The 144,179-nt window shown below is 46.5% G+C and overlaps 1 long non-coding RNA gene across 1 annotated transcript; it reads right to left on the reverse strand.

Moving 5' to 3' along the window:
- Positions 1 to 13,954: 13,954 nt before the first annotated feature.
- LOC147724673 (uncharacterized) lies at positions 13,955 to 118,014 on the reverse strand. Its single transcript, XR_015309928.1, has 2 exons — positions 117,458 to 118,014; positions 13,955 to 15,395 (listed from the first exon to the last, which is right to left on the reverse strand). It is a non-coding gene; the product is annotated as an uncharacterized LOC147724673 (long non-coding RNA).
- Positions 118,015 to 144,179: the final 26,165 nt, after the last annotated feature.

The following is a 144,179-nucleotide window of genomic DNA, read 5'->3' on the forward strand; positions in this document are numbered from 1 at the left end:
GCCTAGGAAGGACTCTGGCATAGGAGATTTAGAAACAACAAACTTTGATTTCAACCCATCATCAACTCCACTTGGCCCAAGAAAATGTTTAAACGTAGCCACTTGAAACATTGCAGGGGCTCGCAGCAAGTTGGATAATTCAGATTGGTTAAACTTCATGTCTTCATTTGTCCTCCTCTATCCTGCTATCGTTCCAAATCCAAATAACTGCCTAACCTATCCACCACTTAAAATGTACTTGCATATTTCACTATACTAATTCAACACTAATCCTTTATGGGTCCCGGAGTAGCGTGCTACCCACCGAAAAAACGCTTTGATGCCTCGTCAGGGGTAGTAAACGCTATATAAATGTAATTACAATACAACAAGAAAATCTTCAAAACCCGAGCATACAAGGTAATAGAGGACCTTGAAGCATTTTTTGACTGTTTACTTATGAGCGTAAATAGGAAAATATTCGTGCTCTGGGTGAGGGATTTCAATCTGTCACTTTGTACCCGGGGTGATCTGAAACTATGCAGCTTTCCATGAGAAGATGAGGTATTGGATAGGGCCCACTTCAAACACAACACACTGTGCGACATGTTAAACTCCCTAATTTTTAAGCTAGACCTATAAGTTCTCTTAGAACTCCAGGCAGACGCCATTGAAAATATCTCTAAGTTCACTGGGGGCACCCAGGGGAGCACAATAAACTTTATAATTATCTCAGCTAAGGCCATCCCCTTGGTTATAGATCACAAAACTTGCCCAAATGTTCTAAGTGTTCACATTACCCTTGACCAAAATACAAAGAAGAAACCCACTGGAAAAGTGCAAAAACAGGGGTTTTGAAATAAACAGGGGATTGAGGCAGAAATGGGAACATATAGACCTGTTAAACTTTACACACAAAATATTCAATGACATTGAGTGCATAAACGTATGTTGGACAGAGGAGCCCTCGCACCAGGCGATACTAGAGGGTTTTAATACCCTATGCACAGCAATTAACTAGGGTTTGACAGCCAGGAAACAACCAAAGCATGCTACCCTCCATCAATGGTTCAATAATGCATGCTCCGCGTCCCACGAACGCCTAAAAGATACACTAAATAGTGTCCCCAGGTGCCCTTTGGAGGTGAGAAACGCCTGCCTCCAATATAAGGAAACACTAGGTGAAAGGAAAAGGGAGTCAAGGTCAAAAACTTGGGAGGATCTGTCTGCAGCTGCCACCTTTAAGAACAGCACAAGATTTGATGAAATAATAAACCACCCTTTCCTTTCCGACCACAGTACCCCCAAAGTGGAAGCACTGATCCCGAAGCCAATTGGATTACTCATTTTACAGGAATCTTCCAGTATCATCACGGGTTCTCTAGGTCATCAACTATCAAATCCAAATAACCCTTCATTATGGACTTAAATCCTGTATCGCTATCCAACTCCATAACGTTAAATGAGGTAATAAGAGCCCTAAAGATATCAGGTTCAGGGAAAGGCCCGGCACGGAGAGTGTTACAGTAGATTTATCTAAACCAGACATCCACCTGTATGACCCAATCCTAAAAAAAATTCTGAGAAGCGCTGTGGATGGTGATATCCCTGAATCATGGAGACGGGTAATTTTGGCCCCCAGCTTTAAAAAAAAAAAAAAAATGGGGGCCAGAACATCCCCTACCTGTTACAGGCCAATCTCCTGAATAGATGCTACTGCTAAAACTTTGGGGCGGGTAAGCCTGGCTCACTTAGAATCATGAGCAAATGAGAATGAGATCTTAACTCCTGTTCAATATGGGTTCCGGCCCGGTTTCCACAGAACCGGATGCCTCGCTGGCACCTTAATGGAGCAATTGTGCTTAAAATAACCTAAACACTACATCCTTTTTCACAAATTATAAAATAAAGAGTATGAAGGGCGACAACTTGCATATTGAGCCCTGAAGAAGTCCCAGGTAGACGGAATGTGTTGGCTACTACTCATATGCTGTGATTTTAAGAAAAAGATGATGAATAAAGGTTTTTGGGAAGAAGAAGCGACTTTCACATTTGCTTATTGAGATAACCATGATTTATCATCCTGAATTGTGTATTATGGACTGGAAACTTGTAATGTTCATATATTTGACCTTGAAGTTGAGTGCTGAACCTCTTTCGTTGAGGAAAAAAACTATGGGTATTAATGCAGAAAATGGGTTTTGAATCAGAGCTCAACGCCCTGATAAAACATTTATATTTGGATTTAGAAATTGCAGTTCGCTTTTGCCCCCAAGATGAACTAGCCCAACTAATTAAATCCCATGGAGAGGAAAGACAATGCTGCATTTTAGCCCCGTTCTTAATCTTGATTTTCATAAATGGTATAACAGCACATTTATTAAAAGATGGGGTGGATGTACCAAGGATAGGTGGCCTTTTATTACTCATACTCCTATGGCAGAAAATGTGGTTCTGCTTGCCCGCACACCCATTAGCCTTCAGAAACTGCTTGGCCACTTCACTGAGTTTATGGAGGGACAAGGGGCCATATGTATCAAGCCTTTTGTGAATCGCAAAGGCCGAAATTCGCCGAATTTCGGCCTTTGCGAATCGCAAAAGGCTATTTTGCATGATTTGATATGTATGAAACAATTGCATCTTAAGGAATCGCAAATACTTGCCATTTTCCCTAATTTGACATAGCATTTAAGGAATCGCAATTTTGCGATTCCTTAAATGCTATGTATGAAGCTTTTAAGAATTGTGATTTCAGGTTTAGAAATTGCAAATTACCACCAACTTGTAGTTGGTGGTAATTTGCGATTTCTTGTAAATATGCACAATTGTGCATTTGTGAGGGTGGCATATGACGCATATACATGCCCATTGTGCATGTATGTGTGCCATATGCACACACATGTAATTTACAGGGGTGCAGCAGGGTGTCCTTGAGACACCCCTGCACCCTTGTAATAATTCTCAAATTGCGATTAGCAAATTGCGAATTCGCAATTTGAGAATTATTTGGAAATCATTCCTATGGGCCTCCTGGCCCATAGGAATGCATTGGAATTATTCCTTAGTTGCGAATTTGCAAAATGCGAATTCGCAATTAAGGAAGCTTAAGGAATTGCTAAAAAAAGCGATTTTCTTCATGCATACCATTTTGCGATTCCTAAATAGCGATTCCTTAAAAATCGCTATTTAGGAATCGCAAAACGGAACTATGATACATATGGCCCAGGATCTTACAATAAACCAGTCTAAAATCTTTTACAATGACAGGTGGACCCTTAAACATGGAATCCAGGCATTTTAACATGGGGGAACCATGCTTAGGAAGGCTAACGTTTTTAATTATCTGGGGATTACTTTAATGTAAATGTATTTGAGCTTATATAGCGCACAGCTACCCGCAGTGGGTTTCCTGGCACTTGCTTAGGGAACCCGTCCTGGTATTCCCCTGTGAGATAGCCCCGGCAGGGTATCCACAAGGTGAAAGCCAGGCATCCCGCCGCGAGGGGCCGTTGTGGAGATTAAGCAAGCTATTGCCCAGAGTCACAGAGTGTGAACCCAGGAGTCGAGAAGGCACCGGAGCGAGAATTATCGAGTCCGTGGAATTTTTAGCCCAAGAACCGCCGAGACGGGGAATTGAACCCTGGTCCAGGGCCGATCTCAGCTTCCAGGTCTGCCGCCTCTAACCTCTGAGCCACACTTCTCCACTTCTCCACTTCTCCACTTTAAAATCTACATTTTTCAAGGATACTGAACGAAAAACCATTGCCAGAGATGATCACTTTTTTTATAGGGAATTGCATTTCAGATTTTATTTCTGGGGCAGAGAAATGGGGGTATTATACCTCAGACACTCTCCAGTATATCGAAAATGGCTTTGTACACAGGTGGCTGGCTGCCCCCAAAGCAATGTCGCGTTTGTCAAGAAGAAATGTGCCTTTCATTTTTAGAGGGTCAAATAAAATGTTGGCCACTTTTGATCTGGCTGAAATGTTGGCTAAATCCTGTTGCAGGTTTGACAAGCAGTGTATAACTGACTGTCTCTCCAAAACGTGTTTAAAATACCATGGCTGGCTTATGTAAAAACATGCTTTTACAAATTAGGCCTCCAGGAAATGTTTACTGAGCCATCTTCGATTAACAGCCATGCAAAAGACACTAAGGTCAGGCTTCCAGGAATTTTGTGTCAACGAAAGCTTATGTAAAATGTTGAAATTAAAGACTGTGGAAGCTTAATTTTCCATTATCACTGTTAAATGCCTTTTGTTGATTTGAAAACACTTTTAATCATTTGCTCTTCACCCTTTTTAGGTCTCGCCTAAGCTAATGTGTTAGCAATGCTCTGGCGAGATATTAAGTAAGGGGCTTCTGAAAGTGCTCCCAAGGGCTGTAGGTGGATCGGGTACAGTGCATGTGCGCCGGGCGCGTGCACCATTTGTCAGCCTGCAGCCTTTTGGAGCACTTTCGCGGCCGCTTTGATGTTCTCATTGAGCCGCACTGCCACTGAGAAGAGCAAAGCGGACACAAAAGTGATCACAAACAAAGTGTATCACACACTGCCTTTACTTAGACAGTGTTTTTTAAATATCCACTCTAATCGGACTTTGTTTTACCACGCCGTGCTCAGTTAATTGTTTTTTATTATCATAGACAGAAAATGTAAATCTTGCATTTGATCAACTTGTACATGTGGATGCTGTTTAAACAAGTTTCATATGGAGATAAGAATGATGTACAAAGTTTTCATTCCGTTTGCGCTGTAAAACGCAGCAGCCACAGGTACAAATAAAAGCAGGGCGGACTCTGACTTTTATACTTTCCATTGTTAAACAAACAGACTCACATGAACTTCCATGACGACACTGCACAATGTCAGTAGCTGTGTCGCTGACTGTTAATCATGCATGATAGTCACTCAATAGCTATGATGTGCGCGCACCACTAGTTATGTGTATGCATATTGCTTTGGCTCTGAAGTTGTATGCCACAGCACAGTTAAAAATAGAAAGTTTCACTGACAAAATTGTCGCAGTCACTGCATATAAAGACCTGTATTTTTAATCTGTATCGTTTTGAGATTTTATGTGTAAGCATGTACGTTACATTTCTATGTACGGGGAGATACACGGGCACATGATGTAAAACAGGAAAATAAGCCTTTGTGCGCATTGTATGCCTTTGTCCCCTGCTCTTAGAAGCTCGCCGGCAGTTATTGCGTACGTGTTATTTAACTACCTGAAGGTGCAGACGTGAACCCGGCACATACAGTCTTGAACATTAGACTGGTGAAATTTACCGCCGTATTTCAGGGAAAATTTCGCATTCTACACAGTTAAAAAACAAACTGCACAGCATGCATGCACTGTATGCCCTATGGACAGGCTCATAGTACATACGCACCTTATGGCACTTTTCCCATGGACATTTTTGATAACATTTGGTAGCATCAAACACCACCGAGTAAGACCTCGCTGGTATTTTATGCACTGAGAAAGATTTTTTTATTTGAATGACCTTTAGTGACTGTGGTAGTTCTGCTTGTGTCCTTCTAGTTGCTACAGAATGTATTTTAACCATGAATTTTATAATGGTCTATTTTTGGTAATGGATTTTAGGGAGCGTTTTGCAAAGGTTTGTATTAACCATGCCATGAACTTGATAAAATATACATGCATTCTAAACGTACCGACCCTGCAAATACAAAAGTGCACGGTTGCTCATTGAAATTCATAGTCGCACATACATATGATATGCCTGGTAGTTCCTGAAAGGTTCGGGCATGCAGGTGTGTAACCGCTTCTATGTTTGAGTGCGCAGTACTTTTTAGTGCACCAGAAGGCCCGAAGGTGTAGCAGCTGTTGCCCTTTGCATGCTAATGGTACTTTAAAACGCTTTTGTTTTGTGGTTCCTTCTCCAGGCAATTCTATCAATCCTTTGGCAGCAAGTAGAAGGCTGTCAATCAAGGTGCTAAAAAAAAGGTAAATGCTGTAATGTATTTGGAGTCAAATTGTGTGATGCTACTTCTGCTACCTTGGGTATTGGAACACAAACAAACACCCCCACCCCTCCTTCGATGAAAATACACATGCCCACCCCCTTGCTGTTTGCTATCACTACCCCCTCCTTTCTCCCCCTTGTTGCCAAGAACTGTGATTTAAAGAAGAAAAATTGCTTTTGTTACTAAAGACTTATTGCTAAGAAGAAACTACACTTGAACTATTATTTTTCCTTCCAAGAGTATTTATTAAGATTGTGGTATATTTTTGTCGTTATTTGGTCTTGTACTAAGCCTTATATAAACATCCTTATTTTTATAATACTACTGTGTTGTGTCCATTTGTAGTGTATTAACTTTATTACTATATGTGGTCATAAATGCTTAACGCACTGCCTCTGAGATAAGCCTGTCTGCTTTGCCAAGCTACCAAGGGAGTGAGCAGGGGTTATCTGAGGATGTGATCCCCTTGCCCTGACTAGAGGAGGTGGGTCCCTATTTGTCAGAAGTATTTACCTCTGCCAACTAGAGACCAGCCGATTCTAACATCAACCACAACCACACATGAACCACACACACAACCACACCGTCAGTGCACACTTTCACTAGACACAGGCACCATCAGTCATCACTGCGTGCTTTCACCGGGCACAAACACCACCAGCCATCGGTGCACGCTTTCACCAGGCAAAAACACCACCAAACATCAGTGCATGCTTCCACCAGGCGCACACCACCAGACGTCAGTGCATGCTTTCACCAGGCACACTCACACCACCAGCCGTCAGTGCATGCTTTCACCAGGTACACACTACCAGCCGTCATAGCACGCTTTTACCAGGCAGACACCACCAGCCATCAGTGCATGCCTTCACCAGACACTCACACCACCAGTTGTCAGTGCACGCTTCCACCAGGCACACACACCACCAGCCATCAGTGCACAATTTCTACAGGCACACACACCACCAGCCATCAGTGCGCAGATCAATTGTTAACGCATCCACAATTAACTATTGTAGCAATCGTAGTATGGCGCACTTTACTTTTAAACATATTCATCTAAAGCGCAGCATGCCATCATTGCTACAATTTATAGACTTTTGTTGCAATTGGTGTTGCAATATTTAGTAATGCCAATAGCTGAAACTTAATAAATGCGAGACCTATTGCTTTGTAAATGCTTGTTAGATTTAATCTTATACATTTTAAAGTGGCTTTCTCTATTCAATGTACTTGGAAACATCATAAACCACCATGGCATTGTAATCCTGTATTAAAACAATGCACATTTCACTTTATTCTGTTTTGGCCCTGTACGCTAGCCCCGTACTCACTTTCCAAAAGCCTTTACTGCGGCAAGCAGGTTGTAAAAAAGATATGACCGCTATGGAGTTTTTACAAATGCTCCCCTCTTTCGAAATATGCACTGAAATATTGCGTTTTATAAAGGGCTCTCTTAAAATATGAGCAGCTAAACTCCTAACATCTATTTTAGCTCCAAGCACCGGATTTTTATCACTCTGCTTTTAAGATTTTAATGCAATCTAGTTTTAAATTGTTTTAACATTTTATTGGATATGTTTTGTCTATGTATATATTGTATCAATGCATACTTTATGGCATTTTAAGTGCAAAATAAAGATAATTTGATGATGATGACTGTGTTTTGTTTATTACACTGGATGGATTTAATGCTATAATGCTGTCTTTCTATGCAATGTTACATTAAACACACACCAACTGGCTTTAACAACGCTTCCTTTATTTTGAAGTCAAATTATGGTTAAAAACGGCTAGCTGGAAAAATATGGTAAGGAAAAAAGTAATCCGTTTAATGTTATGTCAAAAATGTTATCTACAGAAAAAGTAGAATGAAAAAAAGTTGTGGGCACAAAAAAAATTGAAAAACACCATAGAAGGATAAGGCAAAGTGGCCATTCTCTTGCTAAAGTATGTAGGAGCATTTGTAGTGAGGTCCTCAAGTGGGCAGGGGAATAGTAAAGGTTGTTTTTGTATTAAGAAAACAATAGTGTCAAGGCCTAGAAAGGAGTTGGTAAGGTAGAGCGACTGCTAGTGTTAAGGGGTCGATAGGGAGTTTCAGTTTACAGGGAAGGGTAGTGTTAATGATGGTACTAATATGTAAAAGATAAGTCACTGGCCAAGGTTTTGCTGAGAAGGTTGTGGCCCGCTCTATCGAAGGTCTGCTGAATCCTAAGACTGTGTCAATGTAAGACAACATTACTGCTTAACCTGTCTACTTTGATACAAGAAATTAATTCAACAGAGTCACTGACCCAAATGATGATGTAGTTATTGTACTGTTTATATGATGGATTTTGACAGGAATAAGAAGTGCGATCTGGATGCTGTTATATAAAATTACAAAATAGTGATGTGAAATGTGTTTATAAATTTTGAAATGTATGTATTGGAAAGAAATTAGTGAACAGTGTCATAGTTTTAAATAAAATTACAAAAAAGTGAGTACAATATGTATATACAAATATGAACTGCCTGTACTTGAAAGAAATCAGTAACAAAGTAATATATTTTTTTAAGAGATTTTTTGGTTAAGTAACTGCTGGATTCATTTCGATTTCAAAGTAGGTGGGTTGAGTGGGAATGGTGTCTTATGTTGATGTTTTGTTTCCACCTATTCCCAAACCTAAAATATCGTTTTAGGGGTGCCCTCTGTGTAGAGGGTACCAAGGCTGTGTAGTCTTGATTCCTCCTCATGCCTCTTTTATCCATCACAAAAAACTCCCTGCCCCTTTTTCTCACCATTTCAGGTTCTTTTATCCCTGCTTTATTTACCCTTTTCCCTGTCTTTCTCCTGTTCTTTCTTCCCCCTTTTATGTTCTTCTCTCTCTTGCTCTGCGTCAAAGTCTGATGAGGAAAGTAAGTACTAGTCCCGACAAATAAGCCCCACCTGCAACCACAGGCTCGAAATTAGCACTAGTTTAGAGGTAGTAAGGGGTTGGTAGGTGTAGGAAGGTAGGACCCTTCTGCATGGTTACCCCCACTTTCTGCCTGGTGCTAAGCTGTATTTTGACTAGTTTGACTGGGATCATGCTAATTAGGCCCCCAGCATATCTGCGCTCTCCCTAAACTGTTGTCTGTGTTCAGTACTTAGCTACATCCCAGATTGGATACTGAGGTAGCCTTATACGTGCCTAGTAAAAGGTACTAAGGTACCAATGGCATAGGTACCCCAGAGGTCCCACAGTGCATCATTCAGGAACCTTCCAAGGCCTGTGAAACATGAAGAAATCTCCCTTGGAGTGAAGGAGTCACTCCCCTTCAGTTGCAGGCACCGCTATTAAGTCAACCAGTCTTCAGATCCTGAACTCCTCTGGACTCCTTGGGCTCTGCAACACAGGTGGTGGTTTTCCACAGCTCCCAAGGCCTGCCCTACCTTCTCACCAAGTTTGAGGCCAGTATCCCTTGTGGGGGTTGCAATAACCGAACCCCTGTGAACCACATCCAACTTGCAGTTGTAAAGGCTTATTGGCTTCTTTCCAAGCAAATCTTCGGGCTCCAAGTAGCGCCAACCTCGAGCACCTCTAGTGGCCAAAATCTTCTGCTTCTCCACATCGTGTTCATCATGGCCTGCATCTTTTGGTGAGCTGCCTGAGGTCCTCTCGCAACTCCATTCCTTCTGGCCTGTGGGTCCACTTGAGGATCCCTGTTGTTTCTTTTGTGCTCCCCTGATTACTTTCAGGCCTGCCCCGACTCCCCTGCTTTTGGTGACTCCCTTGGACCTTGCTGGTCCCGACGTGACTCCTTCTTTGACTCCTGCATGGTTTGCCTTTGCCAAGGCTTGTTTGTGCTTCGCTGGACACCGACCACTCAGCACTCGACATCCTTCATGAGACAGCTTGTGCATGGCTCCTGGTCTTCCTCAGCATCACCTGGCCCTCACAGCAGCAGAGTCAAGGTCCTCGTCATCCATCCTGCAACGCCCAACATCGAAAGGGAATTCGTCTTCCAGGTCTCCTAGACACCCCTGAGTGACATAGACTCTGTCCCCTCAGCTTGCAGGTGCCAGTCATCAAGAACCCAGCCGTGAATTTCATTGGACATTTCTTCCTTCCTCCGCAGTGACACTTTTCTGAAGTCCTCCATTAGGTTCGACAGCTATTTCCGACACAACTTCACATGTATGCACCCTGCTTCCCTGGTGTAGGTAACGTGGGCACTAGGGTATCCAAACTGCACACGCTCTCCGTGGGGTACCAATCTACTCACCTTGGGTGGTTCCTTGGGGTCCCAGCACTTCTACGTCCTCTAGACCCTGTCTTGATCGAGTCATGGTTCTTATACCACTTTCTTAGTATATGGTTTGGTACCCCTCCCCCCGGGGTTCACTGTGCATTTAGTGCTATTTACTGTGTTTCTTTGTTGAAGTATTGTGTGCATTGTGTTTATCTTCATGTTGGAGATTTTGGAAAGTACTAGAGAGTATTATATAATAAATACATATCTGTATAAATACTTGGTGCGGTTATCTTTCGTTTATTCTATACTATAAGATTGCATTCTGGTAAAACAAGCTGTGTTACACTCCTTCAAGACTAAGCCTGAAGGCTGCTCTCTGCAGCAACCACTGAGAGAGCTTTCTAAGGTTGTCAAAGACCTCTTAAATCACTATAAGGTGCTCACTTAAATTAGTGGACATCATATACCAGGCCAGCTTCTCACAGTAGGTTTCAGGTATTGGTAGTGTTAACACCTTGGCTGCAAGGCGTTTCCCCCCTCCTGTGCTGGGAAATCCCTAGTGCCATTTGTTCATGACGAGCTCAGCTCGTCATCAGCACACGACACCCGTGGGTGATGACGAGCTGAGCTCGTCATCAGCATCGAAAGGGTTAAGGAGTATTTAGGGGCTGTTACGGTTCAGGAGATGGGAAACATTATGGGGTGGGTCCTAGATTTTAGGTTAAAGGGATGTGTTGCGAATAAGGGTAGTAAGAGGATTGCAGGGTTTAAGGAAGGGAATTGTTAAGGGCTAGTAAGAGGGTAGCAATAAGGAGAAGTAAGGGGTTCTAGATGCAGGTCTGGGAAGTATAAAAAGGTAGTAATGCTTATTTAAGGGCCAGAAAGGGAGAATGTTAAGAAGTAGTGAGGTTTTTTTAGGGTACCGGGAAGGGTAATGTTAAGAGGTAGTGCAGGTTTTTTAGGGTTCAGGAAAGGGTATCAATAAGAGGAAGAAATGCATTTGTATGTTCAGGGAAAGCTAGCAGTAAGCTAGAGAAAAGGGATTTTCTGTTAAAGAAGAGTACTCTTAAAGGATAGTTAGGGGGGTTTAGGTTTCAGGGAAGGATAGGTCTAAGGGGTCATAAGTGTTTTTTAAGGTTCAGGGAAATGAAACATTAAGGGTACTTCAGAGGCTTAAGGGTTCATGGTTTCTGAATAAGGAAGGACTCAACATTATTACCCGGAAATCTTCAGCTTGACCTTAAAGTAGTCTATATTTTAAAAATAGACTTTATTAGATACACCTGAAAAAAGCTGCCAGAGAACTCGCAGAGGACCCCCGAACAGCTTTGAGATTTTCATAGACTCAAGATGATCCACATTTAATTTCTCTCACAAGATCCGAGAGTTTCAGAGCTCTGATCTAAAACTTATAAATCGATACATAAAATCATAAATACCTGCTTCATAGCATTTTGTCCATTTCTCAACCATTGCAAACTTTCTGGTCGCCTTTAGACCCTTCCGTATTTACTCTCCTGATCAAGGAGGTCTTTTGCATTGCTTGAACAAACCATCTAGAAAAGCAGGTATTTCCAGCTGAAGATTTACTTGAATCGGTAAAAATTGCTCACCATAAAAGAGTACATTTTACACATTAAAATACATTTCCTCCGCTAAAACAATGATAAAATATAACAATATAATTAATATGGACCTTAGCCAAGACATCCTCAACAGTTCAATATGTTATAATAGGAGAACCAACAATTACATCCAGTCTAATCGATTGGTAGCCTAGAATGCAGCTTCAGTAACTTTGAGCGCGTCAGCCATGCACTGCTCAAATATTTTGCCACCCTGCATATCATGGCAGTGGATGTTGAGTCCATAGAGAGTACACGTAAGGCCAGTCTGTGACACCTCAGCCCCAACTCCCTACATACAGGTTTCAGCCAGATCTTCCGTGCCACCTTGTAAGCGGGGCAGGCAAAAAGTAAATGGGCCACAGACTCCTTAGGTGCCGCACAACCAGGGCACGATCGCGAAGGGCCACCAGAGTTAGACCATCTCGCGGTGAATTCATGCACCGGGAGGGTCCCATACCTTAGTTTTAAATATAGTGCTCTATCTGGTGGCTTGGTTATAAAATCAAAAAGGGGTTCCAACTTTCTAACCCATTTGAACTCTAAGAACCGTTCAGTGAGTGAATCCCCCAGCCCCGCCTCGTGTTGCCTCGCCCTGCACCCAATCCCAATATAACTTCTTAATCGCTTGTTTGGGCGGCGGCATTTGGGTCTCCCACACATCTCTCAATCCCAATTGGAGAACCAGGTGTCTCACATTATTCAGCCATCCAATCTTGTTGCCAGTATCAAGCAGTATTAAGTCATCCAACCCTTCAGCATATTTGGCAAGCTCCTTGGTCCTTCTTAGACGGACCCAAAAGAGCAATGGTCGCAGCCTCACTAGATCTTTTAGGGCTCGTCTGCCCAGATCTAGCCGGAGGGGGATCAACGGGGTAGAGGCGGGGAGAGCCACCACCTCCCTCAGAAACTTATTTTCCGCTGAGGATAGCTCCGAAACGTTTTCAAACCCTCAGAGCTCAGAGCCATATAATGCAGCCGGAAGTATCTGGCCCTCATAAATGGCCATGACCGGTGACACAGGTTTACTTGTAGACTCTCGATACTCCCTCAAGGTCACACCGGTTACTCTTTTGTGACCAAGTAACATTTTAGCCAAATGGTCCTTCCAATTCATTCGACTATTTATCCGCACCCCTAAATAGTCGAATGAATCGACCATCTCCAGAGGTGCCCCATTGAGCGAGAAATTATTTTTAAATCTTTTAGAGGGTGAGAAAACCATCAGCTTAGTTTTTGAGGTGTTGATGGTTAGACCTCTATCTATGCAAAAGGAGCTAAATCGATTCAGAAGATTCCTACTGGGGATTTAGAGATCAGTATAGTGTCATCAGCGAAGAGCAGAGTGGGGATTCTTTCCCCCGCCAGGGATGGAGCATCCGACTCTTCCCCTCTCAGATGATCCACCACTCCATTCACAAACAAGGAGAAAGGAGTCGGAGCCATGACACATCCCTGGCGTACTCCGTTCCTCAGGGGACCCTGTCAGTCAACTGTCCCTGGGTACCCCATCTGATCCTCGCATAGTTCCCCTCGTGGAGCCTTACAATTAAACTCAAGAGTGCAGCGGGGAAGCCCAAACTTCCTAGAATCTCCCACAATTTAACCCGAGGGACCAGGTCAAACGCTGTTTTGAGATCTATGAAGGCCATATAAAGACTGCCCTTTTTGATGGTAACTGTCTTCCAATAGATAATAAAAAAGCGAAAGACCTGGTCCATCGTACCCACCTTCCGGCGGAATCCAGCTTGGAGGTGGGAGAGGATGCTTGCCTCCTCCATCCAGTCACCAACCCTTGAGATAATGACCCTGCCAACCACTTTCTGGATTACATCTATCAAACTGATAGGTCTGTAATTGGCAGGGTCGTCTCTTGCCCCTTTCTTATGCACAGTAACCACCTCAGCCCCCTTCCAGGAATCTGGCACAGGAAGGCCCCTTACAATCAGATTCATTATAATGGCAATTAAGTTGGCCCAAGCCATAGGTTCCGCAATCAAGAGGTCCCCTGGGATCCCATCCGGACCAGCCGCCTTCTTTGGGGTCAAGTGTCTAGTGGCTGAAGATTTACTTATTTGCATGCACTAAATGTGCCCAATATGCCATGAAGGTGGGCTGAAATAACAGGACGTGATAGTTTTGCTATTGTTTCTATTTAATGAAGGAATAAGATTTGAGATACACATTGTTATTTTGTATTTCATCAGGTGCACATCTATAGTTTTCCTCTTTCTATAATTGTGGCGATGGTCGATGTGTTCTTAATTGTGTTCATAAGAAAACATATTTAGCCAAAGCACAGGTATGACTTCTGTCGACCATATGTCATTGAAACGGGGCGATCTAGAAGGAAAACTCTTCGTTGTTGTGACTGTAGTTGTTTTGGGAATCGTGTTGTTGAATCCAAAGGCCAGCTCCAGTGTTGCCTCCATTGAAATAAAGCCCCGCCTCTGTTGGTCACTGAAAATCACAACTATTGAACCAGATGAGTTATCTGTAAACATGTTAATAGTACAATCCTTTACAACAGCTGTAGACACGTTTCATTCACAGACGCTTTTGCAAAATCTAATGCATATTTTCAAATTTTGAAATTGGCATATTTACAGAGTGTAGACTTAATCATATGGGAACTGAACGGATTTGTGAAAAATATGTTTGAAACATGTTTATTTGTGGTCCAACCTAGCTCGGAGAGGGCATAATCCATTCCAGATTTTCATTTTAGCCACATAACATAATGAAATAGCATAATTTGCTTCTCTTACGTTTTACATACTGAACGTAAAATCTCTTGAAAATCATTTACTCAAAGACATTATCAATTACCAATTACATTTTGGTATTTCTACAAGTGGAAAAACAAGATATTGCAAACCCTGAAATAATCCAAATTTCGACCTTGCACCTTGAGGGGTCCACAGAAAATCCTTCAAGTCTAAGGCCTAGATTTAAAAACTCTTTGCATCGGGTATGCGTTCCTTTTCTAACGCAAATGTGATGTAAAGGTGTGATTTATTATCCAACACAATGTGTGATTTGCGTTGAATAGTAATCCAAAGTAACACAAAGTTGTTCAACATGCTACCTAGAGTTCCTTTGCATCAAAGGTCCATTCCAAGGGTGCTGCATGGAGGTTCCCGTTTTCCCACTCTGCACATGTACTTAGACGTGCAGCACACATACAAAGTTAAGAAAGCCTTAAAGCATAGGTTTTGTATATGCACAGAGATGTGGAGCTAATAACAGTAAAGTTACTATTCAGGACTACATTTTGCACTTGCTATTGTGGTAGAATACAGAAAGTAGCAGTGGAGGAAAGCTGGCTCAAATAGGTGGAAGTAAAAAAGGAGGTCTCCAGCACGATGGCTTCTCTTTCTTCATTGCGGGTGTCTTCAGCCGATGATATTTGGGGCACTAGTAGAGCTCACATAAAGGCGAGACATTTGCACACAGTAGTAAATAAGGTAAGAGTAGGCGGCCAGCCCACAAAGCAGGCAAATGATATTCACTATTCTTGCCACTTGAGAGGCACTCTTGGCTCCCTCGAAGTCTCTTTTGGCCAAACGTTCCTCCACCTGTAGGGAGAGAGGATCAGACAAGGTTACACCGCTTGTAACGCTTTGCATTTCCAGGCATGTAAGGAATCTTTTACCATATGAGATAGTGCTCAGAATTTAAAAAAGGTATTTCTGGCATAGCACATTCTTTCTGGGGTGAATCCTACACTAATAGTTATTCGGGTAATCCGGACTGAACCCACCCTATTTTTTTTGTAACATATTTTTATTACCATTTTATCATATGCAAGTAAAGTATCCTCCACAATAATGTAGTTTCCACAACGTTTGACTATATAGGGATCATACAACAATATATACCCAAGACCATCACATTTGTTATCCTTCGATCTCTACATGATACAGTGACAATAGAGGCCCCATACAGGCCCAACGTATCAGCTGATTAAGTGAGTTCTGTATCACAGAGAGGTTTGTCCTCAACAATAAAGGATGTCTGAAGGGTAGCCTATAATCTACATTTAAACAATATAAAATTACGAAAACAAATGCAGGGAGCCCAGTGTGTTACTCTAAGAAAAGTGTGTGGTGGGGCCAGTCTGGAGGTAGGGCAAAGGCCCCCAACGTCACGTCTACTACAATAGTACCCCAAGTTCCATCCGGGCATTGCTGGTGGGGCACGCAAGGTTCAAAGGGGGGGTCTCTTCAACAGCCCTCCACATAGCCCCTACTCTGACACTACTCTCACTGGGGGCCCTTCTTCAACTGGGAGACCCGTCGAGAGCCATCTGTCTCCTGGTATATTTTCAGGTGCTTGCATCCTGATCCCTTCCTCGCCCTCTAGGCTCCTGCCCAGCTCTCTATCATGGTGTTCCCAAACATCAAGAATCTCCTTCCATAAGTCCGCAATTGGGCGTCTTCTCAGTCCCCAGGACATCTCTTGAAGCAGCGCAATCCCTTCTGCTCCATCCTAATGAGTCACCTCCCTCACACAGGACCAGATCAAGGGTCTGGTATGGGATTTTTAAATTCTTGCTATCTGTCGTTTGCTATGGTCAGGGCGGGACAAATATAAGGATTGATTTCCAACTTTACAGAGCCCCAACAGGCATACCTCAACCATCGAGTCAAAGGTGTGTCCCAGTGCTCTCCCCAGGTTGGTCATGACCCTATTCCGGAATGATCTAAGCACTGCGCGTTGCCATGTCATATGTCTAAAATCTGTGTCTGGGTGATTACATCTAGGACAGCCACGTGTGATTCCGCCAGATGCCACGTGTAATCTATGGGGTGTCATGTGTAAATAGTTGAATTGTATGTATTTCATGCTCGTATTTTTCTCGAGCCTCTTGAGGGTATGGCAGGATTTTATTCCAATCGGAGTCTGAAATATCTCTGCCCAAGACTCCACCACCCCCATTTCTGGCGGTTTCTAAGTCATCTCCAGTAGTGGTCCATAGAAACCAGTTCACCATGTCTTTTGCTCTGCTCAGGGTGAGAAACATGCTCAATACTGTATGTGGTGTGGGATCGACTCGGCTGTCCCCCCCAAAGACCTTGAAATGTCTGGGTCAAGGCCTTGGATGTAAGGAATTGGCCCGTTGAGACTGGTGTCAGACACCAGGTCCTCAAAGGTAACCTGGGCATGTTGTTCGTACCAGTTCCTGACAGTTACTACTCCGACTTCTGTCTAAGCCATCAGCTGCTCAGCCACAAATATCGTAAGGGGGTCCCAGTGTGGGAGTCTCTCCAGTGGCAGTTTTGGGGTCAACAAGGTGGCACCACCGTTTTGGCCAAGCAACATTTCCATCAGTATAACGCCGTCTTCAGCAGTAATGTCAGGTGCGAAATCTCCACCGCCGGGTTAAGTTGTCTAACTAGTAGCCTCCACACAAATACAGACAAGCTCACTGGGCCTGGCTCCTCCTGCGACAACCCATCCATCAACTGTGTAACCCACTGTAGCTGAGAGGCCAGGAAATACAGCAAGAAGTTTGAGACTAGACGAAGACAACCAACACACTGAACCCTCAACAACCACCCTGACACCCTGAAGCCGCCAGCGATCGACAACTGGACAGCCCTCACCACCAAAGACACACTGAAGACGATGAAGTCAATTGACTCCGGGGCCCCCACAGACCCCTGCCCCCACCACATTTTCAACAGAGGTGCCAACACCATCGCACCCATGCTCTGCCACACCATCAACCGCTCCCTGGTAACCGCCATGTTCTTCGACGACTGGAAACACGGCGAGGTCAACCCTCTCATGAAGAAACCCTCGGCAGACCCCACCGACCTCAAAAAGTACAGACCCATCTCCCTGCACCCGTTCCCAGCGAAAGTCATCCAGAAAGCCATCAACAGCCAATTCGCCACTTTCATCGAAGAGCATAACATCCTCGACTCCTCCCAATCTGGCTTCAGAAAAAAACACAGTACGGAAACCGCCCACCTAGCTGCAACAGATGACATCTGCACCCTACTGGACGAAGGGGAAACAGCAACCCTTATCCTCCTCGACCTCTCAGCGGTGTTCGACACAGTCTCTCACCGCACCCTAATAGGCAGACTCCATGACGCAGGGATCCAAGACAAGGCCCTCAACTGGATCCTCTCCTTTCTCTCCGGCAGAACGCAGCGGATCAGACTCCCCCCTTTCCTCTCGGAATCCTGTCGAGTACCCCAGGGGTCCTTCCTCAGCCCTCCAGTCTTCAACGTCTACATGGCTCTGCTCACCCCCATCGTCAGAACCTACGGACTCAACATTGTGTCATAAGCAGACAGCACCCAACTCATCCTCTCCCTATCCAACAAACCCAATACCGCCAGACACAATTTTCGAGAAGGCATGGAAGCCGTCGTCAAATGGATAAAAACAGCTGCCTACATACTAAACACCAATAAAACAGAAGTACTCACCATGGGCCCAAACCCCAACGTCTGGAAAGACACCTGGTGGCCCTCCGCCCTCGGAAGCCAGGCCACCCCCACGGACCAAGCACGCAACCTGGGAATCATCCTGGACAAAGTAGACCGCCAGATCAACTCCGTCTCTTCCTCCTGCTTCCACACCCTCCGCCTCCTACGTAACACCTTCAAATGGATGCCCCCTCGAACACAGAAAGACCATCACTCACACCCTTGTCACCAGCAGACTTCACTACGGCAACGCACTCTACGCCGGAATAAACAAAAACCTCACCGCAAGTTACAGCACATCCAGAATGCCGCCGCAAGACTAGTCCTCGACCTGCCATGACACTGCTACATCTCCTAACACCTGCGCACACTCCACTGGTTCCCTATCAAAGCTAGAGTCACCTTCAAGATGCTCACCAACGCCCACAAGGCCCTCCACGACACCGGACCAGCATACCTGAACAGCCAACTTAAATTCCAAGCACCCCAGAGGACCCTACGATCAGCCCAGCTCTCCTACGGCATGGTTCAACACACCAGAAAGACCAGATCGGGAAGCCGCTCCTTCTACTTCCTCGTGGCCCGAGCCTGGAACGCTCTTCCGCTCCACCTCAGACAGACAACATTGCTCCCCATCTCCACAAGAAACCTCAAAACCTGGCTCATCGACAGACCCCCCCCCTTGATGGACAGGAGCTGCTTACCCCTCCCAACCTTTGCCCCGTACCTTGAGACCCTTACGGGTGAGTAGTCGTGCTTAACAAATGCCTGATTGATTGATTGAGACAAGATGGCGGCGCCCCGCATGTGGTGAGGGAACCAGGAAAAGCATCAGCCCTCTTCTGGACATTTACGACATAGGAGGAGGCCTGGTGTACCCCTCCCCTCACCTCCAGCGCCAAGCTGAGTGATCAGCCGGGAGACCCCCTCGGGCCAAGAGCGAAGGAGTCGGATGCGACGAGTGAGGCTGGGAGCAGCGATAAAAATGGCAGCCCCCATGGAATGCAGCCAACACTAGAACAGAGTCCGGACTGTAGGCGCAGCCCTGCTCGGAGGCTGATGTGCCTCCCCCTGGCCCCCTGTGCAGGACTGAGTGCCGGACCCAGAGGCCCCTCAATGTAAGCCTGGTGAGGAAGGGGGGTCGAGGGAGTCAGGGGCCTCATGTGGCAGACCCGGAGGATGCCATGGTCAGATCCCGGAGCTGTGGAGATCCCTGAATGCCCCCTTGGGGGGATCAACGGCACAAATACAGCAGAGCAAGCGGTAACGATGCAGTGGTGCACACTAGGCACTGGGGGAGCTGGAGCAAATGCTGGATTGTCTGCGCGCGCCTGCTGGAGGCGTAAAGAGGCCTGGAGAACCGCCCCGTCGCTCCCCTGCATGAGCTCTGAGTGCAGGGCTCAGAGGCCCCTTGCAGTACTTTCGGAGGACACTCTGACACTACGGAGAGGGATGTCGACCGCAGAGACTGGGAGAGCACTCCCGAGTGGCCTCCCCCTGGGACTGACTGATCGAACTGTAAGCAGTCACTTGTAGACATTTGAAACTAGTTTGGATGAGGGGGGTGTTCCTGCTTGTCCTGGGGATGGGGAGTTAGGGGAAATGTTTAATGTTGAACTGGGGGGACACCTTGAGTTGCAGAGTACAATGTACCACACAGGTTCGAGGGGGGAGGGGCGGGCAAGCGGCAACACACTGCCTGCGAGGCAAACAGGACACAGTAATACCCGATAATGGCGGACAAACAGCAACACAAGTGTATGACCCGGAATATTAGGGGCATGCATACAATGCCAAAACGTCACAAGGTCCTCTCATTCGTTAGGAAACAGGGAGCCCAGATAGCCCAGATAGCTCTTCTGTAGGAAACACACCTAACACAGAAGGAAGGACAGGCACTGCAAAGACGGTGGAGGGGGCAGCTCTTTTACACCACTTACTCCGCCTATGCATGGGGACACCAATATGGGTTCAGGTGGGAGTCCCATTCCAACTGCTGAACTCCGTGGTAGATCTGGAGGGTCGATATGCAGCCATAAAGGGGGGACTAGAGGGTCGAGAGATTAGTATAATCTGTGTGTATGCCGCTAACGCATAGCAACCGGGCTTTTTCACGATGTTGATTCACAGACTAGCACAATATTTTGCAGGTACTGTTATAGTGGGAGGTGACTTTAATAGTGTAGATGACACACTTATGGACAGATCCCACCCCCATTGCAAAACTCTCAAGCGGCGCGCACCACTCATGCATTCACTATATTACAGAGCTGGGGCCTGATGGATGCGTGGAGAACCCTATACCCACAGGGAAGGGACTATTCCTACTTCTCAGTGGTCCATGAGGTGCATCCATGACTAGATGCCTTCTTATGATCAGTATATGCTCAGCGTCTTGTCACTGCTGCAGAATACCTTGCACGACGGATCTCAGATCATAATCCGCTAGTTCTGTCCCTGAAGTGGGCACACCCAGCCACGGCGATTCCTACGTGGAGACTTCGCCCGGACAACCTGGAAGACCAGGTCTTCCGGGAAGAGTTTAGGGGCAAAATAGTGCACTATTTCGAAACTAAGGCGGGAACGACCGCATCGCTGAACGTAGAGTGGGACGCTTTCAAAGTGGGCCTGAGGGGCCAATGTATTACAAGTGCCCCGGATGTCAGATGTGTCATCATGAGAGAAATAGAGGAGGCATAGACAGCTCTCAGAGAGGTAGGATGCAGAAGGCCAGGAAACCCGGAGATTTCATGGCGAAGCAGACAGAGAGGCTTAGAAGCTTCGATTACAAGAAATACTTGGAGCGTATGCATGCTGAGAGGGACAAGTCAGTATCGCTTCTGGCATGGTTGACGAACCCGGTGAATAGGAGATGAGTGGGGGGTTAGACATTTCACACAAGAAAATATCAATGAGGTCTTTGCCTGCTACTATTCCAAACCCTACAAGAAGACGCGTGAAGACGAGCCTATGGACATAAGGGAATACCTGGCCGACTTACAGCTGCTGCGCCTGAGCCTGGAAGTGGCGAAGACCTGAGATCAGCCATCACACAGTACGGGTTGCCATTAAGGGCATGATGCCAAACAAGAGCCCGGGCACAGACGGCCTACTGGCCGAATTCTGCACAACATACGCGGAGAAGCTGGCCCCCGCCTGGTTACGATGTACCAAGAGGCCCGAGAACGCGGAGAGTTGCCTGAAAGTGCCAGAGAGGCCCTCATTGTCCCAATACCCAAGCCAGAGAAGGAACAACACAACTACACGGCTCACAGGCCACTATCCATGCTGAATATGGATTATAAAATCCTGAGTAAAATTCTTGCAACACACTTACTTCCTCACATGTCTCACCTGGTCCACGCGGATCAGGCGAGGTTTATCCCGGGGCGGAATATGGACATAAATATCAGAGGACTCCTGGCTGTGATGGATTCCGAGGGGTTCGTCAAGCGAGGGGCTGCAGTGTTCGCAGTGGACATAGAGAAGGAGTTTGACAGCCTGGAGTGGACGTACCTATATGAAGTCCTGGACAAGATTGGACTGGGTGAGGGATTTCTGACATGGGTGCAGCTGCTGTACGAATCCCCTATGGCCCGAGTGCGCACTAGGAGGACCTTCTCGCCTAGATAGAGGGTGGAGAGAGGTACGAGGCAAAGATGTCCCCTCTCCCCTGCTCCTGTTTACACTGGTTATGGAACCCCTGGCGATTAGAGCCAGGAGAGTCCAGGACTAGGAGGGCCTGCAGACGGGAGGGGGGCACAACTTCATAGCATTGTATTCTGACGACCTCTTGCTATTCTTACACAACACAGCAGAGGAACTGCGCGGGGCGCATGACATGCTGGCCCGATTTGGCACCATATCAGGCCTTAAAATCAATTGGCAAAAATCCAGCTTATACCCAATGGCGCCGGATACTCCCACGCCGCTCGCTCTAGAACACTTGAGGTGGGAGCCTAGCTGCCTACAGTACCTTGGAGTTAAAATATATCATAGAGCGACAGACTTACTGGAAGGCAATGTGGGTAAGGTGATAAGGTCAGGGAAAATAGCGAAGGATTTTTGGGGAACTCTGCCGCTGTCAGTAGCTGGGAGGGTGGCAGTCCTGAAAATGGTAATGTTGCTGCACCTACTATACTACTTTGGGCCTCTCCCGTGTGGATTTCGCGAGCAATGTTCAAAGAACTTGACTCAATGATCACGTCATTCATTTGGGGTGCAGGAAGAAGGAGGGTGGCGTCGGCCTCACTGCGATGCCCCACAGTGGAGTGTGGGCTAGCGGTGTCTGATTTCGAGAGTTATTACTTAGCTGCACAATTATACTGGTTGTTACAATGGATGGCAGCAGATCGTAACTCGGAAAGGGAACAATGCCCAGCTGTGACAGACACTGTGACTCTGGCAAAAATTCTGCGGCGAAAATTGTGCTGCAAGTGCGTCGGAAGGAACACGCCCGAAGACACAACCAAAACTGGGGTGGTGGTGTGCTGTTGGACTAGATATTTGAGAAAAGTGGGCTGTAGGACTGGGTTGAGGCAGGACTAAGAGGGATGGGGGACCTGTACCAAGATTCCACGCTACTTACATTTGAAGACTTACAAACTGTGTAAGATTCACTTCCTGAAGCATCGGGCCCTCACATGAAGGATTAGGAGACACTGGAAAGGCAGGGGTGCAGTACCGCGAGCATTCGTGGGATGCAGGTATGTTGTGCTGTTAGCAGGAAGAATTAAGACAATGTCCTGCCACTATAAGGCAATTTGGGGAGATATGCAAAAGCTGTTGCAGCGCTTGCGATTACAGTGGGTAGAAAACTTGGGTAAAAAGATACCAGAGGGAGAGTGGGATAAAATCCTAGAATGCACCCCGAAAGCGTCTAGAAATGGGCGATTCAAATTAATTAACTATTATGTACTACATAGAGCGTATCTAACGCCAAGGCCGGCATTAGGAGCGGAAATAGCGGTTTGCACGAGATGCGGGGAGAGAAGGGCGCACATCCTCCATAAGTTTTGGAACTGCCGCCTATAGCAAGCCTTTTTGGGGAGGTACGGAAGGTGGTAGGCAACCTTACTGACAAAGAGCTCCCTCAGACCCCAGAGCACGTTCTCTTAGGGTGATTTCCCCACACAGCCAAAAATAAAGTGACAGGAAAGTTCCATGGCCTTGCCTATGTCTTCAAATAGGATAGCCCAGCACACTTTGTACACACAATATAGCAATTTCAATATTCAGAAAATGCAGAATTATTTCACAGACGAGTTAAGGTTATGTTCCAGTTCATCCTTATTTTTCATCATAAAAACTTTTGAAACCGCCAACGCGTTTCGTCCGATCCAGGGACTTCTTCAGGGCTTGTAGTAAATATAGACATAAGTCTGGTATGACAGTTCCTTCATGTATTAGAAATTGTTAATTTCCATTTGAGTCAGTTTGCACGCTTCCCCATAGTTTAACATTCCAAATAGTTTTCAATAAATATCTTTTTTTCTGTTTTCCTCTCTTTGTTTTTTAGTGGATACAATGTCCCGAATAGTAGAATTCAAGTAGTAACGGTCCTTGTCAAAGTCAGGTAGCGTGCTTATGTCTTGACCAAGAGGCAGATAGCCAGGAATTGGAAAGCGCCGGTAAGGCAGCGGATTACCACATGAAATAAAGAACTTGAGAAGTGTGCAGGGGCGGAAGGCAGAATGCTACACAGAGGCCAGCCGGGAAATAGGCACAATGGAGAGGGTTTGAGCCTGGGAAAGCTTGGTGTGTGCATTTGTGATTAATGCGCAGGACAACAATAGTGGGGCGAGTACTCCAAGGGTGGCAGAGCCAGAACCAGAGGATAGACAGGAGGGGCATTCAACCTAACGGCATCAGAAGGTATAGCACTGTAACGCACGGAATCTGGGAGACTGAAGCACAAGAACCCAGTAGCAAGTAGACACACTCACCTGTTTACCTCACCACAACTCAAGGGGGGGGGATTGTTTTGTTTCCAAGGAAATGTTGAAGAAAATGCACCAGAGAATGTAAATGGCATGGTATGTACCCTGGGTGCCTGGTCCGGGCCTCCGAATGAGCATGTATGTTGCTATTGCTTAAAGCTAATAAAATATTGTTTAAAAAAAGAGGAAGAAAATTAGCTTTAAAATGAAAAAGATTGATACAGAAAAGAACATGATTATAGTCAAAAATGATTCTGAAACAGAATTGGTTTTGACAGAGTTTGTGAATGTTTCTTCATCCAGGCGTGATCTCTATGTTTTTATGACAAGTTTTCCAAAACTGAGAGAGGACCTGGACAAGTGGTATACAGAGGTAACCAGACTAGTGACTATTTCAAAGTGCTATGAGCTGTTATGAATACACTGTTTGAGATTGTTTTCCTAAGGATTTGTGGACAGAATGCAAAAGTGACTATGCCTCGAAAATGCAGGAGCAGAAAAGAGTTCAGTTAATTTTGTGGAAAATATCAGATGATAAATTGTGTGTTGGACTTTGCACCATCTGGAGGATCTGATGTGAGTGTGAATTTGAATATTGGGATGTATGGAATGCAAGAGTTGGAATGAGGAGTGAGAAGAGGCCAGTACAAGTCCCAGGTAGCAGTAGAGGTTAGTGAACAATTCAGAAATAAATTTGAATATCAATAAGTTGAAAAAGAGCACAGCTTGTTATTTCTGAGAGCAAGTTGGACACTGGAAGCGTGAGAGTAGATAGAACCTATATCAAATTCCCAGTCTCACATTACTAGATGTGTTTTGGCGCTTTGATCTTTTTGGAAGCTAGCTATTATCTTAAAGTTTAAAAAATCATAACTCCACCTCTTCTGATTGGACTTTTCCAGTTTTGGAGTTAAATGATTGATTAGTATTTACTATTTTTCTAAATTGGTGTGAGCATTTTCTTGTGTTGTGTTTTCACTTTATTACTGTTGGTGTGCTGCATAAATACTTTACAAATTGCCTCTAATTTAAGCATGACTGTGTTTGTGCCAAGCTAATGAAAGGTTAAGCACAGGTTAATTTAGTTTTAAGCATGACTGCGTTTGTGCCAAGCTAATAAAAGGTTAAGCACAGGTTAATTTAATAAGTTTTGTGGTTCACCCTGCCAGAGATTATGGATGTTCCTTGAACTGGGGTCACCCCACCATTCAACCAACACCCCAATTTCTCAATATGTCCATGGGAATAGTGGGCTGCTGTTGTAAGTGGATTCCAAATTTTACCCGATTGCAAACCTTAAATAAGGCTTACTCGCAGCAATGTAGAGAATCTGGTGCCTTTTGATGGTGAATGCATGTATACCTTCCTAGAGCTAAGAAGCAACCACTGCAGTGAACCAGTCTTAGGAATGTCTGATTACAATAAAGAATATTTGCTATATTTCCACAAAAACAGAAGGGTGTGCTCTTTCTGTGATAACTCAAATGCATGATGAGGTAAGGCAGCCTGTGGCTTACTTTTCTGCTAGATTTAATCAAGTAGCCACAGCTCTTCCTGGTTGTCTGAAGTCAGTAGCAGCTGTTTGCATTGCAATTGAGCAGAGGGAGGGAATTATTATGGGCCATACACTTATTGTGTTAGTACCTCATTCAATCAGGATTTCGCCGACTCTTACACAAACTCAGCTTCTGACAAATAGCCGCCCTGTAAATCATAAACAAACAATGCTAGCAACTCAGAGTAGTTCAATCACAACATGCAATACATTGATTCCTGCAAGCTGCTACTGATTATTATTGAGATCTTTTATAGTGCATAGCTATCAATAGGGTTTCCCAACGCTTAGGAACTTGACCTAAAATAACCAGGTTTTTAGCTCCTTACAAAGGATGGACAAGGGGGTGCAGCCTCTAAGAGATTCAGAGAGAGCATTCCACAGTTTAGGGCCCAGTGACCACCCATCCGGGTGCGTCTAACTCTGGGCACTGTAAGAAGGGATTGGTTACTCGAGCGCAGAAAACGTGAGGGATGGTAGGGGACGACTAGTTTTTGCAGGTCCTGCGTTTGAGTTGATTTTGTGCATAAAGCAAAGAGCCAAAAGGTAATGTGCTTGTCCACTGTGAGTCAGTGGAGATCATGGAGAAGACCAGATGCAGAAGAGTGTTTGGGGAGCCAAAATAGGAGCCTGGCAGCAGAGTTTTGGACCACAGTCTTATCAGCAACAAGATATAGGATATTACCATAGTCCAAACTTGGTAATATCATGGCCTGGATGATGGTCCTTTAGGAAAAGAAAGGAAGTATCTATAAGATCGTATTGCTCCATTTCATAATGGCAAAGCAGGAGGAAGCAATTTTAGAGGCCTGAGACTTCATGGACAAGGTGGAGTCAAGCCAGAAGCCCAGATTCTTTACTTTCGAGACATGTTCAGGGAGTGATCCCAGAGTATAATGCCCAGTACTGTGCCCTTAGTCTAGCCACAACTTGATTTCAGAAAGTTGGAGTTCATCCAGGAGGAGACAAGACTGAGGCAAGAATTGAGTCTTCCATACTGACTTCCTGGAGACGACAAACAGAAAATAATTTTTATGTCATCAGCATATGAAAACAGAGTCAAGCCACAGCTTTCCACTAGATCTTCCAGAGGATGGATATAGATATTAAAAAGCATGGGGCTGAGAGAAGAACCCTGAGGGACTCCTGAGGTGGGTGAGTGGAGACTAGACGTTGTGTTTGAGGAGAAGACCTGAAAAGTTTGATTCACCAGAGAGGATTTTAACCAGGCAAAAGCCATGCCTTGAAGGCCTATCTGGTCCAGTCTGACAGTAAGAGTACAATGAGATACAGTGTTCAAGGCTACGCTGAGATCTAGTAGAATGAGCACAGCAGTGCAACCCGTATCCAGGAGATGCTGTAGGTTTTCTATGACTCCTACAAGGGCAGATTCTGCACTGTGCTCAGCTCTGAATCATAACTGGGAGTGATGGAAATCATTCTGGCATTCCACTTATGCAGTGATTTGGGAGTGAATGTGCTTCTCCAAAAGTCTGGAGAAAATAGGCAGCAATAAATTGGTCTATAATTGGCCCAGTTAGATGGGTCTAGGTGTGTTTTTTTTTTAACAAGGGAAGCACCACGGTTTGCTTTCAGGCTTTAGGAAGGTGCCCCTCATACAGGGAGGAGTTAAGAAGATCAATTATCAGAGACAGAAGGTGAGGACTCCGAGATTCTAAACAACAATGGAGAGGACGAAGATCCTGATCATGATTGCATCAATGTAACAGAGTTGTGTAATAAACCAAGACCAGCATTAAACATGCTCCTCTTGAAATGGCTGATCTAACTTTGTTTGTGGATAGTTCTTGTCTGAGAGACCATCAAGGAATACTAAAAGCAGCATATGCAGTCTGCTCTATTTCAGAAATTGATGGAGCATCATATTTGTTTTATGTAATTTCAGCACAGGTAGCAGAACCAATTGCCCTAACGAGAGCATGTTGTCTTGCCAAAGAACTGAGCGTGCTCTGTTTGCACAGGTAGCCAATATGGATTTCGAGTGGTGCACAACTTTGGACAGTTATGATCACAAAGGTACTGCATAAATGTTTTTGGTACTCCAATACGCAGTGGATTCATGCATTCTAAATCTTTTGAAAGCTGTACAATAATCAGGAGAGATATTGGTTTTAAAGAGTATTGCTCATACATTTGGTGAGGATATGGTCACTATGCTGATGAAGTTGCAAAATATTGTGCTCTTGAAACTGTTACAATTAAACCTAAAGAGCAGAAAAAGAGAAAGAGACCAGGGACATGGTGAGGTTGATACAAATATTGAACCCGCAGAAGATGTTAATTTTTTTTTGTTGAATTCCATGCACCCATCATTACCTAAACGTAGAAAGCTGCAAGAGGAGGTATCAGAGAATGAAAAGAAAATAAGGGAAGCAGTTGGTTGTAAGGGGGATTATGATGACCATTAGGCAACTGTAAATCATCAACATGTTCTTCCAGATTCAGGGCATGGCCGAGTTCCTGCACGGAGAGACAAACATAGGGAGGGAGGCTATTGTCAGGATCTTTTAAAAAATATTGGCACATTTCAAAATGTTGAATTGTAGCAGAAAACGCATATCAACTATGTATTACTTGTCAAGGAATTAATCTGGGAAAGAGTACACTGGTTACTATGAGTCATATAGGCAAATCTGAAGGACCATTCACTAGACTTCAGGCAGACATCATAGAAATGCCCATCTATAACAGGCTTGGCTATATTCTGGTATTGGTCTGCTTGTTTTTTACATGAGTCGAAGCCTCCACAGCAAGGATAAGTTACAGTATGACTCTAGCCAAACGTTTGTTAAGAGAGTTGGTACCGTCATTTGGCATGTCTATTTCTATTAAGACAGACCGGAGAACTCAGTTTAAGAATGAAGTCCTAAAATGACTGCGCACAGCTTTACAAATGTACCACTGCACTGAGCTTCAAAGCTTACAGCTTTTCAAATGTTCCAGTTCACTTACAGACTCAAGCATAAGGTGTAGCTGAAAAGATGAATGGCACCATTAAGTGCAAGCTTCCAAAGGAGTGTGCCTCAATGCTCTTAAAATGGCCAGACGCTTTTCCTCTTTTTCTCATGAGTATTAGAAGTAATCCGAACAAAAAGACTGGTCTCTCCTCTCATGAAATCCTCATGGGCAAGGCTATGCTGACCCCCTGGATTCCTCCAAGTGTGCCTGTATCAATAGGTAATGACATTATACTTGATTACTACAAGGTCTCACTGATGTGGTAAAATCTGTCTTCCATCGGGTGAATTTGGCAACACAGTCCACATAGGAATTCCAGTTCCATGCACTGCAGCCAGGAGACTGGGTGCTGGCAAAGAAGCGTGTCCATAAGAACTGCTTAGAACCACAGAAGAAGGGGCCATATCAAGTGATACTTGTGAGTAACCCTGCTGCTTAGTGTGTGGTATCACACATGATCGTTGCAGGTCTCACAGAGAGTGAAGTGGTGATAATAATCACTGATTCACAGTGTTAGGGTTAAACTCACTGGATCCAGAGGGGAAGAAGAAGCTGCTCCAGTTGGTTCAGAAACTCCAGAAGGGGGTGGAGAGAATGAAACTAATAATCAGGCAGAAGGAACATTGCAGAGTTATGAGCAACAAGAAAAAATTTAGTTGAAACGAAACAACAGTTCCTGAAAAAGTAAAACTGCAAATTTGAGTCTTAAGAACCGCCAAAGGAATGTGCAACGCCCTCTACGCCGGAAACACCGCCAAGCTCCAGAAAAGACTCCAGCGGATCCAGAACGCCTCAGCCAGACTCATCCTCGACATCCCACGACACAGCCACATCTCCGTACATCTGAGAGACCTGCATTGGCTCCCCGTCAACAAAAGAATCACCTTCCGCCTCCTCACCCACGCACACAAAGCCCTACACGATCAAGGCCCGAGCTACCTCAACAACCGCATCAACTTCTACGCTCCCAAACGACATCTCCGATCAGCCAGCCACGCCATCGCCGCCGTCCCCCGCATCCGAAGAACGACAACAGGAGGAAGGTCCTTCTCCTACCTGGCCGCCAAGACCTGGAACTCCCTCCCGACTGACCTGCGCCTGACCCAAGACCACCTCTCCTTCAGGAAGAAGCTCAAGACCTGGCTATTCAAGCAGTAGCAGCACTCCCCCGCCCCCTAGCGCCTTGAGACCCTCCGGGTAAGTAGTGCGCTATATAAATGTCTGTGATTGATTGACTGATTGATTTGTAGTGAGCCAAGCCTGGATGAACGTGAAGGCACAAGCTCAAATGTGAATGAAGAAGATACAGCAGTAGTCACAAGTGAAGAAACAGAAGTTGAAAATGCACATAGAGGAGACAAGTAGCCTTTAGCTGTGAAAAACAGCAAAATTGAACAAAGACATTCCCGAATGGGGCGAGCACAGAGTTATATGAGGCATAGTGAGAGCGGTCTGCATTTCTGGCATGGTGGGCTAAAGTGTATGTGGCCCGCTGCACTGTCTTATCGCAGGATCCAGGGTTATCGTGTGTCTGACTGTGTTGCACAGCAAGGGGCATGGTCAGGGTCCGACCCACTTTAAAGGTGAGAGAGGTCGGGGCTCGGCCTTCACTTCTCAACCACTGACTACCAGACACTGCACCACAGGGAAAGACCCAGGATTCCCCTCTTTTTTTGTTTCTGCGGCCCGACATTGCATGCCACAGAGAATGACCCACGTCATTTTTTGTGTGTTGCTTTTGGGTCGCTGATGCAACTTGGCCTGCAGCGGGAATCTTCCACATCACAGCCTTTACTACTGGCCAGCTGCCGCATAGCCCAGAGTGGCACGCATGGCTTGGCCTCTTGTTTCCCATACGAAGGCCCTACTGCAATGCTAGGAGCCATTTGTCAGGGAAGCCCTCCTTTCTTCATTATACTTTCTGGAAAGAGAGGTGGGTCAGTGTGGTGGTTTTGGCTCTCAGTCCCCAGTCTGCCCATTAGAATCACCTTCCCCTCCTTCGGACATTGTTACCCTGATGTTTTGGGTGTTTTTGCTGGTGCTACATTGGGACTCCACGAAGTTATTCCTACAGTTTTACTTTTTTTAACCCCCCTTTATTTTAAACCTCTCTGGTCTTAACCCCCAACCCTCACCACTACTCTCACAGGACGGCTTTACAACAAGGTAAGAAGCAGCTGGGGAGACTACTGTGCAGTGCATCTGCTTAGTGGAGTCATCTTTGCTGTTTACTTGATTACTTACTTCTTGTTTTGCCTGTTGTGGTTGCCCAGTGCCTAGCTTGCCACCTAAATTGCACAATCGGGCTGCAAGTAGTGGGAAGGATATGGAGACGGTTATGCATAGGTTAGATGCCATGGATGAGCCGTTAGTGCTACTGCGCCCTATGTTGTTGGGGGGGAAGGGTATGAGCACTGACTGCACTTCCCACCGTGCGCCCCCAGGGCTGCCTGCAGACAGGCCCAGTAGGCCAGGGGTTCTCCTGCAGGTGTCTCCCCCCCCCACCTCTAAGAGGGTAAGGAAATGTCAGACAGGTCATCAATCAAGAGGTGTTTATGTAGCACTGCCTATCACCCGAAAGGGTACCCAGGTGCTATGCTGCAGGTCTTAGTCGAAGAGCCAGGTCTTAAGTTTGTTCCTGAATTGGGTCAATGAGGGTGAAATGTACAGAGGGAGAGTGTTCCAGGCTTTGCCCGTAAGGTGGGGGAAGGAGCGTCCTCTGGAGCGGCGGCACCAGTTGTGTGGTATCTATGCAAAGGCGAGGTGAGCAGAGGTTCTGGGAGGTCAGTGGAAATTCAGGTGTTGGTTCATGTAAACGGGTTCTTGTTCATGGAGGGCTTTGTAGGCGTGGGTCAGAAGCTTGAATTAGCATCTGTTCTAAATAGGGAGCCAATGGAGGTCCTTCAGGTGCTGGGTAATGTGGGTCCTCTTGGGTAGGTTCAGGATTAACCTGGCTGTTGAGTTGTGTATAGTATACAGTCTTTCCAGGGGTTTGGTGGTGTGTCTGCATGGAGTGTGTTGCCGTACTCCAGCCAGCTGGTGATGAGGGCATGTGTCACTGTTTTCCTGGTGCTCAAGGGGAGCCACTTGAAGACTTTGCAGAGCATGCAGAGAGTGTGGAAACATCCTGAGGATATGGTATTGATCTGATGTTTCATGGAGAGTTCGCGGTCTAGGATGATGTGGAGGTTGCGGGTGTGGTCTTTCACAGTGGGCTGGGTACGAGTTCCAATAGCCACCAAGAGTTGGTGGGTCTGCAGAAGATCAGGACTTCAGTTTTGTCCATTTTGAGCTTCAGGCAGATATTTTTCATCAAGGCTGCAATGTTCTTCACACAGTTGTGGAACTTGGTCTTTGTTGAGTTGGGGTCCATTGAGAGTGAGAGGATGAGTTTGGTATCGTTGGCATAGGAGAGGAAGTTGATGTTGTGGGATCTGAAGATGTCTGTGAAAAGTGGCATGTAGATGTTGAAGAGAGTAGGGGTGAGTGATGAGCCTTGATGGATACCGCAGATGGTGTTCTTGGGTTGTGAGGTGAAGGGGAGATGGATTCTCTGGGTGCGACCCATGAGAAAGGATGCCATCCATTGGAGCACATTGTGTGCGACTCCGATCTGGCTCACTTGATCAATGAGTGTGTGGTGAGAAATGGTGTTGAAGGCTGGGGAGAGCTTGAGCAGGATCAGGGTGACTTATTTTCCTCTCTCTGGCGAGCAGTATGGGGATGTCATCTGTTGCAGTGATTAGGGTTGTGTGAATGCTGTGATTCGCTCTGAAATCTGGCGGAGAGGGGTCCAAGCAGGTTGTTTCTTTTCAAGTGTTTGGTGAGTTGGAGGTTTGTGGCCTCTTCCAGGACTTTGGTGGGAAATGGGAGCTGTGAGATGGGATGGTAGTTATGTAGCTTGCTGGGATCTGCAAAGAGTTTCTTGAGCAGGGGTCTAACCTCTGCATGTTTCCTGGTGTCGAGAAAGGTGGCTGTGGTGATGGAGGCATTAAGGATGGTGGTGAGCTGGTGGCTGATCTTTTCCCTTCCGAGGTTGAAAAGTCGATGGGGGTGTGATAATATGCCATTTTGTGCTTTAAATATTCTCTGTACCTTTAACTTGTGGAATCCTAATAAAGAAAATGTTGTTCCGATAGTAGCTAAAGTGAGGAGAATTCCTTTAATGGAACAAGCCAAAGTTCAAGAAGAAATTGAAAAACTTATAAGTAATGGAATAATTGAGCCAGTTGAGGCCACTGAGTGGTTGGCCCCTATTGTTGTCGCAAAGAAACCGACAGGTGAAATTCGACTTTGCATAGATTTGAGGTCACTGAATAAGGAGGTGGTTGTGGATAGGTTTTCTTTACCAAATATTGATGAGTTGGTTGGTACTTTGGAGGGAGCAAAGTATTTCACTACGCTTGATCTAGCATCTGCTTACCACCAGGTGGAACTGGATGAGTCCTCCCAGGATCTGACTGCTTTTATCACACCTATGGGCACATTAGGTACAAGAGGATGCCTTTTGGTCTCGATTCGGCAGCCTCCGTATTTCAAAGAATCATGTCTAAGATTTTGAAGGGTTTGTGTGGCGTGAAGTGTTATCAAGATGATTTGTTAATATTTGGAAATAATCTGCGAGAACATAATGAAGGTGTGTGTGTTGTGCTTAGACGTTTGGATGAAGCTGGTATGTCTCTGAAGAAAGGCAAATGCAAATTTGTTGTGCAAGAAGTAAATTATCTTGGACATAGGATTACTGGTGAAGGTGTTTTTCCAAAAACGGAACTGGTGGAGACAATTTGGAAGGTAAAGGAACCTGTTAATAAGGATGAGTTACTCTCTTTTCTGGGAATGGTTGAGTTCTATGGAAAGTTTGTCACTAATTTTGGGAGAAGACACATAGTTTGAGGAGGTTGACGGCAAAGAATGTTGTTTTTGATTGGTCTGATGACTGTAGAAGGGAGTTTGAAAGTATAAAAGTTGAGTTAAGCAAAGCTCCGTCTCTGCATGCATTTGTTCCTGGTCTTCCGAATTTCATGTTCACTGATGCCAGTGACAAAGGCCTGGGTGCTGTTTTGATACAAAGAAAGGATGGGCAGGATTCGTTGATTTGTTGTTCATCGAGGTGTCTCAGGGGTGCGGAAATGAATTACTCGGTAATAGAGAAGGAGTCTCTTGCCATTTTGTGGGCCTTGAGAAAATTCAGGAATTTGATTTGGGGATCGAAGGTGTGTGTTTTGTCAGATCACAAGCCCTTAAGAGAGGTTTTTTTTAAAAAAAGGGTTGGATGCCATTTCTTCAAGAATTAGAAAATGGATGATTTCTTTACAGGAGTTTGATTTTGAGGTGGATTACATACCTGGTGTGGCAAACAAGTCTGCAGATTGTTTATGAAGTCTGGTTAGTGTTGAGAATTTTGTTGAGGAGGATTTGTATGAAGCAGATGAGAACATCAGTGTGTGTGAAGTTACTGAAGCAGCGGTTGATGAGTGTGAATGGAGGAGTGATTTGGTGAAAGATGAGGAGATTTCTAGGGTTATTTCTTCCTTGAAGAACAATGTTTGTTTGGAAAAGCCTTGGTTGTCAGTTTCAGAGGAACTTTCTGTTACTGATGATGGTCTTCTAACTCGTGGGACCAAGTTGATTCCACCAATAGGTATTAGAAAGAAGTTGTTGTCACATGCTCATTGTGGTCATTTAGGTATTTTCAAAATGAAGGAAATTCTCCGTTTGCAGTTTTGGTGGCCTGGCATGGATCTAGAAATAGAGAGAATGGTGAGAGACTGTCCTGAATGTTGTGCGAGTGATAAGATTTTAAAGACTAAACAGATGCCTATGGTTAAAAGAATTTTACCTAATCATCCTTGGGATGAGGTTGCGATAGACATTGTTGGTCCTTTGTCTGGGGTTTCTGATACTCCATATATCTGATTATTTTGATAGACTTATATTCAAGATGGATTGAGGTTAGTGCTGTAAGAGATATAACCTCAGATGCTGGTATTAGGTTTTTGGATGGTGTTTTTTCAAAAGAAAGCTTTCCTAATAGTTTGCTTTTGGATAATGGGCCTCACTTTTGCTTGAGGATGTTTGAAGATTATATAAAGAAGTGTGGTGTGGTTCATAAGAAATGCTCTTTGTATCATCCTGAGTCGAATGGAGCTGTCGAGAGAGTCAACAAGACCCTTAAAGAAGCTATTCAGTTGGCAAGGTCCTCTGGTTTAGACTGGAAGGAGTCTCTTAGGGATAGAATTAGTAGTTATCGTATTGCCCCTCATTCTACTACAGGAAGGTCTCCTTTTGAGTTGTTCAAGGGCAGAGTTCCTAATACTTTGTGGTGTCCAGGTTGGATGAAGTTGAATAAAGGTTTGGTGGATAATAGTGTTGGGGAATGGAGATGTAAGAAGTTGGATAAACAAATTGCTAGGAAGGAGTATTTTGATAATAGGAAGTGTGTGTTTTTTCAAAAGTTCAAACTTGGTGATCTTGTACGCATCAGAGCGCCTGTTGGGTGTAGGCCTTGGTCTAAGTACACTGAAGTTCTTTCTGTGGTGAAAGTCTTCAAGAATGCTGTCAATACAGAAGATGGAAGGATATGGAACAACAGTCATGTGGTTTTGGTTAATTCAAGGTTGCCTGTTGTTGATTTTGGTAGAGATGTACCCTGTGCTGATGGTGGTTCGTGTAATTCCCATAACGATACTCCTGGGGCTCCGGGTTTGTTGTTTTCTTCAAGAAGAGGTCAAAGAGCGCGTAGACCTCTTTCCTACTTAAAAGATTATGTTTAGTTTTTTTTTTTTTTTTTCTTTCTTTCTTTCCTTTATTTGTTTTGTTGGTTAGGAAGATGTGTGATAATATGCCATTTTGTGCTTAAAATATTCTCTGTACCTTTAACTTGTGGAATCCTGTATGGGGTTCTCTTTTAGAATAAAGGCTTCTCTTGAAGTCAGTTGCTAGTTGGTTGTTCGTGGATGAGGTTAATAAAACCCACCTATCTACACTTGAAGTCTCCTGTTTCCTCCTTTTTATGTGGTGAACACCACAGGGGGCATGGGTCTGTAGGTGCTCCCAAATGGATGAAGTTTGTTAGAGTGGTTGTGTTTGGTGTTTTGAGTTATTCCCATGTGATGAGTGGGTGGTCAGAGGTAGTGATCCTTGGGATGTTGAGGAGGTTGGTAGGTTGGGGATTGAAGTTTGTGTAGATCGTTGCTATCTTATTGTGGAAGTGGTCGCAAGGTCATCGCAGAGTTCCTGTGAGGAGGGGATCGAGTTTTTGGTGGCTGACGGGCAGATGAACTCTCTGGTGATGGTGAGGAGTTCCTTAGTTTGGTTTGTGCTGTTCTCTATCCGGTGAGTATTGGGCTATTTTTTTGCAGCTTTCAGCTGGCAGTGGGATTTGGTGAAGGTGGACTTGAATGGCTCGGTGAGTGTGGTTCCTACTGGTGCTCCATTTTCTTTCTAGTTGCTTGCATCTGCGCTTCCGCCCTCTGGCTGTGCCTGCAGCTGGAATTACAGAGGCTGAGGGCATGCCATCATGGGTTCAGGCAGGTGGAGTGGTGGATGGCACCAGCATTGTACAAAGTGGGGATAATTGTGCAGCAATTGGGGGGCAGCTAGTATCCCAGGTCCCAGCACAGCTAGTGTCCTGGGTCCCAGCACAGGGCAAGCGTCTGGTTTGTGTGCGGCTCAGCCAGATCTGGTGGTTAGTCTTGCAGTGAGCTGCACTGGCTCTCCAAGATAGACGGGCTCTCCAATGTAGTTCTAAATGGGATTGCAGCAGGGGCTCCAGAGGGGGACAACTTAAAACAAGATGGCTGGTCACCCAGTTCAATACAGGTGGTAAAGGGCAGCAGCAGCCGGTTCAACTGGCAAATCAGTCAGGAAGTGCTGTGGTTCCCTAGGTGCTGGTGTGAGGGAGTTTCATGGGGGAGAGGGTTCAAGGAGCTGCTGCCACCAGTAGTGGCACAGCAAGACAGGGCAGAGGACACAGCAGTCAAGGGTAATGTTGCCATGTCTAGTATGGGTTTAGGTGAGATGAGATCTGAGCGTGGTCAGTTGGGGGAGTCAACTCTCAACAGAGGTAAAAAAAAAAGATTTGGAATGGAGCATTTGTGGAGATATTCGATCTGATTATTGAGAACCCAGTGAGGGAGAACGATAAACCTAAAGTGTGTTCGCTTTCCAGAGATTGCTCTCGTGCTCTGTGGAAGCAGAAAGTTGAGGAAACATTGTTGAATTGGGTAAAGGGTTTCACTATCTCTAATTATGTGATGGAAAAGTTCCTCGAGTTAGTGCCTCAGCTTTCTTGTTACCAAAATAGAAATGTCTGTGCATAATGAGTTTGGGGGCACCTTGTTGAAGGATTATGACAGGCTTTTAGAAGAACGAAGGTAAGGCGAGACATTGTTTTGTGACCAGACTGATGTCAGTTCTTGGTTATGCCATATGATGGTCAGGAAGCCGGAGTCTAGGGGGCACCAGCCCTTTCGGGTCGGGACAGACCAAGGATCAGGGGAAAAGAAGGGGGCCTATAACAGGAAAACATGCACACGACCACCCGGGACCTGTAAGTGAGTTCAAACACAATTGCTCTTAATGTGTGAAGCCATCTCATCCAGTATTCAAGTGCCTTAAAAAAGGGAAAGATAAGGGCCAGCAGAAGTAGTGATTCCCCTCCCCTTTTCCAAAGGCCCACTCTCTGGTTGATATTCAGGTCTTGACCTGTTGGATTGACAGTTATTAACAACCAGAGGGTGACACTAACGCTCTGGAATGGCTTCACTTATGGTTTCAGGATCCCGGTTTGGGGGGGGTAAGACGGTACTCTTTTGCAAAGACCAACAGTCAGTGCATGCAACTAGGGCCATAGCCAGTCAAAAGATTGGAAAGGAGTGCACCCTGGGAAGATTGGCTGGCCAATTTGATTCACACCCTTTTGCTAATTTTGTCTGCTCTCTTTTTGGAACTGTGCCCAAAAAAAGAACTGGTCCAGTTCTGCTTAATAAATAATCTCTCCTCCAAAAAGGGAGTCCATTTAATGATGATGCTATATATCCAGAGCTGTGCTTGGTAAGGTATGCCTTCTTTGACTAGGCTTTTGATATGCTGCAACAGTCGGGTAAAGGTCCCCTGCTGGCTAAAGCAGTCATTGAATCCGCTTTCCTCTTGCTGCCTGTACAGCCAGAGTATTTCCACTTGTTAGAATTTAAGTTTGATGGCGCCTTCTACTTTGACAGGTGTATGCCTAAGGGCTGCTCTGTGTGTTGTGCATACTTTAAGACCTTCCGCTTATTCCTTGAGTGGGCTTGAAGAAGGCGACTGGTGCTAAATGAGTGCTACACTACCTAGATGAGTTTCTTTTTTAGGCCGTGCCACACTGTCCAGAGGTATTAGAGGGTTTTGTTGACTTGATGTGGTTGTTTAGGGTTCCTCTGGCCCAAGACAAGACTAGCGCCCCTTCCACATTAATAACGTTTTTGGGCCTTAAACTGGATTCTGTGGGAGGAGTATGTAGGCTGCCTGGGTATAAGGTGGCCCAGTTCAGAAGCTCACTGAGAGAACGCTTGGCAGCCAGGAAGGAGGGATGCTTGGCAACTAAGGCAGGGCGCGGAATGAATTAATTAATCAATCATGGTTGGCAACGCGCAACCAGTCATCTGTGACGGACTCAAGGTGCTTGGAGGGCAGCTCCGTTGAGCCCTGGGGTAATCCAAAGAGCCAGGTCTTGAGGTTCTTTGGGAACTGGGACAGTGTGGGTGCTTTTCGGCGGTAGAGGGGGAGGTCGTTCGAGGCATTGGCTGTGAGGTAGGAGAATAACTTTCCTCCCATCCTGGTCCTGTAGATGTGTGAGACGGCAGCTAGAGAGAGGTCGGCTTATCGGAGGTGTCTTTTGGGTGAGTGGAAGGAGAGGCGGCTATTCAGGTTCATTGGTTCAGTGTTGTGCAGGGCCTTGTATGCTTGAGTAAGGAGCTTGAAGGTCATTTTTCTTTTGAGTGGAAACCAGTGGAGCTTGCAGAGCTGTTGGGTGATGTGGCTACGATGGGGGATGTCAAGCATCAGTCTGTGAAAGTGCTCTAGGGCGAGCGGGCCCTCCGCATGTGGTTTAAGATCCACTAGTTCACAGGAGGATTCTCTCTTAGTTAGGCTCAGGGAATTTACACATAATGAGGCCATGGAAAGGGCAGGGGTGACCTGTGGATGAGACAACCATGAGCTTACTGAAACTAACTCCTTCGGTGGTAGAGGGGTCAGATGACTTGATGTATAGCCGACTCTGTTAAACATTTGACAGAATGACATGTAAAAAAAATTAAATTTTGTTGTGGCTATCTGACTACTGCATGGTTGTCTAAAGTTTACGAAGAAACAGGACCTTAGATGTATACAAATCTATAATCAAAATGAAGCGATGTCTCAGGCTGGGTTATTCCGGGGGTAATGCTGGGTGGGGGTGGGTGGTGCTGCACTTGGGCTCATCAGGCTTGGTGGAAGCGACTCAATATGTCCACACACATATTTGCAATGGAAAGTTAAAAAACCCGAATCTGTCAGAAAAGTACCAGAAACAATTGAAGTTAATTCTGAAAATAGTGAAAATAAATCAACAGTAGCCAAAAGATCAAGGAGAGAAAGAGCGGCAAAAATAAAGTGCACACTTTCTGAGTGGACCTATCTAGCATCAGTGTTTGCAGGTGAAGAATAAGACATAGAAATCTAGGATTTAAAAAGTTGTTGCCAGCTTATCTTTGAAGATAAACCAGAAGAAGCACCACCTTGAACTTTTGTTAAGTCCTGATGAGCTTCTGGGCTGGGATTTAGAATTTTATAAAAACTGATTTTTATTTTGTACTTTTGGTATTCATACAAGGTAATGTTTCTTGAATTAATAAACTGAACATAAAATAGAAGAGAGATGGACTCATGATTTGTACCTTTTTATTTTTCCTTATTAGAAGATAGCATATAAAAGATGCTGTAAAGTTTTAATTTTTATATATTTTCATTGATATTGTTAATTTTCGTTGTCTTAATACTATGCCTAATTTCTACTGTTGGATGTTTCTCATTCACAAATACCATGCATAATGATATAATGCATATGAACTTAAATACAGTAGGTAGCTACAGAAAAACATATACTCAAATCTGTCAAGGGAGTACATCAGCATAATGAATGTTAAAGATAGTTGTGTGTGTACATATCTTCGAGCCTCAGTTGAAGAAGGTGCAACATATTTCCAATTTCCTTTTTTGTATAGTTTTTATCACCATAACTTTCAAACTGCAAAGATTCAATGGAAGGACTTATATCTGAAGACTCTGTGAATTGCATGACTTATTCTAGACATTCGAAGATAATTGCACAATCTAACTTGAATGCTAATATCACAAAATATTAAGCATGTATGTAAAGTAAGTGAAGGTGAGTGTGAGTTTGTTAAGGAATATAATGAGAGGAGAGTGACAATTCTGAGAAATCGTAACAATGTGAGTGAAATTAGTCAACAAATTGAAGCTGTAGAGAAATGTAGACATTGAAATGTGCAAGCGAGACTGAGAATAGAGAATGACAGGGGGAGTTGTCTATGGTGCATCTGAATCCTCAGGGAATTAGAACAAAAGAGTGTGTTGGAGTGTGTGAGTGTGAAAGGAGTTATGTTGTTCATAATGACTTTTTGGTTGGTGAAGTGCTAATATTTAGTGGAATGTATTATATGTGGTAAGACTGTGTATTTTAACCTGTCTCAAACTTGGGTGGGACGTTGTTACCTTGCTCTGGTATTCTCTCTGGTTTGCCAGGTAAATAAAACTAATGAGAATTTTGATTTAATATGAGTGAAGCATATATTTGGACAAATTGTGCTAGATGTGTTAGGTGCTATAATTGGGTCTCTCGGTGTGGCCATGAATATTGTGAATAAATCAGAGTTAAAAGATATGCATGCTATGATTATGCAGAATTGGCTTGCATTAAATATCCTTCCTCAGAAGGAGAGCCAAGTCGGTCATATTCTCAGGTTACGAGAGTGCCGTACCTTCATTGTTAATAACAGTAAGCTTGTTGATGCTTATATAAACGTTGCGACAAACATTTGTAATGAAAAAAGGCTTTTGAGGTGTACAGTTTGGGGGACTCAGTTGGTTCCTGGTTTGGGGTGATCTGAAGGGTATTAGAAGCATTGCTGAATAGTTTGATAGGTTGGGGGGAGCATTCTGGGTACTATACTAACCCCTATCATGATTGTTTTCATTGGTGCAATTGCTCTATTACTTTTATTTGGACTATTTGAAATATGACTAAACTGCAGGTTTCCCATCAGGCCCTCATGCAATTGACAACAGCACTAATTTGGAAAACCGAACACATCTTCCAAAAAATTTGTGTACATCTCTCTCCGTGGAGCATTGTGCCAACGTCCGGTTTTCTATTGACAGTATGAGCTCTCATACAAGCTATGAGGTCCTGATGAGAACCCCATGAAATTATTAAGGGTTCGAAACGCGTAGACCATTCTACAACACCATAAGATTGCTAAATTTAAACATTGCCTTTTTGAATTGCTAAAAATAAGCCGATTTGTTTTTCTAGAGCTTTTGTCTATGGTGTTCCTTCCCCACTTTATTTTCATTGAAATAACCAGTTTGTGACTTTATAATTGTATATATAGTCCTGAGTATGTATGTTGTGTATGAGAGAGTGAGTTATGATTGTAAATGTTGATCAACTTGGTATGATTGTATGTCTTTTCACTTATTGTTTTGCTATCAATGTATGTTTTAAGAAAATTTAATTTTTATGAATATTGTTCCCTGTATTGTTTGTGTTCTAAATTGTGTTGAATCTTTGGTAAACTCTGAACCAACTAATTCTTTCTTAAAAAAAATCTACTCATAAATAAAAGAGATTTAATCAGCGAGCTGTGTCACTGCCCTGCACTTAATTCAATTCTTTGCGCGTAGGAAATTGAAGTCAAATAGAGGTCTCAGTATTGGCTTTCTGGTTGTTTTGTTGTTTTGATGAGGCTTGGCCTTACTGTGGGAAGCCCACACCCAGTGTTGTTTTTTCACTGCTTTTCCTTCATAGCATGCCGTTCTACAGTGCCCCATATAGCGTTTTTGTCTCTCTTTTGATGCACTTCTCATAGGACTGGCAATATTCAAACTGTCGTTTTCTCCAGTGCTCATTAAGGCATTATTTCTCCTCATGTGAGATAGCCATTTTGCGCCTCACCTCAGCCATTCTTTATCTCTTCAGGATGCTGCCTCAAACATTCAACCAACATGTTTTCTGCTTTTGAATGCCTTCCCAGTATGAACAGTGGAGGATTCTTGTCTTCAGTATGAACTATTATTTTGATTTTTGCATATCGCATGCTTCTTCGCTGTGTATGTACTGCACTTTCAACCACAGTATGACCACTATGTTACTATTGTTGGAATTTGCTGCAGCACGGTTATTTTGCTATTAACTCTCTATTTTATCAGCATTTGTGGTGTTTGACAGTATATTTTCTTACCCTATGTGCATTAGGATTTTTTCTTCAGTTTGTTGTATGAAGTACTTATCCTTTTGAAGTCACGCCATAGTTTTTTTTTTTTTTTTTTTTTTCCAACTGTGCTTTTTCCACGGAATTGCTCCTCACTGTGCTTTGCTGGTGATTCGTTGTGAGTGTATCCTATGGGCAGATTAAAAAGGGCTTACTCTTTTACTACTAACCCGAAGCACAGCTTTATTAAAAAACTCCAAGTTGTTCTCTGAATTTTCCAAGTTCAAAGACTCATTATCACCTTCTCCTCAGAATACGCAGCCCATAATGGAGTCGTCTTTGACAGCATCAGGGAAAGCCAATTCCAAGAGACTGAAAAAAGACCTTCCCTCTCCACCCAAGCCAATGTCGCCAGTTTTCATGGAGCTTTCATTGGAGGAAATTAGGGCACCCCTTTATGGAGGAAACCTATGCCAAATTGCAAACGTTGACAGATACTTGGTCACAATTGGACACGAGGGTCACATCAGTGGAACAAAGTGTTTCATCTCTTCAAGAAACTTCCAGCCCAGTTTCCCACTTACACTCGCAGGTCTCTTCTCTTCAGCTGCAAGTGGAGGAGCTTGGGAACCGCAAGAGGCCCAATAATCTGCGTATTTACGGCCTGGTGGAGGGTTGTAAGGGGAATGACCCCATCACCTTCTTTAAATCTTTTCTTCCCAAACTTTTACATTTACCGGAGGAGACTGTGCTCAACATCCAAAGTGCCCATCGACTAGGTCGGGCTCCATCTTCAACTTTAACTTCGCTCAGACCGAGGGGAGTTATTTTGTATATTTTAGAATATACAGATCTCTTGAAGGTGTTATCAGCGGCTAAAGCCTCCCCTAGAATCATTTGGTCAGGATCCTCTTTTTTTTGCGCAGGACTACGCCAAAGCTACGGCGAATCGCTGCAAAGCTTTTCTAAACATGAGAGCCGATCTGCGTTCCATAGGTGCCCGATATGGACTTTTTCACCCGTGTATCTTCAAAGTTACCTATAACAACAGAACAACTACATACGAAGATCCTATACGTCTTCAGAGTTTCCTGAATTCCTGCAAAATGACATATATGGACCTCTCTGGTCCTTCTTCTTCATTTCCCACTTGAGTCTCCTTGTTTTTCTGTGTGGCTCTCTAAATTTGTCTTCCTTTTTCGTATATTAATTATTTCTTGTTTTATATTTCCTTGCTCTCCATGTTATGTGAGCTTTATTGGATTTATTCTATTATAGTTGCAGTTTCTCATGTTGATTATTTACATCATTAATGACTTTTGGTATTGTTTGTTCCTATTTTGGTATTTTTCCATTAATTTTTTATTCCTGTCTCCGTAGATTATGTGTTCTTGTCCCGTGGTGTTTTCCCGACCGTGCGCATCGCTGACCCTGGAAGTTCTGCCTGCTCTATGTGGCTCTACCGCCCCCCTACTTCTGTTCCTGGTTATGTTCCTTCACCTTCCCCCTTTTTGTAGGTATGTTTTTCCTTTATTTGTTTCACATATTTGTTTTTTCAAATGTCTTCCTATTTTCCTTTACTTCTCCTCGCTCTTCTTTCTCGATGGGTGTCACTCCCCTTTTTATTCTTTCATCCTTTCCATTGCTCACCTCTTCTTTTCAGCTTTTCTTTTCAATGATGAAGAGTTATTTGTTTACTCTTATTTCTTCACTTTTCCTCAATACTTATTTATCTTCTTCTTTTGATTTTTATATTCTTCCTCACCATCTTTTATTTAAGTAGCCTTTCTTTCTTCACTCTTTTTCTGCTACCAATGTTTAGTTGATTTGGGCTTTCTTTTCTCTATTTATCTCTGCGGTTTGGCTCAATGTGCTGTTTATATTTTATGTTGTTAAAACTTATTACTTGGAATGTTAAGGGTTTGAATTCTCCTATTAGGAGCCTAGCCAAATTAAATGTTGATTTTGCATTTTTACAAGAAACTCCTCTTTCAGATGATGAATCTTTAAAAGAGAGGCTGGGTGGGTGAAGTCTTCTACTCTCCAGGTGACGATAAACGCAACAGTATCATAACTTTATGCCGCAAATCCCTTGCTTACTCTTTAATAACTCATGAATCAGATACTAATGGCAGATTGTTGTACATCAAATTATCGCTAAAGGGTGTTCCATTCTCGCTCCTAAATGTATATGCTCCCACCGGCAGTTACTCTAAATTTTGTCTACACACATTACCAAATATATGGATGATAACTTTATTTTAGCAGGAGATTGCAATCATTCTCTTGACCCCTTTCTGGATAGGCAATCCAAAGCTTCTTTTATTCCTAACAAATCCCACAGATTTTTTGTTCAGGCGGTTACGCAACATAAACTCACTGATACTTGGCGCCTTTGTAATCCGACTACTAAAGAGTGATTACATTTTTTGTTTCTCACAATATTGCACAAACTCTCACTAATGCAGATATTGGTCCCATTTTATTGTCAGACCATGCCCCTGTTTCAATTAATATTGATATTTTACCTAAAATTGCGGGACCTAGGAGGTGGCATTTCAGTAATGCCCTTCTTTAAGATTAAAAGTTTACTGCCTCTTTTACTACTTTTTTTGATACTTTTTTTTAGATCAATGACACTCGTTCCTTACCCACACACACCATTTGGGATGCTTATAAAGCTGCAGCAAGAGACTTAATAATTGGTTTTGTAGCTAAAAAGCGAACAATTGCTCGCAAATTTACTGGAGATCTTCTTCAAAAGATTAAGAGATTGGAACACTCTTATTATACTTCACATTCTCAAGATTGTTTAACAGCTCTTATTGATGCTAAGATGCAATTTAACAAAAAATCTACGGAAGATGCTTCTTTGTTTCTGTTAAAGTCTAGTGCGAACTTTTATGGGGGCAAAAATAAAGCTGGGAAAATCTTGGCTAATTACTTAAAAATGAAACATATTAAGTTAAATATATAATCTATTTATGATGACAATTTTGACCTTAAACATAAGGATGCCGATATTTTGAATGAATTTTCTCTGTTTTACAAAACTCTATACTCTTCTGACACTCAGCCCTCTACCCAATCCCTATAGCACTTCTTCTCTAGCATACACAAAACCCCAACATTTTCTTCTTGATGTAGCTCCTTTGGAATCAGATTTATCACAGCGAGAACTGCTTACTGCACTCCAACAACTCAAAAAGGATAAGGCTCCGGGGCCAGACGGATTCAAGGTTGAATTTTACCTTCATTTCTCCAAATTATTATTACCAAAGTTGCACTCCCTAATTGACTTGTTCATTTCACTGGATAGCTCCTCAGGCTCCTTTTCTGATGCTCACATCTGCCTTATACCCAAAGAAGGGAAGGACTCTAAACATTGTAAAAATTACAGACCCATCTCCCTGGTTAACATTGACTATAAAATATTTGCTAAGGCACTTGCAGCACGATTAGATCTATATTTACCTGATCTGTTAGGTAAGGAGCAATCCGGATTTGTTAAAGGGCGTTTTATAACCGACAATACTAGACTCCTGTTCAATGTTGTATCCAAATCCTTATATTTGAAATATCCCCTTGTAGCGATTGCACTGGATGCTGAAAAAGCGTGCGATAGAGTTGAATGGACCTATCTATTTTCTGCCTATAAATGGTTTGGTTTCGGCCCTAAATGTATCTCTTTAATTTCCCTTCTCTACTCCAACCCACGTGCTGCGGTATGTGCTAATGGCTTAGTATCTTCTTTTTTTGACCTGGGTAGAGGTGTCCATCAAGGTTGCCCCCTGAACCCTTTTCTTTTTAATTTGGCATTGGAACCTTTCTAAACTCCGTCAAAATCCAGATATATATGGCTTTCAAACATCACACTCCCACATCAAACTTGCTGCTTACGCCAATGATAATTTACTTTTTCTGTCTAATCCCAGTGACTCTATACCTGCCTTTCTAGAAGAGGTGCGTGAATACTCCAAAATTTCCGGATATAAACTAAATAATGACTAGTGCGATATTTTACCTTTAACAAAATTTACGTTTAAGTCAGATTTCAATGCTTCTAATTTCACTTGGAGCCCCACTCACATTAAATACTTGGGATTGCATGTTACCTCCCCAATCTCGGACACAATTTCACTTTGTATGAACAGATGTATTCAGAAGATATCAGACTTGACGACCAGATGCGTCCTCTTTATCTGTCATGGTGGGGTCGCCTTGACACTATTAAGATGATCTTATCCCCTATAGTTATTTACACTATTTCTAATATTCCAGTTCCTATCCCCACAAAATTGTTTGGGAGGATTAATTCCATTCTCTCTTCCTTTTTATGGAATAGCAAAAAACCTCAGATGTCCCTTCTTAGAATAATACGTCCCAAATTGGAAGGTGGAGTTAATTTTCCAGACTTTCCGGCTTATCAAAATGCATTTCTTCTACGACAAGCATCTTTTTGGTTACAGGATCCAGTAGATTAAATGTCCCCTGTGGGTTACGATCGAACAACTCTCTCTGTCCCCCTTCTCCTTTGCCGAATATCTTTCTTTCTCTCGTAAGCCACATACATTAGCCACTCCCATACATAGGTTCACCTCTAAATTGCTTTTATCTTTCACCCCCTCTCCTCCTACCACAGTAGATGATTTTCTTAACTCCACCATTTGGCACAATAAGCATTTACTGATTAAAAATAAGCCTTTCTATTGGAGGACCTGGAGGCAAAAAGGGTTAATTTGGATTTCTCAACTTTTCTTACAATCAACTTTTATACCCTTCTCATCACTTAGCCAATCTTTTAATATACCTGCTTCTTTCATTCACAAGTACCTTTTACTCAAAGAGGTGGTATTGACTACTCACACTCGACTGTTAAATTCTCATGCTTCTCCTATAACCCTTAATTCTACCTCACAGCTTCGCTCCTTTTTACAAACCACATCCAAAGCTTCCGCCATTTACAAGTAAATTCATAATATTGACTCCATTAGGCCAAAATCTAAAGTAGAAGAGCAATGGGAATGTGATTTTGCTACGTTTTGGCCAGTATCTTTGTGAAATAAGATATGGACCAAAATTCGCAAGTCATCCAGAGCTGCTACTATAACGCAGTCCTTGTTTTTTATATATAACAGACTTCTCATCACACCACATGACTTGAGCAAGAAGTTTTCGACAATTCCAGATATTTGTTGGACCTGCTCCTCCTCGAATGCCACTTTATTTCATATGCTATTTTCATGTCAGACTGTACATAACTTCTGGAAAGAAGTATGGTCTCAAATTAACCTAATTTTTCACACTCAATTTTCTTTTTCTTCACTCATATTTTCTTGCGTAGTCTTTCTTCCAGTTGAAAAAATGTTACACTTAATGTTAAAATTATTGATTTATTGATAGCAGTTGCATTCCAACAGATTACAGCTAACTGGAAAAAAAATTAAAATATCTCTTTTAGAGCATTGTGGTACAATGTATGTCATAATCAATAGACTGAATACTGCCTTTGTTTTTCCTATTCATATGGCAGCAAAACGTATGGATTTGTGGCTCCCTATTACGTTGTATCTTGATGTATGTGCTAGTAGATCATTTCGTTTACACCCTGACCAACAAGAAGTCTCAAAACCCCCTTAATTACTCTTAACGTTCTTGCTTTCTTCAGTATTTTAAATTGTCTCAGTTTTATGATATGTTATTTCATTTGACTGGTCTTTAAGCCCATTTTATATAATGTTCTTGATGTATTGCTTTGCGTAATTGCTATTGCTTATTCCTTATATTACTTTTGTATTGACACCCTTCTTTTGATCAATAAAATTCTATTGAACTTAAAAAAATGGTCATTGTGTGTATATATTTCTTATTTGACACCACACGCAGCAAGACGTGAACTTTTCATTTTGTATGACTTTTGTTTTTGAAGAAACCATGGATGAAGCCGTTTTGCTATTTTACAAGGCTCTTCCTGCAAGCATGCTGTATTGCATTCATTCATAATGTTTTTTGTTGTTTATGTAACAAGAGTGTTCTGACACCTGCTGGTGACATTAAGTCAGAGGGGGCAAAACAGGGAGCAAATAAATATTCATGTTGTGGAATAGTGTTAACATGGTAGGGTTATATGAAATGTTACAATATTGCAGCATGATTTGTAGAAATATTAACACGTTTTCTCACACCATGCTGAATTTGCAGTCTTCATCTATCATTTTCTTTGGTGAAATTCATTATATACAACTTCATTTTGGGGGAAAGCAAGACTCTTCTCTGAGCCTTTGCAGATGCTCCCGAATATTCTATTGATTTTTGTATATTTGAGATTTACTCAGATTTTGCTTTTTATTGCATTATTCCTGTGATTGATAACCTTTATAGTGCCTTTTAACTGATGTAATGAGATTTCTGCTGCATTTGCATTTTCTATATAGTCTGTTCTGTACTTTAACTTTTAACAAACCTTCATGGTTTTCTATGAATTACTGATCTATGTCTCCCTTCTTGAGTCAGTCCTTTTGTATAGACTCTATTTTGAAAAGCTGTTTTGAATCAGTCTCTCCAAGGACACATTACCTCATAGTCCTTGAGGTTAACACCATCCCTAACCATGTCAATTGGGTGCCACTGTTATGCAGATTATCTAAGGGACAGAGCACCCACAAATGCCTTACCATTAGGGCTCAAATTACGAGTCTGGCGGTCTGAGGTTAGCCAGACTTGTGGAGACACGGCGGTGGCTAATTCACCAGTGCCCTATCATGAGTTGAGTGGTGGGACCGCCACAGCCCCACCACAGCCGCCAGGAAACTGCTGTTCCCTGGCATTGTTACGTCACTGTAGAAGCATAAATATACTAGGGGGGACTGCTGTGGTCTCTCCAAGAATATTATGAGTTTCCTCTCTGCCAGGGTTTTCATGGCGGCTTCTTCTCCATGAAAACCCTGGTATGGTGAAAACAAATGGGGCCCTACAGGGCTCCCAGTGCCTCTGTGCCATGTGGATGCAGATAGGGGGGCACAACTTGGGGCCCCATAGGAACTGCGTTTGGCGTTCCCATTGCAGTGCCTGTTTTTAAAGACACCTCAGTGGGAATGTCCACCAGACATGAGTTACACTCGTAAACTGGTGGGCGGCCTCATCCTGGGTTTGGCGGTGCGGCAGTGGGGCAGACCTGGCACTGCACCACCGAATTCATAATCGGGCCCAAAGTATAACAATCTAGTAGTAGAAAGGAGAAGAATTGTCTAGGGCAATTTGTGGCATTCATAATTCACTATAATAGTATTAAAATATATGACCCTTACAATATCTGGTGTAAAATTTTGGATAAAACCCTGTTTGACTTGTTACAGATGAGGTACAGCTTCTATTTAGTAATTGATCTAGAAACATTTTGCTCATCCAATTTACTTACCATCCTCCAATAATCCACTCTCTTATTTCTATATTTACAAAACACACCTTGCTGATGAGATTTCTTATGTATTTTGTTTCTTATTCCAGACTACACTGCCTACTTATTGCTAGAACAATACCATAGATATTGATTCATTCAGAATGTGGACCGATGTGAATGTGCCATAACCACAATTGGCCTCATGTTTGGATCATCTTTAAAAATATTGAATAGGATAAGATGAGGATTAGATCAAATAGTGACATTCTTTTTTTTTTTTTTTTTGGAAAACCTTTATTTACGACACAGTAGTACACAGCTATTCAGCCATACATCCCAGAATACAGTTCAAAATCACATGAGGGTTTATTTTATTTTATGAAAAAGAGAAGAAACAGTGTGATAACGGAAAGGCACATACATCGGTGCAAGAGGGCAAGGCAAAGGAAAGTGAATGTGGCATCGCCCCACTTCAGGGGCAGGATGGGCCTATATGCGGAATAGTATACGTGAACAGGTCACATGCATGGATGTCGGGGGGAAGGAAGACAGGACATTGTATATCAGTGATTCAGCTGGACTCAAGGGCTAAGGGGACAGTCGCTCCTCTGAGGGAGCTGTGTCCGGCGGGAGGCAGATATCACCCCTATACTCATTCCAGGGCCCCCAAATCTTATTCCATTTTTTGGGCCTACCTCTGGCAACATACACAGTCTTCTCCCGGAACATGTACCAGTCCATGTTAGCCTTCCACATCTCTACTGTTGGGGGCAGAGCCGCTCCCCATTTCTGTGCAATGTCCCTTTTAGCCACCATGTTGCCTAGAGTGACCCATTGAGTCTGTGAACTGGTAAAATCCGTGGGGCCCCACACATTTAACAGACAGCGCCGGGCTTCAGCGGGCAAGTCAACTCCAGTCACTTCACCCATTACTACGTGTATACGCCTCCAATACGCAGCCACCGCTCTACATTCCGATATAATATGCATGAAGGTCACTAGGGAACCACACCCTCATCGACAGAGACCATCCTCTGAGTGGCCCATGCAAATCAGTCGGGGGGCCAGTGACATAAACCCTATGTAGGATTTTCAGTTGTACTAGTCTCAGTCTGGCCGGAATTGCCACCTCCTTCGGAGACGAGACCGCACACTGCCAATCCTCGTCGTCTAATTCAATTCCATCACGGGTCCACTGATCTCGCACCCCTAGAAGAAGGTCCGTACGAACGTTAATCAGTTTCTTGTAGGTCAGTGAAATAGTGCTGTTGGGCATGTAGCCGTCCAGCAACCTGTCCTCCAGCGGGGAAGATTCAGGGATCTTTTCACCCTCCGGCATAACTGCCAGGAGGGCGTGTTTTAACTGATCGTATCTGAAGAACTCCCTTTCCCCCAACTGAAACTCTCTCTGCAGCACCTCGAAGGGCTTGACCTGTCCCATAGCAATCATGTATTCCACCCTAGAGATGCCTATCAAGTCCCAGCGGTCAAACCCCTTGGTATGCCACAAGTTGCCCAGCAGATCGGAGTCATAGAGTGGAGTCACTATCGTGAGTTTGCCTTTCCATCCCTGTGCCTTCGTCACCGCTCTCCAGATGTGGACCGATGTCTTGGTGGGACCTGTCATTCTTCCATCCAGAGACCTAGAGTACAGAGCCCTGTAATATTTCCCATCACCCAGGAGCCACCGGTCCATGGCAAAGCCCGGATTTATGGCTGGTCCATAGATGCCGTGATTAAGGGCTGCCAGCTGAGACGCCCAATAGTACCTGCGGATGTCAGGCAGCGCAATCCCTCCGTCGTACCACGGGAGGGTCAGTTTAGTAATGGCGATGCGCAGCCTACCATCCCAGAGCAGGGTCCGCCGGAGGCCCTCAACCTCTCTAAAATATCCAGACGGGATCAGATCCTGGGTGTTCTGTAGCCTGTATAGAAACCGGGGCAGGGACATCATCTTGAACAAGGCCGCCCGTCCAAGCAGGGAGAGCGGCAACTTCCGCCACACCTCCACATCACGCCGAAGGCGCGCAAGAGGGGGAAGCAAGTTGTTCGCGTAACGTACTGTGGGATCAGCAGAAATGTAGATGCCCAGGTATTTAAACCCCTGCCTCACGACCTGTATGTTACAGTCCCGCGGGAGTCTCGGGACCTCACCCCTCAGGACATACAAATTAGACTTCGACCAATTAATGACGAGTCCAGAATGTCTACCGAAGGTGCGTAGGACATCACACACAACAATAAGGGACATACACGGCGAGGTGAGGTACAGGAGGATGTCATCTGCGTACAGAGACACCCTATCCTCAAAGCCCGGGGACCACTTGATCCCCCTGATGTCCGGATGCCCTCTCAACCACGCCGCCAGTGGTTTTAGTCCAGTGCAAACAAAAGGGGCGACAGGGGACATCCCTGCCTGATACCCCTGCCGAGGGCAAATGGAGCCGATGCGCGGTCGTTAACCGCCACGTTGGCAAGCGGGCTGGCGTATAGGAGCTTGACCCATCCTATGAACCCCGGACCAAACCCAAACTTCTCCAGCACCGCCCACTAGTATGGCCACTCAAGGGAGTCAAAGGCCATTGTGGCATCCAAGGACGCCAAGATGGCCGGCTCCTGAAGGGTGCGGACCCTCGCGAGGGCTCCGTGAAGTCTTCTCAAATTGAGGGCGGTGTTACGGTGTGGGATAAAGCCAGACTGGTCGGTGTGCACCAAGTCGCCAATCGCTCCAACCAGTCGGTTGGCAAGCAATTTAGCCAAGATCTTGGGCTCGGCATTCAGTAACGAGATAGGACGATACGACCGACACAAATCTCTGGGCTTCCCTTCCTTATGAATGACCACAATGGTGGCCAGCCTCTGGTCGGGGGGAAGTGCACCCGACTCCCGTGCCTCAAGAAACATAGCCCGCAGTGGCGAAGCAACGAGATCCGGTTTAATCTTATACAGCTCCACTGGGCTACCGTTGGGACCGGGAGCCTTGCCAGATCGCAGGGAGCGTATCGCCTGAGCGATCTCGTCCACCGCGATGTCTCTATCCATGTCCTCTTTCTCAGTCTCCAACAAACACGGTACCTCTATGTCTCGCAGCAAGGCGCCAGGGTCCTCCTCCGACATCTTGGAGGCCGAGGCGTAAATGGATGTAAAATATTCAGCGAAGGCCAGAGCAATAGTGCTAGGGTCGGTGACAGCCGTGCCATCCCCCCCCAGCACCTCCGGGACAACACGGCTTGCCCTTTCCTTCTTATCGAGCCAGGCAATGAACTTACCGGCCTTGTCTCCGACCTCATAGATTCACCCCTGCTGCTCCCTACCCATGGCCTTCGCCGCCTCCGTAACAGTAGCTCAGTACTCCGACTTTGAGTGAGAGAGCATGTAGGAGTTCCGGCTTCGGGCCGACCTCCAACTGAGTGTCGTATCACCGCTATATCGGACTCGATTGTCACCACGTCCACGTCTCTGCGTCTCCGTACCTCAGCTATTAAGGAGAACGCCTTCCCCCCTCAGGACGGTCTTGAAGGCCTCCCATAAGAAGACAGCGGAGGTAACCGAGCCCGTGTTTTCAGAGAAGTAGAGCTCCATGGCTTTGGCCAGGAGTCCACGAGTCTTGGGATCACGAAAGTACCACGGGTTAATCGGCGCCACCCTCTCAGCTACCCCAACATCAAAATCGAAGGTTACCCAAACCGGAGAGTGGTCCGAGATGCCCCTCGCCATCAATCTGGCCTCAGAGACCGCCGATGCGTGTGCCGCCAATGTCAGGACATAATCAATCCTGGAGAGGCTACCGTGAGCCCCTGAGTGAAATGAGTATTGGCGCTGGGTAGGATGCAGAAGCCTCCAGCAGTCAACAAGTCCTAAGGTGTCGAGAAAGTCGGGAAGCCAGGTCTGCGCACCTCAGAGGTCTCTGGATGGGTATCGATCTAACGTCCCTGAACCTACTGCGTTGAAGTCGCCTCCCATAAGAAGCAGCCCCTCGGGAAGACCTAAAATGGTGCCCCCAAGGTCTTTGAAGGTTTCCGTCTGTAGCCCAGGGGGGACAAAGATTGAAACTAGAGCCAGGGTACGCCCTTCCAATCTCCCCGTGACGGCGACATAGCGTCCTCGCTCATCGACCACTCTTGAGTCAATCTCCAAGGGGAGGGTCGAGCGCACCATAATCCCCACCCCCCGGGACCCCGAGGAGAACCCCGAGTGTGCCACCATTTTGAAGACCTTTCTATTAAGTGCGTGGCACGTGTTCCCTACCAAATGTGTTTCCTGCAACAGTATTACATCCGGCACACACCTCTTAAACATTTGTAGTACAATACCCCTCTTGATACGGTCCCCCAGCCCATTGACATTCCAGCCTAAAACATTCAATTTCCTACCCCCCCATCATCGAAATCCACACCCATCCCACCCTCGGCGGGCACTGCCGCTACATGAACAGAATCATACCACCAATTTCCTTGCCAAAAAGGGAACAAAGAAAAAAGGAATTCAACCCAAGAACGAAAACAAGGAACCCGTCCGCCCCCCACCCTGCACCCCTGCATTAGACTAAAAAGCCCACCCAACTCGCAGTGTGCCTGTCGCCCCTAGAAAAAACTAATCTACGAGAAGCCCCCGAGGAGAAAGGAGGTAACCCTATCCCCCCCATCCTCCAAATAGAAAAGTACAGGGGAAGCCCCCCCATGAGTACAGGATTACCAAACCAAACAGCTGAGGGTAGACCCATTGTCCAAAAAATGCTTTAGCCAGTCATCACTCCTGCCGGTCGTGGCCACCTGTAGCTTCTTCTGACCGCTCCTCGGTGTCTTCACGCCGCTGGGGTAAGGTGTCAAGCCAGTCCGACACCACCTCTGGCAAGTCAAAGAACAAAGCCCAGCCGCCATGTTCGATCCTCAGTTTTGCAGGAAACAGCATAGCATACTTCATGCCCATGTCCCGCAAACGCCGTTTCACTCCCATGAAGCTTTGTCTCTGTCTCTGCACGGACTGAGTGAAGTCCGGAAAGAAGTTAATGGCAGCGTTCTGGAACTTCAAAGGCCCACCGCTCCTTGTGGCCTGTAGAATGGAGTCACGGTCCCTAAAGTTGAACACGCGGGCGATGATAGGTCTCGGAGGGGCACCTTCCTTCGGCCGGCCCCCAGGCATCCTGTGCGCCCGTTCCACGGACAAGAACTTACTAAGTCCCTTAGGGGCTAGATGGTTCTGGACCAGGTCCTCAACGAAAAGGTCCACAGCCGAATCCTCGGCACCCTCCGGCACACCGATAATGCGGACATTCTGCCGCCTGGCCCGACCCTCATAATCCTCAAGCCTCCTCGCAAAAAGGTTGTTGGCCGACTTCAAGTTCCAGACCTCGGTTTGCAGGTCCGAGACGTTCATGGTGAGGCTCGAGGTCTTGATGTCTAGCGACTTGACTCGCTCATTAGTTTTACCCAAGTCCGCTCTGATCAGGTTAACTTCAATCGCCAGAGTGTCCACCTTGTGCGCCATCACCTCGTGCTGCTGGTGCCTCAGGCGACACTTCCCGATGTAGGTCCTTGGGTCTCGCGGAGGCACCAGGCGAGCCCTTCGGCTGAGCGTATCGCTCCATGTTGTTGGACTGCGAGTACGTAGTCTTTCTGCTGACCCGAGGCTGTGATCTATCGGGGCCACCTTTGCCAGCCATAGTTAGTCACTGGGCCACCTCGTCCGTCCACACAACGGGCCTCACCGGCTCACCGACGTCAGGGATTAGTTATCCCGCACTCCCTCTGGTACGTGCTCACTCCGCCACTACGCCAGCTCCGCTGTGGGCCGGAGCGGCCAGTCCCGTGCCTCGTCACCTCCGTCTGGCTATGTCGCTTCCGCCAGCCCCGGCCTGGATCCTGGTCCCACTGCAGTCCGCAAACTTCCACACGGTGTAACTGCGCCAAAGAACGTCAGATTTGAAATCGGACAACGGGTCCAGTGTCAGCGTCGGTTCACCTTTAATATTCCACAAACACTGATAAGGATATGTGACAGGATTAATACGGAGGATAGGAGGGTCTTCGGAGCTCCGAGCTCACGCGGCCATCTTGGTTGCCCGCGAAGCTCCTCCTCCAAAATAGTGACATTCTTGAAGATCATACCCATCTTATAGTTATTGAAGTTGACTTACTGATTTTCACCCAGCAACCTGGATGCGGTTAAGGGCCTTCAACGAGGAGTAGCTGTAAACATTATGGTAAAGAAGAATAAAACACAAATACAAAAGTGTGGATACAATATCACCAATATGTTCCTTCTCTTCCTCACCATGATGCAATGAAGAAAATGTGTATGCTCTCACTACAAATTGTATTTCACATATTCTTGTACAAAATCAACTGATTGTTCAATACATTTGTGAAAACTTATATTAGGTCTAAGTATTAACTCATGTTGTCCTGTACATACAAGTCTAGTTATTAGATTGTCATATTATGTTGTTACACTATGTTATAAGAAGATTCAATAAAAAATTACAAAAATTAACTCATGTTGTACTGTACATACAAGTCTAGTTTTTAATATGTCATATTATGTTTTTACACTAGGCTATAAAAAGATTTCATAAAAAATAAAAAATAAATGAAAATTAGACCCCTTATGTGAACATTCCGCCCAGAATTACTAACGCTTTGTACTGGGTTAGCCTCACAGAATGTGGTGCTGGGATTAATTTTACTATGCAGATCCTGATTTGAACTGAAAAGTTGCATAAATAAACATAAAGTAGTGGTAAGTGCTACTTAGCGTCACCTGCAACCATCAATGGGTTTAGATGTAAATTCCTACCTGCTAATATTGGTAGACAGGGACTTGTGCCAAAAACCTAAGTTGCCTCGAGGTAGAATTAAAGTGGAGCTAATTTTACAATTCTTAACATTTTCCCAACATTATATGTCTGCTGCACTTTAGGGCACACATACAAAGTGGTAAAAGTATGAAAGCATAGTTTTGGTACTGAAGGGTATCATGCCTTGCAATGGCGCAAGGCATCCAGAAGTCTGCTGGCCCAGGGAGAGAGAAAAACAGTGCCATATTTTAGTAGATATGGTGTGTTTATCTCTCTCCCATCAATGCAGCACAGACACTTTGGTTGCTGAGCTATGTTGTGCCAAAAGTGATTGTATCTGCCCTAGGGTGAAACAGTGCTACTTGCCCATCTAATGTCAAAAGATGGTTTGTGATGGTGGGAACGAACTGCCAACTCTGTAAATTATATAATAATATACAGGCATGAAGCAAGAGGTTGGATGGAGATTTTTTGAGGTCACACCGTGGGTGTACCTTAAGAAGACATACTTCCCAAAAACTGAAGATTTTTTGGTCAAGGAATTACTGAGAAACCAAAAGGCTGAAAGTAACATTATAGTTAGGGGAGGTAAAAACAAGATCTTAGCTTACGTTACAAAACAAAACAGCAACCCATACCCAAATGTTCAAGTGATGTTATAGTTTGGTGTTGAATTGAGATACATGTTAATGTTTAACTGAAAAACTCCACTGAAATTCATAATTTTTAGTCTACTGAGCTAACTATAATTTGAATGCTTGCCATGAAGTGCTTATGATCTCACATTTTACATCACTCATGGCTTGTTAAATGACATAATTGATGACATCACTGATAATTACACCACTGAAAACATCATAGCCATACACAGCGTAGAGTTTCTGTGTGTACATGTGTGGGTGCATAACATGGACACAGCATTAGTCTCGGAGGGAAGGATGTTTTTTTATAGTTATATGTGGTACACTGTTTATGGATCACTAAAGTTAAGGGTGCAAGTGTACTCCATTTTAAACAAGGTAGTGGCAGAGTACATCTAATATGGGAAGAAGGTGTATGTTTCAAATTGGGTTATGGCTTCAGGGCAAAGCTTGTTCAGTGGGAAATATCAGAGCTTCTGTTGAGAATAGATTAGCCACCAGTGTATGATTTGCAACTAGCCCATATTACATAGTTGTAAGACAGAGCTATAGACAAATGGTATGCAATGCAGGCATTAATATTGTATGATGTTTACTTCCAAAACTTTCCTGAAGATTATGAGGCATTGGTGATTACTGAATGATGTAAAATGGAGGGTTACAGTTGGTTTAACTCAAACAGGGTTTTTTAAGTATTGCTCTAAGATTCTATGCCATTGTATTCCGATTTATGAAAGTATGTAGTGTATTTTGGCAACTTACAGAGAGTTCTCCATAGCGCCTGGCAAAATTGGAGGTCATGTGAAGAGGGTGATCATGTTAAGGTGAATAGGAGGGTGTTCAAGGTTTAAAAAAGGGGCGAACACATGAAACTCTATGGGATGGGGTTGTGTGTTAGGTAAGTGTATACCAATACAAAGAGGGTTACATCCACCAAATGTAGGTGACTTGACAGATATGCTGCATGTCCTGCATGTGGTCATAATTGTCATACAAGGTGTATGTGTAAAGCGCACTATCACATTCAAGGGTAACCTAGCTTTTGGCGCCACCCTGCTGGACACTTCGCAAGCAACAGTTATCACATTAAATTATCACTTGAATAAACTTGATGGTTTTTATATCTGGAATCAACACAACATTAGACTATTTGAACCAGCTCATTGTTCAAGCTCATATAGTTACTAGTGTCAGTCATATTACTTGCTCATGCTCACCTTTAATTAAAAAACGTAGCTCATTGCCTTCCGTTTTAAGCAACCTAATGCAGGATTTAGAAAATGTAATAATAATAATAAGTAAGGATGATCCAATGACAGCTTATTGCCCTAACCTTGTGATCAATAACCCATCAGTTGCTACTTCATGTATAATAATAATAAAAACACTCCTATGCCAACATGTCCCTTATTAGAAATGCAAAACTATTCTGAGGCACTTGCAACCACACCCCAAAATCTAACTTAAATGAATGTTACAGAAGACATTCACTAATTTTTGAGTCACGAGGAAGCCTCTTTCCATAAAATTTAAAATCCAGAAAACACTGAGCCCCCAGGCAATCTCCAGGAGGCGGTGCTCTTTTTATGTCATGTAGATGACCCCTCAGCATTAAATCGAGCTCCCTCCTTTGAGAGATATCATAAAGAAAGCAAGCAACGCACAAGTGCAATCAAATGCAGAGGGTGAAGCTCTACTGTAAAAAAAATACACAAAGGTTGCACTGAGCCTTTAAACCAAAACATCAATTTAAGCCCAGCAACAAAATCCACCTAAACGTTTCCCAATATTCAATAAATACACATCCGAGAGGAACAATGGCATCTAAACAACCACATTATTCTCTGATTCTGGATCCCTACAAATGCCATTAAAGACAATGCCTGATGAAGGTGATGTAAATGAATAGGAACAATCTAATGCAAATAGTAATACATTTCAATCTCACTCCCAGATGATCAATATTGAAAATGGTGTATATCAATCTATAGAATAGCATGGCCAGAAGTGTAAAACAAGGAATGCAGCCAATGAACACTGCATTAGTGAACTTACAGGTAGCAACACCCTTATTATAAGCAGCACAAAATGAGCTCTATTATATTTGAAATTCAAAACTAGCAACTTAAACTCACTAGGAGTTCTTGAACCTACTGTTAAATGTTTAAACAGTTATTATTTTCCCCCAAACACTACAAACAGATGCAAATAAATTAAAAGTTGCTAACGACCTAGAATCCACAGAACATTTAGGTGGATCATCACATTGTCCCATTCAGCCATTTTTTGAACCTGCTTTGCATAATACATTCAGAAAAAAGCAGAATATTGCAAATATATCTGGAAGAAATTTTTAAAAAATAATTCTAGTAAGCTCCTATTTTTCTCTGTATATTAACCAAGGAGTAATTGCGATATATTAAATCTAGGAAATACAGTTAAAATGCATAAAAGAGATATTGATTTGGCTGTTAATTCAATATGCATCTCTTTTGAATGTATAGTTCAAAGAGGAACACAAAACAAGGAATTTACTTTAGTATCCTTTGCTACACCTGAAATGGCAGAAATGGTTTATGTAAGAAGAGACAATTTCAGACAATGTGGTATAAAGATCACGCCCTACTTGGAGATCCCTTATCTGACAATCCTTGCTACTACATCGATAACTGGGCCCATTCGTTTCCAGACAGAAAAGAAGTCCACTCAAGTACTATTGAGAAATACAACCAGAAGAAAACAGTCTACATTTGAAAGTATTGAGGAAATACAGTCTCCATTATGAGATCTTCTCATGACAAGACAATTCACTGGAACTTTGAGATGAACAGCTCCATATTCTATACTGATCTACCACCGGCTGAGGCAAGGGATCCAAATTGCAACACCTGAACCATTTTTGCATTGTAGCCCTCAGAACTTCTACTGAAATTTTCAATCAATAATTCAATTAGCCTAGATTGGGGCTGACAGTGGTACAAACATCGCGACCAACTAAGTGAATTTGGGCTCTGCTACTTTATGTCGCCACTAGCCACAGCCACGCCAATAAATGAACCAAATATTTGTTGTGGAACATAGGATGTCCATCACATATGGCTGAGATACCCGCCACCCCCTCTCAACACAATCCCCAAGGATGGGAAACTGGAAACCGATATGAAGTTTTTGGAAGACGGGAGGGAGTGACCCTCCCGGCCGTATTTATTATAATATGAAACAAAATTAAAACATTAAAATAAACAGTTTCATATTATGTACAATTTCATTACCACATTGCGATGTTTGGCTAACCTTAACATATTCTCTAATACAAAGGTTCTCCTAGCCGAACTAACATCCTACAAAACATTTACTTGAAATTTTGAAATTGTACATCCTAACGTTTAAGGGCCAACGGCAAGGTTGTCACCGGTGTCAAGATCCCTAACCCAGAAAAATCCCCCTCACTTGTGAGGGGCGACCGCACAGAGGCATACCTCAAGTGCAACTACCAATTTCCCTTGACTTGACGGGGGCCCCAATAAAACTCGACGCCATTTAAAGGTCGTACGAGGACTCGTGTGAGGTATCTAGAAGGTAGCGTAGACCCCCCCCAAATCCCACACAACTTACCACATCTGCCGTCGCAGACGTCCTGGCCCCGGGAAATTCCCCAGGAGGGGGCTGTAACCCCTCCTACCCAGGAAGGGGCCTTGACCGCCTTTCCTTTCCTTTCGGCGACCCATCCTTAGAAGGGACCGCCTCCCCGTTGAGGGGCCAATGGCCACCTCCCCCGAGCGCTCCCATCCGTAATGGGTGACGCCCACTCATAGGGATCTTCCAATTAGTGCTCACCGATCATGACCTTACCGCCCGACCAAAATAAATACGACAATGTTTAACTAAATTACTAAATGGCTAAATACTGAAAGACAGTAGCAACACAATTTTATTAAGAGCATGCTTACTAACGCAGAATTCTTTATTTTGAAAACAAAACACAAAATTGACCATTCTTTATTGCATACTCAAAGTCATCACGATAATAACCACAACCTGTAAACGAAAATCAGAGTTATCCATCAAACTTGCTGTCCTCAGGGGCTGGTGGGTGGGTCAAAATTGGCTCTTCGTTCCGTCTCGAGCTCACGTGCAGCGAGGAGGTGCAGCTTCAGAGCACAGGAACAAGAGGATGTCTTCTTGGCTTGTTGCTCCTTTTATCCGTCTTCAGGGCGGGCGTAAACCCGCCCCTGCCTGCCCCGAGGGCGTGGCCGGCCGCGTCAGTGTCTAGGCCAACCCACTCTAGGGCGGGAAAAGGCGCGCCCCGGCTACGCCGCTTCGGGCATACCAGCCGAGACTCGCCTCCCGCCCAAGATGGCTTCCCGGGGGGATCGTGGTACTCCGCCATACGTTCGGGGGGACCGAATGGTCGCCCCTTTCCATATGGCTGAGATACCCGCCACCCCCTCTCAACACAATCCCCAAGGATGGGAAACTGGAAACCGATATGAAGTTTTTGGAAGACGGGAGGGAGTGACCCTCCCGGCCGTATTTATTAAAATATGAAACAAAATTAAAACATTAAAATAAACAGTTTCATATTATGTACAATTTCATTACCACATTGCGATGTTTGGCTAACCTTAACATATTCTCTAATACAAAGGTTCTCCTAGCCGAACTAACATCCTACAAAACATTTACTTGAAATTTTGAAATTGTACATCCTAACGTTTAAGGGCCAACGGCAAGGTCGTCACCGGTGTCAAGATCCCTAACCCAGAAAAATCCCCCTCACTTGTGAGGGGCGACCGCACAGAGGCATACCTCAAGTGCAACTACCAATTTCCCTTGACTTGACGGGGGCCCCAATAAAACTCGACGCCATTTAAAGGTCATACGAGGACTCGTGTGAGGTATCTAGAAGGTAGCGTAGACCCCCCCCCAATCCCACACAACTTACCACATCTGCTGTCGCAGACGTCCTGGCCCCGGGAAATTCCCCAGGAGGGGGCTGTAACCCCTCCTACCCAGGAAGGGGCCTTGAACGCCTTTCCTTTCCTTTCGGCGACCCATCCTTAGAAGGGACCGCCTCCCCGTTGAGGGGCCAATGGCCACCTCCCCCGAGCGCTCCCATCCGTAATGGGTGACGCCCACTCATAGGGATCTTCCAATTAGTGCTCACCGATCATGACCTTACCGCCACAGGCCGGATAGTTGACCGGCTATCCGGACCCCCCACAACACTCCTACCTAAAGGTCATGTTTTAACGTTTTTAGCCAAGCTATGAAGTCTCCTATGAGTAACTCATTCCCCACCCGAGACAAATGCACACCATCCCCCAAATACATACTGTCATTATTAATACAACCATGCGAAATGGAATGCAGTGTATTGGAACGGAACAACCTACTTACTTTGTTATTAATTTTTCTTACAGAATGATTCAAAGCAGAAACAGAAAAAGCCCCCCGCCACACTTTTCGTGGGATCATATGGGACCACGCAATTGTACACCCTGGAACTCTCCTCGCTAACCAACTTACAGTGGAAAGCATCGCCTCAAGAAGAAGTCGTCTACCAGTGGTGACCAAATCATTGCCCCCAAGATGTACTATGACTACAGACGGCGGTGACCTCGTCCGCCCTAGCAAACCCTCAAAAAATGATTGAAACTGGTCAATACAGAGACCGCCCCTTCCGTAGAAGGACACCCTGTACCCGTATTCCCCAGCCACGTGAATCATGTCACCTGCCTTGAATACGTCCGCGGCACGCCTCACGTATGAGTGGCCCACGACCCACACCTCCTTTTTCACAGCCGGTGATGTCTGACCGCTGGCCCGGTGTTGGGTTGACTGCATAGTCCGCCCCGCCTCGTAGGCTTGCGCAACTGAAAACCAAACAAAGACAAGAAGCGTGAGTATATCATAACAGCTTCACAACATGTGCAACCGCACATACCTTTTATAACAATTGGAGGACCAACGCCCCACACGTTTAACTTGTTCCACATTTAGACCCCTGGCTGTAGCCTCTGTAGCAGCCCCTATCCGAAAGGAATGGGTCCCAAACTCGCCCGGGTTCAAGCCCGCAGCGGTAATCGACATCGCAAGCACCCGCTGAAACTGAAACCTCGTCAGTGGGGTGGCGTCAGCGTGTCTCAACAAGGTCCCCCCCATGATGCCACCCTTTGTGCTAAATAATCCTCTAAACACTTCACCGGGCACATGGAGGACCCGGGAATCCTGCGTATGATTATGCAGTCACCCATCCCGCTCTGATCGGTCTTGGACCTGACAAACGAGACAGTCATTGTCTCCCCTCCGATCTGAACGTGTTCTCGGCACAGTCCCCCCGTCACATCCTGCTTGTTCCTTGCCACTAGTTCGCTTACCCGCATAGCCCCATGGAATGCCAGCGTAAAAGCGGCTCGGAATAACACTGTCTCAAACTGAGATGAACATGTTGCAGGGAGTGTGGATAATAACAGGGCCAACCTATCCAAACCTATCGGGCGCCTCTCATCTACTCTGCGACCCTCAAGGCGTTGCCACCCACGTAGCGCTTTTTGTACAACGAAAGACGCTGTCGGGTCCTGGATCCCATGAGCCCTAGCAACAAAGGAAATGGCAGCCCGATGCCTCTGGGCCGTAGCCACCGATTTCCCTGCCAGATGTAAAGACATCAGAAATTTCACTACCCATTCCTCCTGGTCCCAAAACTCCCCTCTAACAGTCCCCAAAAAGGCCAAATAGGAACGGAACGCCCCTTCATATGCCTTCCTCGTCCTGGGTGCTAAACTCTCTCCCACGAGGTTACGAAGTTCGGGGCACCAAGAGACCAGAGAGCTTCGGGAAAGGGTGCCGGCTCCGGGTCCGCTGTGGGCAGAAAACCCCAGAAGGCCTGCATACGAAAACGAGAAAGGGCATCAGCCGCCTGGTTCATCACCCCCGGGACAAGTCTTGCTTCGAATAGCACATTCAGTTGCATACACAGTAATACGATTTACTTGAGTAGTCTCAAAATCCATTTGCATCGTGCTGCCTGGCTATTGATACACTCAACCACGGTCATATTATCAGACCAGAACACCACAGAGTGATCTCTGAACCCCTCGGGCCATGTTCTAAGGGCCACCAGAATGGGAAAAAGTTCCAGGAAAGCAATGTTACTTGTCAATCCATTGTCATGCCACCATGCCGGCCATTTTTGTGCAGACCATCGAGTGCCGAAAATGGCGCCAAAACCTGCGCTCCCCGCCGAATCTGTCCACAGCCCCAGCTCGTCAGAGGACACGGCCGGCTTGCTCCAGTCAACTCGACCATTGAAATCCGCCAGAAATGCCAACCAAATGCGCATGTCCTGGCGAACCTCCGCCGAGAGCCTTGTGCGATGATGACCCTCTTTCAGGCCGACCATGGCTTGAGCGATCGAGCGGGAAAAGGGGCGGGCCATTGGTATAACTCTTAGGGCAAAATTCAACTGTCCCACTAACTGCTGTAACTGATGTAGCTTAACCTTAGACTCATTTATACACTTTTGCAGGGATGCCCTGAACCTTAACACTTTGTCACCTGGTAAACGAAAACAACCTTCTCTGGAGTCTAACTCGATCCCCAGAAACTCAAGGCAAGTCGATGGACCCACAGTCTTACCTGGTGCCAATGGCACGCCAAACTGATTCATTAAGACACAAAATGCAGCCAAAGCCTGCGCACATTCTGGATCCCCGGCTGCCCCCAGGAACAAGAAGTCATCAAGATAATGCATCACATGTTGAAAACCCGTCTTCTTTGTGAAGACCCATTGCAGGAAAGTACTGAATTTTTCGAAATAAGCACAAGATATAGAGCACCCCATCGGCATACACCTATCCATGTAATAATGTCCTTGAAACATGAAACCCAAGAGACGCTGATCGTCTGGATGTACCGGGAGCAACCGGAACGCTGACTCGATATCAGATTTTGCCATCAGCGCACCGGGCCCCAGGCGATTCAAAATGGCTACGGCCTCATCGAAGGATGCGTACCGCACCGAACACACTTCCGGGTCTATCGCTTCGTTAACGGAAAGACCACGTGGGGCTGATAAATTATGTATCAACCGAAACTCACCCGGGTCCTTCTTGGGGACCACCCCTAGGGGGGAACAAACAAAGCTAGCAACAGGCGGTACACTAAACGGACCGGCGACTCGACCTCGAGTGACCTCCTTCCGGATCTTATCCTGTACTACGGTCGTATGCTGTAAGACCGACATCTGGTTTTTACATTTAGCTACACCCTGAAAGTCCCCCACTGGGATGCGGAAACCATATGAAAACCCGTTCCGCAACACCCCAGCGGAAGCACGATCCGGGTATTCGCTGAGCCAAGGAATCATTGCCAAGGTATCAATCGGAGTAGGTAAAGGCGCCCCTTGGACTATGTTAGACCTGTTTGCCGCCTCCTCTACCCCCGTTATCACCCGTTTTGGCTCTACACGTGGACTCAGGATGGGATGATTGCCCACACCCACTACATTCGTGTTTAAATTTGCATGACCCCTGCGGCCTAGTACATTTTCCCCTGTTAAAGTTCCAACAAACCCCCCTTTTACCTGTGTTGCCGGTAGGCCTCGAGTGATTGTCGGTACTCGTACCTGAACAAAAGGGCGTCCCCGCATATTGGCGGGAGGATTCGCCAACGTTACTCCCTACTAATGGCAATTTCAACATACCAGTATCCTCCATTTTGGACCATGACACAGAATCATAACAATCCCAAGTTAAGTTTTTATCATGTTCTTTCGCTTTTCTGAAAAGATTATCATAGCAGAACCAATGATTGCCTTCGTGTGATACAGAGTACCCCATAATCCGTGACTGATAAATCGGCAATTCGGGAAGCAATTCGGGCCTACGTTCCCCCAAGATGGATGTAAAAATCCCCCACGCCTTACCCCAATTGCCAATGTTTTCGTTTACCTTAAAGGCGGCCATCTTTGCGCGCCAAACACTCGGATGCATGAGGTCTTTCTGGCACTTAACATGCTCCATCTCATAATGGTCAGTAAGCAACGAGAACATGTTTATATATTCCCCTGCCCATATCTTCTCTTTAATCGCTAAAGGGACATGCTGACCCAACTTTTCCCTTCGAGAGGGTGCCGACTCATCCCTCGCAATCGGCAATGGCCGCTTACCTGAACCGGTCGCTGTCTCTGAGGCTGAACCTGTCCCCTGAGGTTTCTCCACTGCCGCAGCCGGCGTAGACGCCTTCGCTGCTTCCCGTGTTTCACGCAGTTGCTTCATCAACACCTGCGCGTCGACAGCCGTGGCGCCCTCGCTATCCTTTCCCAACCACGCTGCTAATTGTGCTGCCAGCTCGGGTGGCATATCTTCCCCGGACACGGGGGTGACCACAACGGGAATCGGATTCCCTTCCGCCGGCACAGGAGTGGGCGCTTCGAGTGGGGTACTGGGACCCGGGATGTCTCCCCCAGCTGCTCCCCTTCTGGGCCTCTTGCCTTTTCCCCCCGGAGCTGCTCCTGCCAAAGGACGTTTCGGTCCCCCTTCTTCGTCCTTATCCGCCATTCGCCTCTTCAGATCGGTCACCTCCTTCATGAGAACTCGCAGCATCTGGTCAGTAGTCATTCGCTTTCCCGCCTTCTTCGGCATTCTCCAACAGAGTATCTGGAAAACAAACAAGAACGATTACAACGCTCAAAATTGGCTCTTCGTTCCGTCTCGAGCTCACGTGCAGCGAGGAGGTGCAGCTTCAGAGCACAGGAACAAGAGGATGTCTTCTTGGCTTGTTGCTCCTTTTATCCGTCTTCAGGGCGGGCGTAAACCCGCCCCTGCCTGCCCCGAGGGCGTGGCCGGCCGCGTCAGTGTCTAGGCCAACCCACTCTAGGGCAGGAAAAGGCGCGCCCCGGCTACGCCGCTTCGGGCATACCAGCCGAGACTCGCCTCCCGCCCAAGATGGCTTCCCGGGGGGATCGTGGTACTCCGCCATACGTTCGGGGGGACCGAATGGTCGCCCCTTTCCAAAAGCTTGGACACCAAGCTTTCATGGTATACTGGCAACAATGTGAAATAAATGATGTTGCAAAAAAAAAACTCGAATTGGCTTTTTAGAGTATCAATATCCAGCAATTAAAAGCAACTTAAGAATGCTGTCCAAAGTGTTGACTTGTCACACACATTGGAGTGAATCTAAATTGAAAAATTAAACAGTTAGAAATAAAGGAAATCTGGATACTTGCTGTTGAGAAGCAGAATATATAATTACTTCCTGCAAATATTTACATCAATCTAGCATAAAAAGAAAAAAGCATTGGTAATAGGAAAACTGCACAGTCCAATCATGTAGTTGAAAACTAAATATAACACCACATATTTTCTTCACACAAGAGACTTTAATTCCTAATTCATACCAAAAACAAAGAAGAACAAATTCTAGTGCAAGATAATGCATGGAATATCCCCTCCCAACAGCTTTCCACAAGCAAGCAACCACATAAATTGTGTAAAAAATTCCTAACTCTAGGTATGAAGATGGGGTTGTGAATACCCAACAGTATATCACCTGATAATAATCCACCAGTCTGTGCACATATTACAGTAATTCAACAGTAGATTTCTCTATGGCAAGCTTGCCTTTGTTTGACTATATCGCCCAATACAGACTTGATCCATGACCACAGAGTGTTAAAGATTAGACTGCAAACGTCAACATTATCGGCGCCATCTTGCCCATTTCGAGCTCATTCGTGCGCGTAAGCGGCAACCATTTCGAGCACCATGGCCCCTCTGCCCCTCGCTGATAGCCAGCGCGTCTCTCACTCTCTTTCTTAGCCTCGCAGGCATCCCCCGCACGCTGACAACCCCCTCGCTCTCCTTGGGTCATAAACCCCTCTTCAGCGCAGATCTGCCTCAGAATCCCATCCTGTTCCCAGCGCGACACCTCCCTTCATTCCTTTCATAGTCTCAGGCCCTTTGATACAAACTCCCCCTTTTCCTGTGTGCCCGTCTGTCTTCCCTGTTCCCAAGCCACCACCTGGCCCTGCGGATACTGTTTATTACCCCGTACAGCAGGAAGCCTCCCCTTATCAAAGGACCCTCAAGTCGATCGAACACCCTTAGATCCGATCAACCCCACACATTCCGTGAATCGGCGGAATGTCCTGCTGCGCTATAATCATCACCTGTTGTGACCGGGGTGGGGAACTCAACTGTAAATGTATGTGGGAACGGGCCTGAAGGGGAGATTCCGAAGATGTTCTTTCACATACCAAAGTATTGCAAGAATGTGTTACGTGCAATAAAGATCATAAACCTGTGTATAAGAGGCCAGGCCTCAGAGATGCGGTTAGAGCACCTCGTGACGATACTTGCTGTCTGAATTGATGTGTTCTCCTCCGGAGAGAATAAACCCTCGTTTCCTGCCTTTCAGTCTCCAGCGCCTGCTTCTTCCTTGAGTAAATATTGGTGGGTCATAGAGGCGATACCGCCGGGCAACACAAAAAGGGTCTTTGGTTACTGGTTGTCTTTGCACCCCTTTTACAATTGGCGTCCCAAGCGTGGGGCCCATCAGCGACTCGTGGATCCAGTGGGAGAGGTCCTGACGACAGAGTGAACGACTGCAACGATCGGAAGGTACCCTGTCCGATAGACCCTCGTCTGACAGCCGATCATCCGAACTTCACTGGTTCCGAACGGACCTCTCTCGAGTGATCTACGGTCCTGACTGGGAACCATCAGGAGTGCCACGAGGAGTACGAAGAGAAGAGGACGATCGGGCGCTGGATTCGGAAGACAAGAAACTATCCATGCGGTCCGGGTAAGGTCGTGTAAACACGACAAATCGCGAAATGATTGATAATTGATGGAAAATACTAGTATTACTTTTTGTTAATTTATTTGGAGATTCGCTGTCTGCAAACGGAGAAACAACAGGCTCTCCCTTTACAAACAGTGAAGGATAGGTACGCGTCCGTTGGACCTATCTTTCTCCCCCACTGATCAATTGCCCCTCCCCATTGATTAACTGTTATGAATTGTTTTCTGGAGATTCTCTGTCTGCAAACAGGAAAGAATAGGTCCCCCTCTTTGCAGATAGTGAAAGGGTAGGTGACGCAGACCTTTGCGGGCCTACTTATTCTCCCCATTGACCATTTTTTATTTATTGACCAAACACTGATTGCCCGATATTGGTTCTTGAGGTATTCACTGCCTGCAAACAACGTAGAATAGAAATATTCTGTCTAGTCTTTGCACACAGTGATAAGATAGGTAGTGCTGACTATTATCCCCATTGCGATCCGTCATGCCTGTCTTCTCCCCACTGGTTAGTAGCCTGTTTAGCCCGGACCGCTTATTAGAGATGAACCATCCGGCTCCGCTGGAAGGCACCCCTAATAAGGACATGTTCATGAAGCATGGATTGATCGCTATAGCCTATAGCAAGCTGTGGCATAAATATACGAAAAAGGATCGAGAAAGTCAGTGGCCACTGATAGGATCCTTCGATGATGATAAAATAAACGCACTAGAAACAGCCCTTGGTAAAAACAAGACGACGCCCACTATGCTTGATAGTTTCGGCATGTGGCGCAAAGAAACTGAACAACGTAAAAAGAGAACTGAGAGTAGGTTGGGAAAGGAGCTGCGGAAAGCAGCCCACCTAGCGGCTCAGAAATTAGAAGAAGAAATAAAAGAAAGAGAGGAAGCCAAACTGAAACTAGAAATAGAAACGTCAAGCCAGTGTCCGGTTAGAACATCCTCCACGCTCTACCCTGAATTACCCTCGAAACAACGAGCCAACGATGATCTGCTGCTAGGTCCTCCGATCATCTACATGCCCCCTCCATATGCCCCTTCCCAACCCTTAGCTCAGCACCCACCACCCCCAGGTACAAACGAGAGTAGCGCCACAGCTTCGGCCCCCAGGGCCTCTGTGCCGGCCGGACCCCTTGCATTAGATACTACGCAAACAACAACGTTAGGCGACCCCGAGGCCCGAAGGGTTGGTTCTGCAAGAACAAACAGACTAAGCAAAGATGAGCGAGCAGGGGTTGATAAGATAGCAAGGACACTGGTAGAAAGGAGGGAAGATGAAGAATACATCACGGATGTGTTTAACTCGTATACAGGGAGTCACAGACAACACTTTACTGTACAACTGTGTTACCATGTCTTGAACGCATACGAGGACCGATATCGAGACAAAGGTCCCCAGAGCCTAACGACTCTGTACCGGAAGGTCGATATCGGAGACGAGGGTGAGTGTGATGTGACGGACCTCCTTACGCGTACGCTTGAGGTTTTCCGCCACCTCACTGAACGAAAACCGACGACTGAACCTACGGCGTCTGTATTGACCGAACCTCAGACTGAACAATCTAACGCCATGATGCCGATACGAGAGGCTGCCCCTTACTGGGTCCCTCCACAAGGTGAAGGGACTCACGATGATGCAAACAACAAAGATGCAAAAGGGAGGGTAGTGTACAACTGGGTCTACCAGCCATGGGACCGGCAGGAGATTCTGACATTCCGGAAATCTCTGCCTGACCTACGTAAAAACCCCACTGCCTTCTATACTGAGTTGGGTACAGCCCTAGGATCAACGATTATGACCCTGGCTGACATCGACTTGTTTTTCGGGTTATGCCTACCAGCTGATGTGTGGAAGCAAATCCGGAAAGTCGAACACGTTGAGCTGTTCGGACATAACTGGTCACAACTCGATGGCATAGATAAACAACGAGAACCCGGACAAAAGCCTTTGAAAGCCATTTTAGACCTCCCGGATAAAATCGTACAGAAATTAAAAACCCTGATCCCCGAAAAGAAAGTGGACTGGTCGATAGTAACGGCTTGTCGCCAGAAACCTCAGGAGGATGTATCGGAATACTTCTCCCGGTTTGAAACGGTGTTCTCCGATTACAGCGGCCAGGACTTGACCACTGCAACCGGACACCATCTGTTTGTCCAGAATTACGTTAAGGGTCTATCACCAGAGGTCTCACAGAAACTGCAGGCCAGCGAGAGTAGCTGGGCAGCCTCCAAACCTACGGCTATCCTCCAGATGGCCCAATATTATGAACATCAGAAAAACGAAAACGATAGAGCAACAGAGAGAAAGAAGAAAGACTTAAAGGAGAGGGTGATGATTGCTCAACTGCAAGGGGTGACTATAGGGCGAGACCAATACCGGGGAAACCATCAGGTGAATGTCCCTAAAACTGCACCTCCCAAGGACCGCACTTCGACTCCCCACATTGGGCGTACAGACATTAGAGAGGACCAGTGTGCTTTCTGTAAAGGAACGGGCCACTGGAAATCTCAGTGCCCAGTTCTTTTGGAAATCATCAGAAATAGAGATCCTAGGGATATAACAAGTGTACCGAGAAATAGGGGTCCGCAGCGAGGGCCCCCAAACGACGCAACTAACGATAGATCAGGCAGGCCAAACACATTTGACCGACCCAGACAGACCCAATGCCAACAATCCGACTACGATGACGTTCATGACTTTGCATAGGACTGCCTAGGGCAAGGGAGGGATCCAGTCGAGCTCCATGTTGACCAGCAAGGCCCTTACGTCACTGCTAAGGTCTTGGGTACAAAGTCACCATTCCTGGTAGACACTGGCGCAACACGTAGTGCGTTATCTAAACGACTGATTCCAAGGGCACCCTTGTCTGCCTCACTAATAACATCGACAGGTTTCGATGGAACGCCCTCCACTAACCCTTTGTCCGCCCCGATCCTCTTCGACTTAGAAAACAACACCACTGACACCACGTTTTTGCTTTCCTCCAATAGCCCTGACGCAATTATGGGACTCGACTTATTGAAACACTTCCGAGCCACAATTAGATGTTCTCAAGACGGAGTTCGAGTTTTCCTTTACGACAACCCCGTTCTGCTTAGACATTGCCCTCCCGACGCATGTTTTCCATCACCGATGCTGACACATCCCTGCTTGACACTCTGCCTCCGTATCTGTGGGCCAAAACGGATTCGGATGTAGGGCGCATGATGATTGACCCAGTGCACATTACTGTCCGGCCAGACGCAACACTCCCAAGACTTCCACAATATCGGATATCGCCCGAGGGCGAGAAGGCATTGGTAAAGATCATTCAGTCACTGATAGACGCAGGAGTGGTAGAGGAAGTGGTTAGCAACGTTTGCAACAGCCCAATCTTGCCCATCATCAAAAAGCAAGGAGAGGGAGATGAGAAAGCGTACCGCTTTATCATTGACCTTCGAGAGATCAACAAGGTGGTGGTACCCCAGTACCCCGTGGTCTCAGACATCACCACCATCCTGACTTTGATTCCCTCTACTGCCACCGCCTTCACTGTCATTGACCTTAAAAACGCATTCTTTTCCATCCCCATCCACCCAGACAGCCGATATCTCTTCGGCTTTACCCTCAAAACCCGCTCATATAGGTTCTGCCGAGCACCCCAGGGCTACACAGAAAGCCCCAGCATCTACAGCCAAGCCCTCAAGAGACAACTGGATCAAGTCCAGTTACCCGACGGAGTGGTGTTAGTGCAATATGTTGATGACATCCTTTTGGCAGCCGATACCACCCCATTAGCTGTCACAGCCACCATTCAACTCCTACACTTCCTTGCAGAAAATGGCCACAAGGTCTCCAAGAAGAAGTTGCAATTCTGCCAACCCCAGGTCACCTACCTAGGCCACCTTTTGTCCAAAGACGGAAGGAAACTCACTCCCGACCGGATCCAAACCATTCTTGAAACTCCTATCCCTAAGACCCAAAAACAGGTTCGCTCCCTACTTGGCCTCACCTCCTTCTGCCGACAGTGGTTACCCAACTTTAGCCTCACAGTAAAACCACTGCTTGCACTGTTAGCTAAAGACGTCCCTTTCCCACTCCCTTGGACCTCTGAGTGTCAGACCTCCTTCACGCAACTACGAGATGCCCTTTGTTCGGCCCCTGTGTTAGGTACTCCCGATTACACAAAACCCTTCTCCCTTTACACTCACGAAAGGGAAGGGTGCGCTTTATCTGTCCTGACCCAATCCATTGGCCCAAAGCAACGACCGTGCGCTTACTTCTCTGCCACTCTTGACCCTGTAGCCAGAGCCTTGCCTGCCTGCCTTCGAGCTGTAGCTGCTGCTGCGATCTCTATCCGACAAAGTGAGGGGATCGTGCTCTCGAATTCCCTCATGGTATTAGTACCCCATGCAGTTGACACCCTCCTAAACCAAACCAAGACGCAACACCTGACGAGTGCCCGACTGACTGGATACGAACTGACTCTGCTCGCACCCCACATCACTCTGAAGAGATGCACCACACTGAACCCGGCAACTTTGTTACCCCTACCGGAGAACGATCCCAATGTGCCCCCTGTACACGACTGTGTGACCCTCACGGACGAACAGACTAGAAGTAGGGTTGACCTCAGAGACACGGCTTTTCCTGACCCTGACGGAGAGCTGTGGGTGGACGGTTCCTGCATCAAACTCCCCGATGGCACCACTTCAGCTGCCTATGCAGTCACCACGGCTCGAACTGTGGTCGAGACAGCCCGCATCACGCAACGATCTGCCCAGGCAGCGGAACTGATTGCCCTAACACGAGCCTGCATTCTAGCAGCTGGAACCACAACGAACATTTACACCGACAGCCAGTATGCCTTCGGGGTGGTTCACCATTTTGGGCTCCTCTGGAGGGAGAGGGGATTCTTGACCTCACACGGCACCCCCATTCTGCACGGGGACCTAGTCTCCGCCTTGATCGAAGCCGTCCTTCTCCCCAAAAAGCTTGCAGTCATCAAATGCCAGGCACACAAGAAGGTGACGGACATTATAGGACAAGGAAATGCACTAGCTGACATCACTGCCCGAACGACAGCCGAAAGTAGGACGACAACACATATGTACGTGACCAGGTCACAAGCAGAAAAATGGACTGATGCTAGGGACACTATTAGGGACATTCAAATGGCTAGCACACAACACGAACTAACAGAATGGGCACGGGTGGGATTAAAAGATGACGAAGGCTGCTGGCGGACAAAAGACACAAACAAATGGTTGCTACCTGACTCGTACCTGATTCCCATACTGACTATGGCACACTCCCCTGCCCACATAGGATCAGCCCCCATGATTGAACTTGTCTCCAGGGTTTGGCACAACGATAAAATCACGGACTCCGCCAAACGTCTGGTTCAGCAATGTTTGATATGCCTGCAACACAACCCCGGGAAAGGAACTGTAGTACCCCGGGGAGAGTTTGGGGTCCCAAATCACCCGTTTGAAGTCCTGCAGATGGACTACATCCAACTAGACCGATGTCAAGGCCTGAAATATGTACTTGTTGTGGTATGCGCATTTAGCAAATGGGTGGAAGCATACCCAACCCGTGACAACACTGCTATGGCCACAGCAAAAGTTCTGTTGAAGGAGTTTTTCCCCCGTTACGGCCTTTGTCGAATTTTGTGGAGCGACAATGGCCCCCACTTCATAGCCGAAGTTATCCAACTTATTTTGAAAGGGTTGGGTGTAAAACAAAAGTTCCACGCAGTCTTCCACCCCCAATCTGCTGGTCTAGTTGAACGACATAATGCCACACTGAAACTAAAATTGGCCAAAATAGTGGCTACCACAGGACTGAAATGGCCGGACGCACTCCCACTGGCATTGCTCTCAATGCGTTCCACCCCTACCAAACACCACTTGACACCATACGAAGTTGTATTCGGCCGACCTATGAACGTCTGGTCTGCACCGAAACCAACTTCCATTCATGACGTCCCGGACGTCTTAATGTCTGATTACTTATGCCAGCTGACTAAAACACTGTCTGTTTTCCATCAACAGGTGCTGCATGCCATCCCTGACACTTCCAGGGGTCCCGAACACACCATCCAACCTGGGGAGTTCGTCCTGATCCGGAATTTCCAGCGTCTGGAACCCAGGTGGACGGGCCCCTGGCAAGTCCTCATCACCACCCGAACAGCACTTTGAGTGGAGGGAAAACGCAACTGGGTGCATGCGCACCACTGTAAGAAGGTCTCCTCGACCCTGGCCACGACAGAAAACATCGACAACCAAGAAGAGCTCCTGAACAAGGACCGACCGTCACTGACCTGCTATCCTGATACCGACGCACTTGAACTCTCAAAATTCTCTGATCCTACTGTACCATACAGAGAAGGGTATTTCCTGCGCCGAAGGGAGGGAGCTCCGGTTAAGCAGACCACGGACTAAGTTGAATCTCAGAACGGTGACCTAAACACAACCAAGGGTTACCGGGAGAGAAGCTAAACGAAGTCTGAGGTTCTGCCCACCACCGAGCACCTTGAAGATGATGGAAGCGCCAGATAAGAAGATGATGGAAGCGCCAAATAGGAAGATGATGGAAGCAACAGGAAATACCCACTACAGAAACCCAAGAGCAGACAGACTCCTCAGCTCAAAGACAATTGTACTCTTCATCACAATCCTTTTCTGCTTTCTCCTCATGACCACACTCTGGATTGTGGAAGAAAATACACCTGCTCACGAAACATTCCTGACTACTGCTCAGCCTACCACCATGAAGGAGCATTATTTGATTTCGCTCTCTCCCCAACTCAGAGAGAGGCGAAAGGAATTTTGGAATAACTCTTTCATACAACTACTTCACCAGCACAACCTTGCCACCAATGCCACCAACTGTTGGATCTGTGGGTTGCTACCCCACGCCACTGGACACTCGATACCATTCATCCCTTCACCTTTCTCAGTTCACGGCTCTTGTCTTGCTTGGCTGATCCTTCTGCAAGAAAGCTATAAGGACAATGCCACCTCCAGGAAAACCGTAACGCATTTCTACCACGAGACCTGGCGGAACAGAACAAAGACACATTTCTGCCCGCAGACCACCAACAACACAATCCACTTGGACATTCCTGCTAAAGAGCAAATTGAAATGCAGGTGTTCAATAATCCAACCAGAACCACCTTCTCCTACCTGCGAAGACGAACGGCTGCCACTCTGACTGTGGCCCTGTCAGTTATCAACGTCACCGGCCACATGTGCATAGAAGGGCTTGGGACTCAGCTGGTAGGCCACAGTGCTTGCCGGTTTTCCAGGACTCTGGACTCCACCGACCCACCTTCCTTTGTGGCATCCCCAAACATGTATTTCGTCTGCGGCACGAAGGCTTACACCTGGCTCCCCAAAGGCTGGAGGGGCACTTGTTTTATTTCCTTCATCCTTCCTCCGACATATGTGGCACCAGCAAATCATCACAGACAAAAACGAGCCAAGGACATTGAACAAGCCGACTCAACAGGAGCACAGTTCCTCGATGCTATGAAGGGACTTGTCCCCCTCTGGGGCCCGATGGCAAACAGCCGTGCCATCCGACATCTGACCCAAGCAGTCGAGACAACAATGAACATCACAGCTGGGATCCTTGCTAATAACACCGCCGAGCTTCAAGCGGTCCGCTTGGTGGCCCTCCAGAACCGCCTTGTCCTAGATGTGGTTCTTGCGGACCGTGGTGGAGCATGCCGCATTATGGGGTCCAGCTGCTGTACGTACATACCGGACAACTCACCCTCATTGTACAAAGCCATCGAACATCTTCATAGACTCTCTTCAGAAGTCCACCAAGAACAAGAAGAATGGTCGCTTGGTGGTTGGCTCTGGAACACCGTTAAGAACTGGGGCTGGAGACTATTCACCATTATCCTGATTCCTGTAGTTGTGATATGCGGTTTATGCTTAGGAATTCAATGTCTGCCACCTCTGTGTACATTATGCGTAAATTGTATTTGCCCTAAGACTGTGGACTCTGGAAACGAACGTATGAGAGCACTATATGATGCCGAGGTTAGGAATTTGATGAAGATTGACATTGAGTAAGCAAGATTGGCTAAGATATGTTGAAAAGGAAGGACTGTTAAAGATTAGACTGCAAACGTCAACATTATCGGCGCCATCTTGCCCCTTTCGAGCTCATTTGTGCGCGTAAGCGGCAACCATTTCGAGCACCATGGCCCCTCTGCCCCTCGCTGATAGCCAGCGCGTCTCTCACTCTCTTTCTTAGCCTCGCAGGCATCCCCCGTACGCTGACAACCCCCTCGCTCTCCTTGGGTCATAAACCCCTCTTCAGCGCAGATCTGCCTCAGAATCCCATCCTGTTCCCAGCGCGACACCTCCCTTCATTCCTTTCATAGTCTCAGGCCCTTTGATACAAACTCCCCCTTTTCCTGTGTGCCCGTCTGTCTTCCCTGTTCCCAAGCCACCACCTGGCCCTGCGGATACTGTTTATTACCCCGTACAGCAGGAAGCCTCCCCTTATCAAAGGACCCTCAAGTCGATCGAACACCCTTAGATCCGATCAACCCCACACATTCCGTGAATCGGCGGAATGTCCTGCTGCGCGATAATCATCACCTGTTGTGACCGGGGTGGGGAACTCAACTGTAAATGTATGTGGGAACGGGCCTGAAGGGGAGATTCCGAGGATGTTCTTTCACATATCAAAGTATTGCAAGAATGTGTTACGTGCAATAAAGATCATAAACCTGTGTATAAGAGGCCAGGCCTCAGAGATGCGGTTAGAGCACCTCGTGACGATACTTGCTGTCTGAATTGATGTGTTCTCCTCCGGAGAGAATAAACCCTCGTTTCCTGCCTTTCAGTCTCCAGCGCCTGCTTCTTCATTGAGTAAATATTGGTGGGTCATAGAGGCGATACCGCCGGGCAACACAAAAAGGGTCTTTGGTTACTGGTTGTCTTTGCACCCCTTTTACAAGAGCAATCATTTATTTCAGTTAATAAAACTCAAGATCAACATCAGCCTGTTCCAAACCTCAAACATCTGAACAAAGAAATTTGCCTTCTTCATAAAAGTAAATATGAAACGGCTTGCATGAAAAAAGTAACTGACTCTAAGAAAAATACAAAAAAGCATTATGGGAAACGAAGAAGAAACACCACGGCTGCTATTTGGGTGAACATCCTGCAAGCATGTAACAATACAAACTTAAACCCTTCTGGAAAGTAATAAGCCAAATTGAAAGAGGAACCACAAGGCCAGTAATACTAACTTCTGCAAATTGAGGTAGATAATCTTCTTCGATAGATTGTACGCATGAAAGTCCAAACCATAGCACCACGAGAGTGATGGAAACAACTAAATGTGCCAGTGACAAATCATTAATTTCCATCGATTATTAACAATTTCCTCTTTGGGCATAATAAGGAAACTGCGTTGGGGTTTACTGACAAGCAAGTTCTGAAAGTTATTGCCAGCAGTCGCCCAGATGGTGCCCCAGGGTCAAATGGTCTGCCACAAGCCATATTTAAAGCGAATGCAGACCTTTGGGCCAGGTAATTGAGCAAATTATTCAACTAGGTCTCGTAAACTGTCGCAGTTCCAGATTTGTGATAGGGAATCATAACTCATTCTATTTTTAAAGGGGGAGATAAACCGTATTAAGCGAATTACAGGCTAATCTCCCCTATCGATTTAGAAGAGAAGTATTATGTGGGTCTGTTACTCCAAGACCTAAACTCATTGGTCTCACCACACAAAACCATCCCATTGAATCAGACTGGTTTCCGTCAAGGAATGGGAACCATTTCAAATCTTTTAGCATTATCCATGTGTTAGAAATGGGATTTCTGGTTGGTTAGGGCTTGCGCATAAGCCAGGAAGAAACCACCACTCTAGTCAGGGCAAGGGAGTTACATGCTGAAGATAATCCCTGCTCACCCCCTTGGTAGCATGGCACGAGCAGTCAGGCTTATCCCAGAGGCAATGTGTAAAGTGTTTATGCAACAGACAGACACACACACACAGCAGCAACACACTAGGCACACTGTAAAAGAAACTCCACACAAGGTTATATAAATAATATCCTTTGTATTATCCAAAACACATTAGAATCATAACCACACATATACTCTGTGCCAATTGGCACCAGGTAATAATATACAAGGATTATATACATGACTGAGCCAATCAGGCCATGGTCAAAACCATCACAAAGCACAAGTAGCAAATATAAAACACAACCAGTAACTACTGGGAAAATGCTGTACTCAGCATTAGCACTAGCAACATAAACGCATTATGTCTGCATCACATTAGGCATAAAACACATTATGCATAAATCACAATTAGGAGTGCACAGTAGTAACACTCCTCTGGTGCATACATCCCCCTCAGCATAAACACATAATGCGCAATCTTTGGGCCTTGTACCCTACCAGGACACAAAAATGACCGCAGGCCAACTGGCCATCCTTGGGGCCCAAATGCCCTCTGTCTAAAATGTCCGGGCTCCAAATGTAGGGCCTTTGACTGGCCCTCTGTCTGCCTTGCAGTAAAAGCAATGTGCGCCATGCACTAGTGGCTGAGGGGTGCATCTCACCCCTTCTTTCTCATCACCAAAAGAAATGGCCACACGTTGGAGCTGCCCGCGCTCTTGCGATGCAGCTGTGGCACAGAAACAAGCACTATGGGACTCAGAAAACCAAAATTGTCCCCACGTTGCAGCTGCCCGTGCTTGTGGTGCAACTGATGAACACGCAGGCACCAGCAGAGTCCCGGTCAGCCCCTCCTTCCTGTGGCTCCTTTTGCGCAGGACAACACTGACACCAACAATGTTCACTTCCAGCCCCACTCACCGGGCTCTCCTTCTTGATTGCTCTGGTCTCCTCAAAATCGGCACTAACAGTGTGCCTTGAGGAGACCCTCTCGTCAGGGCTCTCTGGTGGGTTTCTTCTGGTATCTCGGCAACAGGGACAGCGCAGGACTTCTCCCGGGAGCCCTCACAGCTCCAGTCCTCCTCAGGGTCAAAATCCAGGCAACATGCTCGACTTCCCTTTCCTCCGGGGAGCCCCAGACACAGACAGGCCCAGTCTTGCCTGACTTTCTGGCACAAGGGATCATGGGGCGATGTCTGCCGTGGTCCCGCGCTCCTCCTTTTGGCACAACAGGATGCAGTAACACGGGGTGGGTCAGCTCTGCGGCCTTCTCAATTGGCGCTCACGGAGGAGGGGGTAGGCTCCCGCCCTCCTTCTGGTCTTCTGGCCAGCACTTCTTCTTCCTGGCCCGCCTACAACCAGGCAAGATGCCTGACTTCCTGGCAGGCCGCGCTTCTCCTCCAGGGCATCGAAAATGTGGGGTAGGCTCCCGTTTCATCTGGGGCACTATGAGCAGCGCTCACCATGTGCTTCTAGTGGGCCAGAACCCCCTTCCTCAGGGACATCAGGGGTCACAATTATAAAGGGCCCACGAAGCACTTTTGACAGACAGGAGCCCCTTTTCTTAGGGGCACTGGAATTCAGCAGAATTTTCCTAAGGAATAACGATGCAGTGCTCACGAGGCGCTCAGCCCCAAAGTTCCGGGGCAAAAGGCTGCGCCCAGGCAGGCCAGCTATCAGGGCCCTCCAGCAGGGAGGCAGTCCCTCATGGCGGTTCCTCCCGGGTCCCAGCAGCAGCAAGTACCCCTCGCAGCAAAAGGAAGCATACTTTTATGGGGTCACAACCCCAGTGTATATAATCCATTTTCCTTTGTCTGCCCTAGCACAGGGCTAGGGGAACCAGCCTCAACTGGTTCTGGGGGGTGTTGAAGCACTCTGTGTACCAGGCTTCCATCCTCCTTTGTCATATGGGGCTCGGTCCTCAGACATGCCACAGGTGCGCAGAGCCAGCATTCACCTAGGCAGACACAGACCTATTCAGGGTCAGGAGATTACTCTTCCCACTAATCCAAATGCAGATCTTCCATTCAGCCTAGCGCTGACTCACCCTGCCCTCCCTGGAGCCACCCACCTCACTAGCCCCTGTCACTCCAGAGCCAGACATGCAATACACATCAGGCAGGCAGACACATAGCACACAGAAATGCCAACTCCTAACAGTGGCATTTCTAAAATAGTGATAATAAATCTGCGCACACCATTGCACAGCATTCAATATTACTATTCAAAACATACCAAACTTGAATACGCTGCTCCTCTCATTTCAGGAATTACCACTGAAACACTTATCAGGGAATCCCCAATGCATTCCTATGGGAGGGCAGCCTCACAGCAGTGAGAAACCAAAATGTCTGTTTGTCACTACCAAGACATGTCACCCATTTAAGGTACATGTCCTACCTTCTACCGACAATACACCCGCACATAGGGTAGCTAGTGCCTACCTGAGGGGTGACTGACATGCATTAAAAGGGGGGGGTCACAGACATGGCGCTCACTTTTGGTGCCACGACACAGCGACAGTAACACTGTGCGCACAGGCCCTGCAATGGCAGAGGCCTGGACAGGTTTGAAAGGCTACTTTGGTGGGTGGCACAACCAGCGCTGCAAGTCTAAACTGGGGTGGCATGGTGAGCAAAAGAAAGATGGATTTAACCCCAATCTCTTGACTGGGGGTGAATGTTTTGATTTGTTCTGCATTCAGTCCATTAATTGTGTGCCTTTTGCTTTCTCGCCCTAAGTGTGCCAGGTATGCCCAGACGTGGGGTCTGGGCTCACAGTGTCACTGGAATCAAGCTATCTTGACTGAAAAGGGTTGAAACCCTGAAACTGGTCCTAGGATGCTTGTTTCCGGTCCAGGGAGGACCTGGCTTGGCAGTTCGGGCTAGACTTTTCCCATGAGGCACAGGGTCAAGACTGATTTGCATATGGCCAGGTCCAAACTGGGAGGGCATGGTGAGCAAAAGAATGATGGATTTAACCCAGATCTCTTGACTGGGGGTGAATGTCCTGATTTGTTCTGCATTCCGTTCATCAATTGTGTGCCTTTTGCAAGTCCACCAGTAGCATTTAGTTTACTGGCACCGGGTATATGAGATACCACATTACTGGGGACTGACAGGTAAATTAAATATGCCAAACCGGTGTAGACCAATCTTACCATGTTTACCACAGAGAGCGCACACACTTTACACTGGACAGAAGTGCTAAAATGCCCAGAGTACTAAAACCACCAACACCATGTCAGAAAAAAGCTAGGAGGAAGGCAAAAAGTTCAGGAATGACCCAGCAAAAAGGGACAAGGCCAACACTATGTTTATGGAAAACACTTTTACTGCTCGATACTTAGTATACATATGTTTTTCGACTTTCAATCAGCCTTTGACCGCACCCCAAGAAACATTTTATGGTAAAAATTGGTCAACTGGGGAATTCCAGCAAATTTGCTTCCAGCAAGCTAACAGTAGTTCTCGAACACCTGGACCTGAATAAAATTTGGAGATGGAACCAATCAGTCACGAAAAATATAAACAATGTCTGCTCCAGCTTCATTTGACATGTACATTTTGGATCTGTCTGTCGAAGTAGGTGGAAGATTATTTTAAAATCTGCTTTACTTTTGAGTACCTCAGAGTTGAACTTACAAGGCTCCTCACCTATCAAACTACATACCATCTACTACCCTCCTGGTTATCGTGCCCTCTTCGCAGAAGAGTTAACCGACTTAGTAACATGGTTCTCCCAAATGGACACGAAGGGGGTGTTCTTAGGCGACTTCAATATTAATTGGAACAACACAGAAGACACCACAGTCCAGAACAACACCAACCTTCTTGAAATAAACGAACTTCAACAACTTTACATTGAACCAACACACATTAAAGGATCCTCTGTAGATGAGATTATCACCAAAAATGAGCTGGTCTCCAATAAATCCCCCATAAACTGGTCTGACCACCACCACATATTGTTTAATATAGATACCCACGTCATATCCCATCCAACCTTAACAGATAAACCTAAGCACTGGACCAGCACCATCAAACAAGTCCCATTAACTGAACTTGAATCCTGGATTTGTGCCCAACTATATCATCACCATCTCACTCATACCATTGAAGACCTCAATGCACACTTTAAACAGCGATGACAGAGGTTCTAGATCAAGTGGTCGACTCACACTAAAACAATCAATATCTATCCAATCAAAATCTTGATTCGCTGCAGCTCTTAACAAGAGGAGACAACTTAGACATGCAGAAAGGACACGGAGACAGAACCCCTTAAAAATACACCGATCTCTACTTAGAACCGCAGGGCTTTCTAATAAGAAGCTCGTTTTAAGAGAAAAATCCTCTTTTTTTCGCAACCGCCTTGACCATGCTAAGAATAGGCCCAGGGAGCTCTTCAACAAATCACCAGCACATCCATACACAAAGTAACAGCCACCAATGAAGGCTATGAAGAAATTGCCAACTTCTTCACTGATAAAGTTGCAAAAATTGATCAAGCCTTCATCCAAGCCACAAATCCGCCATCCCTCTTAACCTGCCTTACTATGCTTACTAATGACCAAATGGACCTAAATTATTCTAATGGCAACCATGTTCTCACCCAAATGAAAAACAAGTCCATTTGGTATGACGTTAAACTCATGACAGAAAAAGTAGTTTTCAATATAATTCAAACTTAAATTCTACTTCCCAAACTACGGATCTAATCCCATCCACAATAGTACAAAATCTAAACCACTTCATTACCCTGTTCTTCACAAACATCTCTCGCCTCAAGCTGTGTACCCGGCTCCCTCCAACTAGGACAAATCAGTCATATTCAAAAAACCAGGTGAGCCAGCGCAGGAAGCGAGCAGAACAGCGCCACATTTTAGCAGATATGGCGCAGTTCTGCTCTCTCTAATTCAAGCAACACAGTGCAGCAACTTTACTTGTGGTGCTACGTTGCTTGCTTTCTTAGTAAATCTGGGTCCAACAGTCCAATGAAATCGGAAGTTAGCGACCTACATTGGGAGGGGGAATGAATCACATCAGAATGCATTATTTCAGAGAAACACAGCTGCTTGGCAACCATCTTCGGATGAAATTCTGCCGCTCAAAACGAAGCACAGGATGTGGGTTACAGCAGAAAGTATATGCCCTACTTTATGCACATAGATCTTGCTTGCATGCCACAGCCGGGCTCGACATTGGGCTCAGGCTAGGTCACACTCTGGCCTGCTTTCACTGGAGTAGCTTCAGCCAAGTGCAACAAAAGGTCCTCCCTCCCTTGTGATGATTCAAACCACGCAGTACACATGGCTTTACAAAGAAATCGAGAGGTGGGAGGACATCAGAGAAGCGGTACAAGTTGACAAGCATTCAGAGGGAGAGAGGTAACTCGGACTACTACTAACTCTATAAAGCACGCAGCGAGAAATCTATTGCTACACAGTAAAGGTGCTGCCTTGGGGCCCCATTAGAAGTTACCCAAGCACACTGCACATACAGTTAGGGAGGATAAGTGGCCCAGTAATGACGTATTACATGTATTTACCAGATATGGACAGCCTATCCAGCTGGCTTTCAGTAGAAAGGCCCCTCCCCTCCCCCGCCCCTGCACTGTAAAAAGCTGGCACCAACCGTTAGTAGAGTCATAGTCTGGCTACAATGTTATTAATCGCCCAGGATAAAAGTTGCGCTTTGAGTTGACTTGAACCATCCAACAGAACCTAGGACTCTGTATGCTAACATTGCATAGAGCACTTGTCAAGAGACTCCTAACAGCCTTCCTGTATGAGAAAACATCCTGCAAATGCCTGAAGGACAAAATGAAGAACAGATGGTCCCATAGACCTGGACCAAATACGTCCACACCTTCACAGCCCGATTAACGAAGTCTGATGAAGGTAGAGTGATCAGACATGTTGCACTTAAAGTATTATTAGAAGAGGTTGCCTGGTGATATGTCCCTTAACCCTTCTTAATCATATTAGAAGAGGAGGATCAGGGATGGTTCTAGTTTTTGCCTGATGACCACAGCTAAGGTTCCAGGGAAACAATGTCCGAAGATAATACTGACAATAAGACACAGCGACTGAGATCAGCAGATGCCACATAACATGAAGCATCATCTGAGCTCCATTTGCACAGCAGGGTAGCAGGTACCAAGAAAACGATCCTTCGTCTAAGCACCCTAAGGTGTTGCTTTATCGGAAATAAGTTGAATGTCATCTTTTTACAGCATGTCTGACATTAGCAATTCAATTTCACTCAATCTCTACAGACTCTCTAAACTGACTGTATTTCTGTGCCTCCTGTACTTGGACATGGTATTTGTATTCTGCGTTTGTATTTTGTGTCCTGTAATTGTAACTGCTTTTTTTTGCCTCTGTGACTGTGCCTTTCCTCACCCTCGCCGCCCCTTAAGACTGTTTTCCCGCCTGTGCACCCCCCCCCCGCTCATCGATCCGTGCCGCTGCTCCCCTGCGGCCCCTTTTTCTTTCTGTATCCTCCCCTTCCTTAACATTTGCCGTCCCGCTCCCGCCTCCCAGCTGCTTCTCCCGCCAAAGGCAAGCCTGTCTACGCCCGTACAAACTTACGGCGCCGCCACCCTCCACGCACTCAACGCCGACCAGAACCCCGCCTGCTGCGGAGCCACCCCGAAACGCACCCACACCCTTCTCCTGCCAAGCCTGCAAATTCAGCTGCCTCTGAACCTGCACCGCACCCGCCAAGCCGAGCACCAGCAACAACCACCTCAATTGCATCCTCCTCAACACCCGCTCCGTCCACAGGCACCCCGTCAAACTCTGGAACCTCCTCGACTCAAAATCACCAGACATCGCCTTCCTCACAGAAACCTGGATGAACGCCTCCTCAGCCCTCGACATCGCCATAGCCATCCCGGAGTGCAACAAGATCACCCGGAGGGACCGCGTCAACCAAACCGGAGGAGGCATTGCCATTGTCCACAGAAACACCATCCGCATCACCACCAACTCCGACTGCACCCTCACCGCCACCGAGCACATTCACCTCCAGATACACACCGACCCCAAGACCACCCTCAGAGGCACTCTCATCTACAGACCCCTGGGACCACTCACACAATTCAGCGAAGCCATCGCAGACTTCATCAGCCCACACGCCCTAGCCTCCACAGACTACATCCTCCTAAGAGACGTCAACTTCCATCTGGAGAACAACAAGGACTGCAACACCGCCGCCCTGCTGGACAACCTCGCCAACCTCAGACTCAAGCAACTAGTGAACACCCCCACCCACTACGCCAGCCACACGCTTGACCCCGTCTTCTCCTCCAGCAAGCACATCTCCTTCAGCCACTCCCCCGGACTATTCACAGCTGCGTCCACTTCAACTTCAGGAGAACCACGACCCACCACCACCCACAACAGGTTTCCTGCAGAAGCTGTAGGAAGATCACCGCCGACCAGCTCACCACCTCCCTCAGCCAGAACCCTCCCACCAACACGACGGAACCCAACTAAGCAGCCCGCAACGTCACACAGTGGATCACCAACTGCGCCGACGACCTTGCACCACTGAAGAATCCCCCAGCAGACCCGGCAGCAAGAAAGCCTCGTGGTTCACCAACGACCTCAAAAACTCCAAGAAAACCTGCCGCACCCTCAAGAAAACCTGGCACCACGACCAGACAGCGGAACACACGACAGCCCTCAAGAACGCCACCGGCAAACACCACCAGCTGATCCGCACCACCAAGAAGACAGCATTCAAAGAACGACTGGACAACAACACCCACAACAGCAAGGAACTCTTCAGCATCATTAAAGAGCTCTCCAACCCCAGTGCCTGCAATAACGCCATCACACTCTCGCAAGACCTCTGCGACTCACTCGCCTCGTTCTTCCAGCGCAAGATCGCCGACATACACAACAGCTTCGGCGCACAGACCACGCACCCAACCACTGAACCAACGCCCCGCACCACCACCCTCTGCACCTGGACCCCTGTCAGCACCGAAGACACCACCCTCCTGATGAACACCATCCACTCAGACTCCCCTACCGACCCCTGCCCACACCACATCTTCAACAAAGCCGACTCCATCATCGCACCTCAGCTCCGGAACATCATCAACAGCTCCTTCACATCCGCCACCTTCCCGGAGAGCTGGAAACAAGCCGAGCTGAGCGCCCTCCTGAAGAAGCCCACCGCGGACCCCACGGACCTCAAGAACTTCCGCTCCATCTCGCTCCTCCCCTTTCCAGCCAAAGTCATTGAGAAGACCGTCAACAGACAACTCTCCGCCTTCCTCGAGACCAACGGATCCCTCGACCCCTCACAGTCCGGTTTCCGAGCCAACCACAGCACAGAGACCGCCCTCATCGCAGCCATCGACGACATCAGGTCCCTGCTCGACAACAGGGAAACCGCAGCCTTCATCCTCCTGGACCTCTTGGCAGCCTTCGACACCGTATGCCACAGCACCCTGATACAGTGCCTCAGCCACACCGGTATCCAAGGAGCGGCACTGGAGTGGATCATCTCGTTCCTCGCCGGAAGAACCCAGAGAGTCCGCCTCCCCCCGTTCCGATCCGCAGCCACCGAAGTCATCTGCGGCTTTTCGCAAGGATCCTCCCTCAGCCCCACCCTCTTCATCGTCTACATGAGCCCTCTCGCAGACATCGCTCGCCAACACAACCTCAACATCATCTCCCATGCCGACCTCACCCAGCTGATCCTCTCCCTCACCAACGACCCCGCCACCGCCAAAGCCAACCTCCAGGAAGGAATGAAAGATGTCGCAGAATGGATGAAGATCAGCCGTCTGAAACTAAACTCAGACAAGATGGAAGTCCTCATCCTCGCACCATCTCCCTCTGCCTGGGACGACTCCTGGTGGCCCCCTGCCCTGGGCATCGCACCCAAACCAACAGACCATGCCGGCAAACTAGGCTTCATCCTGGACTCCTCCCACACGATGACTAAGCAAGTGAACGCCGTCTCGTCATCCTGCTTCAACACCCTGCGCATGCTCCGTAAGATATTCCGATGGATCCCCACCGAAACCAGGAAGACGGTCACCCAGGCCCTTGTCACCAGCCATCTGGACTACGGGAACACCCTCTATGCTGGAACCACAGCCAAACTCCAGAAAATACTCCAGCGCATTCAGAACGCCTCAGCATGACTCATCCTGGACATCCCTCGCCGCAGCCACACCTCTGCCCACCTGAAAGAACTGCACTGTCTCCCCGTCAACAAGAGGATCACGTTCAGACTACTCACCCACGCACACAAGGCTCTCCACGACACGGGCCCGAAGTACCTCAACAGCCGCCTCACATTCTACACACCCACCCACCAGGTCCGATCCGCCAGCCTCGCCCTTGCCTCCGTCCCATGCTTTCGGAAGTCCACCATCAGAGGAAGATCCTTCTCCTACCTGGCAGCCAAGACATGGAACTCCCTCCCCACTCACCTACGGCTGACCCTGGACCATCTCTCCTTCAGGAAACAACACGAAACCTGGCTGTTCGAGCAGTAGCAACCCCCCCCTCGCCCCCACCCCCCTCAGCGCCTTGAGACCCTTGCGGGTGAGTAGCGCGCTATACAAATTTTGTGATTGATTGATTGATTGACTGCTCCCAGAGTCTGTACCCTCTCATCCCCCAACAAATGTAATGAACTGTATATTTGTACCCAGGTGAGCTTTTTAAAGTAACACTTGCTCATTAAGCATGGGCGAATTTTGCGAATCTGGCGTTCGTGAATTTTGCGAATTTGCGAACTCGCAATCCGCAAAATCCGCAAATTTTTTTTGTGTTCGCAAGGATTTCTGCCAGTTCGCAAGGATTTCTGACAGTTTGCGAGGGTTTTGTAACAGTTCGCAATCGCGAACTTACATGTCGGCTCGCAACGGTCACGATTATGTTGTTTCTACGTCTGGTTCATCAACATAGGTTCCCAGCACCCTCTGTTTCACCCCTGCCACCCTCTGTTTTACCCATGCCACCCTCTGGTACATCAATGCCTTATGCCACCCTCTGGTTCATCATCACTGTACATTATGGGGGGAAAAAGCAAGCACACCTGCCTGCTTCAACTGACATGAATTAATTTGGGGTTGATTTATTAATGTGTCACTGTTTTAAAATTCCAGTCTGGCACCTGCATCCTTATCTGTAATTTGCTTTCTGTTGCAGTGCAATTTTTTTTTCGAGGACCTTTGTGGCCTACTTGTAGCTATTCTATGAGCCTGCTGTGAGGGTCAGAGCAGGGTCATACAATTGTTGCAACTAGCAACTGAACTCTGGAGGGGCCCTTGTCAGGAAGCACTACAGGGAATGGTTACTAATGATGAGTTTGAACTTTTGAACCTGCTTTCACTTTTGCAAAACTCGTTTTTCTGCAAAACAGCATTACAGCAACTTTAATGCCCCACCAAGCTTATATGAGAAAGTTGATTTCTAATCCAAAAGTTATCCAAAGAAAATCAAAAGGCCTCAAATCTAAAAAAGTGCAGGCAAATGTCAACCTGAGGAGTTATTCTGATAAAAATAATCATTTTCAGAAGGTCTATGCTGCTTGCTAGTAGATTTCTTGTGCGGAATTGCAATTTTTGTAATTTCGCAAGTGCAAGATTGTTGCTGCCCGCCGCACCTACATGTTCGCAATTGCGAACTTACACCGCAAAGAAAAAAAATCCGCTGCGTGCGAATTTGCGGATTTTGCGGGAAATTCGCGAATCTCGTGGATGCGAATTTACCGAAAATCTGCAAAATCCGCGAGCGTAACGGATTTTCCGCCCATGCTTATTGCTCACTCAGCACATACCAGACAACCCTACTTGGTACAGCTACCACCATTATCATAAGTAGAGTGCCCCACTCACCCTCACCCTTTAGTTAAACCCATTATGCAGAAATAACACATTAAACTAAAAAAAAGCATTACTTAATGCAGTCGCAATCATTTGGAAGAATTTATAATTATAGCAGGAGGTAATCTGTTTTACATACACCTCACAGGAAAGCGCAGATAGATAAAGTTTTGAGACGTAAAAGGCAGGAAGACACACAAGTGTAAAAAGCTTGAAAGCAGAGAGGATTTAGGTGCCAAGCGCAAAGAGTTGTAAAGTGAGATCAAGGAGACGATCAGGAGATAAGGAGAGGTGCAAACTTCTAAAAGGTAGGATGTCGCAAAAGGACTAAGGCCAAATGTACCACTATCAAAACACTGGTCTCAAGTTGTGACAAGTAGAGAATTTTAATAACGCAGTTCTTGAAAATCACAACTGTAGTAGGTGGCAATCCGACCTACCTCAGGAATATTAATGAGTTAGGTTGCTTAATGCGACGCATTAAGATTGGAGGGCGTCACAGAGATGGTGGCCTGCTGAGACCAGCAGACCACAATGCTAGTGATCCTTTTAAAATAAAACAAGGTATAAAAAATATAATCAAGCTCGGTGGGGGTTGACCAACAAGCTCCTGGCGTCTGAGTGCTTCCTACTTGTTGGTCAACCCCCCCGAGCTTGATGTATTTGCGGCCGTCCTGCCGTAGGGAAGCACCACTCTGAAGAAAAGGGGGCCCTGAGGTTCCTATCTACGAGGGGCCTTGTATTTGGGGCGCACAGGATAATTGAATAGAGCAGTCACGTTCTGGTGCTCATTCAGAGTTTTAATTGCAGTATATCAGCGCAACCATCCGAAGAATTAATTATGAACTTCACCTCCCTGAAGTCAGCGTGAACACTTATTTAAGATGTCCAATCAGGACTCACGATAGTGATTAATGGCTGGGAAGGTGTGGCGTTGTTGCACTCTGTCCTACGAACACCCTCTGAAGAAGAAGGAATTCGAAATGCATTAGGGTGTGGACTGCTGTTTTAAATTCTGGTACGTGACTGCTGCATCAGTAATAAAAGCTTACGGGGAAAGCTCCTGGCGTCTGAGTGCTTCCTACTTGTTGGTCAACCCCCACCGAGCTGGATGTATTTGCAGCCGTCCTGCCGTAGGGAAGCATCACTCTAAAGAAACGGGGGCCCGGAGGTTCCTATCTACGAGGGCCTTGTATTTGGGACGCACAGGATAATTGAATAGAGCAGTCACGTTCTGGTGCTCATTCAGAGTTTTAATTGCAGTATATCAGTACAGGCTTTGCCTCCAGGCTTTCTAATCCAGAGGTTAGATAGATCCTCACAGCGAGGGGGGGCGGTTAGCAATTATCTATCGAGACACCCTTAAATGCACCACTACAGAACTATCGGACATTAAAGGAGCAGAATGTCTCGGTTTTAATTTTCAGGTCCATGATTCATTCACCTTTGCGGAGGTACTGATATACCGACCCCCTGGACAACCGACTCAATTTCTAGAAAGCGTGAGTGAAGTCCTGACTAGTTTAACTCTTAGATTTGCCAATTTTACTCTATTGGGAGATTTAAATCTGCACCTAGACAATACCAGTGATCCCAACGTGCTGTGTTTTAAAGAGATGCTACATGTTTTGGGATTTATGATACAAACAGTGGAACCCACACATAAGGTAGGGCATATTTTAGATTGCATCAGCTCAAACCTAGACACGTTGAAGGTAGAATCCCCTCTGACTCAAACTTGGTCGGATCACAAATTCATTGCTTTCAGCATTAAGGTAGATGGCAATAAGGCTATGAAGATAGGTATACCAGGGAATGGGATACCTATCCCACGCTGGGGGAAAATTATAGAGCATCCAGATCTTAACAGATGGGTGAAGGAGAGCAGACCATCATTGCTGGGGAATGCGATTATTGACAACCAGAGTTATGAGGGGTGGATGAGGAATATTGGAGAAAATATGAAACCTCGAGGGACAAAGACTAGATCTAGACAAGGGAACAAATCTGCTGCCTTGTTCACAAGCTCTTTAAAAGAAATACTAGGAGAAGTGAGAGTATTGGAGCGAAGAAGGCGTCAACACTACAATAGAGATGATCAGAAGGTCTACAAGACTGCGAGGAGGGACTATCATGCATCAATTAAACGTGCTAAAGTGACCTACTATACAAATATGATAGAAGCCACTAAAAATAAGCAAAAGGAAATGTTTTAAATTGTGAATAGTTTCAGGAATCCCAGAATATTCTCTCAGGAAATTCCGCCATCCCAGACCTTTTGTGATGAGATAGCAACTTTCTTTGAACAGAAAATAACTAACCTTATGAAAGATTTCCCTCAGGTCAAGCTGGAGGATTTAGAGGCAATGGATATTACTGATACCAGAAACTTTCAATTAGTATGTTGGGAGACCTTTATCCAGATTAACCTGGAAGATTCTCTCCAGGCTATATCTAAAATCAAGTCAGGATCACCTTTTGGCCCTTGCCCCCCAGCAATGTTAACAGCTATAAAGGAGGAGGTTAATCCTGTGATAAATTCTATTCTTAACTCATCACTCCAAACGGGCGATATCCCAGCACACTGGAAAATTGCTGCTGTTAGACCCCTACAGAAAATAGCTTTACAGGACCTTACAGTCCTATCTAATCTACAGCCCATTTTGCTTCTCCCAGCCTTATGTAAAATGGCAGAAGCCTGTGTCATCAAGCAGTTGACGGCTTATTTGGAGGAGAAAAATATTCTTCATCCAAATCAAGCTGGTTTCCGAGCACACCACTCTACGGAGTATGCACTATTGTTTACAACAGAGACCATAAGAACCGCATTGGATCGGGGCAAGAGAGCTGTCCTGATCCTATTGGATCTATCTGCTGCCTTTGACATGGTGTCCCATGCTATTTTATTACATCGCCTGACCAGTGCAGGCATAGCGGTCACCGTGTTAAAATGGTTCAAAAATTTTCTAACGTATAATCTCCTCCTCCAACATCAGCACAATAGCATATGCTGATGACACACAATTGGTCCTAGTCCTAGATGAGGACTCGACAAACGCCGAACAGACTCTGAAAGAGTATCTGACTGCGACCTTTGCATGGATGACTAATAACCACCTTATATGCAATTCCGCCAAAACGGAAATTCTGCCGTTTGGAAAAAATAATCTTTTTCCCCCCCAGACGTGCTGGCCAAAAGAGGCAGAAGCTCCGCCCAACACTATCCTAGCAGCACGAAATTTAGGGATTAAATTCGATGAGACCCTTTCGTTCAAACAACAGGCAAGGGAAGTTGCTGGCTCATGTTTTAACATCATAAAGGGCCGTAGGAAATTTTTTGATCTCCTGCCCTTGTCAGCCAGACGTACTGTTGCAGTGGCGCTGATTACATCTAGATTGGATTATTACAATAGTCTGTATGCGGGGGCAAATAAATCAGCCCTGCACAGATTGCAGATGGTCCAGCACGCGGCAGCAAGACTGGTTCTGAGATGGCCAAGAAAGTCCTTGGCCTCTGCCGCGCTGGATGCTCTTCACTGGCTTCCTATTCAGAAGCGCATCTTGTTTAAGGTCCTGACGATTGCTTTTAGGGCCTTTCACAAGAATGGTCCATGGTACCTGTATAAAAACTTTAGGCGATACAATCCCATTCGAGAACTCAGATCCGCAACAGCCAATTTGATGATTGTCCCTAAATTCAGATTGGCAACTAAGGGAGAAAAAACCCTGGCGGTAATAGGTGCAAAAAGGCATGGAATAAATTGCCCCAGCAACTCCGCGCAATCACTTCTGAACAGAAGTTTAGGAAATCTCTTAAAACTTGGATCTATAGCCTGGCGGACTCAGTCTGTAAAACACTTGTTTAACTTCTGTCTGTGGATTGAGGACAGTTAAGCTGTGACCATCTTTCAGCTGTTCGAGTCAAAGCGCCAAGATGCTCCTTGGAGTGGTAGTGCGCTATATAAATGATTTTCACATCACATCACACATACCAGCGCAACCATCAGAGGAATTAATTATGAACTTCACCTCCCGGAAGTCAGCGTGAACACTTATTTAAGACATCCAATCAGGACTCACGATAGTGATTAATGGCTGGGAAGGTGTGGCGTTGTTGCGCTCTGTCCTACGAACACCCTCTGAAGAAGAAGGAATTCGAAATGCATTAGGGTGTGGACTGCTGTTTTAAATTCTGATACGTGACTGCTGCATCAGTAATAAAAGCTTACGGGGAAAGCTCCTGGTGTCTGAGTGCTTCCTACTTGTTGGTCAACCCCTACCGAGCTTGATATAAAAAAAATATATATATCTTGTGATCTTGATCGTGTCTCAGCGATTGAAATAAGTCATGGCAGGCACTATTGAACAGGTGGGCTCTGCATCGAGCCTGCCGCCAGTATGGTGGTCCCACCGACCCCCCCCCCCCGCAGACAAGGAGGAGGAGTTGGCGGCCGCGCACAACAGTGAAGCGGCCGCCGACCTCCCCCAAGGGTCGTCCATTCCGCATGTGAGGCGGCCTGACCCGAAAGCACTTGAAAGTGCTTGGCGACTTCACAATGCAAAGGGCAGACCGGTCTAAACTGGTCTGCCCCATCTCAGACATTAAAAGGGGGAGCAGAGAGGCTCTCTCTTCGCTCCGCTACCCCTTTGTGCAGGACACACGCTTGTCTTTGTCTGGTTCAGGCCGGGGGGATGCCGGTTTTTAACTTTCTATTATCTTTTTCAAGGCTGCTTGAAAGATTGACGCGTACAGGAGCGATTTAATTTTTTCTCCCTGAGGGTGTGGCTGATCGTTTTTTTGGCAGGCGGCGCAAGAGCGGAAACGCTGGTGTCAACTTTTGCAGGACGGGGTCAGCGGTTTAACAGGGAAGCGCGGGCCAGACGGCAAATGCCTGGGAGCCCGCATCGCCAAAGAGTACAGCACGAGATACCGGTGCTGCAGTGAAGTGTATCAGGAGCCGGGCGGATTGTGCATTTTGAGTTGCTAGTATTTAAAGGGGAACGGCGCGTTTCGTTGTGCATGTTTGAGGCATCAGCACATTTGGATGCCACGTTTACGCCAGCTTTGGTTTTAACCCCTTCGCTGCGACGGCAATTCTGCAGCAGCGCTAGGGAGTAGGTGGGCCACGCGGCGCTCCCATACTCGTGATGGAACTGCTCCGTCACGAGCTTCGGGCGCGCTGTGCTTGTGACGGAGCAGTTCTGTCACGGCCCGGCCCGCTCAATAGAACGCGCCACGTGTGCCATCCCCGGTGCCCGCTAATAGTAATTCGCCACAACAACCAGCTCCTGTCCCCCAGGGGGTAAACCCTGACGGGGTCAAGCCAGCCCAACCAGAGATGGTGGCAAATTTGGCAGCACTGCTGCCATGGTTTGAAAAAGTGGGGAAATGCTCTCCTGCTGCAGGAATTTCTGGGAGATAAGGGGGTGCGACTGAGAAGTCAGAAGAATGATTGCGAAACTCACCAAGGCTAAGCTAAGTGAAGGGCCGGCAGTACCGGCGGAGGTGGAGTTCCAGGGGGTGCAACACCGGTGGGGGACGGCGGAGTTCCTCCACCTGTAACCCTGCCCATGGATCCAGGATCATCACAGCCAGAGGAGGTGACTCCAATAGGTAATTCAAAGTCCTTGCCACCACTGGGTTTTGGGGAAATACGGTCATCTAGGGATTAAGAACTACTGAGAGGCTGCTAGTCGAGCGCTCAGTTGCTGCTTTTATCTGATAAAGAATTGTACTCGATTTATCCCTTGTGTCCAATCCCCCCTGCATTTAGAACTACTTTTTAGGACGAAAAAAAACGGAGTTTTAAAATCGTTTTCAAAATTGTTTTTCTGAACGCTCCTATCCTCGTTAGGCAGATAATTCATTTCCCTCTGTCCCCGATCCCTGGGTGCTGGGTTTAGACCGGCCCCGGGCTCGATCCAGTTTTGGCGGCCATCTTAGGTGGGGGCACATTCGCCGAGCGGTCTAGTCGCCCAATAAGAGGGCTTAGTGACCAGACCGGGGATTAAGAACTACGGAGAGGCTGCTAGTCGAGCGCTCAGTTGCTGCTTTTATCTGATAAAGAATTGTACTTGATTTATACCTTGTGTCCGATCCCCCCTGCATTTAGAACTACTTTTTAGGACGAAAAAAACGGAGTTTTAAAATAGTTTTCAAAATTGTTTTTCTGAACGCTCCTACCCTCGTTAGGCAGATAATTCATTTCCCTCTGTCCCCGATCCCTGGGTGCTGGGTGCTGGGTTTAGACCGGCCCCGGGCTCGATCCAGTTTTGGCGGCCATCTTAGGTGGGGGCACATTCGCGGAGCGGTCTAGTCGCCCTATAAAAGGAGGGCTTAGTGACCAGACCGGGGATTAAGATCTACTGAGAGGCTGCTAGTCGAGCGCTCAGTTGCTGCTTTTATCTGATAAAGAATTGTACTTGATTTATCCCTTGTGTCCGATCCCCCCTGCATTTAGAACTACTTTTTAGGAGGAAAAAAACCCGGAGTTTTAAAATCGTTTTCAAAATTGTTTTTCTGAACGCTCCTACCCTCGTTAGGCAGATAATTAATTTCCCTCTGTCGCCGATCCCTGGGTGCTGGGTTTAGACCGGCCCCAGGCTCGATCCAGTTTTGGCGGCCATCTTAGGTGGGGGCACATTCGCCGAGCGGTCTAGTCGCCCTATAAAAGGAGGGCTTAGTGACCAGACCGGGGATTAAGAACTACTAAGAGGCTGCTAGTCGAGCGCTCAGTTGCTGCTTTTATCTGATAAAGAATTGTACTTGATTTATCTCTTGTGTCCGATCCCCCCTGCATTTAGAACTACTTTTTAGGACGAAAAAAAACGGAGTTTTAAGATCGTTTTCAAAATTGTTTTTCTGAACGCTCCTACCCTCGTTAGGCAGATAATTCATTTCCCTCTGTCCCCGATCCCTGGGTGCTGGGTTTAGACCGGCCCTGGGCTCGATCCAGTTTTGGCGGCCATCTTAGGTGGGGGCACATTCGCCGAGCGGTCTAGTCGCCCTATATAAATAGTCCCTTATGGCTCCACGCAGCGGACGCGAGCAGCGGACGCGCCGGACTAGCGCCGGAGTTTCGCCAGAGTTAGGCCCGTCTGTGCCCGTCCGGGCCCAACCGGGTCCGGGGCCAGTAGCTATGCCCGATGCGAGTCCCCAGCAGTCCATCACGATCAGGTATACGAAGGATGAGCTCCTATCCTACCGAACACCGAAATACGACAAATGCTGCTATGTTGCCAAAGACGGAAAGCGCTTTAGGGGATGTAGAGTTTGCCACCTGGATGTAGAAGAAGCCATCCCCACTACCTTGTGTCGGCTTGCCCTGCTTAACTGCAGTTCACTCCGCTGCCACGCTACAGAGATTAACTCCCTACTACTGGACCACAAGGTCGATGCCTTGTTTCTCACTGAGACTTGGCTATCTGACACCTCGGGTCCGGATGCGGTGATAGCGCTGGCGCCGGGATATCTTATCTACCATCTTGACAGAGGCACAGGGAGAGGGGGGGGTCTGGCCATTTTATACAGGGAGTCACTGAGTTGTAAGGCACGTGAGGCAGGGGTCAAGGACTGTGAGAGCTGCCAATTCTCGCTTCAATTTTCCCCTACCTACACGTTGACAGGCCTCCTAGTCTACCGGCCCCCTGGAAACATGGGTGATTTTACATAGTCACTAATGGAAACTACTACTCTGTTGGCTGCGGCCGCATCCAACTTCATCTTGCTAGGAGATCTCAATTGCCATTTCGATTAAGAAATTGACCCTAGGGCTACTAATTTGTTGAGCGAGCTGAGCGCCCTGCAGATGAAACTGATAAATACTGGGGCCACCCATGTCAAAGGTCATCTTCTTGACCCCATCTTTTCGAACATGACGGGTATATCCGCCATGCCTCCCCTCGCTCTTCCTTGGTCCGACCACTCACTGATCATGGCTAACTGGGAGATTAAGTGTGATGACACGCTCCCACTCAGGGAATTTAGAATAGATAGGGCATGGTCAAGGCTCCCGGTAGACACTTGGAATGCCCGTCTGGAGGACACTCAGCCTGAGAAGGGCTGTGACTCGGTGACTGCAGATGTTATAGTGAGGAACTGGTTGACCAATGCACTGGACCATGTGCTTCCCCTCAAGAAGATGCTTATTAGGGACAAGAGAATGGGGTCTGCCCCTTGGTATACACTAGAGCTCAGAACCCTGAGACAGAACTGCAAACGCGCGGAGAGATTATGGAGAAGGTGCCCGGAGATAGATAGCAGGGAAAAATATCGCATGGAACTTAGAATATACAAACGTGCTATACGTACTGCTAAGGCCTCCTTCTATGGGGAGAGAGTAAACCACGCTGCGTCCTCATCCAGGGAAGCCTTCCTAGTGATGAAGGAGCTTCTTAAACCACCTGAGCCTACTCCTGTCTATGATAGACCACAGGAAAAATGTCTGGAATTAGCCACCTACTTCAAAAACAAAATCGACATTATTATTAGTTCTCTCCCCTCGGTCTTGGGAACATCGCCCCCTTCTGAGGACTTCAGCATGTCGGAAAATCGACTGGCGTCATTTGGCCCTGTATCTACAGGTGAAGTACTGAAGGTCCTCGGGAGCATGAAAAGTGGCTCACCTCGGGACCCTGTCCCGATGCAGTACCTTAAGCAGGCCGCCCTGGCGATAGGAGAGCCCCTGACCGATCTGATCAATCTCTCGTTCACTCAGGGGACAGTGCCGCCTGACTGGAAAAGTGCGGTTGTCAAAGCGCTTCTGAAGAAGCCGGGCTTGGACCCGCAGAACTTGGCCAATATCAGGCCCATCTCCTTATTACCAGGAGTGAGTAAGATTGCCGAGAGGCTGGCGAACCATCGGTTATCAAACTTTCTTGAGGAGAATGGCCGGTTGAGGGACTCCCAGACGGGATTTCGACCAGGCCATGGTACGGACACGGCTCTGCTAGCAGTGGTAGAGGAGGCCAGAAACACTTTGGATGCAGGGGGATCAGTGGCAGTGATCCTCCTGGACCTCAGTGCGGCCTTCGATACCGTCAACCATGGGGTGCTGATACAACGTCTAGCTGAGTCGGGTGTCACAGGAGTGGCCCTGGAATGGTTGGCCTCCTTTTTGGAGGGGCGTACCTTTGAGGTTTGGGAAGGAAATGCAAAATCCCCACCCCTCCCACTCCACTGCGGGGTGCCACAGGGCTCATCCCTTAGCCCCACGTTATTTAACGTGTATATGGCACCCCTGGAGGGTGTGGTGTCTCCGTTTGGCTTTAAGACCATAAGCTACGCGGATGACACTCAGCTAGTGGTGAGTCTTACACAGCTGGAGAAACAGCCTGAGACACTCCATGCATGCTTGAGAGATGTGTTTGATTGGATGTCCAGGTCATCGCTCAAACTGAATGGATCAAAAACTGAGCTGATGATCTTGGGCCATTCAAGTTTTGCCCTCTCGCCAAGCAGCTGGCCCAACTGCATGGGCACCACGCCCGACCCAAAAAAGGAGATCAAGAGCCTGGGGGTCTGGCTGGAGCTGGACTTGTCCTTTAGGACACACGCCAAGAAGATCGCGGGCGTTTGTTATGGAATGCTCCGGTCGGCCCGTAAGGTTCTCCCCCTGTTACCAGAACTCTCCCGGAAGCTGTTAGTCCAAGGATTAATCATCTCACGCCTGGACTACAGTAACGCGCTCTTTCTTGGAGCACCAGAGTCAACGTTTAAGATCCTGCAACAAGTGCAGAACGCAGCAGCAAGGCTGCTGCGGAATGTTCCGGCCAGGCAGTCAGCCAGGCCTGCTTTAAAAGCACTCCATTGGCTCCCTGTTAAAGAGAGAGTTACCTTTAAGGCCCTGTGCATCGCCCACAAGAGCATACAGGGGAAAGGACCAGCTATTCTGAAGGACATGATTCGCCCCTATAAGTCTACAAGAGCCTTACGCTCTGACAATAAACATTTCCTTCAGACTAAGAGAATCAGGAGAGCCCGCTCAGGGGGCAGGAGTTTTTCTATCCATACAGCGCTCGCCTGGAACTCCCTCCCATTCTCGCTGCGGTCCGAACCAAACCTTCTCAGATTCCGGAAACATCTGAAAACGTATCTTTTCCCAGAATAACTGTAGCTCCTCTGTTTTCTATTAGTAGCCTGCTCTTGGTTTCTATAAGCGCTGGGATGCCCCATGGTAACCGTGCGCGGTACAAAATTCAATAATAATAACACCTGCTGAGGCATCTCACATGAAACAAAAGAAAAAATTTGGACAGGTGCATATGTCAACATATTTTCATTGTTGATAGACGAGGCTGAAAGGGAAGAGGCCAAGAAAAACAAAGACTGGATTCATCCCAGGGAATGATAAAACATATTGTTCAAATACAAGGTGTAAGAAACTCTTGTGAACTGGATAAGGGGTTTTTCTACTTATATGGCATTTATGTGCAAGCTTTCTCCTGAACGTGGTTCCGAGATGGCATATTACCAGAACAGAATCACGTGCGCCCATGATAAATATGGAGGTCAGAGGTGGAAAGGTTAAGACAAGAGTTTAGGAGATCTAAGGCTTCAAATACCTCTTTGTGTTGAAACCAGCAGGACTTGATCAGTCCCCTGAACCACTTCCAGGGCCCGCAGGAAAACACAGGGAAATTCGCATGACACATTTCTGTGGCAGTCCTTTCGCGTAAGCCCACAGGGGCAGGCAGGGGTCGGGGGAAAGAAGGGGGGGGGGGGTTTGTTGGGACTTTAACAAACACAAATGTAACAGGCCGGCAGGGACATGAAAATTCAGACATGCATGTGCGTTATGTGGCAACTCCTCCCACCCTGAAACAAAATGTTTTAAGAAGACAAGAACGAAAGGTGGTAGGAAACAGGACTGAAAGCTTATCCCTAACCACGGCCAGAGTTCCCGTGATAATAAGTGCCATGATACCCTGACTAAGCAAATACCATTATTCAGATGCGGCAAAAACCCTTAGGGAAAGTTTCATGGAGGATTTCAGAATCCCCGCACCTGGGTACGCCGGGGTGTCACACTACAGGAACCAGGTATCAGTTCAGGACAACAAGGGGGTGGCAGCTTCAAAAATTGAGAAGGAGGTAAGGCTGGGGACGGTGGTTGGCCCATTCAAAGACCCACCAATGCACAATTTTGTCTGCTCCTCACTTAGAGCAGTCCCAAAAAAAGAACAGGGGAGTACAGGTTGACTCATAATCTTTCGTCCCCCATGGGGTCAGTCCCTGAACTATGCCAATGATGGTGCCTTTTGCAGTGTGAAGTACTCCTCTTTTGACCAAGCGGTTGAGATCCTCGGGGATTTGGGACCGGGCGTACTATTGGCTAAATTTGACATTGAATCTGCGTTCCGTTTGTTGCCAGTTCATCCCCTAGACTTCCATCTGTTAGGTTTTCAATTCAGAGGGGAGTATTATGTAGACAAGTGCATGCCTATGTGCTGCTCAGTGTCATGTGTGTACTTAGAAAAGTTAAGTACCTTTTTGGAGCGGGTTTTCAAAAAAGCCACGGGACACACCAGGATGCTGCTTTACCTAGATGATTTTCTGTTCCTGGGCCCCCCAGACTCCGAACCTGCAGGAGGGCATTGCTACAGTTCTGTTCACTCATGCAGGAACTGGGAATACCACTTGCAAAGGATGAAACGGTGGGGCCTAGCACAACATTAGAATTTCTGGGGATAGAAATGGATTCAATACAAAGGTTGTCACGGTTGCCAGTGGGGAAAGTGGAGGCATTTGTGAAAGCATTACATCTTTGCTTAGGGAAGAAGAAGGTCACTCTTCAACAGTCAGTTGAATTTTGCTCTCAGGATAATACCTATGGCATGCCCATTCTCACGCACCATCGCACAAGCAATGTCAGGACTGCAGCAGAAACACTACCACACCAGGATCACCAGCAAGATCAAACAGGATATGCAAATATGGCAGGCCTTCCTGCACGATTTCAATGGGAGGGTGGTGTGGCCCAGCCCCTCCAGGTCCAGCCCAGAGATGGGGTGAATGACAGATGCGGCTGGAAGCGAGGGGTTTGGTGCCATCCTGGGTTCAGCTAGGGTGGCACAGCGGTGGCCAGCCTGGTGGGTAGAGGATGGATTACCAACCAACATAAGTTTTCTAGAACTATTTCCCATCCTGGTGGCTCTGGCAGTTTGGCCTGATCAATTAGGAAACCAATGTGTTGTATTCTGGTCAGACAATATGGCAGAAGTGCAATGCATTAATACTCAGATGGCAAACTGTAGCATGATACTGCGGCTACTGAAAGAAATAATACTGTGATGCATGAAAATGAATACATTGTTTAGGGCTAAACATGTGCCAGGGGTCCTTAATATTGCAGCAGATGCCTTATCTCGTTTTAAGATACAGGCATTCAGGTCCCACCGTCCAGATGCAGCAACCATGCAAACGCCCTTCCCAGAGAAACTTTGGCAGCTTGGTGCCCCCAGCTACCGGACCTCATGGCAACTAGCATATCACCCAGGACCAGGAAGGCATATGAAAGGGCGTTTTGGGTATACTGCCAATATTTGGGGAACAACTGGGAGCAGCAAAAATGGCAGGAGATTGGTTCCTTGGTGTCATACTTAAGGGCTATAAGGTAGGAGGGGTGCCCTGCAGCAGCAGCTAGGCGTCATGTTGCAGCCATATCCTTTTTATGCTAAATTAAAAAGGGGGGACAACCCAATAGGTGCTTTCATAGTGCGACAGGCCCGTAAGGGATGGCAGCGTCTCCAACCCGATGAGAGAAGGCCAATTGGGATTCACATCCGGCCAGCTTAATGGAGGCCTTAGAACACGTCTCTAGTTCTCCAGAGGAGGCAACTATGTTCCAAGCAGCATTCTGCTTAGCCTTCTATGGGGCATTCAGGCTGGTAGAACTGGTTGCAACGAACAAAAGGGATTGGCAGGGTGGCTTGCTGATGGAACATGTCAAAGTAGTTGAAGAGTCAGTTATGATATCACTCCCCGGATCAAAAACGGATCAGGAGGGCAGTGGGGGAGGGAATAATACTGCACAGGTAGGAGGCATTCATGGCACAAAGACCAAGGGGTGTGGGATGCCCCTTCTCATTTATGGCGATGGCACTCCTCTCACCAATTTTCTGTTCAGGAGGGTTTTGGGCCTAGCAAAAAAGAAGGCCAACATGTATCCAGCAGAATTTGGGTCTCACTCCTTTAGAATAGGGGCCGCTACTAAAGCATTTGCCAGAGGGCTTAGCGGGACTGAGGTCCAAAGAATAGGAAGATGGTCATCAAACTTTTATAAACGCTACGTGCGCTTACATATGCTGTGATCAAGTACAGAGTGGTCAGCTGATGGTTGTTTTTTCATCCGTTGAATTTTTCAGTTTCTTCAACCTGCAACGCAGGGGAGGAGCATGCAGTGGACCCTCATACGGTACAGGCGGCGCCAGACTACCACGCAGAAGGCCAACACTCAGCACCACGGGAGCGCACAACACAAGCACTGCCATCCTGCCACGCAGAAGACCAATGACCATCAGTGCAGTAATGCACGGCATGCATCATGGCACAAGCCCACACCTGGACCCAGGAGGAACAGGACGTCTGGATCATTGGGCATTCGTATGTTCGCCGACTAACCCATTTCTATACCGGTGCATTCAAGGCTAGGCACGACAAGCGGGGCGAATCTGGTATTTCATAGACAGGGTGGTCTGCGCATTAAGCATTTCAGGGACCTGATGGAGCGTGCACTGCGTAACCACAGAAGGCCCCCTTCAGTGTGTATTTTACACTTTGAGGGTAATGACCTGGTACACATGGCGTGTAGGGAGGTTGAGGAAGACCTGCTCACTGAGGTCGGATGGCTGGCAAGGAGATGCCCCGAGGCGCAGGGCATGACCTTTCAGGCTGAGCGGAGGGGTAGACCAGATAGTCGGTCAACTATGCTGGCCTGTGGCGGTAAGGTCATGATTGGTGAGCATAGTCTGCGGTCTCTCTCATAGAACTCACTCCAAGGGGCAATTACAGCCGGTAGGTTGGATGGGTGCGGGCCGGGGAGCCACACCTCCTGTCGGCTTTGTGGCCACCCCTGCATGTGCATGAGCTTAAGGGCGCATGAAGTCTTGATAACAGGGTCCCGTCATGGAGTTGAGGGTGTGGGCGTAGAGGGGGCCTGGGAGAAGTATCTTTCCGGTAAGCTGGACCCCCTTCGCAACATCACAAGGAGCTTTTAGATTGGGATCTGGGGCAGCCAGTCTTTGACCTTGCCGTTGGGTTACGCATAAAGTGAATCATGTTCAGCATGCAGTATAAGATAGGAATGGATATGTATTAGAGACATGTTAAAGTCAATGAACACTGTGTACCTATCCATGTATTGGATTTTCTGCGTATTATATATAATGTAAATAATCATCATTTTGAATGTTATTAATTTTGTAATAAATATGACCGGGGTCGACGACCACTAATCCAAAGAAGTTGTGGTTTCTGAAGTATGTAACATTTGGGCAGAAGGAAATGGGAGGGTCCCCACCACACGTTGGTTCTCGGGCAGATTGTGGGAGGGGGGGGTTAGGCGGTACCCACCCATATTGAACAGGCGGGCTCAGCATCGAGCCTGCCGCCAGTATGGTGGTCCCGTTGACCCCGGAAGTCAGAGGAGGAGGGTTGGTGGCCGCGCGCCACCGACCACCCCACATTCCGTCCTAGGATGCTTGATTCCGGTCCAGGAAAGACATGGCTTGGCAGTTTGGGCTGGACTGTTCCCCTGAGGCACAGGGTCAAGGCTGATTTGCATATGGCCATGTCTGAACTGGGGTGGTGTGGAGTGCAAAAAAACGATGGATTTAGGCCTAGATCTCTGTACTGGGGTGAATGTATGACATTGTTCTGCATTCTGTCCAAAAATTGTTGTTTTCGCATTTGTCGCCCCGATTGGGATGGGTATGCTCAGACGTAAGTTTCATGCTCTCCACACCACTGGAGTCAAGCTATCCTGGCTGAAGACGGCTGATAGCCAGAAACCGGTCTTAGGATGCTTGATTCCAGTCGAGGAAAGACATGGCTTGGCAGTTCGGGCTGGACTGTTCCAATGAGGCACAGGGTCAAGGCTGATTTGCATATGGCCATGTCTGAACTGGGGTGGTGTGAAGTGCAAAAAAATGATGGATTTAGGCCCTAGATCTCTCTACTGGGGTGAATGTATGACAGTGTTCTGCATTCTGTCCATCAATTGTTGTTTTTGCATTTGTCTCCCCGAGTGGGATGGGTATGCTCAGATGGGAGTCCCATGCTCTCCACACCACTGGAGTCAAGCTATCCTGGCTGAAGACGGCTGATAGCCAGAAACCGGTCGAGGGATGCTTGATTCCGGTCCAGGAAAGACATGGCTTGGCAGTTTAGGCTGGACTGTTCCCATGAGGCACAGGGTCAAGGCTGATTTGCATATGGCCATGTCTGAACTGGGGTGGTGTGGAGTGCAAAAAAACGATGGATTTAGGCCTAGATCTCTGTACTGGGGTGAATGTATGACATTGTTCTGCATTCTGTCCATCAATTGTTGTTTTTGCATTTGTCGCCCCGAGTGGGATGGTTATGCTCAGACGTAGGCCCATGCTCTCCACACCACTGGAGTCAAACTATCCTGGCTGAAGATGGCTGATAGCCAGAAACCAGTCCTAGGATGCTTGATTCCGGTCCAGGAAAGACATGGCTTGGCAGTTCGGACTGGAATGTTCCCATGAGGCACAGGGTCAATGCTGCTTTGCATATTGGGGTGGTGTGGGGTGGTGTGGAGTGCAAAAAACGATGGATTTAGGCCTAGATCTCTGTATGGGGTGAATGTATGACATAGTTCTGCATTCTGTCCATTAATTGTTGGTTTTGCATTTGACCACCCCCCAAGGGTCACCCAAGCTGCATGTGTGGCAGCCTGACCCGGAAGCACTTGAAAGTGCTTCCGGGTCAGTGGCGGTTTCACAACGCAAGGGGCAGACCGGCCTAAACTGGTCTGCCAATTCTCAGGCATTAAAAGGGGGAGCGGAGAGGCTTTCTCTTCGCTCCGCTACCCCTTTGCTGCAGCACACATGCCAGTCTTTGTCTGGTCCGGGCCCGGGGGGGGGGGCGTTTTTTACATTTTATTTCCCCACCCACCATCCCCTAAAGCAGATAATTCTCATATAAAATGTGTTTTTCTCAATTATGGATGCGGTTTCCTTTTCAGGAACAATTGTATGTCAAACTGTTCTGTTGTGATTTAATGGTTAGGAATAAAATATTAACCCCCTTTTTTAATTTTGCATTTGTCGTATTTAGGTGTTTCCCTGGTCAGGCGGTAAGGTCATGATTTGTGAGCATAGTCTGCGGTCTCTCTCCTAGAACTCATTCCAAGGGGCAGTTCCAGCCTGTTAGAAATTGGGGTGTCTAGTTGACAATGGCTGACCACTGTCCAAGTAGGGACCCTTCTTCCTAAATCAGAGTAAGGGGGCTATACCCTTTGATAACCCCTGTGGTAACGTAGCACGGGCAGCTTAGCTTATCTCAGAGGCAGTGTGTAAAGCATTTATGATCATACACAGTAACACAGTGAAGGACACTACAAAAGGACACCACACAAGTAGTTATAAAAAATAAGTATCTTTATATATATAGATATAGACTTAACACAAGACCAATAATAGTAAAAAGCCACAATACAGTAAAATAGGGTTACTCTTAAAATGCTGTAAAAATAATTCAAAGTGTGTAATTAGGAGATCAGTTCAAAGCAGTGGTCTCTGCGGCCCTTTTACTTACAAAGTACCTGGATTTCGTAGCAAAACAAACAGAAGGTCGCAAAGGAGCTGTAGCAATGATTTTTCTCTCGCGAGACCGGCGATGCCTTGAATCCTTGCCCCAAGGGAGGATGATGCACCGGTCTGCGGATGCGTGCGGGACAAAGCGACAGATTTCCCCACGCTAGGCCAGCGATGTGTTGAATCCTTGCCACAAGAGAGGACGATGCGCTGGTCCGGTTGAGTGCGCGGCCTTGCTGCGATGAAAGACAATGGCGCCCAGAGATGCCATGCGATGAAAATGGTAGACGCACGGTGCCCACTCTACGATGCGATGATCTCGATGCAATGATCCGGGATTAGCGAGCACTCGACAGCCCGCAAGCGTGCGATGCGAGGCCCATTAGGATGTTAGCGAGCACTTTGTGGCCCGCATGTTTACGATGCGATGATCTTTGGTTTGCGAGGACTCGGCGGCAGCAGCGGGTAGATTATTCTTACGCTCTTCAGCTGCGGCGGCTAGCAAACGGGCGTTAGCGACAATTTCAGCACTCTCTTCTCTGTAGTAGAAATAGAGGCCCTGGAGCTCACAGGGGCCTCACCTGCAGATAGAAATCCTTGCTGGGAGGAATCAGGAGGCTGGTGGGGGAGTCAGATGTGCCTGTAACTCCAGCAGGAGGCTAGCTCTCTTCTAGCCCTTGGGTGATTACTTTAGCAAAATAAAAGTTATTTCAAAGTCCTTTTCCCTCTTCTTCCAAGTCCAGGGGGAACTACTGCAGGCCAGTCCAAGAAACAGCACACAAGCACAAGGACACATCTCTTCTGCAGATTCCTTCAGTGAAACGGACAGAGGTTCTTGACATCCAGGAGCAATACAAAAATCAGGGGTTTGGGCGCAGATATTTATACCTCAAAAGTCTTTGTTCTCAAATTTCTCTAGTCACTGAACCCAGATCTATGACATAATATCGACAGACAGAATATATCGAAGCAAAAATATCAACATCAAAAATATCGAAGTTCTATCTACATAAAGGTAAGTACAAAAATATTGAAGTAAAAAATATCATTTTTTTAAATGTATTAATAATAATGTAAAAATAATTTTAAAATACATATAATTTAACAAATTATAGATATAAACATTAAAAAATATTTAAAAAAATAATAACTAATACATATACATTTAAAATACATTTAAAACTCTACATTTTAATTAATATATATACTTACTCCACATATTGCATCAGTAGGGAAAGCCTTGGATAGCGTAGGGGTAAAAATTACTATTCCAACTCCAGAGGGTGCAACAGGAGGGTAAGTGTTGGATAGCATAAGGGTAAAAATTACTTTTTTCACTCCAGAGGGTGTAACAGTAGGGAAAGCGCTGGATAGCGTAGGGCTAAAAATTACTATTCCCACTCCAGAGGGTGCAACAGTAGGGAAAGCGTTGGATAATGTAGGGGACAAAATACTATTCCCACTCCAGAGGGTGCAACAGTAGGGAAAGCGTTGGATAGCGTTGGCGTAAAAATTACTATTCCCACTCCACAGTGTGCAACAGTAGGGAAATCGTTGGATAGCGTAGGGGTAAAAATTACTATTCCAACTCCAGAGGGTGCAACAGTAGGGAAAGCGTTGGATAGCATAAGGGTAAAAATTACTATTCCCACTCCAGAGGGTACAACAGTAGGGAAAGCGCTGGATAGCGTAGGGATAAAAATTACTATTCCCACTCCAGAGGGTGCAACAATAGGGAAAGCGTTGGATAGCATAGGGGTAAAAATGACTATTCCCACTCCAAAGCGTGCAATAGTAGGGAAAGCGTTGGATAGCGTAGGGATAACAATTACTATTCCCACTCCAGAGAGTGCAACAGTAGGGAAAGCGTTGGATAGCGGGTGGGTAAAAATTACTGTTCCCACTCCAGTGGATGCAACAGTGGGCAAAGTGTTGGATAGCGGGTGGGTAAAAATTACTATTCCAACTCCAGAGGGTGCAACAGTAGGGAAAGCGTTGGATAGCGTAGGGGGGAAAATTACTATTCCCACTCCAGTGAATGCAACAGTAGGGAAAATGTTGGATAGTGGGTGGATAAAAATTACTATTCCCACTCCAGAGAGTGCAACAGTAGGGAGAGCGTAGGATAGCAGGTGAATAAAAATGAATATTCCCACTCCAGTGAGTGCAACAGTGGGGAAAGCATTGGATAGCGGGTGGGTAAACATTACTATTCCAACTCCAGAGGGTGCAACAGTAGGAAAAGCGTTGGATAGCGTAGGGGGAAAAATTACTATTCCCACTCCAGTGAGTGAAACAGTGGGGAAAGCATTGGATAGCGGGTGGGTAAAAATTACTATTCCAACTCCAGAGGGTGCAACAGTAGGGAAAGCGTTGGATAGCGTAGGGGGGGAAATTACTATTCCCACTCCAGTGAGTGCAACAGTAGGGAAAACGTTGGATATTTGGTGGGTAAAAATTACTATTCCCACTCCAGAGAGTGCAACAGTGGGGAAAGCACTGGATAGCGGGTGGGTAAACATTACTATTCCAACTCCAGAGAGTGCAACAGTAGGGAAAACGTTGGATAGCGTAAGGGTAAAAATTGCCATTCCAACTCCAGAGGGTGCAACAGTAGGGAAAGCGTTGGATAGCATAGGGGGAAAAATTACAATTCACACTCCAGAGAGTGCAACAGTAGGGAAAACCTTGGATAGCGGGTGGGTAAAAATTACTATTCCCACTCCAGTGAGTGCAATAGTAGGGAAAGCGTTGGATAGCATAAGGGTAAACATTACTATTCCAACTCCAGAGGGTGCAACAGTAGGGAAAGCGTTGGATAGCGTAAGGGTAAAAATTACTATTCCCACTCCAGTGAGTGCAATAGTAGGGAAAGCGTTGGATAGCGTAAGGGTAAACATTACTATTCCAACTCCAGAGGGTGCAACAGTAGGGAAAGCGTTGGACAGCGTAGGGAAAAATATAACTATTCCAACTCCAGAGGGTGCAACAGTAGGGAAAGCGTTGGATAGCAAAGGGGTAAAAATTACTATTCCCACTCCAGAGAGTGCAACAGTAGGGAAAGCGTTGGATAGCGTAGGGGGAAAAATTACTATTCCAACTCAAAAGGGTGCAACAGTAGGGAAAGCGCTTGATAGCGTAGAATTTAAATTTAACATACTTATAAATAATTTTTATATTTAAAATAATGTATAATTACATTTTAAAATACATCATCAATAACTTGAGGCAGAAACCTTGTGCGCAGCCTGTACACATAGGCGGCTCCCCTGACACTCACAGGGAGCTTAGCCGGGCACTACACGGCATCACTGAGCCGAAATTGCTTTTAAAAAAGTTATTTTCGAAGTTGGTTAGAAAAAATTTGTTTTACTTTTAAATTCACTCCTTGTCACAGCGCCTGCTCATATTAGCTGTTGGGGGCATTTTCGAGCCGTTTCTGGGCTCTGAATGACCTCTGGTAACCAAATTCTAAACCGGAAGGTCCCGCCATCTTGGATTGGGAAGAGGGCATTTTGCGCTCTAGTGGGAGGGCAAACACAGGCCCTCGTGCTATAAATTGAGGCAGAAACCTCGTGCGCAGCCTGTACACATAGGCGGCTCCCCTGACACTCACAGGGAGCTTAGCCGGGCACTACACGGCATCACTGAGCCGAAATTGCTTTTAAAAAAGTTATTTTCGAAGTTGGTTAGAAAAAATTTGTTTTACTTTTAAATTCACTCCTTGTCACAGCGCCTGCTCATATTAGCTGTTGGGGGCATTTTCGAGCCGTTTCTGGGCTCTGAATGACCTCTGGTAACCAAATTCTAAACCGGAAGGTCCCGCCATCTTGGATTGGGAAGAGGGCATTTTGCGCTCTAGTGGGAGGGCAAACACAGGCCCTCGTGCTATAAATTGAGGCAGAAACCTCGTGCGCAGCCTGTACACATAGGCGGCTCCCCTGACACTCACAGGGAGCTTAGCCGGGCACTACACGGCATCACTGAGCCGAAATTGCTTTTAAAAAAGTTATTTTCGAAGTTGGTTAGAAAAAATTTGTTTTACTTTTAAATTCACTCCTTGTCACAGCGCCTGCTCATATTAGCTGTTGGGGGCATTTTCGAGCCGTTTCTGGGCTCTGAATGACCTCTGGTAACCAAATTCTAAACCGGAAGGTCCCGCCATCTTGGATTGGGAAGAGGGCATTTTGCGCTCTAGTGGGAGGGCGAACACAGGCCCTCGTGCTTCATAAATGGCCGCACTCACTCGTCCGCGCAGCGGGCGGGCGCAGCGGGCGCGCCGATGGCGCGCCAGAGGCGTGCCAGAGGCAAGCCCGTCTGGGCCCGTCCGGGCCCGTCCGGACCTAGGGCCAGACATGCTGCCCAAAGCAAAGCAAGGGCCTCTCACATACTCGCATGAACAACTTTTGTCTCTCTGCCCCAAAGCCTCCTGCCTTTGTCCGAGGAGATTGAGGATGGATGTGCTTTTCAAAGTCTGCGATCTATGTACTACGGAAAGTAAAGAGGCACACAACGCTCCCCCCCCCAGGGAACCACTTCGACTAGCCCTCCTGAACTGTAGATCTTTACCTAGGCACTCCTTACACATCCACCATCTGATCTTGGATCATAAGCTTGATGTGCTATTTTTGTCGGAAACATGGACATCTGACAGTTCGGACTTCGACATGGCGAACGCTCTTCCCCCCGGATTTTGTATCTTCTGCCTGCACAGACCGCGAGGCAGAGGGGGCGGGCTGGCCATTATATATAGAGACACGTTGACATGTAGGGCCGCTGAAGGGTCTATCAAGGATGCGGAAAGTTGTAGATTTAAGATTCAACTGTCCCCCAACGACTCACTGTCGGGGCTGCTGATTTACCGGCCTCCGGGTAATATCAAGCAGTTCGTGAACTCTCTGCTTGAAGAGGCCCCAATGCTAATAGCGTCGGCACCCAATTTTCTCCTGCTTGGAGATTTAAACCTACATTTCGACTCAGCGGAGGATAAAGTTGCAAACGACCTAAGATCCGAACTTGGGTTGGGGAACATCACCCTCCATAATCAGGAGCCCACCCACGTCAAGGGCCACTTATTGGATACAGTGTTTTCTAATCTTCCCCTTCTCTCCATGTCACCGTCCCTGCCTCTCCCTTGGACTGATCACTTCCTGATCCCCTTTCGAATGGGTTTTGTTACAGCTCCCCCACCTCCCCCGGCAGCCACAGCACAAGTACCAGTAAGGGTTTGGTCGAAACTCCCGGTCAGCGATCTTACACGCAAGCTGACACATACCATCCCGGTGCTTAATGGGGATCCTATAGAGGCAGATGAGGCTTTCTGCGAATGGCTCAGCACAGCCTTAGATGCGGTACTTCCCCTGAAAATAGCCAACAGGAAGACGGGGGGCCCCAAATCCTTATGGTTCACCCCAGAGCTGGGTCTTCTGAGAAAAATTTGTAAAAAGAAAGAACGTGACTGGCGGAAAAACTGGGCAGGAAACTCCAAAGAAGAGTACAGGGCAGCCATGAGAACGTATAAAGTGGCACGCAATGCCACCAAAGCGGCCTACCTTGAAAATAGGATAAAATCATCAGCCAGTTCTTCAAGGGAAACCTATAAAATTCTCAAAGAGCTGCTCAAAGTTCCAGTATGTCCAGAACCCTCAGAGGGGAGTACGGACCGCTGTAACCTTCTGGCCCAGTACTTTGACCAGAAAATTCAAAACATCATAGCCGGCCTCCCCTTGCCCCGTCAGAGCCCGCCCTTAGGGGAGAGCTGTCTGGCCACTGATAGAGTTGTGCTAGACAAGTTTGCCCCGATCACTAGGGAAGCTTTCTGTAAAGAGCTGGCCGCGCAAAAAAGTGGCTCTCCGACGGATCCCATGCCTATGTACATCCTAAAGCAGTTTACGGATGTCATAGCGGGTCCGGCAGTAGATCTACTCAACGCTTCCTTTGCCGCCGCCAAGGTCCCCCCCAGTTGGAAGCAGGCTATAGTAAAAGCCCTGCTAAAAAAAGGGGGCCTTGACCCCGCCGATTTGTCCAACTTTCGGCCAATCTCCTTACTGCCAGGGATGGGAAAGATCGCTGAGAAATGGGTTAACCGGCAACTCTCATCCTTTTTGGAATCCAACGAGTTGTTACGGCACACCCAGACTGGCTTTCGGCCCGGTCAGGGCACTGACTCGGCGCTGATCACCATGGTAGAAGAGGGCAGGTGCATCTTAGATTCAGGAGGATCAGCAGCCCTGGTCCTCCTGGATCTGAGCGCGGCATTTGACACGGTGGATCACAAGATCTTGATCCACCGGGTGGAGGAGCTGGGAGTAAGAGGCCTGGCGCTCACCTGGCTAACGTCATTCTTGAGTGATCGAACATATCAAGTGTGCGAGGGCAACAATAGATCAGTGCCCACCCCCCTTCAGTGTGGTGTCCCGCAGGGCTCTTCACTGAGCCCTACGCTTTTTAACATCTACATGGCCCCACTGGAGGGGGAGGTCGCACCCTTTGGAGTGAAACTCGCAACGTACGCGGATGACACCCAATTGATTGTTTCGCTCTCGCTCGCCGAAAACCACGGTGAGAAGTTTGCCGCCTGCCTTACCAACATCATGGCATGGATGGCCGACTCAAGACTCAAGCTTAATGCCTCCAAAACCGAGGTGATGTTGCTGGGAAATCTCTGCACCTCCCTCCCCAAATGTATGTGGCCGGCCTGCTTAGGAGATCCTCCGACCCCGAAGGGATCCATAAAAAGTCTTGGCGTCTGGCTTGAACCGGAGCTGTCGATGCACACTCAGGCGAAAAAAACCGCAGGGTGTTGCTATGGGCTGCTCCGCTCAATACGGAAAGTTATGCCCTTACTCCCACTAGACTCCAGGAAATTGCTGGTACAGGCCCTTATTTTGTCAAGACTGGATTATAACAACGCCCTTTTCCTGGCTGCACCGGAATACACCCTGAACGTGCTCCAGAGGGCACAGAATGCAGCCGCAAGACTGCTGACGAATACACCCAGAAGAACGTCAGCGAAACCGGCCTTGAAAGCACTCCATTGGCTGCCCATAAGAGCGAGAGTGAAATTCAAAGCGCTCTGTACAGTGTTCAGAGTCCTCCAAGGCACAGGCCCTCCGATCCTCAGAGATCTGATCCGCCCTTACAAATCATCACGAACGCTCCGCTCTGGCGAGGAAAACCTGGTAGCTATCCCGAGAGCAAAAAGAGCAAGGGCCGGAGGACGCCGCTTCTCAATAAATGCGGGCCAGCTATGGAACTCCCTCCCAACATCAATGAGGAAAGAACCTAACTTGACCAGATTCCGAAAATCTCTGAAAACGTTCCTTTTCCCCCAGAATGACTAACATCTCGGGATGCGGTTCAGAGGAGGTCTGTCTGTGTGTACACGTAGCGCTGGGACGCTCAAGGGCAGCCATGCGCTTTAGAAATTCTTTTTCATTTCATTCATTTCATTTCATTTCATTTCATTTCATTCATTTCAAACAATTAATAATTATTAAAAGCAATTACATTTGAATAATTAATTAACAATAAATTAACAAATACCAATAAATATTAATTATTACATATTACCCACCAAATAATAAGTATTAAAGAATAAAATATTTTTCATAACAAAAAAATAATATTTAAAATTAAATCAATTAAAATGTATTAAACAATGTACAAAATAATACTTTTTCTAGAAAACATTGTTTACCAATTTATTACTAGTTTTCTCCAATTTATAACAAATAATTACCAATTAAAAATATTATTTGCCAATTAAATAAATACATTATCAATTAAAATAATTAATTGTCAATTAATAATTAATTAAAAATACATGAATTATCCATAACAAAACATGTATAAATGATTAATTAATTACAATTAAATTACTTCCCACCCAATTCCCCTATAAACCCACAACCCACTACAGAAATAGAAACAAAAAAATAATAAAAATTAATTTATAATTCCTAAAAATTAATAATTAATTTAGTACATTTAAATTACTATTCTGCTATAAACCCACAACCCGCTCCAGTACTAAAACATAAAATGTACTTAAAATTAATGTTAATTACCAATTAAATAATTAATTTATTAATTAAAATAATGAATTGCCAATTGCCAGTCACTCACTGCACCCGCCTACAAGGGGATCTTCCACCTTTCTTTAAAGTTTAAAAAACAGAGCGCCTGCTTCAAAGCTGATTCGTATTTCACTTGAATGGGCTACCATCAGGCCAGCACAAGCTCACGGCAGCCTTGGGGGCAGCCAATTCAGTGCAATACCGCGCACTCTCCTAGTTAGCACGGGCGCACCTTTTGAAAGCTGGCCAACAAGGAAATGCATTGCTTTGTATGATACAGCCCCTGGTTGTAAAAGTGCTAATAGGTAGAGTCAAAGTGCAGCATTGGGGAGGGAGTATAGGCGGCGGTATAAGCTGCAAGAAGGCACAGATATGAAGTGGCTTATTTACAACCCCTTTACGCTGCTGATGTCTCGCTTTTAACATGGAAAACAAGCATTTGCAATGCAATCTGTCTCGCCTTTAGGACCTTATATGTATTTAGCTATGCAGCACATTAGCCTGGGTGCTAAAACATCTACTGTTCTTTAACAGAGAGAAAAGTAAGCACCAAACTGCATGAAATGCCAGGTATGGGGACGCACAGAGAGAAATATTGCCTTTCAGCTGGAAATGGTATAGTCCAAAGCTCTGTTTTTAATAGAAAGTCATGGTCTTCGGTGGTCATCTCACTGAAAATACAAGATTTGAGAAAAAAAATATTGTCTACGGGTGCTCATGGAAGACAATTTCTATGGAATGGAATCTAGAGAATGTTAAAGTGATTCTGGTATTTTACTGACCTCTGCTGGTCGTTTTATATCAAGAAAGTTCAATACAGGCAGTTGCCAGAAAAAAGGAAAAAAAAAAATTCCCTAAGCAGAAAGCAAGTCTGGTATTTTACTGACCTCTGCTGGTCGTTTTTTATCAAGACAGTTAAATAGAGTCAGTTGAACAGAAAACAAAGTCCCTAAGTGAAAGCAGACAAGTCCTAGGACTGATCTCCTGAGCCCACAAAGTACATACAGATATAAGTATATACTAAAGTATGAAAACAAACTCCCAACTTCAACAGAAAACTCCCATGAAGAAGGCATGAACATCAGGTAGTTGGTATTCGGCTTCTTTTATTTGATCAGGTCACCCATGACCCCGAGACACAAGAGACGCGTTTCGGCTTCGATGAAGCCTTTCTCAATCAGTTTGGCGATTTTTTCTATCAATATATATATAGAGAGTCACTCCCACTTCAGGCAAAAGTAAAAATGAAAAAAATACTTTTAAAGTGTAAGCAAAACCCCTCAATATTGCAAGTAAAATATAATTGAATAAACAGCAGCTGCACAAAGCACATACTCAATCCTCATAATCACATGATTTTGTTATACTGTACACAAGAAGAGTCAGTGCATAAAAAAGTCTTGTTATCGCCAGCCTGAGTGGGAGAACTATATACGTAAAGCACCAAACACTCTAAATGTGCCACCTAAATATCGCAGTGTGTATAAAGTTTAAGACAAATATATTCTCTAAAATTGGATTTAAAACACGCTGTATTGCGGTCATAAATCATGAAAATAATGGTGAATTCCATCTCAGACCCCCTCCGACAGGAATATGCTGCTGGGATGAAAAGAGGTCTGCCGGTAATTAGATACTGACTTTCAGTGCCATGAAGTGAGAAGTGCAGCTAAAAAATGCAGTAAACCAACTCTTATATTAAAGTGAATATTCAAGAAAGCGGATGACTCCGGTGCTATGGGACCCAGATGAGTAAATGTGTGTCCAAGTAGGAGTTAAATCACCGCGTGTGCACAAGTCCGTAAGAGGACCACCCCTCCCATAGTGCAACAGGGTGCTGGCAAAATAGCTGGACTAATAGGCAAATATCACATTGCAAAGTCAGAATCATTTAAAGGCATATTACCAGGACCCGAATTCATTCCTAAAATAAGTCAATGCTATCGGGATCGTTAAATATAGTTTAAAAACAAACACGAGTCTCTATTACCGAAATGCAAAAACAGCGTGAAAAAATAATGTTCCAAATGAGACACAAACTCAGGGTGGAGGGGGACCCATGCATAATAGTTGCAGATGTGCAGAACCACCTCACTGCTTCACTTAGGCGTCAGCAGTGCCCGGTCACCAGAGGGCGTCAGACTAAAGTATATACAAGAGGTCTTGAATGCTCGACCTGAAAAAGGCGCGCGCAAGGGGCTTTTAAATAAGCCCCAAAGTTTGCAAAACCGGAGACTTAAAGTACAGAAATGTACAGGACCGAAAGGAAACAGATGGAAAAATAGGAAGTTGAATAAGTAAAATTAGGGCTGGGAGAGAGACAAACATCTGAAGCCAACGGCATAACATTTGGGAAGGCACGGAGATGCACAGTTCAGGAAAGCAAAACGTGGAGAGTGTGAACATGTATTTATTTATTTATTTAATGTGATTTTATATAGCGCGAACATTACCCGAAGGTTTCAGAGCGCTTTACACAAGAACCAGTTGCGAAACATAAGGACTCAGAATTACGCACATTGCATAAAAGATACAAACAGAAAAAAATTGCAAATGTACAAGTTATAGTCACACAAGGAGGAGCATTTAAGGAATCGAAAATATATACTCCAAGAGTCACATAGGAATGGTAGAGAGTACAAAGGTCTACTGCATAAACTAGTGATTAGAGTTATCTCTATATAAAAAGATAGGGGAAAGGACGAGGGAATGGACGAGATGGTGGGGTCAGGGCAGGGACACAGACGCTCAAGTGCAGGAGGACTAAGACAGAGCATGTGGAAGGCACAAAGATGCAAACGTGAGCAGGGACAGAGGAGGGAGCGGTGTAGTTCTCGAAAGCATCGAAGTGAGTTTGTGTGAGAAGACACAGAAACGCAAAGGAAGATAAGGAACACAGAACTGCCAGAGGCACACAAGCAGAAAAGGAGTACCTAGAGATGGTACAAACAAGAGTACCTCTCCAGCGAAGAAGATTGCCACCACCCCCAGCGGCAGGCAGCAGCACACGATGTTAAACACTGCCCACCACTTGTAGGCAGGCACCTGGCCCTCGGTCTCATCAAACCGGCCGTAGGGTACGTCTGTTGTGGTCCCGGAGGGGGGCTCCAGAGGCACCGCGAAAGAGCTCATTTTGGTTTCTGTGACAGGGAGCCTCTGGGTTCAGTGTGTCTTCGCGACGAGGGCTGCGCTGAGACGTCGAAGCTGGCTCTGTCTACCTCTGCGGCAGGATGCGGTCAGAATGACGCTAAAGGTGGAAACCCACGCAGTCCGGGCAGAGGGCACAGGGCTGCGCAGCCTCCCTTCTCTGGAGGATGAACTCAGCTCAGGCAACTCTCAGGAGGACGTCTGCCAAAAGTTTCCCAACACATTCCCGTTTTATGACGCTGCGCACTCACTTCGGTCTGCAATAAACTCTGGCCTGGGGCGGGCGTTATCCGACTGCTAAAAGGGTTTGGACGGGAGGAGCTTTTCTTTTCGCTGCTCTGTCACAATTCTGTTTGCGCGTGTGTACCTGGAATCAGTACAAAGAGCCCTTTTTTGGAGTGTAAAGTGACTACTTCACTATGGCTATTTCCAATCCGTTTCCTATTCGTAAGGTTTCTGTGTGCAAACCTCCCATACTGCGTTCCAGGGCGGTAAAGCACTCAACGTTTGTGAACACACGGCCACACGCTTACATGTTTGGGGTTATTTAACACATTTACGAATCCCACCTCCCACCAACAAAATCGACATAATGACTCCCATTTCAGGGTGAGAATAAGAATGGATCACCCCCAAAAATGAGTGGGGTGTCTGAGAAGAGGTTTTTCTACTGGAAATAGTCTTTTTCATGTGGTGAAAAAAAAGTTATTACGTGTTTTTGCACTTGCTCTCACGTGGCAACACAACACAGCTGCACATTTTTCAGTGTAAAGCAAGAATTCGCAAACCTTATCAGCGGTTTTCTTAGAAACCTGCGACTGCACAGGTCTTTAAGGAATAACCTAGTTAAATAGTTTGTGACTTCCAAGCCTTTGAAAATCTGCAGCAATGTGGAGGCGAATACCTTTGGATGCAGTCAATTTCAAACTGGATTTAAGAATTGTAGCGCTTTGTGTCTGGACAACAGTTGCTGGGTTGCAGGGAGTTCTATGTCATGTTTGGCCCCATCAGCCATCCTGAGCATTTAGGCCACAGTTTCCGGTTTTTGAGCCCCTACTTACAGTCTTAAAAGAGAAAGTACCTATTCTAAACACACAGTGTTGCCCACTAACAGAAGGTGTCCACGTGACGCGTTAATGTTGGAGCATCACTTTCTCAGTGTTTCCTCTTGGCAACGTAGCCTTAAGGGCGCAAGATCACTCGATTCAGCAGGGCACGGGGTGCCAGTCCTGTGTTTTTTTCTAACAGACAAAACAGGAATTTCTGCCAACATGGGGCGATATGACATGTCTATACAGGGTCACCAAACGCCCCCATGTCAATCCAAGACCAAATAAAAAAAAATATGGAAAAAATTGGCCCTTATATTTTCACATCTATGCACTTCCTGTTACTTGGAGATTTTGAAGTCCATAGTGATGATAAGGAGAATATAGAGGCTGCAAGTTTCTTAGCTTATATGCCACTCTAGGCTAAAAAAAAAAAAAATCTGGGCCTACACATTCAGCCGGTCATACGCTGGATATTATACTCTCCACATCTCCTTATATTGCTGTTGATCCTGCCTTTCCACTGATGTGGTCAGATCATTTTATGATTCCATTCAAAATCCACAGTAATTGTAGACCCTTAATGACTGGAAGTTCTGTAAGAGGTCTTCAAAGACGCTGGCACAGAGTCACATCTGAATCTTTCGGAAAAATGTATGCTCCCCCTGTTTTTAATGAGCTTATGGATGGCTCTTCAAAACTTAAGATTTTTAATAGAACCATGTGTGATGCGTTGGACAGGTTGGCACCCATGTCTCTTCATCTTAATAACTCCAGGAAAAAAAGTGAAGAATGGTACACGGATGACCTACGCAGTGAAAAATCCAGATGTAAACACTTAAAAAAATCCGGGTGCAAATCCCTGCTGGAGGCCGATAAATTCAAATTCAATCTGGCCCTCACTATCTATCATAAGAATTTAAAAAGGGCACGTAAAGACCATTATATAACTAAACTTAATTCTGCAGGAAATTCATCAAAAGATCTTTATAAAATCCGTAATGCCCTTACCCATCCTAAAGCATGTGCTCAGTTGGTCACCCCCTCTCAGGGTTTGTGTGATAACCTGGCCGTATATTTTGACGATAAAATCAATTTGATTTATAAACAATTTCCTCAAGATATGGGACAGGTGTTACCTATCACATCTGAATCAATACAGCTATTAGGCTCAGGAGAAGCTCTAAAACAATTTAAACATACTGATGTTGCACAAGTGGAAGTCATGCTAAAAAAGGCAAAATCTGGATCCCCTCTGGATATTATGCTTGTCCATAAGTTTTCCCTTTTCGCCCCTTTCTTGACTGCCCCTATTTCTGAGATCTTAAATTCATCATTAAGTGAAGGCAATGTACCTTTAGATTGGAAGGCTGCCCAAGTACTTCCCATCAAGAAGAAAGATCAGGTGCCTGCCAAAGTCCTCTCCAACTACCGACCCATTTAGTTTCTTCCTCTAATGGGCAAAATGGCGGAGAGGCATTTTAGCATGCAGTTAGTGGACCACATGGAGACAAACGGCATTCTTGATCCCTCACAGTTCGGGTTTAGATCCAACTATTCCACTGAGACAACTCTCATTGGAGTAACAGACTATATTAAAATGGCCTTAGATGATAATAAAGGAGTGGTGTTGGTCCTGTTGAATCTAACCGCAGCCTTTGACACGGTCTCTCATCAGAAACTGATATTTTGACTGAGAGAGGCCGGTCTGCAGGGGCAGGGATTTAATTGGCATGTTAGTTTCTTGGACCAGCGCACGCAAACTGTCAAACTGGCCCTTTTTCGATCTCGAACTATGAAACTTAGTAAGGGGGTGCCCCAGGGTTCTTGTTTGAACCCAACTTTATTTAATATCTATTTGGCTCCCCTTGCTAAAGTCATCCGAGCGTATGGTTTTGTGCCGTTTTCCTACGCAGAGAATAAAGTTCAAGCTCTGTTGCTTTGCTCACAAAAACCGTTTTTGGCACAAGCCCGAGCTATATGGCGGACAAGTTCAACCTATATTGTCCAAACGTTGTCTCAGATCGGTAGGCAAAGGGCTGCTTGTGGTAACCCGTTTTAAGAAAATTTGATCTGGAGGCAAAACGGTTGCCTATCGGGCCCCAAAACATTGGAATTCCTTGCCAAAGGAGGTACGTTAATGTTCCAGTTTCGCTCGCATCAGAAAATTGATGAAAACTGAATTATTCAAGGCATGAGCTATGGAAGTCTGTGCCTGGCTGATCTGTTTTCTATGCTATGTGGAGATACCCCTGTGGGGGTGATTCCTGCGCTCTACAAAAGAGTTTCTAAAGGGATCTGTTGACTAATTAAAAAGGTCAAAGATATAGAGATTATTTATCTCTCTTTCTCTATCTGTAGGCTTAACCATTGTGACCTTGGTGGGGCAAGAGGCTTATCCCCCACAGATGATTCAATTGGAACACATTCCAACCTATAATAAGGCATGACATAATCATAATCTCATATAGTAATGTTATGATGTACAGGGCATCACCATGAAATAAACTGTGTGGTTAATCTAGTCTGCCCAATATTAGCAATGGTACTAGTGAGTTGTTTGACATAAGAAACAACGATAGCAACAAACTTATTTACTAACAGAGTTGGAGTTGACCCTAGTAGATCCCAGGGCGCTTCAAGTTAACTTTATATCTACACTTAATCCTGGTTCCTAATACACTAACTAGAGAGTTCCTGGAAATCAAGATGTATATATAAAAAAAATTCTTGTAAAGTACCTTTTGGATGAATTGTCAAAAAATGTATAGAACATCATTATTAAACAAGAAAGAAAAAAGTTAATGTGACGAAGTAGGATGTTATAATTTCTTAATGAAATTCTGGAGAACTAAGTGTTAAGAAATAGATGTTTTATAGAATTGTGTCCAGTTCATGTGGTAGAGTAATCGTTTAGCACACCTGGCAATAGGTAGGAAGATTATAGTAAATTGTTTGGAACAGAAAATTTAAATGCTCAATATTACTAGTCTCAGAAATGTACATGTATTTAAAAGAATTGTTTTTACCATTTACATTTAATGAAAACTTTTGTGGTCCTGAGGAAGGTGAACACATTGAGGAGTCACCGATAAACTGTGTCAACTGTTTTTAGACATTTAATCTATATGTATGAAGAATTTAGATTGTAACCTATTTTGGGAGGAAAGGCAATACACTTACCTTATGAACATGTGATTAATTGTGTATGCTTTTTAATAATAAATGTTTAATATTTTCTATGATCTAAAGTGTAGGATCTCTGTGTGGTACATTTCTCATACTTGTTTGATCTTAAGTTATATTATACATTGATGTTTTTAGTTATATATTAGTTCTTTCTATGATACCTATGCCAGAGTAGTGATATGCCTAAATAGACACTTGGTTTAGGGTAAGGGTTCTGCCCTTTCTAGTTGAAAGTATAGGGTATAGGGACTTCAGTGTTGTTGTTCTCTACAAATTCCCTACATACATACATACATATTTCTCGGACTCGGGTCACCAAACGCCCTAATGTCAATCTAAGACGCCATTTATTGGGCTTTTTTTAATGCATTGATGCATTATGGTAATCGCCGTAGGGTTTGCATCATTCGATTCAATTGGGATGAAGTAACAGAATGAGATCGGATAACTGCAAACATGGCACCCTGTGTGACCTGGAGATATTTACTAATCCAGCTGAACATTTGACTGCTAAGAGGCCCAGTGTTGAATGGGACACATGCAGCCAGCTGTGGCTTTCTTGGCAGGAGCTCTTTGCATGTGGACCCTGAGAGTTTCCCTGGTCGGATTGACTTGTGTGAGCCCATCATAGGTGTTCTGTGTGTTTTATCTTTTCCACAGTATTAGACTCTGCTGAACGAAGGTTACACCCAAACGCCATCTCCACCTAAAGCAGGCCAAGGCCCAGGGCACGGCCCCTGCCATCTCAGGCTATGGAAAGAGCTGGTGGCGCTTGAGGGGTGCAGGTCATGTAACCTGTACCCCGGACCGAGTAGTCTACTGTTGCAAGTAAGAATCTTCAGGATGCCAAGATGTAGGTTCAAAGTTATATCTTTATTTGTAACTAGCAGCACGTCCCGACGTAGTCCGGGTATGAATTGCTGCCGGCCAGTAGTATATTGTTTTGTAGGATTTCGTTTTGATAGCCTTTCTTATCTGTGACAGGCCTGTGAAATGCTCCGATTCACAGAGCACTGTTGATGCAGTTAAGAGTGCGCGTTCAGAAGTGTGTGAACTCGAGTTTCCCTACTTTATTTTTCCTTGCAATATTATATAGCGCAAACTCGACAACATGGCATGAGCTCAATTTACATTACAGAAGAACACATTCATTTGTGGTAGACACGGGGAGACAAAGCGATTTACCTGGAATCACAGGATATTGAGCTGATGCCGAGATTCAAACGTAGCTCCCCAGCTCTAAAGTTCGCAATTCTAGAACTTGTGGCGGGAGATGTGTCTAAAAGTGTATGTTGGTGCTGGCCATCAATGAGAGAGACCTGTGCATTTTTCAAATGGGTGGTGAAAAAATATGAGTATGTTGCTGGAGATGTGGGCCGCCGTGCCACCAATGTACTTACCGGGGGAGGGTAAACACCCATTATTCCGCAACTTTCTTTCCACATACCATCACTCTGCATACTTTCATTATGAAAGTACCATGACTCCGGAATGCCATTATAACGCATGGCATTGCATTTTATACGCTCTTCCCATGCATATATTTACAACAAAATTCGTTGTAAATGCATGAATGGTAAAAGCATGTTTTTTTAATGTTTGGATAAGGTAAGTATGGGTATAGGGGTATATGTTTTGGGGTACTGAGGTATATGTTTTGGGGTGTTTGGGTATTTTAAGGGTTCAGATATAGTTTTGGGTTATGGGGTACAGGGGTATTTTTAGGGTTCAGGGATAGGTTTGGGTTTTGGGTTATAGGGGTATTTTTAGGGATCAGGGGTCATGTCATGTCAAAGGTTCTTATATAGCGCCTTTTCACCGAAAGGTCTCAAGACGCATGCTTTGGGAACCCGTCCTGGCTTTTCCCTGTCAGATAACCCCTACTGGGCATCCCCAAGATGAAAGCCAGGCATCCCACCGCGGTGGGGCCGTAGTGGAGATTAAGCAAGCTATTGCCCAGAGTTGCAGAGTGTGAACCCGTGATTCGAGTTGGCATCGAAGCGAGAATTATCGAGTCTGTGGACTCTTGGGCTCAGGGTAGGTTTGGGTTTTGGGGTACAGGGGTATTTTAAGGGGTCAGGGCTAGGTTTGGGTTTTGGGGTACAGGGGTATTTTTAGGGTTCAGGGCTAGGTTTGGGTTTTTGGGTACAGGGGTATTTTAAGGGTTCAGGGCTAGGTTTGGGTTTTGGGGTACAGGGTTATTTTTAGGGTTCAGGGGTAGGTTTGGGTTTTGGGGTACAGTGGTATTTTTAGGGTTCAGGGCTAGGTTTGGGTTTTGGGGTACAGGGGTATTTTAGGGTTCAGGGGTAGGTTTGGGTTTTGAGGTACAGGGGTATTTATAAGGTTCAAGGCTAGGTTTAGGTTTTGGGGTACAGGGGTATTTTTAGGGTTTAGGGATAGGTTTGGGTTTTGGGGTACAGGGTATATTTATAGGGTTAAGACAGGTTAGTGTTTAAGGGTGTTGGGGTATTTTAAGGAGTAAGGATGGGTTATGATTATGGGGTGCAGGGGTATTTAAAGGGAGCAGGGTGGGATTAGCACACGATATGAGACATGGCATGAAGGGCGGAATGTACCACACGCCCCCAGCGTTTGTCACACCCCCAGCACACGCCCACAGCACAACGCAGACACGCCCACAAGGGACTACTTTGCTGGCCCGGTTCCTTCACCTTTTAAATGTATATGGTGGGCATCTGCATAGCCTATGTCCTTCTGCTGCAACTTCCCTTTCCAATGCTGTATTGGGTGTTGTGATTGGTGCTGTGGTTCCTGAGATTACCCGCCTCAAAGGTTTGAGCTCTCTCTTTATTATATTAGTATGGATTAAGTTACAAGGAAGCTTCAGATAGAACCAAGATGGTAATTAGACATAAAGTACCCCCTACCAGGAGCTGTTTCAGGGTGGAAAGAAGGAAGAGAAGGAAAGACCGTTTAACATCTACCAACACCTTCTCTTGCCCATAGCTGCCATGACTGGGACTTTGTGTCTAGAGTTAGGTGAAGTGTCTGGTGTCCTCTCTAAGGACATGTTGTCTGAAGAACAGAAATATCACCACAGCTGGCGCTGCTGCTTGGAAGCTTTGCTGGACATCTCCCTTGCCATAAAGTTGATACCAGCTCCGTGTACCTGTCTTGTGTGAGGCCCAGTGCACCTCTGTGGCCATCTGTGGCCTGCCTTCTTCTTCTTCTAAACCAGAAAGAACACATTCTCCTTGGGGGCCCTATTTTCTCTTTTGTTTAGACTTTTACACCCTGGGTCCCATGAGCCTTTTTTTTAGTATGGCCAATAACTATTTGACATTCACACAAGGAGTCGGCACCATGTCCCCGAGCATCCATACTTCCTTTACCAGTGACCAATTGGCACCTGCCTTTCCCCTTCTTCGATAAAGCTGGAGTAGAAAACCCACACCAATGCTCTTTTGTGTAAGGACTGAACTCCTCTCATAGCTTGTTTTTTTCACAGGGAGTCAGAAAATCTGAGAATCCAGTGAAGCTGCTCAATTCTTTTGTGATATTCACCAGCTGAATATAAAGTCTGCTTCCCAAGGTGTACAGCTAAAGTAAACTACGACACAGAGTCAAAGGCTGCTACCCCTATTTAGTAACAGGTAACCATAGTTCCAGAGATTCAGACATTTTTACCTGTACTCCTAAAAGGAAGACAGACTTCTGGTTCCCCATTACAACATTCATTCATCCTCTTCACCTTTCTAACTCGGGCCCTGAATTCCTCCCATAGGGTGCAAACAATGTTTTGTTTTGCCTGTGACTTGCTACACAAAAGAGAAACATTTGCAGACAGAATAATGCCCTTTAAACAATACAGTGTGTGCTTCCATAAAATGATGGGTCGTCTTCCATTTGTCTTTGTCTTTTCCTGCGGACATGATAACCTGCCTGCTGCTGTCCATGGTGATCAGCCGTAGAAACTCTGGAGATTTCTGGTGGGGTGTGGAATATACAACCACTGCATGTCAGACATGGGTGTATATACTGTATTATACCGAGCACACCCGAACAGCCAGGAAAAGCTGGTTGATACATTTAGGGTCAAGCCTAATTCTCTTGTTTAATGCCTACTAACCAGCCTCTGATTTCTGGAAAGCCTGGAAAGATGTACTTTGTCGTCACTGGTGGAACATGTAAATGTTCTCGAAGTATATGTTTTGATTGGTCCTGGCTCCTCACAAGCACCCCCAAAACAAGACAGACAGTGGCCCTATCCAGCCATTACCAGTCCTATGTCTGACATTCTCAAAAAATCCTCCATCATTCCAGAGAGAAGTTTGATAGAGACAGAGCCTTGATAGCTGCTTTTTCGCTCAGGGGCAGTAGAAGATCCATACTGGAAAGGCCCACCTGCTCTGCTTTAATTTGCCTTGGAAAAAGAGTATGTTGTATTGCTTTGGTATGAGGACAGTAGAAGGTCCTCGACCAGGTGACCAAGAGCAAGGCACAGGTGACCGAAGTCTAATGAAGATCACCTTTAGGGAGTAAGACCCCTAGAGTCACAAGACTTTTTAGCCTATCTAGGCAGAATAGACCAAAGAATCATCAGCAGGTCCAGATTTCAACAACCTGCTTAGAGCCAGGACTTTATATTGTGTTGTGCATGCATCTGCCACAACATGGGCAGTGTAATCCCTGACTTAATGGCAGACATTGTCTGTCTCTTAAAACCCCAGGGGATCATACGTACTTTTCCTCTCCTTTCGGTAGCAGCTCTTTGACGGTGGCTAGTGTTCGTCCTGGAACCGTCTCATTTGTCTCTCTAGCATTTAATGTTGGGGAGATATCACAGAGTCTGCAATCCTATATCCCAACACCCCTATTCCAGCATCTGAGCCTGTGGAGACAGTGATTTATGACGTCCTGTCCAGCCAGCTACTAACAAAGTTACCACAATTAGTCAGATTTAAGATAAGGGTCCTTGAAGTTTGGTTCCCCGGTAGCTATAATTTGAGATTTAGTCCTAGACTAGCACAGATAATGCCCTTGTCGAAAACTTTGTGAGATAAGTATCAACCTTCTTAGGCTCAGACTATACAGCATTTGCGACCTTTTGTATATGGTTTGTTAAGTTCAACTCCACCCATTGCTTGCAATTGCTTTTCATTTGTCTCTGTGAGTGCCCTTTAAAAATCCTTGTTTGCTGCCTCTTTGTCTCTCCTTTTTCTCTTCCGTTCTTCCCATGGAGCATGGACTAAGTACTGTATCATTACACTATGGTTGTTCATCTGATCTTTGGAGGACTATTGTTTTCTTGGTTTCTTGCTCTGTTACTGTTTGCCTGTGTTCAGCTTCAGCGCCATAGCCACCCACATTTTAATGTAGCATTCCTCCCTCTCACCTCCTCTTAATGACATAGTTGCGTTAGTGCTGCCTCCTGCTCCTTTGCTTGGTTTTATTTAGCCATTTTTTGCAATTTTTGATGTTGACCGTCATTGGGCTTCTTTAGATAAGATTGTCAGAGTTGTACTCCTCAGGATCCGATTGAAGCAATATGGACTCCACCTACTGACCGCACCAACACCCCAATTTGTGCACAGGGTGTTCGAGTGATCAAGTGAGGGAAATAAGGTAGTAAAATAATAACCAGGAAGGGAAGGAAGGGGACAGCTGGGAAGGGATTGCTGAAACGAGAAAACACACAATGTTACAACACATACAGTAATCCTACTCTCATTTCATTCTCGCTACCCTCCCTTTGTCCTATAATCACCTGTCTCATTGAAAAGCTCGCTCCACTCTTTGACTAGCACCAAGTACTATCACGAGTAATCTGCTCCCTATACAAAATAAAGACACATGTTAGTACTGTAGAAAGCATTCACTGGAATATGTATAATGGAGGCCACACCTAGACTGAACATACCCTCCTGGTTTTTTGTATGTAGAGTGTTACCAAAATCCACAATATGTTTTCCACTCTGAATAAAGAAGTTCTTCAAAAATGATAAGTGATTCCCCAAAACGAATAGCTCCAAAGAAAACGGTTTGGTTCCCCAAAGTATGCAAAACGAGCTGCAACGGTCTGTACACGGTATGATGTAGCTTCCCACTACTATCATCCGCGGTATAGCCAACTACGATTTTCACAAAGTTCCATTAGCATCAAATAATGTCCCAATCCTCCAAACATGGTAGAATGTAGGGAGATACCCCACTATCCTCCGCTCTGGCACTTCGTTGCTCCTCCCCTTCTCCTTTGATGCTACCGACCAAGCAGCCCACACGGAAAGGCAATCAAAACAAAAGTTAAGGTTCCAAATCTCGTCTTTGTCACCACAAATACCCAGTGTTTAAAATTTGAAGGCTTTACTCCAATATTCAATCGGACTTTAACGAGGGTTTACTACTCCCGCCCAAAGTCCGAGGAAGATCACAATTAACGGCAAAGCTTACCATGTCCACAAGTGCGACTCGGATTCTAAATCTCGCACTGTCACAGCGAGCCCGCTGTATCTCTCATCCGAGGTTTCTCCCCTCCTACTCCGGGAAGAACGAGATGCCGATCAAAGGCGTGACTGTTCTACTCACAATCCGCCTGTGATTCTTTTCGGCAACCGGCAGAACTCCGCCTCCAAAGCCTGTGGAAACTCCTACCCTTTTCCTTCCAAGTTCCTCAGAAGTCGCTCTGGATCCAGCGACACTACCTTAATCCAAGAACACACCAGAAAACAAATTACGTGCAAAGTCACAAGACCACACCCCCTCTTTTATCCCACTAGAAAGTACAGGGAATTCTGGGAGATGAAGTTCCCAACACTGGGCAGGCGCGACACCGTCTGCAAATCCTGACAAAGATATTAGTTTGGTTTTGGGCTTTCTTTTTTTGGAGGATTGGGCTTGTTTTAGCCTTTTTTGACTCTTGGATGTTGACCTTGTTGGGCTTCTTATGGTGAGATATTAGATTTGGGCTTTCTTTTATGGGGGATTGAGCTTATTTTGAACTCCCACGGTTAGGAGGTAAATGATGTTCAGTAATGTTCCTCTGTGCGGCTGCTGGCTACTTTCCACGTTTTGAGATACCCACTGCTGACAGGTCAATTGTGATTTTAACTTCTGTTATCTACAGACACTCTGGGCACCCATTCTCCCCCCATTTCCAGGCATTAGTGCTGAGTTCATTATCACTTCCTTCTGATTTTCCACAGAACTTACATAGGGGCGGGTTACATTTATCAATATCATAATTATGTTCACATTCGCCACCTTCGTTCTATGTAACTTAATCTCACGTGCTGGAAATATTTGGATAGCCCTTAGTGTGCCAATCAGGAGCGACATGAACCACCTTAGTACTTCTTCTTCTTGGGTGTATTTAAAATGGCGCACCTTGCAACTGTCTTGGGCCAGTGATGTGACACACTCCCACATCCCTGCTTGGTGTCCACTTGTCGATTGAAAAAAACTCAGGACATTTACAAATCAGGTGAGCCTGGCTCCACCACCGCCTGAAATGACCTCTCAGAGCTGGCATGCCAGAGATTCCTCTGCACGGAGGGGCTTTTGAGATTAATTTTCTTTAATATACCACTACAGTGGCAGCACTAATTCTTTGACATCCTAACCATAAACTGACTCCATGTGGCTTGTTTCTATCTAGGGTACAAAGAGGATATCACATTACTATTACTGGCCAAGAAAGTAGTCACAACTGTCTTTTATTGCTGTACCTTGTTGAAGGGAACTCAGCAGACGCCCATGTAGATAAGTAACGTGCTTGCCTATTGGCTACTCCTTTACTCTCACGTACATACGCCACTCACAGCTCAGTCTTTCTCCTAACTCACCCTGTCTTTCGAGACCCGAGCACTTTCTATTGCAAACTCATAATGTTTCTTTTACTGCCTTAAGTAATGGGACTAATGAATAGCAGCCTGAAAAGAATGTCAGTAAAAAAGCCAGATGTTAGGCTAAGTGTGCTGTCGATGAAATAGTCTACTTGAAAGCTAAGCCTTACATCCACTTAAGAACCTTCTTTACATGATTCTCTGCCTGAACACACACATGCAGATGCTTCAATGGCCCGGGCAGTCTGACTGCCCAGCTTTGCCCAGATATTCCCTGTTATCCACAGCCTTTCCTGGCATCCCAACATCATTTTCCAATTGTAAACACATGTTCTGGTTTTAGTGAAATGGTCCGATGATAGGGTGAGAATGTGTTTCATTTTAAAATTTGTATTTGTATTTGTGGGTAGTTATTAAGCGCAACCTTTCGCTCCTGAAGGAGCATCTTGGCGCTGAGCGAGCGTGTATGAGATTGGATGATAAAGGATCTAGATGGCTGCCATCACATAGGTATCGGATTGCTGATAGACCCAGGTCTTCAGTTGTTTCCTGAAAAGACTCTCAGTCTCAATCAGTCTGAGGTTTACGGGCAGGTTGTTCCAAGCCCTTGCAGCAAGGACTGTGAAAGTTTTTCCACCCCTGGTTTTATATTTATACCTTGGGATCTTGGTGAGGTTGGTCCCTGAGGATCTCAGACAGCGTGCGGGGTCATAGTGGATAAAACGGTTGGCGAGGTATTTAGGACCTATGTTTTTCAGGGCTTTAAAAACTGTTAGTAAGAGTTTGAAGAGGATTCTCTTATGCAGAGGCAACCAGTGGAGACAATTTAATGCTGCTGAGGCTGAAGATTTCCTGGGTAGTTTTAACACTAATCTTGCAGCAGCGTGCTGTACACTTTGCAACTTCTTCGGAGTGGACTTTTTCACTCCGGCCATCAGCCCATTGCAATAATCGAGTCGGGAGAGTATTAATGCAACCACGACCGATTTCCTAGAAGCAATGGGGAGGAAGTCAAAAAATATTTTTAGAGATTTGATGAGTCCGAAACAGCAACCAGCCGTAATCCTGACGTGATCGTCAAAGGAGAGGGTTGCGTCAAATTGCATGCCCAGGTTGCGAGCAGAAGTCACTGCACTAGGCGGGGCCTCTGAATCTTTGGGCCACCAATCCTTAGGGCAAAAGAGTAAATCTTTCCCTAATGGTATGATTTCAGTTTTCCCGCTATTGCACTTCAAGTGGTTTGTATTCAACCACTGAAATACCTCCGTGAGACAATTCTGAAACCGCAGCTCTGTATCCGTGCAGTTTTTGTCGATAGAGACGACGAGTTGGGTGTCGTCAGCATATGACGTGACAAGGATCCCATAAGACTCTATCACAGCCAGGAGGGGTGCCATATAGATATTGAAAAGTAAGGGGCTTAATATGGACCCCTGCGGTACTCCCGATGTAATGGTTTTTTCGCTGGGTAGGTAGGGACCCAAAGACACCGATTGGGACCTATTGGTCAGGATAGATTTTACCCATGCCAAAGCTTTGTCTGTCAAGCCAATCTCACACATCCTATCAATCAGGATGACATGAGAGATTGTATCGAACGCTGCTGTGAGATCAAGCAGGATGAGGACGGCTTTCCTTCCCTCATCCTGCAGGAACTTGATGGAATCGGAGAGTTCTATCAGGGCCGTTTTGGTGGAATGGCCGGAGCGAAACCCCGACTGTTGAGGATGCAGAATGTTATGGTTCTCCACAAATGCTTTTAGCTCCCAGTACACTATCTGTTCCGTGATCTTTCCTAGAACAGGCAGGAGTGAGATGGGGCGCATGTTCGTCAGATCCGTAGGGGATTTATTCAGCTTTTTCATCAGGGGTTTCACTATGGCCTTTTTCCATTCGTTAGGCACTACACCTGAGTCTAAGGAAGCATTTATGATAGCGTTGATGTTAGGATTAACTACCTAAATTAAATGATGCAGTATGCGAGGGGGACAGGAGTCATTTGGTGCTCCTGATTTGCAGGCCAGAATCGCCTTGCGGGTCTGTTGGAGGGAGACAGATTGGAAACCGCAAAGGGAATGATGGTGATCGCCTACCTGTTTCTGGGGTCCAAGAGTGGGGATGGTCAGGGGGGGCGGTAAATCCTTTTGAATGATTGCAATTTTTTCCCCAAAGAAATCTGCAATTTGGTTGCACAGAGTTTCAGAGGGGGGGATTTCGGGCTGAAGAGCTTTGGGGTGAGTAAAGGATTTGACGATGGAGAAAAACGTTTTTTGCTTCTGGTGGGCGTCGTTGATAGCTTTTGTGTAATACTCCTTTTTGGCGGACTTTATGCTTGAGAGGTATAATTTCCTCTGCTGAACATAGAGGGCTCTTGAAGCCTCATCGTATGTTTTCCTCCACTTCCTTTCTTTTATTCTACAAAGAAGGTGGCTCTCAGTTAAGGCCTGGGTGTACCATGGGGCGCTCAATTTCCTTCTGGGACACTTCACACGGTCGCCTTTAGAATTAGAGTTTTCCGAGATAATCTGATCCATCCAGACGTGGAAGTTGCGAGAGTCAACCGATACGTCTCCCACCAACTTAGGGGCATGTGCCAGTGGCTGGGAGTCCAGCTTAATACGGTCGGTCACCTTTCTCCAGTTTACCGAGAAGGAGGGTTGAGAGCGCTTTATTGTTGATGAAACTAGGACTTGTTGCTCAAAGGGAATAAAACTATGGTCGGTCCAAATTTGTGGAATGGGAGGGGACGTAGTCATTGTAATCAAGTTGGAACAAATACCGTCCAAAGTGTGGCCGGCTTGATGGGTAGGAGCGGTCACTAATTGAGCCAGTCCAAGGATATTTAGGGTATGTTGAAAACAAGTGGCATGTGGGTCGACGCACGATTCCAGTTGCATATTCATGTCTCCTAGTAGAGTAAAGTGAGGGTAGCGTAACATGAGTGACCCAAGTACTTCATCTAGGGAGTCCAGAAAGGAGGTGGCATTGCCTGGAGGGCGATAGATTAGGCCTCCCGAGAAAGAGGTAGAGGCATTGAGTTTGATCGAGAAGCCGATACTCTTGCTACCCTTAAGAGGGCCTAAATCAAATGTATGGCACGGGGAAGACTTTTTTACAATGAGAGCAACCCCACCTCCTCGCCCAATTGGTCTGTCCTGCTGAAGATGGTAAAATCAGGGGGAAGGGCAGTAGCCAAATCAGGATTAGAGGAGTCGTACTAAAATGTAGTGCAAGCTTATATTTCAAAAAGCCCCATCTATTTGCGTCCAAGGAGGAACAGACATTTAAATGACTTTACATCAAAAAAGGCACAGAAAATAAGATGCAATGAGCTACTCTCAGGCAACTTCAGAGCTTTGTGATGTTTTCCGTTGAACATACAATGGACTTGGAAGTTAGGCAAAGGTAACTCAAAAAATGCTGATCGTTTATTTCACAATATTGAACATAAGCACTAGTTACTTGAGCAAATGGCGAGATTAAAGACACGGTCATTTACAATACCCATAGCTCTGAATCTTACAAATGTGAAAACTATTGCCTTGCAAATGCTTGTTTGTATGTGTGTATGTGTGTTTATCCACATGTGCTTCATTGCATATGTGTGATTATGTGATGGATGCAACTGGTCATATGTGGGCAATCCTTGGCATGTGAGTACTTACCTGGTTTGGATCCCAACACCTACCTCAGCATATTACTGCAGCACTGCTCATTTGATTAACTACCTGGCTTCATGGATGTGCACGCAATGCTGTATATCAGCATGCTAAGCTGCACCTGGGCATTTGATGGGATCCCTTCCTGGGAATATGAATGCAATGCCAACTCTGTGAACACATACCTGGGCATCTAAACGGGTACCCAATAGGCACAAATTGTTAGCACTTTCATGTAAATAACCTTCCTATCCATCTGACGGGGTACCTACCTTTTGGATATGAGGCGGTCTGAGCATGTAAAGCTGTACCTAGGCATAAACGAGGGAATGCCTACTTGAAAATATGATGGCAATGCTTGAGATTACAGCACCTTCCTGGGCATATGATCTAGTACTCACCTGGCAATGGCAATACTGGGCATATAGGTACCTACCTAGGCCAAAGACACAGGCTGACAGTGTAACAGTATACGTACAAATATACTTGTAAAATACATATGCGAGAGGCTGTCTACCTGGGGATAAAATGGCAATACTTGGTACATGAATACCTACCAGGAATATCATGGGCCACCACCTGGAATATATTATCACCACTTGTCATATGATGAAGTACCTACCTCGCCATATAATGTCAAAGACTGGCACTGGCGTACCTGAGCATCTGATGAGGGCTCCAGCATTGGAAAAGTATGACACTCCATGCCTGTGATTACATAAACATAAGACGAGGATAGCTACCAGGGCGTATTAAGCAGTAGCTGAGCATACAATGCATGGCCTGTGGTTGTATGTATTATGTATGTATTATGTACTTATATACCGCGGGCTGTCACCCCAAGGGCATCCTGGAGCTCTGACTGATCATAGCTATGTACGAAACATACATGATTTACGCTGCTCTAGGAAACAGAAAGGTCTTCAGATTTCTCATAAAAGCTAGGAATTCTCCATGGCTCCTTAGTGACAGCGAAAGAGAATTCCACAGCTTGGCCGCGGCAAAGCTAAAAGAACGGCCACCCATCCTTGCCCTCTGAAATCTGGGGACTGTCACCAAGCATGCGGAAGAGGAGCGTAGGGTCCGGGTGGTAGAATACCAAGAGAATGAGTTCTGCAGAAGAGTCGGAACATGCCTGTGCAAGGCTTTAAAAACCAAGCACGCAGATTTAAACAAAATGCGTTGGTGCACTGGCAACCAATTCAGATCACGCAACGCCAGAGTAGACGAGGCCATCCGAGGCCGAGAAAGGGCCAATTTAGCTGCCATGTTTTGAACACGCTGCAATTTACCCACCAACGATTTAGGGGCTTTCAGAAGCAGCGCGTTACAATAGTCTAGCCTACTTAAGATAACCCCACGCACCACTTCAGGTCTAGCCTGAGCTGGAAGTAGCGGCAAGATTTTTCGCAGCATTCGCAACAATGACATGCACGTGGCGACCGTCTTGTTGACAAAGGCATCCAACTGCAAGTTGGGACTGAAAATAACCCCCAAATTACAGGCAGACTCTGCCAACGACACTGTCCCTGGAAAGAAAGGCGGCCAGAAATCATCTGGAAGAGAGCGAGGAACGCGATCATTAGAGCAATACAACACCTCTGTTTTTGAGCAATTGAATTGAAGGGAATTGGAACGTAGCCAGTCCGCTGTGGCTGACATGCAGCGGTGGAACGTCTCCAACGAAACTGTATCCTTACACTCCAAGGAGAAGACCAGTTGGGTGTCGTCAGCGTAATTAAACACTGAGATCCCAAAGGACCTAATCAGTTGGATCAGAGGGCGAAGGTACAGATTAAACAGTATAGGGCTGATGGCCGAGCCCTGGGGCACCCCCTGCCCTACTTTCCGCACTCCCGACCTAAAAGGCGGTAAGGCCACCACCTGTTGTCTGTTGTCAAGATATGAGACTAGCCAGTCCCTCGCCCGTCCTGTCACCCCAGCCTCCTCAAGTCTCCTGATAAGGGTGGAGTGGCAGACCGTGTCGAACGCGGCCGACATATCGAGCAGCACTAGAAAGGCTGCCCACCCCATGTCGACCTGCGAACATGGCCACCAGCGCGCACTCCGTCCCATGTGCCGGCCGGAATCCAAACTGGGCCACATCCAACCCGGTGTTCTCCTCCAGGAATCCAGATAGGGACTGGGTGACCAGCTTCTCCAAGATCTTCACCGGAAAAAGGGAGCAGGGAAATTGGCCTGTAGTTAGACAAACAGGTGGGGTCGCAACGGCACAATTGTGTCCAAGGAGCTTGAGATTTGCTGGCACAAGCTCGTGTAGCTTGCATCAACATTATCTCCCAATACATAACCCCCTGGAAGTAGAGTGGGCAAAGCTGGTTGTCTTAGCAGTTTGGACCAGGATCTGCCCATTTTAGTAGCACTCCGCCCTGCATCACACGAAGGTTTCACCTGCAAGTGGAGAGAGAAGGAGATGAGTGCATGGTCCGTCCAGCACTGAGGGATGATATCATTCACCGCCACCTGATTGGCGTCGGCGAAAACTAGGTCCAGAATGTGGCCCTTTAGATGGGTCGGGGCAAGGGCCAACTGCTGTAGCTGGATGTTGCTACAAGCCTGGCATAGATCGTTGTAGGCATTATCCAGAGGCCCATTAGGTCCCATATTAAAATCTCCGTGCACTAGCAGCCTATTGTGGGAATTGGAGAGATCGTAAAGAAGGTCAACCAGTTTGGGCAGTGACAAAGGTACATTACCCTGGGGTCTATAGCAAAGGACGCCAGAGTGTAATGTTCCTGACTGCCCTTTAAAGGAGAAGCCCATGAGCTCAAAGCCCGGTACTTGCTTAATCTCCAGATATGAAAGAGCGATCGTCTCTCTATAGATGAAACCAATCCCTCCGCCTCTACGCTTAAGGCGCGGTGTGTGCCCGATTTTATACCCCACAGGGCAGGCCAATCCCAACTCCACGTCGCTGTCCGCCCGTGTCCACGTTTCCGTGAGGAACAGCACATCGATGGCAAGGGATTCGATGAGAAAAACAATCTCCGTGTGATGTTTACCCAACGATCTGACATTTAGTAAGCCACAGGAGAGTGGCTCCAGCTTACCCGGAACAGTGTCCTGATGAATCCCGGATGAGAGTCCTGGCCTAATCTGCAGGAGCTCTAGATTAGAATATGCAATGCGAGTGGGGGATAAAGAGGCAGCATGACCGGCCCTAGGTGAGCCCGTTGCGCGAACGGGCGCAAACGGGCTTACCTCTGGCGCACCTCCGGCGCGCCTACGTCGCGCCCTCTGCACGCCAACGCTGCGCGCCTGGAAGGAGGCCATCTTAAATACCGAGGTCCAAATATCGCGGGAGTCCTGTGAGGACGGGTCACTGTCCCCTCACCCAAGATGGCGCCTAAAGCTGAACCCTCCTATGTGCCCAGCCCAAAATGGCGACCAAAAAGCGGCGCGATATTCTCCTACTAAACCCCAGAGTCCCTCTGTCCCACAAAGTGCGGGTGATCCACAATTAAAATACAGGTAAGCACTACCTATGCTACCCCCAAGAATTATCAAAGAGAGCAAGCGCCTGTGACCAGAACGCGCGCAGCGCGAGGAGGCTAATGCAATGTGCTTGTTTAAAAAAGTAAAATCAGGCAAGAGTAAGCTTAAAGTAAAATCAGGCAAGAGTAAGCTTAAACACGCAGCTCGATGTGGTTGTATATGGCTAATGAGGCTATGCATGGAAAGATGGAGTAAATGCATTTAAAAAGCACTGCACAAATAAACAGAACATAGATTGCCTAGGAATACATTTTCAAGTTTTACTGTTTTTAATACAGAATAAAACTTTGGCCATTTGTGCTCTTTTTTTTGTAAGAAACTCAATTTCACATTTTAAAAGTGGGAAAGATGTTGTATGTTGGTAATCGTTAGCAAGTTTTTACAATTCGCAATTTGGTAATCGAAAACACCAATGTACGAATGTGTCCTAGGCACATTTTGCGATTCCTAGTGGGTCGCAAATAGACTAACTCATAAATATTAATGAGATAGATCTCGGTTTGCCACCCATTGGAAATTGCAAAAATCACAGGGATGGTGGCCTTCTGGGGTCAGCAGACTACACTGTCTGTCTGTGATTGTGTGTCAATAAAGCAATGTTTATTTTTTAAATGTAGCCATTTTCCTTATAGGAAAATGTAATGTTTCTAAAAGAAAAATGAAAATTTTTCTTTTCATTCTTTAAGAGCAGGCTATGGTCAATGGGACCACTGATTGCTCATAAAAAATGTTTTTACAAACATTCTCATAGGGGAACAAACATTTATGAATGGGTTTACACCTACTTTAAGTAAAATGTGAATATTTTGCAACCGCATTTCTGTCGCAAAACATTCACACATTTCGCTGCAATTCGGTTTTAGGAAGGGACGCTCTAAACATGCCCCTTCCTAATAACTAATCGCAAACCCAATCTGGTCACTGAATCGCAGATTAGGCCTTTGTACATTGAGAAAGGCTTTTTTTTCTTCTGAAACGGCCCGATTCTATGAATTTGGCCACTTGCGAACAAAAAAAAGCTTGCCCTCGATGTGGGCTGAATAGTGCAGCAAACATGCAGTTTGTGAAAAGCTAGTTTATGAAAACATCACTCCTTGTTAACGGAAGCCTCAATTAGTTGTTATTTTTGGGTGCAAAGCTCAGTGCACCAATTTCACTGGTAAGGACTTTGCATCAAAAACCCTGTGTCGTAGTGTGGGAATGCTAATGCACCACTGTAGGAAGGGGGAGGCTCTAGTTGGCGCAGTGCAACACTAGCGACAAGCAGGGACTCTCTCTTCCTCGTCAGGGCTGAGGGTTACCTTCCAGACAACCTCTGCTTACCCTCTAGGTAGTGTGGCTTAAGCAGTCGTAGGCTAATCTTTGGGGCACATAGGGTTAAACACTTGCAACAGTACACCTTTACAACCAACCCACCACACAACGAGACCAGTCCGTATTCTTGTAAAAATATATATCTTTATATAGATTTTAAGCAGGCTTGTGAATACAGTCAATAACTTTATGAAGACGGTTGCAAGTTACGTAATTCGGGTTACCACAGTTCTTATGGAAGTTCTCTTGAGGCCCGTAGGCCGGTGTTATTCAAAGTTCTTGTGGAGCCGGCGGCTTCCAAGGGATCTGTCCCACGTCGCGTTGCCTTCCCGGGGTCGCTGATCGTTGCGTCTCTTCGGCCGAGCAGGTCACTGGTCGTCCGGGGCAGCGGTGTTCTGTGGCGGCAGGGTCCTTTCCTCGTCGTCCGCTCCGACCCTGGAGGCGGCGGCTGTGCGGTTGTGACAAGTGGCAGTACGGTCCCCAAGTGCAGGACGTACCCAGCCAAATGTCGGTGCAGCTGTGGGCTCACAGCTGGGCTGTCGGGCAGGCTTACCGACCTTGCGGATTCTCGTAGGGCAACTGTCCGTCCTTGCAGGTGAGTGACTGCTCGCTTATGCAGTCCCCTCGATAGCTCGGACCGGACGGGTCCTCCTTTGCTTTGCTCTCGGGCTCCCGGTGCAGTTGCGGTCACGGTGTTCGGGCCAGCGGCGGCTGGTCCTCACTTTGCTTCTGCTGTTGCTTTGGGCCCCGGTCACGGTGGTCGGGAGGATGTTGATGCCTAAGAGGAGATTCCTCCGTCAGTGCTGCGGCGATGGTCAGCACCCGCAGTCGATTTCCAAGGGGGTAGCGTCCACTGGTCCTGGGACGCTGGTCAGGGGGCAAGTTCAGTTGCAAGCCCTTGGAGATCTCTTTGCAGAGTTTGGCACAAGTAGCACAATAGTCTTTTCGTAGTCTTATTGTCTTCCTCTCCTTCAGCAGCAAGGCACCAGACACAGGCAAGAGTCAGCACCCTTCCTTGTCTCTCACGGTCCTTCTCGTAGGGCAGAGTCTTTCTGTGGCCCAAACCGGATCTAATTTTCAAGGAGCAGGGCTCCGTCTTTTATAGGCCAATTCTTTTGTTCTCGCAGGCCAGGGGGGCCTTTGCATAGCCACTCTCAGTTCTGGAGTACCCCCGCGGGTGTACTCCGGCTTCTGCTTTCAGTGTGAGGGGCAGGCGCATCAGACGCCCCACAGGGGGTGGAGCCAGCATTGTCCGGACAGGAGTGGCCAGAGTACCTTGTTGATGGGAGCTTCGCCCGTCCTGGGCCAGGTGCCGGCAGAGTCATCCGCCGCTCCCCAGGAGGGTGGAGCCAGCATTGTGGAGGTCGAGCACAGTGACAGCTCGAGTCAAGAGGCACTCCTACCTCCCACTAAGGTGTAATCTGCGCATTCACCACCTGTCATCCCTCCAGCCCTGTCACTCACACATCCCAGACAGTCAGATACACACCAGCAGAGGCGGCTGAAATGGTTAAGCAAGCAAATGCTAACTTTCTAAAAGTAGCATTTGCAAACCCAGGGTACTGAAATAAACTTGACTACAAGAAATATCTCCTTATCCTGAGTTCAGGCATACTAAACATGACTCACTACCATGCTCCTTGAGCCTGCGGGGATTATAGGGTGTAATAACCCTCGCAGCTCAGTCTGGCCTAGTGGAGCAGGTAGCCTTCAGTAGTGAAATACGGTCTTCGTTGTAAGTCACTACCAGGACATGCCACGCACATCAGGGCTTGTCCTACCTTGCACCTACAACGCACCCGGCCCGTAGGCCTACCATAGGGGTGACTAATATGTAGTCAAGGGAAGGGTCGGGGCTGGCAAGTAGGGACACTTGCCCAGCTAGCGTGACAGTACGAGACCGCACGCGGGTTCTGCGGTCGCAGTTCCCAGACACATCTTTACGGCTGCTTCGGTGGGTGGCGCAACCAGCGCTGCAGGCCCACCAGCAGTATTGGCATCTACAAGCCCCGGCACTCTCTCGTGCGCTTTACTAGGGACTAACAGTAAATCCAATGCACCAATCATGGATACCAATCGTATGTACAATTTACAGTAGGGAGCACTTGCACTGCGGCAGGGATCAGCCGTGGTGCAGTGCCCTGAGTATCGGAAAACCAGCAAAACATCGGAGGCACATCAGCAAAAAGTGGAAGGGAGACTCACGCCAAGGTGCCAGGTCTAACATGTGTCCCCTCCAGCTGAAATGTGGGGGGAACTACCCTTCCCCAGGGAGTTCCACATCACTAAGGCGGAAAAATCTGGACAGACCGTCAGCGTTGGCGTGATCGGTGCCAGGGCGGTGTTCCACCGTAAAGTCCATACTCTGTAGAGAAATGGACCACCTCAACAGTTTCGGGTTCTCACCCCTCATTTGCATCAACCATCTGAGGGGCCTGTGGTCCGTCTGAACTCGGAAGTGAGACCCAAACAAGTAGGGTCTTAGCTTCTTCAGCGCCCAGACCACAGCAAATGCTTCACGCTCTATTGCACTCCACCTACTTTCCCGTGGAAGTAACCTCCGACTTATGAAGGCTACGGGTTGGTCAAAGCCCTCCTCAGTCATCTGTGAAAGAACAGCCCCTACACCATGCTCTGAAGCGTCTGTTTGCACAATGAACTCCTTGGAGAAATCTGGGGCCAGGAGCACGGGCGCCGTGCACATGGCAGTCTTCAGGGTGTCGAAAGCTTTCTGACAGGTGTCAGTCCAAATCACATTCCTGGGCTGCTTTTTCGAAGTCAGCTCTGTCAAGGGGGTCACGATCGTGCCATAGCCCTTGACAAACCTCCTGTAGTACCCAGTGAGCCCCAGGAAGGCTCTCACTGCAGTCTGGGTCTTGGGGGGTTCCCAAGCCAGGATGGTTTCGATTTTGGGCTGCAAGGGGGCTACCTTGCCACTCCCAACTTGGTGTCCCAAGTACACCACTGAACCCTGCCCAATCTGGCACTTGCTTGCCTTGATTGTGAGGCCTGCTCTGCGCAGGGCCATCAACACTTCCCAGAGGTGTCGCAGGTGTTCGGGCCAGGTGCCGCTGAACACCGCGATGTCATCCAGGTAGGCGGCACTGAACTCGTCCAGTCCAGCCAACACCTGGTTGACCAATCTCTGAAAGGTGGCAGGGGCATTCTTCATTCCAAATGGCATAACCCGGAACTGGAAATGCCCATCTGGTGTAGAGAATGCCGACCTCTCCTTTGCCCCATCGGTCAAGGCGATCTGCCAGTACCCAGACGTCAAATCAAACGTGCTGAGAAACCGGGCAGCCCCTAGCCGATCAATGAGCTCGTCAGCTCTGGGGATGGGGTGCGCGTCAGTCTTCGTGACTGAATTGAGTCCTCTGTAGTCCACACAGAACCGGAGTTCGGGTGTGGCTCCCGGCGCAGCAGCCTTCGGAACCAAGACCACGGGGCTGGACCAAGGACTGCTGGAAGACTCAACCACCCCGAGGGCAAGCATCTTGGAGACCTCCTCCTTGATGCAGGCCCGTACCCTGTCAGTTACCCTGTAAGCCTTATGCTTCACCGGTAAGCTGTCTCCAGTGTCCACATCATGGACGCACCAATCTGTGACACTCGGAACCAGGGAGAACAGGTCTGGAAACTGTCCCAGCAACTGGCGGCAGTCCTCCTGTTGTTCGGCGGTCAGGGAGGGTGAGAGGTTAACTCCATCCACTGACCCATCCTTCTCACAGGCCACCAAGAGGTCAGGAAGAGGCTCCGACTCCTCCTCCATCCCGTCATCGGTTGCCAACAACATGCCCACTTCGGACCTTCGCAAGTGGGGCTTGAGGCGGTTGACATGTAGGACCCGTAAAGGGTTCCTAGGCGTCTTCATGTCCACCAAGTATGTCACGGGGCTTTTGCGCTCCACAACCTCAAATGGTCCTGTCCACTTATCTTGAAGGGCACAGGGCTCCACTGGGGCCAAGACATACACCTCCTGTCCAGGCTGAAGCTCGACCAGAGTGGCATTCTGATCGTACCACCGCTTCATTTCTCCCTGGCTCGCTTCCAGATTTGCCTCGGCAAGTTGTCTGAAGCGTCTGGTCTGGTTTCTGAAGGCCAGCATGTAGCTATATACATTCTGGGGAGGTTTCCTGGGAGATTGCTCCCAGCCTTCCTTTACCAAACTCAGTGGTCCTCTCACGGGGTGACCGTACAGCAGTTCAAAGGGGCTGAACCCTAGGGACTTCTGTGGTACCTCGCGATATGCAAACAGCAGGCATGGCAAGAGGACGTCCCACTTACGCCTCATCGGACCTTCCAGGCCCATTATCATGCCTTTGAGGGTTCGGTTGAATCTTTCAACCAACCCGTTACCTTGGGGATGGTAGGGTGTGGTGAACTTGTACGTTACGCCACACTCCTGCCAAAGGGACTTCATATATTTCGATATGAAATTGGTCCCCCTGTCGCTCACCACCTCTAGAGGGAATCCTACTCGTGAGAAAATTCCCATCAGTGCACGCCCCACCACGGGAGCCGTCACTGTCCTCAGAGGGATGGCTTCAGGGTACCGGGTGGCATGGTCCACCAAGACCAGGATGAACCTGTTGCCCATGGCTGTCTTGGGGTCCAGAGGCCCAACGATGTCAATACCCACTCGCTGGAATGGCGTACCGACCACAGGGAAGGGTTGGAGGGGAGCCTTGTTCTTCCCTCCCGTCTTCCCACTTGCCTGGCAAGTCGGACAGGTTCTGCAATAAGCGTCTGAGCTTTTATGCATTTGGGGCCAGTAGAAGTGGGTGACAAGCCTGTCATAGGTCTTGTCCATCCCCAAATGTCCTGCTAAAGGCACATCATGAACCAGCCCCAGTAGGAAGGCTCTGAATTTCTGGGGTACCACCAGCACACGGGCTGACCCAGGTTCAGCAGCCTTAGGTTCCGAATACAGGAGGTCGTTCTCCCAGTACACGTAATGTGTTTTGGCCTGAACACCATTGGCCTGGTCTGCAGCCTGTTGCCGCATACCCACGAGAGAAGGGCATTCTTTCTGCTCCTTGCAGAATTCCTCCCTGGAGGGTCCTCCTTCTTGCTGCCAATGGGTCAGCTCAGGCAGGTTCCCCAGTTCGGCGATCTGTTCCCCTGTAGGCTCCAGGGCATCCCCCTCAAGGTCTGCTTCCTCCTGGACCGTAGGAACTTCAGGGGCCGGTTTCCCGCGCCCCCTGCGCCTTCTCCCTAAGGCCGGTTCCTGGGCCTCTCCATCAGGCCCCAGGACCTCTCGATCACCCTTACTGGCTGCCATCGACCGGGTGGTCACGCACGCCCAGTCAGGTAGGCCCACCATCCGCAGGTGAGTCGCTTTCTCCACCTTTTCCCAAGGGGAGTGCTCCAAGTCGTTCCCTAGCAAACAGTCAACAGGCATGGTTTTTCTCACACAGACCTGCAGAGTACCAGAGACCCCCCCCACTCGAAGGGAACTTGAGCCATCGGACACTGGCTCTCAGAATTATCAGCATTGATAACCCTACAGTAGGCATGGGGTACAACCTGCTCTTGAGACACCAGGTGCTGCCTCACTGCAGTCACACTGGCTCCTGTGTCTCTAAGAGCCTCAGCTTCCTTGCCATTGATGATCACCACCTGCCCATATTTCTTAGTGTTAGAGGGCAGGTAGTTCGTCGGGATCATCTCACTGTCTCCTAGCGAGACCAGGGTCATGTGAACGGGATCTCCACCCCCCGGGACCATCATTTCTTCTCCCAGGTGAACGCTAGTCACTTGTCGGGGCGGAGCACCAGTGGGTGCAGGTTTTCCAAATAGGCGACACTTGGGGTCACTGGATATGTGCCCAGGCTCGCCACATTTGAAACAATTGAAGGGCCCCTTTGGAACAGGTTTACCTGTCGGGCCCCCTTCTGCTTCGGGGGTGGGGGAGGCTGAGAACCCTGCTGCGGATTCCCTTGGGAACTACTTTGGGGGCCTTTTTGGAACCCTTTCTGTTCTCCCCCTTTGTCCCCCCCAC

Source organism: Lissotriton vulgaris, chromosome 4_1 (assembly GCF_964263255.1).
Source record: "Lissotriton vulgaris chromosome 4_1, aLisVul1.2, whole genome shotgun sequence".
Classification (NCBI taxonomy): domain Eukaryota; kingdom Metazoa; phylum Chordata; class Amphibia; order Caudata; family Salamandridae; genus Lissotriton; species Lissotriton vulgaris.